Consider the following 144,179-nt stretch of genomic DNA (forward strand, 5'->3'; position numbering starts at 1 on the left):
GTCTGCAACCATTCATCCCTCACCAGTGTGCTCACCACTGACCCTGTCTCAAAGTGCCACATCCACAGGACCTTTGAACATTTCCAGGCATGGTCATTTCAGCATTTCCCTGGGCAGCCCGCTCCTGACTTAGTCTGTGACATTAGACCCTCTGATAAAAGCAGCAGCAGCAACAGATGCAAGGAGAACCTCAGGAAGCTCGGGGTACCAACAAAAATAAACCAAACTGAGCAGTCCTGGATCCCCATTCACGGCCTCCCTCCGCTCGCAGGAGCCTGGTCTCAGCAAACCAGAGTCACATTCCCAGGCATGGTGACAGCAACTCCAGCCTCAGGGACCCTCAGGCTGATGTGGCACCTGAAACACGTGCTGGTCCAACTTTCAGGTGTTTAAATCCTAACCAGCAGCTCAGCTGAGCCCTGTCCTCCTCCCGCAGCAGCTGTGCCTCTGTCTGAGCTGTCCATTTCAGCTGGTGAAGCCTGAGACAGGCTGTGAGCTGCCAGCCATCACTGCCTGGCCAGAGAGCCTCTTTGCACTGGTGATCTGCCACGGGACAGGGCTCAGCTTTGTGCCCCAGCAGTTTAACCCCACTCATAGGTGGCTACAACAAATCATGGCAGGGGATTTTAATGTCATAACAGCTCTGGAAGTAGCAGGTCCTTTCTGCTGGAGGTGCCAGTGTTTCCAAGCCTGGTGATGGCTTTGGGGAAGCTCTCTTTAAGTTGAATTATTTTTTCAACATTGCTTGATTAACATTGCTATTCACAAATGACCTAGAAATGCTATGGGGTGTTGATCTAGTGATTTATTTGAACAGACCACTTTTATGAGACCTTTGTTATTTTCTTTTGAAGCTGTGCATTTTCCACAGCAGGGAAAAATCTCAGTAGTTACCTATTGTCGAATTTCTACCGTAACAGCAGAAAAGAGGAAAAAAAATTCTAATTGCTTTTTCAGCAAAAAATCAGTGGAAAACATCAAAGGAAGATTTCCATATGGAGGTTACTTGTAAGTTGAATCACAAGTCGCCATTGTGCATTGTGGGTTGTAAGAATCAGATATAAACTACTTATTCTACAGTGATCTCTCTAGGAGACATTTACAAGGAGGAAAAAATCCAAACTCTCAAATGAAAAAAATGTGCTTACAGCAATTTATCAATCTTTAATAGCTGTCCTGCTATTTAATATCATGTTTGAGGAGACTCACCATGGCTTTGTGGATAAACATTTGTTAAACACAGTTTGCTTCTTCTTTCAAACAATCAGGTTTCAAATGCAGCCAGAGTGTTTAATTTCCCAAGAAGCATTTCCATTTGTTTGTACAATGATTCACTCCTCTATCCTATTTCTGTATATTTTTAAAATAAAACACTTCTTTCTCTTTTGTTTTTCTAGTTATGGGAATGACATTATGTGGAAGGGAGCAGTGTTAGGAATTTCTGTCTGGCTATGGTATTGTACATGCTTCACCCTTTCATTTCTTAATTTCTAATGACACAAAGCATTATGTCATACATGTAAGTAATATGGTCAGAATAGCCAAGTGAAAGTTCGTGTGAGAAATTTTTTTCATTAATTACTGCTATTTAAGGGCTCTTGTTTTAAATAGGAAGTTTTACTGGTACAAAGAAAATAAATAGCATGTTATAACCATGTTGTTCAGAGAAGTACAAAAGAACTCAGGTAGGGAAAGTGAGTAGTTGTTAGTAGATAAATTAAAATATCTTTGAAAAAAGCTTGGTTGAATGAGGCTGATGTTGGCCTTGACATACAGAAATATGCTATCAATTTTATTATAAAACTTTTTAAACACAATCTGTAATTAGAAGACTGAAAAAAGCCTTTACTCCTCAGCTAAAGTCTAAATTCTCTGTCGAACATACACATTAGTAGGAAGAGGTGAACTGTTGCATACATGGAGAAAGCTGTTGCTGAAAAAGGGACTAAGTCTTGTGGTGCATGTTTATTCTTGAATTTCCCTGAGCACAGCTGAAGCTCCTTCTCAGAGCAAAAAAATGTATAATTCCTGTTGGACACGAGATGTCTGTTAGGGGCTACCTAAAGGGCAAGTGCATTAGTTTGTACATGTCGGCCCAGTGCAGACCTGGAGAAAGAGAATTAAGCTCTGAGAACAAAGCTCTCCTAATGCCACATGACACAAAGCTCAGCAAAGAATATTTTGAGAGGTAGGGGGTGGAGGAGGGAAAAAGCCCACAGCCTGTCTGTCTCAGCAGGAGCGCACGAGTAACGTGGCATGAGGCTTACAGGGAAAAGTACTGAGAGTCTGAAAAATGTGTGCTACACCAGCCATGTACTGCCTAACACACCCTGTGCTAATTCCCCAGCTCCTTTAGCACAGCATCTTGCACAAGGGACACCCTGAGGAACATTTCTGAGTCTGCAGCAGTATCTGCCACGCAGAGGTGCGAGACTGCGTGAAGATGATTCAATCCGTCAGCAAATTCTGCTGTCTCTCAGTAAATTCAAGAGATAATTCTGCATGCATCTAATGCCAATCTGGCCCAAATGAAGGATTACAGGAGTGGAATTTTGGGGGTGAGAGAGGAGTGAGAAGGAACTTTGATTAGCAAAGACATCCCCTCAGAGTTGTGTTTAGGGAAAAAAAATGCATTCACTTGGAAAAAGATATGCATTAAATTCTCCTTCATATCACTTTTAAAAATTCATTTTTGTGTGTGTTCCAAGTAATGTAGACTTTGCATCAGTGGTTGCTTTACAGAGTCTTTTCCTTCTGTCATCTCAGACTGCAAAAAGCTGTAGTGATATAGCCAAAGATTATATATCTATACACCCTGTGTTCTGTACTCCAACTGCTCAGACATTCTATACTTTGAGGCTTAGTTATATTCAAATAATCAGTTTTAAAATTGTATAAGAGAAGTCACCCAGCACTTTCACTGGTGTGACTGAGCCTGTTGAATTTCAACTACTCTAAGTATTAACATAAAGAAACTTAGAAAGTTCTGACTTTTGGATTGGTTCAAACAGTAAAGGATTTCTTACATTTTTTTCTACATATGTCAGTATTTTTATATCACTGCTGCAACATACATCTTTGTGTTTTGATGATAAAATGCCATTGGTATGGTTACAGCATCTTTGAAAAACAAAATTAAATATCTATCAGTACTTTAATTTGTGTGCCTGTGTAAGACTTTTAAAGCAAAAAACTCCCAGGCATGAATGTTGTCTTTCCTTCCTCTCTATTCCTGGCTGCACTCCACAAACATAACCTGGAGCTTTAGTGTCTTTGCTGCAAACAAAGAATGGCCCTCAAATTAGCTGGTGTAAATGTGGAGAGAAAATTTGGGAAAGTGAGGGAGATGCCATGCAGTTTATCATGAGCTCCAGTATCTAGGAGCTGGAAGAACCACAATACTTCAGACATTTTCACACTTATGCAGAGAAACCACTGGAAAATGTGATAATGAACAGATAATCAGCTGCAGCTTCTTGAAACCTCCCCGTTTCTGGAACATTCCCCCATTTCTCCTCCTTGTAGCACAAGTCTAACTTCACAGCCCATAAAAATATTTCTGTTTGTCTGAGCAGCCTCCATTAGCCTGCACAGCATGGGAGTGGTAGAAACCCAGGGTTATTATAAAGGTGGTTTTTGGGTCCCTGAGGGGCAGTTCACAGCTTCCCAAGCTTCCTCTGCTCCTGCTGTCACACTGCAGGGACTGGTGGCCAGGAGCAGCTCCACGGGTGGGGTCTGCCTCCTGCTAGAGGCTCTGTTTGACTTTGATTCATCCCCCATGTGAGGCAGCACAGAGCCCCAGGGCAGACACCAGGCCATGATCAGTGTCTTCCAAAAGCACCACTGCAAAGCCAGCCAGCAGGATGCCAAGGGGCAGGGCATGGCCACAGCTTCGCTGCCTCTCTTTTTGCACCAAAGAGGAGGCTGACATATAGGAGGCCTTTTCCAGTTTCAGTTTCCTGGAGATGTGTTGTTAGAAAACTGAAAACTTCTTCCATATCAAGAAAACACTGTTTTTCAAGCATCAATTTCATTCCATTTGAGGATTGAGAGACCTCCAAATTTTCCTTCTGAAAATGTGAGGATAAAGGCATTTCAATCCTATCCTACTTTCCAACCCTCTACTTCTTCCCCTAGCCTAGGAGTATCTATTATAACTGATTACAGAAAGCTATTGTTTGATGAATGGTACAGATAGCATCACCCTTTCAAGTTCATGAAGGAAATTCTTGTCACACTACTGTAGTTTAATGGCTCTCTGTGATGCTGCTGCTGTTTTACAGGCAGTGGCTTAGGAATAGAATATAAAACTTACCATGGTTCTCCTGCAGATATACACTGGCAACTTGTCTGTCATACTTTACTTACGTGGAATTATGGCCTCTGTGGGATGTGACAGTCTGCCACCACAGAATCTGCTTGAAAACTTTGCAGTGTTCACTCACACCATCTTTTCTCACTGAAGCCTGGGTTTGGTGCATCTATAAAAGAATACGGTACATAATAAATAAAGGAATATGTTGTACGGGTTTAGCATTTTATTTTCTTTGGGCAGCTTGCAGAGGTTGACTTGCCCAAGTACAGGAGACACAGATAAGTGATTTAACTGAGAAAATGTAACATATTTTGAATGGAAAGTAAACCAGGGAGAAAAGTGTTAATTTTAAACTGCTTGGGGTGAACGATTGCCCATTTTTGTGTGCTCATGTGTGCATGCACACACACTAATTTAAATTGCTGTGCTTGGATTTGGGGACAATTTCAGTTATCTGGTATCCAGGTAGAGACTGATGTTGTGCCCCTCTTATCAGAAGTCAGGGTTGCAGCTATCTTGAGCAGACATAATTCCTGACAAAGCACTTCCCCTCCCTGGAGCTGTGGTGGAAGGGCTTTTCAAAATGAGTCAGGCACTATGAAATAAGGTTTGTTTAATGTGAGTCACTTTGGCCTCGATACCTTCTGGTTATGTTTTGCCAAATTAGTTTGAAAAACCTAGAAATAGGCAAGAATGTTCTAGAGTAACTTCTGAAATTCCTCACCACCAATGGCAAGTAAGAGGGAATTGAGGAAGTGATTTAAATGAGCTTTTTTAGTGGAGTTTGTTGAATGTACTAAAACACCAATCAAGGCAAGGAGAAACTCGTGGATCTTCACAAAGCTGTACTGCAAAACCAGGGAAATAGATACATCCCACTTTAATGCCATGAACTGCACCACTCTGATTAATCCTAGATGGATTTTTCATGTTGAAGCAATAGAAGCTATCTTATTGAAAATGTAAGTAGAGATTTTAAGATTTCAATTGCAAGTAATTAGAAAATCTTTTTCTTCAAACATGAAGAAAATGGAATAAAAAATGGAATATGTTTTGGCATAAAATATATTTCTAGGTGCTAGTTTGTGGGCTTTTTTCCCCATTTCTTTCACAGATTTTATTCAAAAGCAAAGTGATCAATTGATTAGGAGAGGGCCTATATAACACCTTTGTTCTCTCATGCTCTCACAGTGTCTGCCTGAATTGAGCTCCCACATCCTTATTTGTGCTGTCAGTGGCACAGATTTGTTCCAACTCATCCCATCCCTTCATCACTCTCTGTCATTGTGTTTAAAAAACCCTCTTATTTGTTATTGCAATCTACATGCTCTCAGAACCCATAATAAAGAGGAGCATTTGGTAATCTTGTGCTTATTCAGAACATAGATACGAGCTATAAAAACATGACCCTGGTTGTAAGGGGAAAACAACCCAACAGTGAACAAAAGCAAACTGCTCCTAAAGGAATGCATGACTGGAGGACCATTTGATGATCTTGAGCTTAGCAAATACAGTATTACAGGCTGTTTTGAACTCAGCATCCAATAAAATTAGGGTTAGTAGATATTGACAGCAAAACACTGCTGTTTATTCGTGTTTCTTGCTTTTCACCTTGTTTTTAAGGTGTCCTTAGATGTGGAAGGCTGCCTGAAGATAGGAAAAGCTACAAAACAATAAGTAGTGAATGCATGAAGTAACCAGCTGAGGTCATCTAAATAACTACGAAGTGACAGCCAAGAAATAATTATTCACTCTTGTTAGTTTTACACAAAACCTTACTCAACAGCAAGGACTGCTAATTTCTGAGAATGGAAATATTTTCCATTAATTAGGGGTTCTCAAAAAGTGTATCATGAAATGCAAAACACATGTCATTAATCTTCACTTGGGGCTAAAGAACAACTCTGATAATATCTGTGCTCATTAAATTTTTCATTCCAAACACTGTTTATCATACAAATCTCTCGCATCATGAGTTTTCTATCTGCTCAGATGAGCAGACAGAAAATTTCCTTCTCCAAGGAAAAGCTCTCCTTGGAATGAAAAATTACTCTTTTTTCATGGAGCAGAGAGATGAAATGGAGAAACAAGGTTCTACATGCTTGAAGGAAGTTTCTGTAATGTCAGAATGCCAGAGGAAAGTGCACTTCTTCAAATATGAAAAAGTGCAACTGTCTACAGAGAACAAAATGAGAAAACCAGCTATTTTATCTTGTAGCTCAGTAATCGCTTCTATTGTCAACTAATCCTTTATATTGTGTACTACACTAAAGCTCTAAACAAAGGAATACTGCTCATATGATTAATGAAATGCAAGATTTCTTTGCAATAAACCTTTTCCATGCTGCCCTCTGCTTTCTCTTGGAAGTCAGTTGCACTGAACAGATGGTGAGTGAGTCCATGATAAGGCTTTCATGACTCCTGTGCAAGTATTTAATCTCTTAAAGCAAACACGTTCCAGCGTAAATCCACAAGGCAATGCAGAAATACACATAAACACACAAATATGTGTATGAACAAACACCTAGAAATACATGTAGAAATAGGTATCAAATGTAATATCCATTATCAAAAAGTTTCTGTAGAATGTAATGGAGAAAAAGCCTTTAGAGTTTCATAGATGTCCTTGTAAAATGTGTAAATAGTTATAATGGTGAATATTTTTTTTCTGGGATTTTTTTTAATCATTCTTCTGAATCTTACCATAGACATTCAGCAATTTATTACATTCTATATGAAATTCACTAAAAGAAGATAAAATAAGTAATTTGTTGTTTGGTTAATTTTTAATTTTTTACATTTCTTTTTAAATTTTTAAAAAATTTTAAGGAATTATGTAGGACTTTCTTACAAATATATCTGCTTTTTAATTCTCCACTGCTGTGATCTAATGACATTTTTGGCTAGAATAGATAGAATTGGTATTAGAATGAATATTTAAATTTAATCTGTAGCACTATTAAAGTCATAAATTTTAAGCAACACAAGAGGTTGGAACTGTCATGGCTATAGCTGAGCAAATAATTGGATATATTAGTCACAAATTATTGTTTCAATAGATCTTTGAGTGAGTCATTATGACAGCCCTGCTCTGTTCTTCTAAGAGCAATTAATAAAGCAGCTTCTATCCCCTTAAACAGGAGTGAAGAGAGAAATCAAGAGTCAAAAGCTATGAAAAAGCAACATTTACAATTTTTGAGCATGAAAAAGTAAAATGCTCCCTCTTTTACTGATTGGCCTGTCTATGATCATGATTGATACATTAAAATGTTCACAGCCATTGTAGAAGTAGCCATTATTTGTAGAGTTTGATCCTACAAAGTCATTATTTTATACTTTATTGAAGATGCTTTAGTCCAAAATTGTCTTATAAAACTCTTTTAGGGACTCATAAAATAGCAGTAAAAACATTCCTCTCAGTACAATCTGCTAAACTGCAAAAAGCTTTAAAGTGAAAATAATTTTCAAGGTTTGGGTTGGGTGTCTTAGTGAAAAAAAAACCCAACAAGAAAACTTTTATGTATAGGGCTATGCTAGAATATTCTATTTTTCCAGGATGCAAGGCACCCAAAAGCTAATGTGCATATGTACTGTTCCTAACAATTTCAAGGAGATAATTCAAGACCTAATAACGTAATTCAATATTGTCAAAGACATTCTTAATCTCTTTTCCCCCAAGCTTATTCCCTATTAGCATTTTACAAAATAAATTATACTCTATCTTTGCTCAGATTTGGGCTGGTTGTTTGACAGTGTAATTCCACTGTTCTCCTTTTTTTCTATTCTTAAGGAAAAAAAAAAAAGACATTTGCTGCCAAAGGATTTTCCTAATTCCTCCCTTTTCCACATAAATCCTTTTCTTACTTGTCTGAGAATTACTATCAGTACAGGTTTACCTCTGAACAGGGATGCTGATGATGATAGTAATAGAAAGAATAATGAGCACAAGGCTAATGAGAGGAAGAATCACTACTGAGGGAGTATTCCACCGTTTGAAAATATTGTTCAGATGTTGAACTAATTTCATCTCTGGAATAAATTTTTCTTTTTCACTGTTATTACATCAGGGAGCTTTATCCCTGATGAGATATTTTTACGTCTTGGTTAATAAAGCTTGATGGCTCTCCTTTCAGGTACCTCTAGTAGCTTCTCCTTCCCACAGCCATCAATCATCTCCAGCTTTATCTCCCCTTTTATTTACATTGGCAGGAACACTTGTTTTGTGATTTTGCAGTGTCACTTTAAATGTTGCATCATGGTTGGAAAGGAACAAGCAGGAACGAAATCTTCAATTGCTTCAATTTCTTCAAATTCCTATAAAGAACTTGCATTTTTTTTCTTGGCTCTCCCGTACTGCTTGTTTCTTAAGAAGGAGGCTACAAGGAGGCAGAAAAGGGGGTGCTTTAGAGTTTTATGTGTGATTTAAGACCTTCATAGTGCTGGAGAAGCACAGCCTCCAAAGGACAGGGATGATGAAAGGGCTGGAGCATCTTTCCCATGAGAGGCTGAGAGAGCTGGAACTGATCAGCCTGGAGGAGAGAAGGCTCAGGGGATCTGATCAGTACCTAATGGAGCAAAGAAGACAGACCCAGAATCTTCTCTCTGGTGCCCAGTGACAGCCAAGAGGCAATGGGCACAAACTGAAACACAGAAGGTTCCTTCTGAACATGAGAAAGCATCTGTCCTGCTGTGAGGGTGATCGAACAGTGGCACAGATTTTCCAGTGAGTTGGTAGGGTCTCCATCCTTGAAAATATTCAAAACTCAGGTGGACAAGGTCCTCAGCAATCTGCTTCTAGCTGGCTCTGCTTGAGCAAGAGACCAGACTGGACAACCTCAGCTACTCTGTGATTCTGACATTCTGTGGAAGCAAACACTACTCAGGCCACAAACACATTTTAGAAATGCCCCCGTGAAGCTATTGGCTTTATTAACTCTCCTCAATGCTAATGGGATGGGAGCTGGTGTGAAGTCACTTTTCCTGCCTGATCATGGTTTTTTGGTTGCTTCCTCACAGAGATAAGTAACTGAATCTCCACCCTGGAAGTCCTTATGCCTGGGACAAACTATCAGAGGAGATATTCCACTGATGTGGTTAGAGCCCAAGTGTCACCCCGGTTTTTTAAGATTTTCTAGGCCTTCTGATGTTGACATTCTTGTGGTGAACTTTCTCAGACACTTTCTGTAAATAACTGATCGTCTTGTCTTCCTTTTGGAGGAGGAGAAAGTTGATGGACTCTTGGTTTGTCCAGTGTCATTGGAGAGGTGTCACTGTCACCCTCCAATCCGCTGTCACTTTTGGAAAACTATAAATATTGGAGTCAGAAAATAAACTTCCTCTTTCTTCCTTCACCTTGAGAACGGTGGTGTGCTTGCGTTCTTTCGTGTCCGATAGTGACACCCAAGCACACACAGAACATGTCCAGAAGATAAGATCTCTAACCAGCTTTTTCTTTGGGTCCTGTTGGTGGTTTTGGTGGTGGAAGCTCTGGACCACAGGAATGCAGAAATTACCATCTCATTTTACTGCTTGGCAGCCGTCAGATGACTACAGCACCACCCCTCCAGGGAATCCAGCATCTCTGCGAGATCCTGTAACTTCAGCTCCTTGGAAGCCTTGAGTTTCAGGCCAGCTATAAATCTCCAGTCAAACAATCACCATCAGGTGTGGAAGAAACAGGAGAAGGTTTCAAAGGCTCGCTCTCTGGTGCCAGGGCATCCGGCACACTGCAAGGAGAGGAGAATGTGGAAAAGCTCTGGACTTCCTGCCATTATTTAAAGTAGGCATTCAACTGTCAAGCATGAGAGAAGTGAGGTGTTGTAACAGCCAGCACTCTCACCTCCCAGGGGAAAGAGTACTTCAGTGCTTCATTACATCTCCAGATAGACCATTAGCTGAGCCCCCCCTAAAATACCTGCCATGCTTAATTTAGCCCTTCAAGCAATCAAAACTGAAAATTGTGCAAAAGATTCTTTTTTTAAAAAAGGAGAAAAAAAGGAGAAAAAAATAAAGCCCATTCATCTATAAAATCACTGATATTTTTCTTCCTCATTATTAAATAAAGAGTAATATAAATATATAATATAAATAAATAAAGAGTAACATAAATTATGTTACATAATTTTGGGAATTCATTATATATGAACTTCCATGAGAGCACTGGATGATTTCATGATCACTGGATGCCTGAGCAGTGGCCAGAAGCAGCTACCACATCCTACCTACTGCAGCATTTGAGGACCTTCATGTGCTTCAAATAAGATGTGGATCTGATATTTCATATACCTGAGAGATTCACATCTCAGCTACCGAGCTATATGATAAAGGAAGTGAAATATAACCAAAGGCAATTCTGTACAATGTCAATCTGGGAACAAGGAAGGCTTCTCCAGCCACACGCCTCTGAGTGGTAGTAGCTCCTCTTCAATACTACTCTTAGGTTTAGTTTCATTTTGGGTGGCAGGGAAAGCTAGATTGCAGGCTTTTTCAATATACCATAAAAACTATGTGTTAACAAAAAAATAGATTTGGGGTGCCAGCCAGGATCAGATAATGAATTATGGGCAAAACTAAATATAGTGCCCAAATGCAATGCATTTTAGTTACTGGCTCACAAAGGAAGACTGGCTGGAGGCAAGCACAACTCCCCTTATCAGACCACTGAATCATTCTTGGTCTTGTGTGTCACCTCTGGGGAAGATTTAGACAGAATAAAGACAGTGAAGTCAGTATTTAACCCATTTATCCTATTATGCAGATGGATACAAATACCTCATTATGTTGCCACTCCTCTTAATTTCAATTGTCACCATATCTGGTCACTTCACAATGTGTGGAAGCTAAACTAACATGATGAAAGGCCTTTTAACTAGCTTTTCTTAACCTAAAGATTTATTCTTTACAGAAAATTAATAACATGCAAGAAGAGTAATGCCAATTACTAACACAAATATGTCTTACTTTCCCCATACAGTTGCAAGCTCTATCAGATTTTCTTGCATGGAAAAATATGTCAGTTTAAGTTCCAGAACAAGAAAAAAATTACCAATTCAGTCCATCTCCTTCAGAGATAATTGCTTTCCTATTGCAAAGGATTTTCAGAAACAAAAATGAATGCAAAGCTGTAAGTCAGGAAACTCCCCCTGAATAGGAAGAAGTCATCAGCTGCTATTTGAGAATTTAAACAACCCATCAGCTAGGTTGCTTTATTTGCAGTTTTTTCAACTTTGCTTCAGCCACTTGCTGCTAACAATCCTGCAAATGTTTGGCATATGTTTAACTCTTTTTCTTATTTTTTTAAGAAAACTCCTCTACTGAAATAGTGCTGTTTGATGGTTTATGAATTATTCATATGTTAAATTGTGACACCTGTATTTAACTGCAAATCCCAAATTAATTGGAAAAACTCCACAACGCTGCTTGTTTTTCTGCTCTGCTGCTTAGCAGTGATGTTAAACTAAATCAAAAGCTCCTTTAAAAGGATCAAGACCTGCTTCCAATATAAGAAAACAGGAGTAAAAGAAAAGCAGCCTGATAGCTGCATGACACTAAGAGTTAAACCACCGTTAAACAGAATTAAAATCATGGACTCCAGTTCTCCAGGCAATCACACACATGTTATGTTTTTCTCTAAACGTGCCAGTGGTTCTATTGGCTTGCATCATTTAGAGGTACTGAAATGTTGTACACATGCTTGAGAGAAAGTCTTACTGAGTTTTTTCCTCAAGAATGTGCCCACCCATTTCTGCCCTTGCTCGTGCATCACAATCTGGGCATTTCAGGATTGGAGGCATTGCTAAGAACCCTCACTGCCAGCTGAAAGCAGTGAACACCCAGTGCAAAACTTAATTCAGGGGCATCTGCTTTCAAAATGAACTATTCTGCCCAGAAGGCTACAGAGATGAGTAAAGAATTTCCCAGACTTTTTGTTCCACATGCACTTTCTATTATTTATGATCCTCATTTGTTCTGATGTTTCATGTTAATGCAAAGGCATTACTTTTTCTGTGTATAATAGAATCATAAATATTTGTACATAGATTTATATATATTAGACATCTTGTAGGTAGAGACTTTCTTAGGTACACTTTCTTAGGTCCAAATAGCACACGTGTCCTTCTCTATTGTTTTTTTTTTCAAGGTAATTTGAAAATATTGGGCAATTGAACTGACTGAAACAATCTCAATCATGTCTGATTGAATGGCTGCCCACCTCTTCATGTGGAAATAAAAGCTTTTGTTAAAGTACAGATGAATTACTTCACTTAAAGCCTGAAAAAAAAAAAAAAGGAGGATATTTTGGCTGTGCAGTTGTTCATTAGATCCAGATGTACATTATTCACTGTCCATAGTTGGCTTTACCAATAAATCGTGCCTGAAGGATTTTGTTTTGCAAGATGGAGAGCAGCGGAGCGCTCTTGCTTGTGTTGTTGTTGTTGTTGTTGTAGTTGTTGTTGTTGTTGTTGTTTATCACAGTTGATTTATTGGTTTGATTTTGTTTTGTTTCCCATTTAGGACCTCCTGGCAGCAATGGCACAGTACGGAGCAGCTTTCAGAAGAGAAGTGTGAGCTGTACCGAGAGCCGCGGCTGAAACGTTGGCAGCGCACAGAACAGAATGTGCAGACCTTGTGCAAGGCACAACTAAAAATAGACCAAAACCAATCCTGTACACGGTTCAGCTGTTTTGTTAACACCTACCTAGTAACTGAGGCAAAAATGTGCATATGTGTGTTCCTCAATGCACATGAAAAAGCAGCAGTTTTCCAGCCTGCCCGCAGCTGCATTTAGTAGAAAACCCCAACAGCATCAACTGCTCACTCTTATCTCCTGTGCAAGATGAGCCCTTCACCAATTTTACATTTTTCCTAGCTTTTCTGTGAGGGGAACTCATCTATCCTGCCGTCCCACAAAAACCCCAAACACCATTAGCTATGTTGTCTGAGCCATTTGTCCATGGAAATACACGCTCATTTCTCTTTTCTAAATCTTTCTAAGGATGTAAAGAACACTTTTATCTCCTGCAAAGTGCTTAAGTGACTCTTACAGGGACTTTGCAGTGCTTGTGGTAGCAAGACAGAATGCTCTGTGACAGCTTGCAGAACTGGACTTTATGTCATTCTGTTGTAACCTATCTTGTCTTTTCAATGATAAGCTTTCTCTGAGGAGGGAGTGGGTTTCTCACAGAGAAACACACACACACAAAGCCCCTTATGTTTACAGCATTTTTTACATGTATAGTAACATTCCACAAACATCATGTGGTTATACAGTGTATAACTTACCCAAGAAATACAGCGTATTTCTTACCCAAGTTTATTAAATAAAAGCTGACATTTGAGATGCTTAGAAGGTATTATTCCTATTTTGAAACAGACAACAGTGCTTTTTCCTAATATACACGTTTTTTATGACAACCACTTGTGCTCTAACTGAATTATTTTCCAGAGCTAAAGTCATAATTTTATTGAAACCTTCTCCTCCCCTGGAAACTTACTTTTTCTGAACATTTTGTGATGCGTTGGAGGTATTTGTTTTCCTTCTCATTGATGCCCTTTCAGACAGACTGACAGTTTTTCACTTTCTTGCCTCTGTTATACTGGCCCCAGCAATTAATGGATCACTTAATGAACTCTATATATATGGAAGACAATTACTATGACAACTGTTTCTATTGCCCGATATTTCCCAGCCCCCAAGATTTTTTTCCTTCACACATGCTGTTGAAAGAATATGGAATATGGAAGCAAAATCCAAGCAAAGGTGCTTTTTTCCCCATTTTCCTTTGTTGAAGGCCTTTATACTTGGACACAAGCAATTCCACAGCATTAAATTGATTTTTTACCAGCAGCATTTGGCTGCAGAACTGCCATGACACAATGTGAAGCTCTGCCTCTGAAATTTGTCCTCATACTCACCTGTAAAATCTAAGCAGCATCAGCAATGATGGAGATCTGTGTAGATCCTGGATGTCCTTGCTTGAATCAGCCCAGGCTGGAAAAAGCCAAAACCTGCCACCACATCGAGTGTTTCATGTCCAGAAGAGTTGAGGTTTTTCTGTCGGTGAGAAAGATGAGTATTCAGTAACAGTGGTTCATGTTTCATCATTTTTAATGAGAAACATTAAAACTAAAGAGAACCTAAGAGGATAGAGCTGCTTTAGACATAATTTAGGAGCTTTGGTATGGCATAAATTAGGGCACATTCAAGTAGTCCAAAGATTAAAGCTTTAATCCAGAATTGCCACAGGACCTGGCCTCACTCCTCTCCATGCCTTCCTGACAGGATGATGAACTTCCTAAGGAGAAAGAACTGGCCTGAAGGCAGCCTTACAAAAGCCAAATCTTCCCAGAGAGTCCTCTCAAGGCTTCTGCATAGCCACTTTTACAAAGCCCATCACACTTGGGATTAATGGTGAGAAAGGAAAAATGAAAAAAAAAATATTTTGCACACAAGCAGCTGTTAGAGAAAGGAGCTAAGGCAATTAAACTACAAGTACAACTTGCACAAAGTGAGCAGCATGTTATGCAACCTGCATTTTTATTTAAAAAAATACAGCAAAACCCGAAAAAATTTAAAAAAAATTATTGCAATCCAAGTCTACGGGAAATTAAGCATATTGCAAAAAGGAATAGAGTCTGCTTTGCATAAATTGGCTAAGAATGGAGATAGTAATAATAATAATACAGAGATATTTTCTGGTGGAAAATTATTCAGCTTTATCTTTTCCTGAACGCTTTGATTACAAACAGTAAAAATAAATAAAAGTGAGCATGTCAACTGACTGAAATAATTTGAAAACAACCATTTTTCTGAGAACTATAACATATTCCTAGTATGCTTTTATACTCCTGTATTTTAGGACTGTTTCACTGTCTTTTCTACAAATAACAGGTGCTGACTACTCCTGCAGTTTATGTCAAATACTCAGACAGGTACAGCCATTAAGAGTTTCCCAGGTTGTGCAGGGAGCACAGTTGCTATGTCAAACAAGAGTTACTGGTTTCACGCTGTAGAAATAAAAACATGTAGGCAGGGAAAAAGAAAAGTGAGACTTGTTAGATATCATGCTTGACGCCATGATATCTTTGGTTTTTTTCCAGGGCTTATGACATGTCACTGTTTATCACCCCACTTTATGCAGCAAGGAAACATATTTACAGCCTCCTGGCCCTTTGCATCATGTCTCTGAGTCCAACATATAAATTTCTGTGCATACCAGGAATCCCTGTGCATCTAGTGAAATCCACACGGAACTTTCCGTGCCCATATTCCATCACAATTTTGCATGAGCACGTGGCTTTTTAGAACAGATCCTGCTCATAATTTGGGGCCCTCCTTTTTCTGTGATCCAGCCAGATCAGATGGATTTTTCATCAATAGAGCCCTAAGACTTTACATTTGACTTTGGAAAAAGAGCAGGCATCGGTGCCAATTTATGAACCGTGCAGTCATTGCCACGCAGTTTGTTGTGCAACACACATCCAAATACATAATCCTGGGGAAAACAGCATCCAGAGCCAAAACTGGGCCTCTGTGGGCAGCAGGCTTTACTGTGCATGTGGCAGCACCAGTCCTGGGCACGTTGCTGTGGATAATGGATGGCTCAGGGCTGAGCTGTCAGTGTGCTGGAAGTGGGAATGCTGGGGCATTTCTTCACCCAAATAAGTAGTGCGTTATGATGCATGCATGCCTTGGCCAAGTGCCACAGTTTTAGTCATTTAGCACAAAAAAAAACCCCTTCCTTTTTGTCTAAGGTTTCATTCAGCTGCCTTCTAGCTCCCTTTATGGTAACAGATTCCCACCCATCAATGCCCAGCCTTAGGAGGAAAGCACTATTCCATATCAGAAATTTAATTTCAAATTGACCTTCATTTGTTGGAATTCAAAGATTGGGAAAATTGGAAATATTGGGAAATTGGGAATACTGCCAAGTGACTATCACTAACACCTTGAAATGTCATCACATCTTCCATCACAGGATCTTTGGACCTCATTAGGAACACCAATGAAGTTTATGACCAAGTGCATTACATGCTCACAAAACACTGATGGTCATTTTTAACATTATGTAGGTACTGATACGCCTTGAAGGAAACCCTGTCCTCTATAGTTTCAGAGTAACAGACAAATTTTCTTGCAGAAGAAACTCAAAATATAGAGAGTTAAGAAACAGACAGGAAATCCTTTGGCACAGCCGAGATAATTCCTACCGTGCAGTTACCTTACATTTCTTTCCTTGAAGCTAAACTGTTTTTATAAATGAATTGTAATTGAATAGAGTTTAAAAGCTTTCTCCAGGGTTGATGTCTTAGAGGCTGGTCTAAGCAGTGCCTGAGTTGTTGGACACCATGCAATAAGAAAACACATTGATGATAAATTAGGAGGATGGTCAATATCTCCTGTAAAGCACCTAGTAGAGCTGTTCATGGGGTTTGTGTTGGAACTGGCCACCCTTCTGCAATTATTTTCTGACAAAACCGCTCAAACAAATCCTTCTCTCCTCTACATTTTGAAAAAAAAGGTCTGAACGGCCACCTCCCAAAGATGAAATTGTCAAATCATATAAGATTTGGGCACTACACATTAAAACTTGCTCCAGCCTGTCAGTTTTTGAAAAGTAGCCCCAGAGGGACTATTCCCAGAAGGGAGAGTCAGTATCCTGAATGTCCTTGGAGCTGGGAGAGAGCCAACCAGTGTTTATTGTGGAGATGATTTATTTCGTGTACACTCCAGAACCTGCAGTCAGCAAGGCCAAAGCCATTGACTTGTTTAATTCAACCTTTATTATCTCTTTATCATTATGAGCATTTACAAGATATGCATCCTTGCAGCATCTGGACACACTTTGCAATTCCATGGACTGGAACTGCATCTCCTGGCACTGTTAATATCGCTAAGAATTTGTTCTAGTCCCACATTGTTTCTATTGTCTTGTACACAGTCTGAAACCACTGGAAAGACAGACTTTGTCACAGGGAGCTTAAAGTACAGACAAGCAAATTTTTCCAAGTGGTACAACAAGACATTATGGAGTTTAGCCCTAGCTTTTTTTTTTCTTTTCCCTGACTTATAGCATTTTCTTTTCCCTGACTTTTAGCATTAATAAAAACACAATTCAAACTAATGAATTTTCTCTGTGAAGACCAAGGCAAATAATGGACTCAGCCTTTGCATAAAGCTGAGAATGGAACAGGTTTTTTTTAATACTTACACAGCGCTTATTCCCCAAAAGAAAACCATATGTCAGGTATCAGGGGTATCTCTCTGTAATGTATATTCTTTTAGAGGAGACAAATCTGGATATATGAAACTAATGGGTATTTCACTTCACCTCCAGGAATTGCAGTTTATGTTTCTGAGTAACTCCTGAGTTACACATATTCCAAGAACTAAGAAATTATACTGCCTGCAGCCATGGCAGTGTGGAGCTCTGAAATCAGATGTCCAGTGTCCCTAGCTCACTAGGATCTAATTTCATTATTTTATTGAGAAATTACATCAGGACTTCTAGAATTTCCCAGTGAATACAGGGGATGCCGTATAGATGAAGCATTTCAGAGTGTTGGTAGGGCTGATGCAGGCTGGGAAGGCAAAGCCAAGATGCTGTTTTGTGGTAGAAAAAGAAGTAAAAGAGAAGTGGCCAACTGTCAGATTTAAGATTTTAAGGCTGAAGTCAGCCAGTAGTGGTGAGGTAAAGTCTTTCTGAACATATCTTAAAACTTCTGTTGAAGTGAACAGCTTTATTAGATTTCATGATTTCCTGGTGTGTGAGGTCACTAGAAATTTTGGATGTGAGTATAAACCAATTTCTTTTAATTTTGAGAATAACTTTTTGCCTATGCATTACTCATTTTTGACTGGATATCATCCTGGACTACACACATTTGGACACTCTTACATCCCAGTAAAGCATTTGTACATTGCAATTTTAGAACCTCACATACAGCAGGATTTCACTGCTAAGGTTCACTTGCTGTCCTCAGAAAGCACTTAAATGTGCTCCCTTTAAATATATTGGTATTTCTCACAATTCTCTTTAAGCCAAAACAAACAGTATCTTTAGATTAAAAAGCAAAACAAAATTCAAACCTGCTGTAGTTTTTCCTTAATTCACAAGAATCTAAAATAAGGATAGTGGAACTAAGCCAATCCATGGGATCTGCTTTTGTCCTGTGAAATTTCCAGCTAGTATCATGAATTGCAAATGGAAAGCTGATATTCAAAGCTGAAAGGTTCTGAAAGAGACAACTAGCAATAAAGTGGAAAAGACAGGAATTATCTGCAAGAATACTGTGCCCAGATTTCCAGGAGTCTGTTCACAAGGAACAAAAATCTTGAAAGCAAATGGCTTGGACCAGCCAAAGTCTCTGTGGATATCCAGCAGGGCTGGTGTGTCCACCATAGGTTAATGGTGCCTGTGCTGTGAAAGTAGGATAAAAATTTAAAAAAAATAGAGATTTGGGTCTGCTGCTTCTGTTAGGTGCAGAAGAAGCTCCCACTTATCTCCTAAGGAAAACCAACCCTTAAACATCTATAGAAATGTGTGGAGAGACATGGATTGTCTCAACTGTTGTACTCCTTGTAAGCTACGGGGCTTGGATTTTGGACTTGCTTTGAAAAATAGTAACAAATAGCTGGTTTTTTCCTTATTTTCATTGTCACTTGAATAATTTGTAAAGGTGAGAAGATTGGCCCTATTAATACAGTTTTTTCTCAGGCCAGACACAGTGGCTGAACCTCTTCAAACTCGGATTAAGGAAAAAAAAAAGGATGTGCATCGGTCCTATAAAACTGATATGTACAACAGAAAAGCTCAGGTGTGCTTAGGGCAAATCTTGTCAGTAATATGCACCTGAGAATAACAGGAAGAAAAGTGAAATGGATGGGAGAAGTCCAAGATATCATATTTTATATATATACTAAAAATAATTACCTATAATATATATAGTAATAAAAATTACATATATATAGTAATACTGATATAATAACTATACTATACAAAATAATTACATATAATATATACTATGTATTATATATAACACATACTATATATTTTTATACATATATAAATATATATATACCAAGATTATCACATAATATCAACAGACATATTAGTATATATAATATATAGTGTATATATATTATATATATACACTAATGTATAGTATATCTATAATATATATACTATACAATATATAGTATATACATAATATATACTATATATTATATAGTATACATGTTATATATTTTTATACATACATGCATATATACATATGTATATATATACACCAAGATTATCACATAACATCAACAGACACACTGGTGCTCACACACAAACATTTACAACCACATGAGATTTTCAAAGCTGCAGTTAAACGAGCATTATTTTGCAGAACTTAAGCAAGATTTCTGGATGCATTCTGCTTTCCAGAAGTCCAGCTGACTCTGGTATTTTGTTAGTGGGTAGTGACTGCAAGCAGGGGATTTGAATAAATATTTATTTATGTACAACTATGTCATCTGCTGGATGCTTCATTATTTTTCTGGCAAGAGGGCCAAATAAATGGAAAGAGTAAAATGCATGAATGAACGTATGGCTTGTCACTGTTTTGTTTTCCTTACAGTGAAAAAACAAGGCAGTGACAAAGAATTCCTCACCCACATCATGTCAATGTCCTACACTGCTCTTCCTGTTGCCAGTACGTTCCCAGTGTTAATATTTTCCTGAAAAATTGATTAAGCTGAAATAGCTCATTTTACATGTACATTTTTTTTAATTGCAATCTTTTCTTATAAAATGCTTTCTAAGAATTGGAGAAAATGTGTTGTTTATTAAAGCCATGCTTTGCTTATAGCATTTTGCAAGAGTTCAGATTACTCAGTGCACTCTTCCTTACTCCTTTTTTAAGGAGGTGTAATTTGGGGAAGCAACGTTGGCCCCATTTGAATCCTGGGTTGCCATGGCAAATTCACGTTTTGATTCAATGCTATTGTAAATAATAACATGGAATTGTGTGCAAATAACCAGGATGAAGGCCAAACAAACCTCCCAAATACCATTAACTTGGGGCAAGATGCTTTTTTTCCTGTCAAGCTTCACAATTCCAGAGACCTCCTCCTGTACAGCATCCATGTGCACTTTTAATTATATTTTCATGCTGTAGGTTGTTCTGAACTTCCTGGCTCACGGGCAGTTTCTGGATAAGCTACACCGGAAGATCCTTTGGCGTGGTTGAAGATGAGTTTTATGAAGAGGCAGGTTCCAGACCACATCCAAACCAGCTGAATACTTTCAGGTACTACCTAATATCTGAGTCCACAGTCAGCTCTCCCTGATATATGATATGGATGAGTGGTGCAGGGTAGAAGAAAACCCTCCAGAAGCCATCAGCTCCAGTAAAACCTGAGCTGCTATCCTAGCCTGACTCATCCCTTCATGGATTTATCAGTCTGGACAAGCACATGGCTGTTATTCCTGCAGCACTGGAGGGGTCTTTGTCTCCCAAACTGAGAGGAGACTTGTGGTGTTTATAAAAAAAAATTAGCAATAATAAAAGACATGTCCCAGGGCATTCACTTGTTTGCTCTGCTTGTACCAGAGGTCAGCTTGTTTCAACACACATATTTTCTTTGTTCCTTTGTCAATATTTAGCACATATCAGGGAGAACAATCATGGTTTGCAGATAGTTTTGAGTCCAAAGAATAATGAAAAGATGTGTATTGTTGCAGAGGAAACATAAATATACTCTGAAGAAAGAACAGATCATCCTGATCACTTTTGTCCTGCCTGCAAGATAGCAGGGAAGAGGGCAAAAATTTAACTGTGGAAAAAATTTTGCTCTGGATCTCCTGTGCATTCACCCCTGTAGGATTTTGAGCTCTTTATGAATTGCTGCTTTTTTATTTAACAGCTGAAATGTAGAAAGGGAGGATTTTTTTTCCTTAAAACATAAAGGTATCAAGTTACCAACAGATTATAGGAATAAAACTGGCAAATCAAACATAAGCAAAAATGATTCTAAATCAGCAGAAAAATGAATTAGCTTATCTAATTTATCTCATTTCCAAAGCTGAGATCACCTCATGCCCTTCTGTGCAGCAGAAGATTGGGACTGAAGGGCCCTTTTCAGGAGGCAATGCCAGGAAGCACCAGGTGACACTCTTTGCTCTGCCTGCTTTTCTCTTTATCTCCCTTTTTCTCCGTCTTTTGGGTTCCTCCTCCCAACAGGGACCCAGAGCTGCAGGGGCTTCCCATCACAAGAGCAGCATCCTGGGGAAAGCCAGAAGGGATGAGCTGGAGCCAAAGCTTGACCTCCCACCTCCTCCCATCTGGCCCCATCCCAGCTGCCCTGAGATCCTGCTCCTGATCCACTGAGGTTTCCCAGGACAAATAAACAATGCAGATATTGGCAGCAGAGCTGCAGAGATGGTGGCAGCTCAGAATTTCTGCCTGTTGGGAATGGTGCTATTTTTAGGCTTGTGTTTGAGGTGTGCTGGAGTTAAACAATCATATTGATCCTCCACACATCTTCAATCGCGTTTTGAAAGTTGCATTTCTAGAGGAATGAATTTTTAAATGAAAATTAAGCTGTTGTTTTATTGTCTTCCTATGGTTTTCATTTTCTCTCTGCCAAAACTAGTCTGTATCATCAATGGAAGTAAAAGGGAAAATATAGGTTTTCTTCAAATAAATGCGATTCTTTTAATGGTTTAAATTCATTCTAATAATTTCAGATATCATATGGCATGCGATTTAGAACACCACAACTTCTCTTTTATTTAAATGAAATTGCATTTACAGTACTACTTAATGCAAACTGAAACAGGAGTTATTTTCAGCTCTTGTTGCAACGGTTTAAATATGAAGAAAATAAACAAAATAAGAAAATCAAATTGTAAGAGTGTAGTCAATCTTGACAGTAAAGATTTTCCTTCAGTCTGGTTTTGCTCCTCAGTTTTTCCCAGAAATTTCTGTAATCCTTCTGATGTTTTTGGGGTTTTTTTTGTTTGTTTGTTTGTTTCTGGTTTTTTGTTGTTGTTGTTGTTTTGTTTGTTTTGGTTTTGGGTTTTTGTTTGGTTGGTTTTTTGTTTTTTTGTTTTTTTTTTATTTTTCCTGTTGTTCCCAGCTGCCAAACAACACAACATCAGTTATACTGGAGGTGTTTCCCCAACAGAAATTACAAATTACCAGTTCCCCTAGCCCTCCTGCCCCATGATGTGATGACACTGATTTACTTAAGGAAAGGAGGAAAATTGATTTACTTAAGGAAAGGAGGAAAATTGTGTCTGATGGAAACTGTCTCTCATCTGAGAATCACCTCAAGAAATAAGAATAAAATTCTGGGTCTTTGCCAGCTCTACTGTCTTGGAGCAACCCTTGCTATGAAAGCTCCCACCACTATTATTGCTGCAAAAAAAAAGAAATTCTTAATATTGTCAAGACTTTTTCTCAAATCTTACAGATATCCAGCCAACTGCCTTCTCTTTACTAACAGTGGTGTTTAAATCTCTGCAGGTCTGACCACCTGCAGAAGCCACTAGTTGTTGAAATTAGGAAAAATAACAAGTAGACTACATTTCCCATGATTTAATTCCAAAAATCCAGCACATGTGCCTAATTTAAAGTGTGTGTGTATTCTCAGTGGAATCAATGGGGATAGGCAGATGACTAAAGGTAAGCAGATGTGTAACTTGTGGGATCCGGGTCTGAAATTAAGACAAGCTTCAAGAAGTGAAAACTGCAACAGAAGGGGAAATCAAAGATGACAGGAGCAATAAACAGCAAGAATGTCATGTAGTCAACCTCAGACACGTGTGTATCATGACCATCATTACATTGTATTTCAAATTTTAAAAATTAAAATAACAATGTATTCCAAATAAAAAATAATTTTCTCTTCTTAGAGTGGGATACCTTGATGCACAGGGGCTAAGCCTTAAGGATGGAGTCAAATGAGGAGAAAGCAGGTTTTTAGAAAAGCTGTTGAAAAATAACTCTTCAAAGATCATGCTTACTACAAAATACAGAAAAAATAACTCAAAATTTTAGCAGCTCCATAGCAAAGGTGTTATGAATGTAAAGAGGAATTGTGTGAGAGATGACCAAACAATCAAGAAGAGGTGAATTTGAATTTGTCTTTTGAAAGAGGACAAGCTGCAAGCTGCCCCAGGGCTGCAATGAAGATCCAATGTGTGGATTCAGTGGGGAGGCGACCTTAACCACAGTGGGGAGGAAGGAGGGTCACCCATGGCATCTGTACCTGAACGAGCACTAGAGAAGGCAGAGAAGGGGGGTGACCATTGTCAAAGCCAGAGACAATATGGGCATAGGTGAACTTTTCAGCTCTCTCAGCACAGAAGTATCACACTCAAGAGTACTTCAAAACACATTTCCCCCAAAAAACCACAAAACACCCAAAAAAACTTCAAAAAAAAAAAATACAGCAGTATAAGACTGAGGATGAATATAATAAGAAATCACCAAAATATTTTCTTTCATTTTGATTGATTGGAAAATTCTTCCTTGCTACTCATCTACTTTGCAGTTTCAATCAACATATAATATCTGAAGGGAAGATTAAAAAAAAAAAAAGAAAACAAGAACTGAAAATGTTGTTACAATATACTCTGATTCACAGCATCATTTTGGAGGATGATACTGGTCTGACTGCTTTTATATAAACATTCCTGGTACCACGCTGGTGTTTCAGAGCTGATGCTGTACCTCCTGTTGATTTCTTTACAGCAAGAACTCCTCCTCTCAAATGTCCAATCTCCACACCTCTCTGCAGTCATTCATTTGTTATTACACACATATTCAACATCCATACACTTAGCAGGATGCAAACACTTAGATGTCAATATTCATTCTAATAATATTCCAGCGATATGAGCTGTGGTTTTGACATTAAGCACCTGTTTAAAGTTATTTTTCTGACTGAGCACCTATGCTCTCAGGATTAAGATAGTGAGAATGACAGATGACCTCTCAAGGCCATGGGGTGACTGGTCTGTGGGTGGTATCTGCGGGTGGTCTGGAAGGGGAAGGAGATAGGAGCTCGGTAAGATTTTCAAAGGAAAAACGCTTAAAAGAGAATTTCTCAGCTCAAATTTATGATGCACATTACCTGTGTCTCGGAAGTTTTATGCTGACAGAGTCAGGGTGATTTCTCATGTCTGGCGCTCAGTGGGAGCTCTCAGCACAGCTCAGAATGGAGCTTTTGCTTAGATATTCTTTTTGACATTCACTCCAGTGCAGAGATGGAGCAGGAGTCACAGCTTTTGGAGTCACAGCCACATCAGAAAATCCCTACAGTTTGAGGGCACTTGGACTGATAGTTTTGGCTGAAATCATCGCTGATCTTCTTGTAAACAACTTGGCATCCTTCCTATTTGTACATACTCGGGGAATGATGTGAACTAGGAAAGAGAATAAGTAGGCTAAAATAATCCTTTCCCCCCTGTTGTGCATATGAATGGATCAGAGTTGGCCAGAAAGGCAGATATCTGCCAGGACCAGCAGGGAGGTTATTATCTTTGCATATGTTGTTTCCTAAGAAAATCCCCGTTAAGGACCATTGTGGTGGTATGCAGAATTGCATTAGGGTGCATTTGCCCTCTACCCGTTGGCATCCATCGGACTTTCTAATTTCCTGGGTCACTAAACCCTTCCTAGGGGAATGGTGTGACACCCCTGAAGAAATTACCTTGAACTGCATTCCATTTCATCAGTACAGGACAGTGCTCATCCCAAAACAACGCTGCCAAGCAGGTCCCAGAGCAGTGCACCCGTGAGCAGGACCCATATGGTGAGGTTGCTGCTGATAGCAAAGTTAACCAAAGCTGGAGGACTCAGGGCTTGCTTTCCATCTGCCTGTTTTATGTCTCTGTGCCACCCCTGCCTTGCCTTTGTACAGACCTCCACTTGAAAAAAAGGGCAAGAAAAACAAAAAAGAGTCATGATGTGTGTGTTTTCTGAACTGCCTTATGTCTTAAATTTATCAGAGGACAGCAAATGGCCAACAGGTGAGAGAGAGGGAGGGAGGGAGGGAGTCAGCACCATCTATTTGTGTCTGTCCCTGTTTGTTCACATCTGTTCCCAAACTCCTGCACAAACCACAAGCAACCGCTGAAGGCTAGAGGAGGGGCAGCACAAAATTAGGGCGCATGAAATCAAGATCAGTCCTTAATATGGGACAGAGCAGAAGAATACATCAAAACACAAGAAACAGCTTGAAAAAAAGGAATTTTTAAAAAAGTCAATAATGGCAACTTTTTTTTTTTAAGAAAAAGCAGGATCCCAAAATAAAAACCACACCATTGGTGGTCACTAGTGCTGTGCTTAAGCTGTCATCTGTTGAATCTGGCAGTCTGCACGTCATTCAACAGATAAATGCCTTTAGCAGAGCCCTCAGGACAAGGAGAATGTACAGCACACACATTTAAACCAGACTGCTAGGGCTGGGGGAAACTCTGTTGGTGGCCACAGACACCGAAGAATCAGGTATAGGAAACTCTGAGTAAAGCAGATGAATGCCCAGAGGAAAAAATAATGAGAAGCAAACCTTTTTTTCCCCCTTCTTATCCCACATTTCGGTAATCCAGACTAATTGCAGGGTAATGCAGCCACTCATAAATCTAAGAATACACACGGATTACGTCTGTGTGGCTAAACTGGAAGTGGTCTTTCCTTTCAGGTAGCCACAGAGCCATACAATCTGCTTTGGGAAAGCAGGACATATTTTATCTTCTCTCATCCCTGTTGCTCCGAGGAACCACACACTGCCTACTCTGCAACATATTAAACATGCCACAGTAAAGTGTTTTCCACTCTGTGCCATGTGGGAGTCTCAGCAGAGCAAAAAAAATGTGGGACTTTTTAGCAGATTATTACATGGGCTCAGAAATCCCGAGCCTGTGCAAACATTAAGGAATACTCATAATATTTGAACTGGAAAACACGCTCATTTGCTGTAAGGCCTGTGGATGTCTTAAAAAAACAGAGGATCTTCTTTTCCAGTCATCCCCTCGAATGTGAAGTGGGATAATGAAGAAGAGTTCTAAACTATTTTATTGCAGCATGCCTTCATAAGCTATTTACAGCCGTCTCAGTTTATCCATTTATGTACACTTTGTCTCAGTTTTCAAACAAAACCAAAGCTTTCTTGAGGGGGGTAGCTTCATCCAAGTTCTGTCTTCTGCTCCATTGTTCTTTGACCTACTCCATGGAAATGGGCATATTGCTGGAATCTCCTCCAGTCACATCAGCACTGGCACAATACTCCGAGGGCAGCAATTATGCCTGGGGCTTTTAGAGGGTATTTCTGGGGCACTGCAGCCCCTGGCACTCCAGAAGGAATGCTAAGTTCTGGAAAAGCCCACCATGTGCGCTATTTTCCGTGTGATGCAATACAGATTGAACACCCTCTCTTCTGGGCATCTGCTGCCATCACTGTGCCAATGCTCTCTGAGTATGTGATCCAGATTTATTGGTTTAGTCTCACTCCTTTTCTTCCCCTCTCTCCAGCCTACAACTGGGATTAGCATTTTCTGTGTTATCTGCTGAGTACACATGTAACAGGACAAGAGAACAAACCTTTCTATAGCAAAAGGCAGAGGATTCTCTGCAGACCATTCCTGTTCACAAGGTATTTTCCACCATATAACGTGGAAGCACAGTTGTTCAAATGTTACCTCTACAGAATTTTCCAGCTCCTTTTGTTTATTCCTAATCTACATCATCCGGGCCTCCTGTGCTTTTGGGTGAGCAGTTGGTTTGTAGTCCAGCACATGAATTATCTTCACATGCCAAAGAAAGCTTAGGAACTGCCCAGTATATTTCAAAACCTTGAAAAAGTAGGAGGTTGTATCTGGCAGCAGCAATAAGCATTAAACATTCTCAAAGAAATCTTTGTTATTAAAGAGAGGTAACCCGTTTGGATCAAGAAAGGCCAACATAAATCTTCATTCAGGGCTTTAAGAATACCAAGAACTATTCTGAAATTAAATAAGCTTTTTTCTTTCTTCTTTTTCTTTCTCCCCCTAAGTGTTTTGTTTGGAGGGGCTTTTTTCTGTATTTCCTTGGTCTCTGCACTGCTAAATTTTAACCTCTTAGGAAATAAAAGAACTCTCTGATTGCCATTGTATGTATTGAGTAGAGGATAAAAAAAAAACAACCCTTATTTTAGTTATGCATGATATTGTTCCTGAAATCACTGCACACTTCAAGGGTTCTTCTAGACTGTTTTCCTGAAACAGACAACCTCTACACCCCTGCAACAAAGGTAGCAGGACAATTTCTGTTCTCATGGAAAATCCTGAGTGGGAAGAGACTCACTGAGTCCAGCTCCTGGCCCTGCACAGGACCATCCCCAAGAGTCACACCATGTGCCTTAGAGTGTTGTCCAAACACTTCTTGAGCTCTGTCAGGCTTGCTGCTGTGACCACCGCCCTGAGGAGCCTGTTCCAGTGCCCAGCCACCATCTGGGTGAAAATCTTTTCCTGATGTCCAACCTAAACCTCCCCTGACTCAGCTTCCTGCTGTTTCCTTGGGTCCTGTTGCTACACTAATCTGCAGAACTCGAGGCCATCAGCATCTTTCAAACTGTCTGCAAGCTGAACCGAGCCCTCAGACCCCTTTTCTCTGCCAAATGGCACAGACAGGGCTGCAAACCATAGCAGTGAGTCAGACCAGACATGACTGCACCTTCCTTGAGACATGAAATGACACAGTGCGATCATTCCGCTCGTCGTTTCTCCACTTCTGTTTCTCCCCATTCCTTTCTCTCCTTGCTGGACTGGAGGTTTGGATGCTGTGCTGGAAAGCTGAGCCCTACAGACCATAGACAGTGAGTGAATAGGAAATTCTCCTGCCCAAAGGGTTGATCCTGAACATATTTTGGGTAGCAATCTGCAGTTTCGTTGGCTGTATGAAGAGGAATGGTGAGGTAGGGAAGAGAAGCATGAATTTGGAGATGGTGCCTCACATCTGCCTAAGAATCCAAAATCTATGGAATATTTTGAACCTCTGTGGTTGCAAGGCTCTGGAATGTGGTTGAAATAGTATGCAAATTGAAAAATAAAAATCCTGCTGAAACATTTGACTGAATGTACCTTCACTGAGCTGAGGCCAGCTGGGAATTTGCTTAAGGCCCGGAATGAAGCAAGGTTTCTGATGCAGATAGCCCACAGTGGAGCAACAATGTTCCACAGATTTTATGAGTTTCAATAACTCTGCTTTAATCAGAAAATTAGAAGTAACCAAGAAACCCCCCTAAGGCCGGATTTGTGACTCTATTAAACCAGTGTAGTACCAGAGAAATCTCATGGTTTTCAATGGAGTTACTCTGGCATATATTTGATGTCAGGGACGGGTAAATCGAACCCCAAGACAGCTGTGAATTATTTTCTTCCTATCTGACATGTAAATGCTCAAGTGAAAAAACCATGGTGGAGCTGGGAATGAATCCCAAATGCTCTCAACCTGAAAGTTTTGATAGAGAGAGATGTGATTTTAGTGCTGGTTTAATCACTCAGATACACAGAATATGTCTTAACAAAACCACCAGTTCAACAACCAGGCTGCCACAGTTCCTAATAAATTAACAACCTGCATTTACATACTGACATTAGTAAAACTTCGTAGGGTATTACAATGGACAAATCCAAATATTTGTATAAGATTGAGTGATGATTACTATTTCATTTTTTCTGAACACAAAAGTAAAAATATTTACCCTGTGGCATTAGGAATAATCTTGTAAACCGTAATGGAAGCAAAGAATTAAGCAGTGCTTTTTCTGTGCAATTTATCTGCAAGAAAATACCTAATTGCATTAAATTGAAGGACATTATGCTAATTAAAAACCACGAGAAGGAATGCACTTCACAGTGCAGTAAGATTTTAACTTAAGTGAGCCATTTTAGTTTTGCCCCCTTGTAAAATCACAGTACTGTAATGTTCAGTAAATATTTGCAAAAACACACAAAATCACTTAAAAATGGAAATCTGCTAAACAAGCAGAAAGAAAGCATCTGTAAGTAATCTAACATCTCAACGTGAAAATATTAATCAGAAGACAAATGTTGCCAAACATACACATAATTATTTTTTGTTCATTAGACCCAAGTCTGATGAATCTCAATGAAACTCACAAATACATTTGAGATTCAATCCATTCTTGCACCCCTTTTACATCAACAGAATCCTATTAATTGGAGGTCAGTGGAGACCTTCTGGTGGTGTATGAAAGCGAGGAAATCAGGCACTTGGCTTACAGTTTTCCAGGCGAGACATAGCCACTTATGAGTTCAGTTTCTTCAGTAGAATGAATACAAAAAAAAAAAAAAACCAAAAACCAAAGTGCAATTTTTACCGCCAGGAATTGTACAACTCAAGCATGCTAAATGAAACAATATAGCATTTTAGTGCCAAAGTAAGTTCACTTAAAAACTGAAAAACTGCAGTTTGCCAACTCCATGTGTGCTGCACACAACCAGGCAGTAACGAGGGATAAACATAGGAAGGTAAATGGCCAGCTTCCTGTACAAATACTTGACTTCATCTTAAATATTAAGCTGAAATCCCCCTACAGCCTTAATTCAAAACTGAATCTGTCACTTTTATGCCTGATGCTTACATGGGGGTTGTAGCGTTTGTGCAACAGTTGGCATCACAAAAGGAGCTGAAGTGGGAACTGATCTTCCATGAGCATCAACATGCCTTGGGCAGGTCCAGAGTGGTGGCACTTCCAGGATTTCTCTGCTCCACGCCACTATCAGAACAGCTCAAGTTCTTCTACCTAGTTTAGGTCTGGATAATTATTTAGAGTCACAGACATGTGCCAGTGCAAACTTTACACATTTTTCCTAGAGCTGTCTAAAAGCCACCTGAGGTTTCCAAATGCCTTCAGGTGACCCACAATGTTCTGTTTCGTGTCACATTTACTGCTGAATTTTGGTGCTGTGCTCCCAGCTCAGTTTCACACATTCATTAGCCAGATAAGCTGCAATCTTTTCAAAATTCTAAGGGAGTAGTCGCTTAAAGACAAAGAAGGTCCAAGCATCAAACTCACTTGATATCTACACTCCTAACCACTCTCTTCAGAGCTAGGCAATGAACTTCCAGGAAGAAACAATGCAACATGAGACAAGAAATGGAAGGAACAGGATTATTATTCTACTGAACAGATTATGTACAAGTACACAGCCTTGGATGTTTTTTCTAATCATGCATTTATGTGTAAGAAATGGTCCAAAATAAGTGGGGGGGCAGCATTTGAAAGAGAGAGAAAGGAGAGAAGACTGAAAATTCTACATTGCCTAATAATGAAATAAACCATTGATTCATGTGGAAATATATCTGGAAAAATTTCAGTTATAATACTACAGTAGAGAAACAATACTATTGTATCAACAGAAGAGCTGTTAAAAATGTTATCATCTGTTTCAGAAACCACTGAGGCTGCCTTGTTGTAATGGTTATTCAGACTGTCTAGCAGAGCTCTAGATCTTAAAAAAAGTCTTGCTCAATTAAGATATTTTCACTAAAAACAAATTATTAAGCTGTACATTGTTTATCTTACTTTGATCAGCATAAACTGAGTGTTTAGTTCTTGAAAGCAATGTTTACAATCTACTGTACCATCTCCTGGAGTGCAATCCCAATGTGTCTTGCAGGATATGGCTTTTACTACAATTTTCAATGCCACAGGAAGTGATGTCTCCATCTAATTGTCACTAAGATAATTTTCCAAATATCCATGTCTGTTTCTGAGTTAGTCATTGAGCCTGCTGGTTAAATTAATTACTTCCCCAGTTAAAACTTGGATGCATAACTATAAAAGAAAGTTATCCTAGTCTTTTTTAGAGCATTCTTCAAGTCCTCTGTTCAGATGACATTTTTCAAAGAAAGCAGGGGAATCAAAGGCATTTGAATTTTCTTTTCCTTAATCACCTTCCAAATTCTACAGCTTGCCTGACCTGTGTAGCCAGAATGATGCTGCTAAATTTTGCAGCACCTAATTCACTGCCACTATGGCTGGAACACAGGAAGCTCATGGCTGGTGAGAGGAAACCACAGTTCACCTACTTTTTGTGCTTCAGTGTCCAAAAAGGAGAGAAATGTTCCTTTTACAGCCTCATGAGCTACTAAACACATAAGCTTTGATTAATGTATGTCTGCTCAGTGGTTCGTGCTTTTGGACTGGATTGAGAAGAGCGACTGATCCCGTCAAGCCAGATACCTAAATTGGAAACCAAATATCCTTTAACAATTTCAATCCACAGGTTTCATTACAAAAAGATTTTTCAAGTTGTCCAGAAAACTCATGTTCTGTTCTCTGGAAGTCATTTCCCATGCTTCAGGATTGTTTATAGTAAATAAATCATGTGCTGGATTAACAGAAAACCCAAGTCAGGTTTTAGCTTCAGTCTTTAAGCTTGAGAGTTTACAAAGAGATTCAGCAAACATTTTCTTTTTTTTATTTATTGCTACCCAAGACCAACTGAAAGAAATCTAATCTCCAAAAAGACATGACGGGTAGTTTCATTTTGCCACATGAGGAATACTCCCTAAAAGATGACTTAATCAATTATTCCAGAGAAAACCTCTGTTTCTCTTACTTCAGGTCTAATTCAGCAAGGGATGTTTTTTAACATCCTAATTGCAATTAACCTTGAATATGATTTTCAACATATCCACAGTATTACTTCAATAACATATTGACACAAACTCTTTTCTCACAGCACTGTATGATGCATACATATGATGCTGAAAGAAATCTTTTTCTCAGTATCAACAGCCATTCCTCCCCAAGAGCTTCAATACCTTGTCCAATAACAACACCAAGACCACTCATGAAGAACAATTTCATGAGTCCCCCGGGCTCAGGGTTTATTGAGCATAGTTTAGCCGACCTGGCAGTAACTACTCATGAAAACAATATCTTTATGGCACATATAATTGTGATAACAATTACACCCCATTTCCAATTTCTTCCAATTTAGAAGGATCAGTTGCTTTTGGAATCTGGCAGCTCCTCATATTCCTGAGATTTTAGTTGTTGAAGTTGCACAAGTTTGCCATAGATTCATCACAAGAGCCATAAGAAAATACACTGGAAATAATACATAATATGTGCTAATAAAAAAAATCTAACTACATATTAACTTTATCTGGATCTATTTTGACTTTCAATTTTCAGTCATTGAAAAAATTTAATACTTTGAGGTACTGAAACTATTAGCATCAGTCAGACTACCAAATCAAATTTCCATTCCACTCAATAGAATTCAAGCACCACTTCTTCAAATTCCAAAACAAAGTCTAACACACATTACCATTTCTCATTCTATTTCCCGGAAAAAATTACTTTTTCTTTTTATTTTTTATGGAGAAAGAGCAAGACATATTCCTGCCAGTGAAACTACAGGACTATAATTGCCTCGCAAATTTAAGGGTTTTCCCACAATGCAATTTGCACATAGCACAAAACTTTATGAAAGACAGAGCTCTCCTCTTGTTTTGAAACACCATTTCGTCTGTGTTCCCAAGAGTCAAACCAGGAAATCTTTCCCCCAGAATCCTGGGTTAAGAGTCTCGCTCTTGAGTGCATAATTAACTTTATTAATTGTGTCTGAAAGCTGTGCTACCTAACACAGAGTTGCCATTTTCAAAAGAGAGTACCAGAAGTTTTAGCTCTGTGATATCATTCTCATGGCCAAAGCTATGAATTTTAAATCTTTGACTAGTTACTGCTGTTTCAAAATCAGTAAAAGGATGGGAAAATCTAAAATGTAGCCTGACTTTACTAATTAAGGGCACAATAAGAGCAAGTTATGGCATGTGATTTCTTTTCCCTCCTGTAGAAACTTCAATCTTGCCCTGACATCCAGAGCAATACCAAAGAGGCCAGCAGAAACCCTTGTCCCTTCTGAGGTGTTGGGTGTGTCTCTGCTTGTCTCTGGGCTTCCATACAAATAATTTCCTCATATTTAGTGTACATTTAGACTGGAGAGTGTATTCATTGCAGTAGAGGGCAGTAGTATTCATTGACAAACCAGACAGAGCTGTGTACAGTACATATAAATACCAGTGCAGTTGTCAGGCAATTTAGGCAAAGGGAGTGTGTTGAAGGAAAAGCAGTTCTTCTCTGGAAATTAATTTTATTTTTAATACTTTGATCAGAGAGCATAATGAGCTCACATCACACTCTTTACAGATAAAGACAGGTAATCAGATTTTGTAATCCCAATATTAAAATCATCCTCCACATGTTAAAATTAGTAACCTCTTAGAAAATCAGTCCAAATTTATGAGTGAACAGAGACTGCAACCACTTGTGCTTCATGCAACAATGTGTGTAATTTAAAAATCTGCAATATTGAACTTGGGGCCATCCCTACCCCATTAAAAAGAAAAGTCTCCTCCAAGCCAGTGGAAACTGGCAATCTTCATCGAGCAGCAACAGCTTACAGAAATATATCTCCATTTGTAATCATTTTAGTGTATGGATGATGACATTTGCAAACATCTGGATCTGATGATGTCCACAGGAGATTCCAAAATGGTAGTGTCTAAATGTGATGATACAATAAATACAAGATGTTTTATTTTAGATTGAAATAGCAGAATAAAGACAAGGGCAGATTTAGATAAAGCATTCAAGCATGGGACTTCAGGTGGCAGCGTGCAGACCTCCTAACTCTGGAGAACACCTCCAGCTACAGCCACCTCCTGAGATCTCAGAGCAGCCCTGCAGCTGCTCTCCAGCCAAAATTCTTAACAGCTCTGTGCTCACCAAACTATGCGCCTGTAATTTAAACCATTCGCTGCTCAGCATAATTAAGAACCAATCTCTGAGTCCAGAACAATAGTCTGCTCAAGCACTAGCACATGGGAGCAAAATGAGACTTTATGTCTTGGCTCATGTTTGCTTTCATCATTTTTTTTTCCTCTCTTCCAAACCTTAGCTTCCCCTCTCCTCCCTGCAGCACACCCCTGGGCAGTTTTCAGATTACTGCAGCCTCCTCCAGGTTTTCTTCAACACTGAAACGGGGCTGCAAAGTTACCCCAAGTGGATTGTCATGTAGGAGTGCTAAAGTAATAAATTCTGGGTGCCTGACTTCGCAATAGCTCACTTGGAGACCTGGTGGAGACACACCAAGAACGAACCTGGCACTTATTTCTGGTCCACTCCACTTCCAGTGTGGAACAGAGGGGAAATGGTGGGCTTTACACAAACTCTGCTGCTTCTCAAACCCCGGGTGACTCAAGAACTGCTTTGTGCCTCAGCTTGACCAAGGGCAGCCGCAGGGACAGCTCTGGCAGCCAAGAACAGCTCGTAGGGAGAAGCCCTGGGAGATTTCTGGTTTCCCACCACATTCCCTGCTCCGCCACGCAAGGCCCGAGAAGGCCCAGAGAAATAAAATTGGTTTTATGACACAATTTTCCTCAGTCAGGAAAATTTTCTTCTGGACAGGGCAGCACTGCTTTGTGGCCAGGAGGTTTCCAGTGACCAGAGGAAGGCTTGGGAGCAGGTCTTCCTCATGCCCGAGATGTGTGACAGCGCTAAGCCAGCTCTGCACAAAGCCTTTGGCATGGGCTGCACAAGGCCTCCGTTGATGGATGCAGCTTCAACATTGCTTAAGGGTTTAAACAAAGAAACAGAGCAATGAAGGAAAATAATTAACACAGACAAAAGTGTAAGACTTTCTGAGCCACAAGCAGAGAGGAGAGACACGCTGTCATGGACAACAATCAGAAATGAGCTGTTCTTCCTACGGGTGCCGAGCTTTTTGAAAAGGACCTTCCTCACTTCAAGCTACTGACAAAGACATCAACTCAGGAAATATTTTCTGTTTTGCATAACAAAGTCTTGCAAAGGAGGCCAGGGAAGGAACTCAAAATATGTTTTGAAGATCTGAAATCAAAGCCATGTGGAGACTCATGAAAACATACAGCAGACAAGGGTTAACAAAGATGAAATCTACACAAGGCTCGTGTCCTACTTTTTCTCTGTGTATTCCTTAAAAATGACACAGTGTCCTTCCCCACAGAGAGGCCACCACTAGTCTCCCTAGGCCTGGAGACCAAAAAAATTGTATTTGCAGTTCAAACCCCTCTACCCTCACCATGGGGCTCTGCTCATTATACCATCTCTCTAACTCCAGCTGACTAAATTTGCATTATTTAAACTCAGAATAATAGGTAGATCAAATTCCAGCAGGGCCTTTCTATCCCCTAATTAACCTTTGCTATCATTAAATTAGACACATCTGAGATTGTCTTTGTAAGACATACCCAACTGAGGCTGAGCAGCGGCTGTGCCTGTTTACTTTGCTAATCAAAAATAAGGTGTGTGCACAGTTTGTGTCACCTTGCCATGGGAACACGGAAGGAACTGGAAGCCAGGAAAAATTGGAGCCATCTACTTCCCAGCCCATAGCTCATTTCCATTAGGGAAGCAAAAATTTGTACTTGCAGTAGCTTAGACACTATTGTTATTTCATTAAAATTGTTCCTAGGCTGCCCAGATTCTGTGGTGCATAATGGGGTGTGTATGCTGCTCTCTCATGGCCTGACACTTCTGCACAAGGCTGCACATATGAAAAGGAGGAGAAAATCACCACTGTTAGAGTCAGTCTCTATTGCTGTTGGCATCAGTGCTACTTCTTTTTAAAATTAACATTTGGCACCAGAACTACTTCTCCTCAAAATTGACATTTTTTCTGCTGAAGGCACCTACACCACTTGTGTGCACAGTAAAGTACATAGAGCATTTCAAAGTCCAGAGCCATCAGGGCTGTCTTTGTTTCAGACCTTGAATTCAATTGCCTGATGCTTCTGCACATTTGAGCCAGAGGAGCTACATCAAATAATTCTTAGGTCTGAGAGTACAAAGCTCTTTGTTCCAAGTTCCCTTCTGCCTTCGGAATGCATGTTGCATAAATTTATCGTTCTCATTTTAAGATTCTTTCCTTCAGAATCTTAATCATGTGTTTGCCCCAAATTCCACACCATTATGAATGTTTTAGCACAATCTGAATGACAAAACTAGTGTATCACATCAGAGTTTATCCTGCAACAATTTTCTTTCTGCATTAACCGTGTGATAAACTGTGGATGAAAGAGGGGTCTTCTTCCCAGTCCTCTTATCCATGGATTGTAACTATTATCAGGAAAATGGTGACCCCCCCCTTCCATCAGTTTCCCATGATAATTTCATTGGATTTGTTTATCCAAACTTGTGTCCCAGGCCTCTGACACACTAGCATGTTTGTTGTAGAATCACTGCAGCTGCTGGTAAATCATGTATTTTACAAGAGGACCACTATCAAATGTTTTAGGTTTGGCTCTGTGTCCCTGACAGATTGGACAATGATCACCTCGCCATGCTAATGAAGGAGGGTAAACTTCAGAGTAGGGAAAAAAATCTCTTGTGTGTGGATTTGCAACTGGAGGGAAAAGAAAGAGAGGTCCAATGCAATCTTGGCATGCTGTTCTTCCAAAGGTGAAAGTCACCAATCCCGCCCCTCCTTTCCCTTTTCCTCCCCAGACTCTGGAGGCTGTTTTTTCCCTTGCCACTCTTATCAGTTCCCAGGCTCCACCCTGCTGAGATGGTGGGACTTTTCTTAGGGAGAGAGAGAGCATTTTCAACATGAAAATCTCCTTGCAGCTCCCCTTGACTCACAGGCTGTGCCTCCCTGGTGCTGAGGCCTGGGGTTTCCATGAAGGGTGATGGAAATACTCTTTTACAGAGCACAGCTCCTTTTAGAGCCCTGCTTAATTTACTGGTGTGACATATCCTGGGAGAAAGCAGCTGTGCTTCTCTCTCCTGTGATTTGCTAAAAAGTATGAACTATGTTAAAACCCAAAACCCTGCAAATACCTGTAAAGCCCTTGTTGGGGCATTCTTGACCAATTATTTCCTTGGAAGTGGCTCACATTAACGAAGCAATTAATGGAAACCTAAAGAAAACAAGAAATTTGGAAAAAGCAAACACTGAATAGCTGGCAGTCAAGTGAATGTTGGTTCTTTTCTACTCACGGGCAATTTTAATTCCAATTTTGTGCACTTAGTCAAACACTAAATCTAGGTACCCTGTCAATCTCCTTTTTTAAAATTCTGGCTAATTTACAGCTTCTCACTGGACAATTTATAAATAATATATGCTGCCCTGTTTTTATAAGGCTGTTGAAAGCTAATGCCTGTGCCTCTTTTCGTATTCTGTGTGGAAACTGAGAGGAGGAAAGAGCAGCACAGAAAGTAAAAAATCACTAAGGTAACACCCTTCCTCTCAAGACAGCAAAGTGGGAGTGGAGAGCCCTTTTCACTATCTAACTCTGGAGCTAGGAAGTATTCAGATAGCCATAACCTTTAGCAGAAATTGTGCTCAGCCTCTCCTGGGGTGAGGAGAGCTGGAATCACAGCCTCAGCCTCTTAGGGAATGCCAAGCCTGTATCTGCTGCTTGTGCAGAGATTTATTTCTCCCTGGGACTTGGCTGGATGGTGCTGGAGATGAGCCTGTTGGGTTGACTCCCACTGCCCTTTTAAACTGTGCAGTGATGCAGCACCTCCCTCCAAGGCAATTGGAGAAGAGATAATCTATCAGTGCTTATCAGCTAAAACTGATCACTTCTTCCTATGGAAGTGAACTGGACATCTTGCCCAATGCTGGTTTGAAACACACCCTCCCTGTCAGCACTGAAAGCCATGAAAAATGGACAATGCCTGAAAGCTGTGAGGCTTTGATTTTTAATTTTTTTAATTGGTTGTGTCTGCTGTACACCTGTGACCAAATGTAAAATTCTGCTGGGGGTGGAATGCCTTCCTGTGAATTCCCACAGGCAGAGTAGCATATAAAAAAAATAAGACTCTCTTGGGCTTTTGCCAAAATAATTGGAAATCTTAATTGATAAGAGTTTTAAAACCCTGTACCAGCTGGCAGCTACTGTTTGTAGGAGATTCATTTTGGTTATGGTAACAAATAACTACTTTCTTCTGAGATGATAACAGACTCTAGTTTCAAGTTGAAATCCAATAAGGTAAAACAACCTTGCAGCAAAATATCTGCTACTGAAGCATTTTGGGAAGAAAGGTTATTATTCCTACATGGTTGTTCTTAAGCCAACACCATGGAAGAGACCAGCATGCCTAGAGTTTGCAACTTTTACAGTTAAATGCCATTAGGTAAAACTATCTTATAAACACAGCAGAGAATTAAGCGTGCTCTGCCAGAGCTTTATATTTAAAATGAAACTTTAACTCTTGTCCATCAGTGCCAATGGCAGAGATTAATATTCCTCACTGAAAGAAATTTGCATAAAGAAAATATTGTCTCAAGATCACTGGATATGCCAGAAACAAAAGAGTGTGCAAGCATGAAATAAAGAATTAAAAGTATAGGATGAAGCTTAAAATGCCACATCAGCAGAGAAAGCCCCTCACCCTTTCCCAGGCTGAGCTCCCCTCTCTGCTGTGTGAGTCATTTGGTCCTGACCCCCCCTCCAGCACTGAGAATATTTGTGAGGAACTGTGGTATCAAGTGAAACCACTGTCAGGATGGCCAGCAGCAAAAACCCTCAGCAGGCTTATGTCACCATCAAACCTCCTTGAGTCACTAAAAAATCTTTTCTTTGTGGCTTTGCATCACTTGTAGAAAATGACCTGGTAGATGTCTGAAATAATACCTGATTTTCCCCAGAGTCGGTGATTCTGAGGAAAAGGAAACTTTATGAATCATTGTAGGAATGCTTTTCACTCCTCTCTGGACCTCAGGAGGTGTGAGGAACCTAAATAACTGGCACACAGATCACCTGCCTTTCTTTTATCAAGGCTGGACATGAGCCTGATGAGAAAACAAGGGCATCACTTCCAATGTCCTGAGTATGGATGGCTGCAAAACATGTCATTCCAAGAACTGGGGTGACAATACAAATACGACAATTACAGGAGCTGAACTAGTATGGAGGAACAGAAATAAAATATTGCAGCTACCTGTACTTGAAATTCAGACTGAGAGATGGGAAGAAGAAGAGGAGAAGGACAGGGAAAGCACATGAGGCTCAGTTCAGGAGCCCAGGACTGGAGGATGCACTGGTCAACAACTTGCTGGTCATACAGCACAGCATCACCCAGTTCACGGCCTTAAGAAGGAAGAGTGTATAAGCTGCTGAGGTTTTTAAAGAGGAGTTTAACATCAGAAGATGTTTTTGGGATCCAGTTTAGAGAACCTAAGTTCCAGAGTGGAATCATATTAAGAGTATCACCCTCTTAATATTCTTATTATTCTCTTTATCTGTAGGCAGTCTCTTGCTGATCATGGATGGGGTTTTGTGAACCCAGTTTAAATTAACTCCTATGAAGGCTTTTATGCACTACTTTAGGATCATAATTAATCATTTCCTTGGACCAAATTCTTGATGCCTCACTAAATATATGCCCTGGAACTTGGAAACAATATCACTAACAACTCTGGGTACCAAGATAAATATTTCATCAACTACATCAAAGATTAGAGACTTTTCCAGAGTATATGCCTGTCTCTCTAATAAACTAAAATGGACACAGCATAGGCATCTGCATCTATGCATCAAACACGAGGTTTAAAAGTTACTAAACAAATACACCCATGGTTGGAATGTCAAGGGACCCCACAGTAAAGAAACTCTTTACTTCACCTCTTTGTGGTGGAGTAGATATTTTCCACATGAAACAGGGTCATGAGCCACCATAGTGCTAAATTAAAGCTGTGGATGCAAAATCTGGGAAGCAGATTGCAAGGAAAACTTTCTCAGACTTTCACAGAGTAAGAGTGCTCAGCTGAGTGCTGTCTCGCCAAGATTCTGCAATCCCAGCGCAAAACCTTTCACCTTTTGTTGCAGTAAATGGGCTACACCTGCCAGGCACAAGGAATTCTGACAAAGGGAAGAGATGATTTGAGGAAATGCACTATTGGTTGTCACTGATGTTTTAATAAAGCCAGTTTTGTCCACTTTACAAAGACCATGTGTTGAAATAGAGACGATACATCATGATAAGACCCTGAAAGCTATTGTTTATTATCTCTTCATACTAAAACATAGTTTTCAGTGCTCCTCAAGCTGTTCCTGCCTTTTCCTTGTTTGGCTTTGTTTTTTGAGTGCCTTGTCTGAGACTTGCCTATTAACTTTCCTCAGGAAATCTTGTAGAGATTTCACAAAACTCTTGCAACTGTGAACTTGAAACCTTTAACAAAATTTTAAACTGAAAGACGACAAGAAGCTAATGCTCCTGCAACATTTTGGGAATCAGAAGAATCCTACAAACATGCCTAGCACCAAGGGCATCAGCAAACCTGGAGGAATTGGCAGGTCTCTGGTGTTGTTTTAACACCGGGCAGAGCTGTATGCCCAAGAGGAGACAAAGAAATCGAGCAATGGGAGAAGGAGCCTCACTGGCTGAAGCAGCACAGAAGATTCTTGGTTCTTTTTCTCTTTATTTGCATTTACCCCAGACTTATGTCATCATGGACATAGAATCCCATGTTTTTAAAAGAAAAAGACTTTTCTATGACCTCATGTTGACTACCCATCCTGGGGGTAAATACTTTTTACTTGATGATTTGCAGAGTCTTCACAAGAAGAGGCAGCACACACGCCAGAATCACTGGGGTAATTTACTTGTGGGTACCACTCAGAGCCACATCTCACAGGGTCCTGGGTCAGTACTGGTAAATGTGCATGACTGTGGCATGAATTTCTGACAGGGCTTTTGTCTCAGATTTGGAGAACAAAAAAGATTTTGTGGCATCTCAGGGATACCACCGAAAAGAATGATGGTTTTTCTTTTATTTCACTGTTATTGTTTTAATTAGGACAGCACAAAAGTTATTGCAACGAACAGGACAGCTGAAAGAGAAAGGTAAAATTAAATCTGAATGTCCTTGGTAGGAGTGCTTTGATGTAATGTTTAGTTTAGCTGAGACACAGAAGTGCAGAAAAGAGGGGTAGGATGGCTTATGTCTGTCAAGTCTCCTACCATAGCTGAAAAAAATGATCTGAACAGTCTGCTGTTAAAATGTCTGAGGCAGATGTTACTTTTACCACCACAGTCAAAGCAAGGGTCTTCAGGTGTTTGACTTTCCAAATCCCCTCTAAGTTCCTTACAGAGACATAAAATGGTTTGTTTACAAAATCTGTAATTTTACGAAACTTGTGAGGTCCAGAATGAAATGCCGAATTCTCTGCAATCTCTGGTGGGACATATATTCCCATTATCTCTTTAAGAACATACCTCCTTCAGCTCACACCAAGTGCCACCCTAATAATCTAAGAAGGCCCTAAATATTCTTTTTTCTTTCATTATCATTTCTACTATATTCATCTTTAATACTTTCTAATTTAGCCATTTATTCTTGTGAACACATGGTGAAACTCCATTTTATGTCAATTTCCAATGCCTGAATATATTCATGCTTGCTTGCTGCTTTCTCAAAAGATTTCAAAGCTGTTTTCAAGCCTCATATAGTAAAGATTCATTTTAAAAGCCACAAAGATTGATCATGGCTCAGTAGTAGAGTGCAGTAAAGCAAAGCACTGAGGAAGATCTCGTGTCAAGAAATACAAGTAGAAGCTTTGCTGAAATCTATGTTCAATTAGGATATTTTTATTTCCTCAGCAATCTGATTGGGCAGTTGCCTCTTAGCGTTCCAGAAATCAAAAATGGAAGAGCACCCCAGTGGCAACACTGGAAATAATGCAGCTAAATGGGTCTGTATTTAAATTTCTCAATAGTTAGGTAATAGTGATTAATTCACATCAAACTTTTAATTTAAACATTCAAACTTAAATTAGACATTTATTAATGCTTAATAATAATTTAATAATAATAATTAATATTAAACATTAATTTAAACATTTAAATTTCTCAACAGTTAGGTAATAGTGATTAATTCACATCAAACTCTGGGCAACTGAACACAGGCAGAGATCAGACAGGGAGAGGAGCTATGGATCCAAAAGGGTATAGGATCTCCTCATGTCAAGCAGCATTTAAAAGTCATGGAGGAGACTCTAAACCCACTGAAGCTGGATAGAGCTTTACGGTTTTTTGGCTGTGTTGCAGTCAACCACTGCTCCATGTCTAATGTCCCACAGGAGCTTAAAGACACGCACAGCAGCGCCACAAAGCCCCAGCACCACCCCTAATTCCGGTGCTGCAGCAATCATCAGCCAGCCCAGAGTGTTTGGGATTGCTGAGACTAATTGGGATCAGGACCTGAGCTCTGAAAGAGGGTCTGAACAGACTGACAGATGAGAAACTCATCAGGATGGCATCAGGCAGCTGCCATCGATCCCCTGGCGCCTCTGCCACCGGAATGTCACCGGAATGTCACAGGCTGATTGCCCAGATCTGACACGGGGCTGATGTAAACCAAACTGCACTAAAAGCATGGCAGCCTGTCCTGAGATGCAGAGAGAGCTGGGAAGGGCAGAGAAGAGAGATGGAAGGCATAGAGTAAGGATGAGGAGTCACCTTGCCTAGGCAGGATGGGTCTGGTTGTCTTCCCAAACAAGAGAAACAGAAAACACAAGTAAAGTAAAGCCAACACCAGAAGATACAGAAAAGAGAGGAAAACCTCCTTGAGTATACTTCAAAAGGTTTACTACTTGACCCTGAGACACTGGCTACTACTTAAGGACATGGAGTTTTCTCTACTGTTACTCCTGGGAAAAGGAAACAGTAATGGGCCTCCACAGGATGGGAATCTTGTTTCTTTCCTAATATTGTACACATTTTTATATGCCTTGGTAGAATTTTTTATGCAAAGAAATCAGGGCACAGATGCCTCTGTTAATGCTCCTGACATGTTTATACAGCAACAAGAAGATTCAGACACCGAAATAAGAGATAGTGTGGCACCCCAATATCGAGGCTTCCCCAGAAATATTTTTTCACCACTGATGATACCCCACATTTTAAAAGTATGTATGTGATATATGTAAAAGTATATAAATATAAATATCAATACCTATTAAGATGTGCACTGTATATCCCTGACTTCTTAGAAATCAATACAGAATGTCCTCTGCTGATTCTCAGAACAAAACCACATTGACAACAAGAATAGGAATTCTGCAGTGATGTAAGTAAAAACTGTGGATTCTGAGAAGGATCAGTAATTCTATGTATAAATACCCTGTGACTTGCATCCTTTGTTTGTTGCACCAACTGGGAACAGGCACAACCCTCAGGTGGCATAAATTACTCCTGAACACCTTGACCCAACCCCTTGAGATCAGAGGGGAGAGCTGTTGCCTCCAGTAGCTGTTATCCCTTTAGGCAGACTACAAGCAGGACAGAAAAATTTTCACATTCAGGTCTAACCATGGCAATTTTTGGTCCAGTTCCAAATGCGTTGTATTTTTCTAGATGAAAAAAAAAAAAAAAAAAAAAAAACCAACAACCTTTATTTCCACTAGTCTCAGCAAACAGAGGAGCTCAGAAAGCATCACAGAGGAACCTACTGTTGACGGAACCACAGCAATTTTTATGGCTGAGCTTACATTTACAAGCAGGAGTACCAGCAGGGTCACAGCCCTGCTTCATGTCATGTGACAACTTGTGAGCAAAGCTGAACACACACAGACAGACATTTAGGTGGCCAGCTGGCACAGGAGGTAAGCACTGCAGTATCACTTTGCCCACCCACATAGACAGTGCTTTAAAACCAGTAAATATAAATACAACAGTAGTTTTATAGAAAGGCCAGACCATAAATAATTAATCCATGGGATAAATATGCTTACTTCAGACAGAAAGGCAGAACTCACCAGCCAAACTTTACCCTATATAAAATTTCCTGGAGCGTGTACTGTTTTCAAGTGTAATAATATAATAATACAAAAAATACCGCTCTGAAATTGTATCATGCAACACTAGCAGAAGCCTTTCTAGAGAGACATGCTCTATTTTAATACACAACTATCTCTGCACCACAGAAACAACCCTGCTATCTGTCACACAGACAGTTCCCCTCAGGACTCCACTCATCCTGCAGCTATCTCATTAAAGTGATGATGATTACAATTGTATTGGTGAATATGCAAGCTGCCTGCGTTACAAAGCTATCTCTGCCAACTGAGCATTTAGGGGAATTCAGAACACAATACAGGTAAGATGTCAGGAAGTGTGCTCTTCTTTCTTTCCTTCTCTAAAATTTCTCTCTCCAGCTGGAGAGAGAAATTCCATCAGTTGGAAAAAGCCATATAATTCTTCTCCGTTATTAAACGAAAAACAGTTTTAATTTTATGCTTTAAAAGCAATGTACATTTGTCATTTGCATTAGCCTAACCGTGAACTAGGCAAGTGCCCTTAGGACTATCTAAGCTTTAACTTTTTAAAAGTTAATAAAAATTATATAAAAAGTGGGGTTTGCCACTTAATTATAAAAATAATGCTCTAGCTTAATGTTCTTGAGGACAGTTATGAGAGGTTTAATTCTTTAAAATATATGAGCGCTATTCAACGATACATTCACTTTTTTTTGGCAAGAAGAAATATGATTTCAATAATTTGAACTTTGTTTTATGTACAAAGGCCATGTTCTTTTCCTACATAACTACTATGTTAACCCTAAGTAACTGCAATGTTTCACTATGCTGGCAGTAAAGGTGAGGAGGGGCCAAGGAAAGCTGATTTTCTTTCCGTGATGCTCTGAAATGAAACACAAAAATTTTAAACAAATTTTCCCCAATAAGCTGGAGTGAGGTAATCAAACTTCTGGTCTTCTAATTCCTTCCCAGGGAAGCCACAGGGTTCACAAATGGTGTTCTGGGCCACCATGAGCCCCAGGAGGAGACAAGCAAAGAAATAAACTGGAATTAGAGATGCAAATATCAACACCTACCAATAAATCTGGGTTTTTTACTGTGTTTTGAGGTTGATATATTAAAAATACGATCCACAGTATAGAATTTCCTAAGCAATTCCCCTATGTGCTTCCATAACTTTTTTCTTAGCTATTTTCCTCCAGATCGTAAAAGAGCAAAATCAACCAAAAACCCAATAACTACTCTTTTTTTTCCAAATCAAACTGTTTTGGAGACAGAACTTTATTAGACTGCCCATATGATGAAGCTTTACAGACAAAAGTAAACACTTCTTAAAGCAATGCACAAACAGTCTTTATTTGCAGCCAGATAGCATCAAAACTAAGAATTTAAGAGCATTCCAGAAAATGCTCTTAAGAGAGTCAGTCAGAAAGGACTGGAGAGTTAAAAGACACCAAGAGTCACCTTCATAATGAATGAGAAAAAAACCAAATTTGGCTAGGGCTATAAAAGAAACCAGAAGTCTCAGGACATGATCCAACCCGTACCACATCAGGGAATTAAGGAACTCAGTCTCACATGAGAACTAATATTGACTTTTACAGAATATTTCTTTTCCAAGTGATACAAGTCAATGGGCAGGATTTGATCCTGGCCAGATTGATGCACCAGGTACCCACAATGCTGATCCACGTGTGAAATGAGGTCTGCATTTTATGTGGGCTGGGGATACAGCAAGCCTGCAGTGTGCTTTTCTGCAGCTGCTCCATGAATCCTGCTCATCAGATTTGCTGCATGTTCCTCGAGGGATTTTAAAATAACTCTGCACAAAGAACCAAAGTTTAACTCTCCCAATTCCCAGGTTGAATCAGGAAGACTACCACTTACTTGTAATTCTGATTGGAAAATAATAAAGCTAATAAGAGGAGGGACTCAGAGTATTCTTCCACATACCTCTGCTTTTGAGAGAGAAGAAACACATTTTCACATGCCTCAACGTTTCAGTTTTAGGCACAATTTCACTTCAGCTCTCATTTCATCTTTTCTTAGTTTTCACCTGGTTTTACTAGAATTCCTGGAGCTTTACTTCATGCATCTGCCCCCTTGCACTTTATCTCTCCGGTATCCCAGGTAGGGTTTCACTCCTGGCCCTTCGTGCGCAGCTACCGGAGCATGGCAGCGATTAGGGCAGCCCATGGGCTGGCTGCAAGGAGTGGGGGCTGCAGGTCTCCACGTGGGATGAAAGCAGAGCCCTGGTGTAGCTGACACCTGGCTCTCCAGGACCACTTTCCCCTGGTCACACAAAGGAAAATCCTCTGCAGAAGCGCGAGGCTGTCGCTGACAGCAGTGGCTGGCTCATGAAAAATCACTGCCAGCTTCAAAAAGGGCTTTGAAGTAAAGGGACACTTCTACCAATAAAAATCTGATAACATCTTTCACTTTCCCTTCCTGAGTTCCCTCCTGGGCCCTTTTTCCTCATCTTTTTTCTCTTTCTCTCACTCCATTCCTCACCAAAGCCTCAGACTTATGGTTGGACTCGATGATCTCAGAGGTCTTTTCCAAACTTAACAATTTTGTCGTTCTAGGATTTTTACCACTGCACTGCTTTTCTCTCTACTTTATGCCACACATGTGAAAAACTCATGTCTCCACCTGCTTTCCAGTTAGATTATGCATTTCTTTCTCATTAGTACATATCAGATATAATCATGGTTTTCAACAGAATGGGAAAATAATGTGAATGGGATCCATATGTAAAATACAGCCCAATGTTTTGCTTACTTATTTCATGAATTGAGGCACTCTTTTCTTTCCCCAGCTGCTGGCAGGTTGTGTTGATAATCATCACACATGATAGCTACTATTTGTAGCATATCCTATTAAATTATCATACATGCAATCAAGTTGGTGGTTTTCTCTGCAAGAGATGTACATCACAGGAAAACAATATTTGCTAAAAATCTCTCCACTTTCATGAAGGCAACAAAAGTATCTGGCTATAGTTCCACCTGTAATACCAACAAAGTGAGAATGAATAATGAAAAATCTGAACCCTCTACCAGTGACATGATTTTCAATGCCAACCTCTTTACAGAAGCTTGGTGGGTTGAGTAGCACAATAAGACCAATAAGAATAGAAAGCCTTGAGACAATATGTTTAAAGAGGGATGTTTGCAATTCATATTTCAGTACGTGTAGAAACCTCACCAAGTAGCACCTTTTACTATAACAGCTTATCCAGGTTTTCCCTTCAAATTTAGATGTTTGATGCTTAAAATAAATACCTGCTTATTACCTACCTAATCAAATACCTGAAGAGTCAAAAAAGACCATTAGGTCATGTAGAAAATCTAGTGATTAATATTATCTTGCTTTACTTCCTAGAATTCTTTATTATGTTTAATTTTGCTTGTTTTGTCCTGGTAACAAAGTGCATTTTGAATTAGGCATCTGATATCAAATAAAGGCTATTAAACTATGCTTAGCTGAAGACACACTTGGTGAAAAAGTGTTTCAGTAGTTAACATACACCTTAATATCTGGGCTGTGCTATACTTTACATCATACAAAATTATTTCAAGTTCAACGCCTTCAATGTTTGCAGTAATCCTTTCAATTTTTGGCATGGAGAGAGTCAACAGGGCACAAAAGTGTCTTTCCCCTCTACTGTGAAATTTCATTTGGGTCTGAAAAAAAGCCCTGAGCTCATGGGGCTGTGACCTCAGTCAGGAAGTCCACGATTTCTAGTGCTCATCAGCAGGAGGGCAATGAGCTCCTCGGTCTGACAGCCAACCCCAGCAACAGCCACGTCCCCTGGGACTGAGCCTTAGAAAGGGCAGCTTTACAGAGCAGTTGGTTAACATTTTTGCAAAAATTCTTCACAGGAACAAGTTGTATAGCGACATGGTTACATTTGCAGATAATGGCATTTTGTCCAGTCTGAGCTGATTTTTTTTCTACTCAAAACCACACACCTCTAAATAGCTGCTGTTTCATCCCATGAAATAAAGATCAGTCCTGAATTGTAGATACTCTACTCTCTAAGTGCCTTCTCTCTAAATATTTTTTTTTTAGTCAGGTTAAATCCACCTTGATATCATTAAACATCTCTCCTTCCTCTCTTAAAGTTCTCCCTCTGTAAGATGGAAATAGCAGCCCTGTATGTCAAGAGGAGATAAATGCCTTAATATTCTCCAGGTACTTTGCTGGTACATTGATGGATGTCCTAAATGAGACTAAAACTAAATGTACAATTCCACATTTAATTCCAGCCTTAAAGACAGAAAGGACTCTGCAGTGAATAATGAAAAGAAAGACCAAAGTTGGAAACTGTCTGGAGTACGTGTGAACACGTAATTAAAGACTGCACCTTAATGCAAAAGGCAGATGAATTAGAACTGCAAATCCACTTAGTGTTAACACTCCTTGCTTCATAGAACTTCACAGATTAATGTACTTTTAATGTATTTATGAGCAATGACGTACAAGCCTATATATAGTTAAGTATTGAATGAGCAATGGATCGAGTCTGACTCAGGAGAGATTTACTGTGTAACAACTACAGGAAATAAAATCTGGATGAGAAATGTCATTTGTACTGGAAATTAATTTCAAAACAGTCATCAATTTATTCATGGAGCTCTAATGAGAAGGATAAATTTTGCTTTCCAAGTTAAAATTAGAAAAGTCATTATTAAAAAAAAACCAAAACCCTCACCATTACCTTAAACCCATTCTAACCAACTCAGTCAAAAACTCATTTATTACAAACTGTAACTTTGCAGCCATCATTATTTCCCCACTATTGTGATAACTTACACAGCTGCCACCCCTCAACAAGCATTCCCCCTGGGTTCATCTCCCTTTTCCCCTTGGTGATGTCTTGATGGCACAGATCAGATCTGATACACCCCCTACCCACACTGCACAGTGATGCACATTCAAGTCCTGCTCTGAGGCTCACTGCAGGCAGGGTTGAGAAACACACAGGGAAGGGAAAACCACTTGATTTTGTGTTTTTATGGAGTGTGGCTATGACCCTATCACCCAGTCTAATATTTTATTTGATGGCTTGCTTGCCTGCCCTGAAGATGTGGTGCCCTCTTACCCACACCAGCAATGAGTCTTCCCTTTCAGGGAACTTGTGCAGGGGGGAAAAGGTGAAAAGGAGACAAACACAAACCAAGCCTGAGAGCATGCACAGCTACAGTCTTGGTACACACTGCCTCTTCTCTCTGCAAGGCTTCCTCAGAAGCTCCCCAGCCTGCCCCTTCCCTCTCCCCACAGACCCATGACAGGGTGCACACTCAGCTGATGTTAATTCAGCTCAGTTGACTCAAAGCTCAAACAAAGGGAGGGAACAAAGGGTAAAATAAGTAAAAAGTAATGAAGCAATTGCTCAGTTAGTGTAATTGCATAGGCTTCAATAGGACTACACTAATTTCCAGCAGCTGGAGTTCTGGCTCTATATTTTTATTTACTTTACCTCCAGTACTTAATTTCCTACCCTCCCATTTGTTTGTTATTTTCATGTCCTATGGTGGCTTCATTTGGAGTGTAACTTTCTTGAGGCATCATGGGGGATGGGGGGGTTAAACAACCACCCAAATCTAGGACATAAAATAAATGCATTCCACTGAAAGATAGGTAGGAGAGATGGGGTAGGTATAGAGACAGCATAGAACTGGAGCAAAAAATTATATCTGTATCCAGCTCCACAAAATTTTCTACCTTGGACAAGATCTTCTTTCATGAACAATGTTCATTGTTCCATTTTACAATTCATGATTTAAGAATAATATTTTCTTGGTCAGGTTTTGTATGAAATAGCCTGCATATGTTTTTGGACAAAAATGCTTTGGTTCCTTGAAAATACGATAATTTAACAGATGTGTTTCTTAATGACCATCATATAAATTGACTGTAGAACCCACTTCCCCACCAACTATTTGAGAAAGAGTGGGGTGGATGACATACAAAGTGATGTTTGGAAAGTATTACAGGACTTTGCTGCCTAAGCTACTGCCAGTGAGCAGACAGACCTAAAAACACAATTTGATCTTCCACTCTCAGAGCTTTTTCCTACTTCTCTAAAGAAGGAGCTTTAAGAGGATTGGTGGCTATTTTTCAGCTTTGGTGATGTCTTCTTGTACTTGTATCTCTACCAAAGCAACCAAAGGTCTAAAGGAGCCCAGTTGTGTATTTTGGTGAGAACTTTTTTCCAGAGAAAACCTTAATTTGAGCTCTCTAAAGTTTAAATCTGTTGAGCCACAAACTAAAGTACAACAAGGCTAATTTCACAAAGAGATACAGAGATACACCGAAATGCAGTATAATACCCTCACTCCTATAACAGACCCCCAGAGGCCTTGCTGCTGTTGAAAAGCAAAAAAAAAACCATTGCTGAGGATTATTATCCTCACCAACCTGTGACAAAAGTCCCCAAAATGTTTAAGTTAATAAACTGAACTCTGCTTCAAAGTTCTTTCAGAATAGTCAAGATGAGATAGGCAAAAATGGTTTTATTTCTATATAAATGTCCCCATTTTTTTCTAAGTAATTATAATACCTTTGATAGAAGAGATTTAGGTATTGTTAAGCGTTGTATAAATATCATTGCAAATTAGCAGCTTGTTTACTACTTATTTAATATTTAGTAAATTTCATGGAATCAGTTTTTTATCCATTTGTGGGGGGGAAAAAATAATCCATAAAGCAGTAACAATTCCTAGTCAGATAGTTCTCTTGGTACCAGCTGCACAAAATGCTTAGGACTAGCACTGAAAGGACATAAACCCTGCAATCCTGTAATGAAACTGTAATTAGACCCCAACTGTTCCCAAGGGGAGGAAAGGTTTTTCCAACACAAAGCATCCCTGTGCACGTGCAGGGGGGGCTGGGAGTCAGCCTATGCTGTTACTGCATGGAAATAGAAATGTTTGATGTTATTTAATGTTAATAATTGTCTTTATGCAGATAGACACACTGGTTACATCTACAGTTTTTGCTTTTTGCTCTCTTTCTGGCAATTTTTCAACTATATTCCTCAGGTCCACCTATGAGCAGCTAAAACTGACATATAATAATGTATAAAACAAAACAGTGTTTTACTCATCCCTTACATTCATTCTTTCTGTACCATGCTTCCACCAGTAAAAAAGAAACTTCTGGTCAAAATCTGTGAAGATATTTTTAAGATATAAGTTTTTACCTTGGAGTTCTATTATACAGCAAACTTAATGACATAAAAACCATGTCTTTAGTTCCTAACATAGGGTTAAGGAAGCAAAAATTGAACTATACAGGTCGAAGTAATCTTGTTTCATGGTTTCTGTAGCAAAAGTTACAATCATTTTCTGCAAGCCAAATCCATTATCAAAGTCCTGTTACTCAATACTAACAATGAAATTTTAAATACAAATAACAAAGCATTTTTACGTCTTAGTGTCAAAGCTGGACTTGTTAGGCAAGCCTGCTCATAACTTTCACATAACTTTCAAAATAACATATTTTCAGTTAGCTGGAAATATCAATGTATCCATTTACAAAAAAAAAAATGAGTATAAATCATTCTGATTCTGTCACCCACATCCAAGGATTTTGCTTATAGTTATTTTTGCAGACCATTTTCATATAAATATACCATAAACATTTTCCCTTATAGGTTTTCATTTCCTAAGCTACAAATGCCATTCTGAGATGTAGTTTACAGAATATCATCATGAAAATTTGCACTGGTGTGGTAGCATAGGTGGAGGCAAGAGTGAAAGAAACTGGTTTGTGGAAGAGAGACTGATTGCCAAGGAATGTGGTGCTGTAGTTTTTAATAAAAGGAGCCTAATTTCAGAAACTGGGTTATTTAAATACTGGGTACAGATTAGATTTTTGACAGAAGAGCATTACTATTGTTTTCTATGAATCTGTTGTTTCTAAGATTTTGCTCTAATACTTGTGGATGATGTAAGGCTCATAAAATACTGCAAAACTCACCCCATCTTCCCCAGATCAAAAGCCCCAGTATTGCCCCTGAAATTAGGCCAGCACTCCTGCGAGGGTTTAACAAGGACAGTGGGTCAAACGCTGAGCTGAGGAACGGAAGTCGAAATGGAAGTTGTAAAATTTGGTCTGGGGACTATTACAGAGCCAGTAGTTAATGAGTTTAGTCCAGCAGTAAATCAGGAAAGGACTAACAGTGAAGGGACTAAAGAGCTCAGTGGTGTCTGTGGTGTTTTTCCTATACTTCATGAGATTTCACTTTCAGAGTCATTACACGGGATGAATTTGTTCAAACAAAGCCTCAAGGGATTTGCTCTATTATTCCTAGACAGGAAGAAGAGTCTAATTTCTCTGGTACAGACTTTATCCAGCTTACAATTCCTCCAAAAGATCTTTACATACACATATTTATCTCTATTTACTGTGAGAATTCTTTCCTTGAGAAAAAATATAAACAGCTTTTACCAGTAATTCATTGTAATTTGTAATATCTTTATACTGTAAATATCTGTATTAAATAGCTCCTAAAAATAAGTGACTTTATTACTGGAATAAAAATTGCTATCAGTTTTTGAAAGTTATTGCTCTTCTCAGTTATTTTGTGTTGCCTGTATGTACATCTGATGATAGCACTCATAAGCATCTTAAAATCCCTGGTGAGACAGACTTTTTTCCTGGGATGAAGCTCACCTAAATGAGAACAGACAGAGCTGGTGAAGCAGGAGACAAGGGATGGTAGAATTTGAGGGGTCTATTAGGTTTGTTTTGCTCATCTTCTGTTTTCATGTTAAACCTTTCAAATACTGCATCTTCCTGATCATCAGAAAAAGCTCAGTTATAAGTTCATCTTGGTACAGCCTGCTCAAGACCTCTAAATGAAGTCTTTTATATGAAAAACATTTATCCTCTTCCATACTTTTTTTTTATCAGACAAAAACAAATCATAAAGAAGCCTACAGTTCCTGAAACCATATTAAAACCAAAAACATGCAAAGTCTTTTTCTTCTTTTCAAATTAGCAACTTGACTTTTACATCAGTATCAAACTGAACTGCATTAAGTAATATTTATAGATGACTTTTCAGCTTAAGTACAGGTTATGACGTGTTTATTCCATTTTTAGTTTGAATATATAATAATATTCCGTTATAGGTATCATTAAACTCAAACCCAGTCCAATTTAACTAAAGAATTTATTTAAAAATAGAACAAAAACTTAAAGAAATCATTTCCCCTAGAAATGATTTATCACGCTGTAAATTTGTATCACATGTATAAAACCCTGGATGTATCATTTAAAATGTGTATTTCCAAATTATTAACTGCTGCTGTCATCATGAATTATTTGGTCCTGTTGGCTAAGTAGTGAAGTTATCAATTAAAGTAAAATGAGAACTCATCCCTTCTGACTCAGTCTGGTCACATAATTAGTAGTCATTTGTAGGGTCTTCCATTCATGGTGTCACTCCATTTACAGATTACAATAGTGAGGGAAAATTAATGTCCCACATTGTTTTAGGCTGATATAATGTGCAAATTGCAGTTCCAAGTATGGTGATAATGTCATTTATGGGACAATTCTGCAGGAAAAGAAAATTGTTATGACACATATTTTTATAAATCTTTTTGCTGCAAGTAGAGTCAAGACAGAAGTCTTTGGATATTGAAGCTTTTCCAATTTTAGGAAGCAATTATTTTCCTCTAATGATAAAATTAAGGGAACCCAGACTCCTTTAGAACCAGTAAAATATGTTTTAAATGCCATCAAATACAGACTGTAAAGTAAATATTACTTTATTGCAGCCCACACCATTTTTCCTTGTCTTGCTAAAAGTTGAAAATGGATTCCTCGCAGGAAGGTTTTATGTGTAAAATCTTATGCTTAATGACAGCAAAAGACAGAAACACTAAAAATTTTAGGTCTTTTTTCTGCCTTTTCCAAGTGCAGAGACTTTTTCTATGGTTTTTTCCATATAGATTACTCACTCAGCACTGCATGAATTTTGGCCCATCTCAGAGGCCAGGAATGGCATAAATATATCTAAATAACAGTTTAAATGTCTTTTAAATGTCTTTTCATTTCCCAGAGAGTGAAAAAGGATTAGAAGTAGATTGCTGATCTTCAACAGGTAGTTTTTTTCCATATTTTAACATTTCAAAAAGTTAATTAAAAATATGTTCTGCTAAAGAGATTCATATGAATAAATATTTAAAACTTCAGAATTTTGAAACTCAAGGCCATATTCCTTATGTTTATACACTAAACTTAGCATAATTGGCATTTTAGCAAAGATCAATGTACATTTGAAAAGGGATAAATGAAGCAAATTAAAAAACGAAAGCAGAAATATATTTATGAACTCTGAATTGTATTTTCTTTAAAGTTCCGAATTTTGACTGTAAGACTACGGCATGATTTTTAAAACAAACAGGGAAACATCCAAAAAAAAAAGCATTTTTCTTCCCCTTCAGATGCTATGGGAAAACCCTTTAACAAATTCATGTCTGCGTTTGCACAACAGTTTCAGATTACGAACTGCATTCTCCAGCTTTTACAGGAAACCACTGTGCTTGGTGGCAGCATTAAGTTATTTTTTTATTGGCCTAGGATGTGTACTGGTTACAGCAGAGCTGTTTGGTGAGCCACACATCCAGGAGTGTTTACCCACAGTTAACGGAGCACGCATTAATCACGTGCGAGCAGGACGTGCGGACAGAGCCGGGATAGACTGCAAGCCCCAAGTTTTACTTCCACCATCTGTAAATTTTCTCCAGTCAACCACACAAGTGCACAAAGAGATGGAAGGCAAGATCAACTCTCAATACTAAAGAATCAGCTCCCCAGATTTTTTAAGCTGTTTTCAACACCTTCTCCTTTCCCAGCTGTGTTGATCTTACCTCTGCCTGAGTGGGCCAAAGGACGCACAATTCTCTGTGTTCATTTAGTGACTACATAAAGCAGAAGAAACTTGGCACCATAAACTCAAGCACTCTGGAAAAAGTACCAGTTACATTTAATTCTAAATCAATAGACCTTCCAAATTATTGTTGAAAGCCCATGAAAAACCACAGAAAAGAGGAATTCTGCAGAAACTGGAAAGAAAGGAGGGCAGAAGCTTTTTACATTATACACCCAAATATCCTTTTTCTCCTCCTGTCATTGTCTGCCACAGAATCAGGAGCTGGATGGAAATGAGCCTGCAGTGCTAGAGAAAGAAACCCTCCCCTGATGGAAGTAACTAATGCAAAGTGGATGGGGACAAAATGCACGTGAACCTGGGAACACATCCCCACCCTGTTTTACAGGCACCACTGTTTTGTTGCTGTTATTTTTCTCTGTGGAAAAACAATGCAAAAGCTTTCAACATCCAACGTGCTCTTTTATGAAATTTATAAATTTCTACGTTTGTCCTTGGGTTCACTCAGAGAGTAATTCTTAATTTAAGGGTCATATTCAGAGATAAAATACTGTAAATAGCAACAGGGTTTATTAATTACAATAGTTTACATCACCACAGTCCTTGATGGTTTTAAGATAAAAGAGAATATACTACAAAATACACTCTAAAGTGATGCAAGACAAACTGAAATTGGTGTAGTCATAAGATAAGCCTAAACTAGGGAAATGCAGGATCTACTGTGTTATCTGGCAGCAATTAAAGAATGGGGAATGGCAGATAAATCCTATAATGCTGCCTGGAACACCTTCAGTGGGTTAATTCTATGTGCAATCCTACTTTGCATTTCTTACATGAATATTCACAATATCTTAGGAAACCTTTTTTGCTGTTTGGAAACTTCGGTCTAGTGGCAGACGGTAAGGGACAATCAAATTTTCCTAAGCACCCTGAATGCTAAATTCTAGACGTGGCACTTTGAAATAGCTCATTAAAAGCCATTTCATTTCAAATTCAAGATATAAAAGCTTTCATTTCTGGAATGCCTGGGAAACTCTCCAAATAAAACCCGAGGTTGTACCATCCACATTTTGCAAACATTTCTCAATGTTCTATGCTTTTTTCCACAAGTATGGCAGTCAAATAATCCCTTTACAAATTAGTAACAGCCACTCATCCAAAAAAATAAAGTTAACATTTTGACATGTCAAAGCTTCCCTTCAGTGTGAAGTTTGGATAATTTCTGGATTTTTTTATCCCAGTTCCTTGTCCTCTAAGGTACCACCCAGTCAGGCTTTTGGGCAACCTTGTGGGTGTTGGGGTCACATAAAAAGAAAATTAGACCCTCTGTTTTCATCTTATTGAGATCTTGGGACTGCAGTCCATGCTTTTAATCTTTACATTATAGGATGCACAACTATTGTTCTCCTTTGGATTTTTCTTATTATTTGCCAGGGCAACTGCTATTTGGATACTTCTGCATGGACTTTAGAAAAAGAACAATCCCAGGCTCGTTCCACTCTCATTCAAGCTAACAAAACATTTGCCATGACTTCAGGAGAGTGCCAGGCCCTCAAGGGGAACTTTCTCAACATCCAGCTTCAGATTTTGAAGTTCCACATCGCTCAACACAAAAGTCGAGTCACTGGGAAGGAGCAATTTCTTGAATCTTTGCACACTGAAATCCACATTGCAAAAATTGTAGAGGCCAGTTTAAAATAGAAATAATTTTGCCAAACGTGCCATGCTTTTTCATCTGTTTTTTTCCATGGTACCTGCACTTTACTGTGACCTGGGAACGTTCAGGTGTAACTTGCTGTTATCACAAGAGGATACATTTAAAGAAGTGTGGATGGGGATTCATGCTGCCTGGAGAAGTCACTTTCAGACAAAAGTTGTTTGTTCAACCATTTCCACTTCAGTGCAGGAACAGGGTGATGTCCCCCCACGACACCAAGGAAGAGTATGGCTGCTGTGGCAAGGGTGAAACAGCTCTCCCAGGGGAAGCTGACATGTTATTTCTTTTGCAAAAACCCTCGGGACTTTCTGCAGAGGAACTCAGTATTTGGTGAAGCATTAAGGACTCTTTGGAAAATGTGCTTTGCTTCGTAAGAAGTTACTCAGAATGTGGTTCAAAATGTGTTTTTCTAACTAAAGAGAAATGTGTGGAGCATATGAAAAAATACAGAAACTCATGAAAGATATCTTTGTTAAATGTCAGTGATATGTGTCTGTTATTTTTCTGTCTTGCAAGCTAATAAACTTAAGACCAGTTGCTTTACAGACAGCGTAGTTATTAGCTCTCAGTAGAAAATAACGTACCACAGGGAATTTACAGTATAAGAAAAATGCTCTTAAATATTTGGGGCCATCTGAGCCACCCAGGTTAAGTGTTTTCTGGCAGTAGAGGTGTTATTGTTGCCATAGCCCTGCCACATCATGTTATTCTCCCAAGTAAAATGTACTTTTCCTATTAAAGACCTCTGCTTAAGTCCATGATTTCCTTCTCATACCCAGGATGGAAGAGATGTTTTTGAGGATTGCGCAAAAAATAATAAAAAAACCAACCAAAATTGCTATCAGTATTTTAGATAAAGCAGATGGACTCCAATAAAAAGGCATTTCATTGCTGACTGCTGTCACAGCAAATAGAATTGTTGAAGGACTACATTACTGAGTAGAGTGACTGTAAACTTGTGGCTTCTGTGTTTCAGGAAAAGCAGAAGGCACTCAAACCCAAAAATCAGTCAACAGAAAACCAGCTCTGTGAGGAGGTATCTAACCCTAATGGCTTTATTTTCCTGGAACCCTCTTCCTGCTATTAGAGATCTCCTGTTTTTTCTTAATTGTAGCTTGAATCTAGTTAATGAACATCCAAATCGGCAATAAGAGCAGCTGCCATTGCAAACCCAACAGCCAGACTGTGTGGTGATTGTCAGGATTATCAACCACCTTCCAGACAGAAAAATAAACATGAAATTGTGTTTTCAAACCCCCTCAAACAATGTCTGGCTATACACATTCTTGGTCTTATTTTCTGTTTTTGATAATGTAAATATGAAATTATTCTGCATTAAAACCTGACAAAATTGCTTCATCGCTTATTCCAGGGCACCTATAGCAAAGCTGAGGTTTTATGAGTGTAAGTAGATTAGACCTGCAATGTTATTTTTAGCTGTGTAGCTATTCATGAGCAAAGGGTTTTTTAGATGCAAACCAGGTGCAGACCAGCTGCTTTGTGTATCTGTGAAAGTGGCCTCAAACTGAACAAAAACATTGCAGATACCTATCTCGGAATAACAGCATTTCTGTGACACACCATTCCTCCATGTTTTCCTTGCCCAGCATTTTTCCAGAACTAGATAATTGGTGGGCTCCTCTGCTGAGGTCAAGCCATGGGTGTCTGCCTGAGCAGAGCCTCCACAGGGCCAGCCTGGCAAGGCAGGGAGTGCAAACTGCTCCTTCCCAGGCCCAGGGACCATCCTGGGATAGAGGGAGCCCCCTCCCAGCCCTTGCTACGTGCTGACAGAGCCATACAATAGCAGCACAGATAGAAAACCAGCAAGTCCTGCCAAACAAAACAGGCTGCTTGAGACAAGGGTTGGAAATCCCAGCGGAGGTCAGCGCCTCCTTGACCATAAACAAACGATAATGATTGATATTAACATGTAAATTTGTGTGGGGAAGGGAAGAGATGCCTTAAGGAAAGCTGTGATGCTCAGTAATAACCTAAACTTCATTTCACATCAGTGATTTGCACTTAGCTTCTGAATAAAGGCCGGAAGCAATGCTTGATTGGAAAAATATTATGCAGCCAGAAAGCAAGAGCTGAGAGAAAGGAGCCTACAGCACTTGAGACTAGGGGCTGAAAGTTCCATCTGATAGAAGAAAATGAATGCCTGTTGATCTGGAGCAAACATAATGTGAAACATGTTTGCTGAGTGAGAAAAAAGTTGCTTGGGCAATATCAAAAGCAGCTGTGGTGTGACAGTCGAAAACCAATTAAGTAAATGTGACACGGCAGCAAAAGAGCCCGTGTGGATTTGGGTCTGTGACGCTACCAGAGGGGACAGGGATGTACTACTGCCTCACTGAGCCGTCGCTGTGACGACAGCACAGGAGTCCTGCCAAGGATGGGGAGAAATATCTGCATTCCTCAGATTCTGTGTATCGTCCTTTTATAATTATTACAATTGTTCATTAAATCTCTCCGATCTCCAGTTGATCAGACACATCTCATGCTATGAGGGTAAGTTAACAACATATGTAGCCCCGCTCACCTGATATTTATCTAATAGTCTCCATTTCCTGGATTCCTTCTTGTTCTTCTTTACACCAATCTTTAAAAAAACCCCAAACAAGAAAACCACATAACCAAAAAAAAAAAAAAAAAAAGAAAAAAAAAAACCAACAAAAAAAACCCAAAACAAAACAAAAGAACCCCAAACCACTGATATGCAATTTATTCTGCCAGACAAGGAAAGTGTTAGATTGACTGTGCTGTGATTTTCAATTCTGCAAGAATTGAATAAAATATTTGTACATTTTTACTACTGAAAGCAGATCTACAGCCACCAGTCTTCTCTTTTGCAGGAATATGCAGTGCCTGCAATGGAATGGGCTTTACCTGCTTTTATGTGCTTTTTGAAGTATTACTAAAACAAAAAATTACTGGTTTGTCTAAAAAGACCAGATATTGACATGCTGATCAAAGACTGGGTGGGTAAAACACACTATATATATCAATATTTTGTAAGGTGGCATGCAATGAGAAACTGCTTCTTTTACTTGAAAGTACTGGAAAGCCAAAATTCAAACAGATTACAAAGTTTAGGTCCTTTCTGTCTTTTTTTGTGGGTTCCTTCTCCAACAAAGAAACTAGTATTCAGCTTTTCTGCTTATTTGAATCACATAAAACGTTTTGCCAATGAGTCACCGTCAAGAGACTAGATGAAAAACCTTAATCATCAAGAGATAATGCAACAAAGCAATGCAAGTTTATGTTGCAGATTATTATGTAGGAATTTCAACATACTAGGACTCTTTTGCAATGTCTGCTTACAATAATTCTGTCAAACATAGGCTTTTTTCTATGTCCCAAATGGTGTTAGCAGCTCTTTTTCCCGAAGCTTCCTGCATTTCCACAGAATGGAAGCAACTTTCTTTCAAGCCTCCCCGACATATTCCCACCTTTTCCTTAAGGGAGCACTTTGGGATGAATGGATGGTTTAGTCTCCATGAGCCCCTCATTCAGTGGTGCCACTCTGGCTGCCAAGAAGGGACTGACATCCACTTTAAGCGCCAGGCAAAGGCCAGGAGCAGCCAGACGGACACCAGGAATTCACCCCGCTCTTAGAGCACATTCCTGCTGCTGTTAATCTGCCTGAATCAGTGACCTACAGCTAATGCATTCAATAGGCCTTCTGCTTCAGTCTAACCAAGCAATTACTGACACAGCTGGGAGAAAAAAAAGTACAAAAAACAGTTTCAATATGTATAGGATCTTTCAATGACCTCCTCTATTCCTAATGCCTTCAGCCCACTTGCTTCCAGGTCAGACTAATGTCTAAAGCAACCATCCCAAGCAGCAATGTGTTATCTTTGGTACCTACAAACCTTTCCACACGGTGAGCTTCCCTTTTTTTTTTTTCCCAACAGCAGCTGGGGAAGCAATTGCTGGTGGAAACACATGGACACAGTGAGCTTCAGCACGGCCAGGACTGCATTAGGCCATGTGGTTAGCTTGAGCTGCATGGGTTTGGATTCCCTGTCTTAATTCTGAACCCACAACATAAGGGGAGCATATTTCCCTGCTCCCACATCATTATTTGCAATCACTGTTATCCAAATAATATGGTTCATAGATAAAAACTGTTTCAAAAAAAAAAACGTTGGAAGAAAGACAATAGATCAGCTAACAATAGACTGGCTAATCATTTAGGAAAACTAATAAAATAATAGTGACATATTAATAAACCATTCAGACTCCTGGCTCATCAAGTATTTGGTCTATAGGCTACAACAAATCCAAAATCCATCTGCTAAATTCTACTGACACTGAAATCTATAGGAACTCTTGATTCCTGTGTAGGGTGACGGGTCAGTTCAGCGAGTTCAGCCAAGCACTAAGGTCTGAATTTGGCTTCGGGATTTCTGACATGCCTCCACCTCCAAGGGATTGCAAAGGTTTACCAAGCACCATAAATAGCCCAAGCACAAGGCTCGGAGTGAGCAAAGGACACAAGAAGCAGCTGCATTAGGTTTTAGCAATAAAAACCTTGTTACCTTCTGCCTTACATAGATTTGCTACGTGACGAACATCAGAATTAAACAGTTGCAATATTCAGCACATTTTTATCCAGATAAATATTGAAAACATATTTAATGCAATATTGAAGGGATTACAGAATTCAGAAAAGGGAAAGTCTGACTAATGCTGCAGCTGTGCAGCATTCCAGTGAATCCAAGCCATTGCCAGCATTTATTAGCCACTCAGCCTCTGACAATAAACAATCTCCAGCTCATGATCATATATCCAGACAGATAGATGTACAGTATTGCCTACACAGACACATTAACACTGTCCTGTCTATGTGATTACTTTCCAGCATTAGCTTTAGGTCAGTGAGGCTCCTTCAAAAGGTGAAGTGCAATTTTGATTTTATTTTCTTTAATGACTGTAAACAATTGCAGTATTACGTGTCCTGTTGTACATTCACTGTTGTTTTCTGGAAGAATGACTGGGGCCTGAAGTATGTGAAGACTGTTTACTCTGGACATTAAAATGAAGACTTCAGCCATTTTACAAAATCAAATTTTAGGCTGGAAAAGGTTTTTCCCTATAACACTTGGAATCAAACTACTTAAAGTTATGATAGTAACTTCAGTAGGGAGCAGTTTTTTATCCACTGGAGTAGGGGTGATTTGAAAAAGAAAACACCAGTGGAAATGTCTAGGCATGCATTTCTCAGGGAAAAGCACAGAAATGTACCAAATAAATAATCATGATAGTATCCCATTAAATCAGATGAAGAAAAAAACTCAGGGATTTTTTTCCCACCCTTTTGTGGGACAAGTAACATAAGTTTTGTGAAGTCTCTTCCATTTCGGCATGCATTCCACATTGGATTCAGATAACCAGGCACACACAGAAGGGACTCAAAGCTGCCTCTCTTATCTTTGGCCACCACCACATTATAAACTTCAGTTAAGAGCTTTATTTATGCTTGGTGTCTGGTGAAGGTTCAGAAGAGGAAGCAAAGAGAGGATTGTCATTAACTAAACAGAGCTTTTGCAACGTGAGAGGGTTTTGGTTTCTTGAAATACCTGCTCTGCCAAGGACATGCTCAAGGGTTTATAGCAAACAAGCCAGGACACTTGCCTTGACACACAGCATTAAAACTGGACTGATACCAGCCAAGATGAATCTCCAGTCTCCGAGACTGCTCTGAGAATGGTCTAAACAAGAAAACAAGAATGCTCTGCAGAGGAAAAGCCAGGGAAATGATTCAATGCTTCTGATAATACAAAGCAGAAAGTCACACAGAGAGAGCCTCTCTATAAAAATATGTATTGTTTCAATACACAAGATAAAATAATTACTTGGCCCTCTTTCTCTTCTGTTTCTTTTAGTAGATGAAGAATGAAATGTCGCCAGTATTATTCAGTTATAGTCTTGTCAAAGTTCAACATATGAGAGTAAATCTCCAATAATACTGAGAAAGATTTTGTTGTCAGCTGGAGAGTGTTTTATTGTGGTACCTTGCTATGATAGTTTTATAAATATAGTCCAAGAACAAGTGGAAAAAGCAACAGATTCCTTGCAATATACGGAAGGATTAGGGTAAGAATAATACATCTATTTTCATTTTTCCCTGGTGCTGAACGTTCCAACATTAAATACAATGGGAACGCATTTTAGAAGCATATTTTTCATTGACACTAAAATTTTCCATTCAATGCAACCATCTCTGGGTTTGCAGTTAAATTTGTCACTTAAAATGATAATTCTCAAAGTAGCTTTAGGTGGTGAGGATGCAAACCAGCGATAGTAGGACCAAGCACCCAGGTGGGGACCCAACTAACAAGAATTCATTCCTGACTCCATCACACTGGTCTAAGCTGCCAGACATGCAGATTCCAAAATTGTTGCAGCTTGTAGTGTGTTTTAGGACAAATATTTGGAGGCAAAACAAACCGGATGAAGTAACATGCTTATGACTGGAATAGGCAAGCAGCTCAAACAGGTCTAACTCATGAACAGGATGGGCAGGTCTGAGTAATGCTTTCACCACTCATCCCAAATTACCAATATTTGTTAGTCATTGCATTTCAGAACTTCTCTCCTGGAAAAAAGATAGACCCACATATGCTGGTCCATATCCCAGATGTACCAAAATGGCAGTTGTATGGGCTTTGGTGCTCTGACCTCTCAGCCAGCAGAGCAGGGATGCCAGGGAACTGTCCCAGGCAGGTGACAGACAATTCTGATCACACCAAGCCGTTGCTGAACTGCTCCTGAAGATCAGCTAGGGAGCAAGAGTTCTGAGCTTGGAACTGGATCCAACAGGCATGAGAGGACTAAACACCGGGGTTGCTGCACTGCTCTTAGAAATTTTTGGTAAAACAAGCATTGTTAAGATACCACTTCAACTTGCTCAGTGGCACAAAGGTGTCAGGTGGTCAACCAAAAATGGTCAAAGTTATGGAGTCATAGCAAATTGTTCCATTGATAGCCCTTGCACCCTCTTTCATTAATGACTGAAGAACACAGAAGAATTACTGAACATTAATTAGTTGTGGGAGTCCCAACATAGCTAATGGCTCACATTTACTAGAATTTCACTATTTCAAACAGAATCCCACCACGAAGAAGCAGGATCTCACCCCTGAGTTCACATCAAGTTCAACTTGGAAAGCACCATGGCACAGCACATGCTGCTGGATATATCAAAATAATGAAAATGACTGCAGCTAAACTGAGATTATGGAACCTGAGAGAGTTGCTGGAATCAATGATATCCAACTGAAAGCCCACCATGGTGGTCTGATCCAGAGGACATTTATTACTGTATAAGGAGCACAAGCACAAGAGACTACACAAAACTCAGTAAATACATTTTTCATTTATGAGCAGGGCGATAACCTGGACAGTCAACTAAGAGCCTTTAATAACAAGAAAAGAAAAAAAAAATCATTCATTTCTCTGGCCTTTTGTTAAATTTTTTTGATGCTCCACAGAGCTTTAGGAGAAGCTGTGGTCAGGGATCAGGAGCTCAGATGCAACTGCCTGCAGGTGATAGTCATATAAAAGATAAAAGGGCTGCAGTACCATATGGTATCCAAGCAATCAAAAAGAACACTGGTAGAGAGGAAAAGTAAGGAAAAACAGCCTGAGGTACACAATTCAAGTTGCAAGTTTCCTTTATAAAGAGATACAAAGTAAATCCAACTTCTTTACCATTAGAAATTACTTTTCAATAACAAGAGAAATTATGACAATTAAGGTAACATCTGCAGGTCAAAGCGAAAACAGCAACAACTTCCAGGTTGTCTTCTCCAGAAAATAAAAAGGATAACATTTGCAACTAAGACTTTTAGTAGAATCTGCCCACAAAATTGCATTCTAAATAAATGCTATTATCATGAAACAGTATTGGCTTCTTTCCACTCCTGAGATCAAGCCAAGTATTTAAGGATATATGGTTTTTGTCATAGCCATCCTAAAAGTCCAATTCTTTGCATTAGGCCTTTCTTAATGAAATGCTGCTGAGATTCTCAGCCTGATCTTCTAATTATTCGGTTATGAGCGGAGTTCATCATGGTTTAAAAATCAATATTAGTTTAAATTAAAATTCCGTCAGATTCTCAGAATAGTCCTTAATTGTTGAATGAAGGAAGTAAAGGTTGACCAGGACTGTTGCAAGGACCTGATATTTTGTCACATACTGCTCAGTGATTGCTCCAACTCTTTCTATGCTTCTGCAGGATAACACAATTTGGAAATCCCACAACAATAAATCGTTTGAGGACTCCTGGCTGCATATCTATAAAACATCAGATAAAGTCTGCACAGACTTGATCCCTCCTTTTTCCCACCTCAGATTAAGCACCTGCATTGGAAGACAAGCCACTCCAAGCACCTTCTTATGGTGATTCAGACAACTTGTATTTATTTAGAAGGCCTTTTAGAAACTCCTGCATCTTTCCACTTCATGGGCTTCAAGATGTTACATCCCAGGAGAACCCTCTGGTTAAAATCAGATGGAATTAAACAGGGCAAAGGGCTGATTAAAAAAAAAAAAAAGTCTTCCATTTATTTGAAAAGTAGACTAATATTACAATTCTATATCTTTCTCATCGCCCTTCCAATTTGAGATGAAAATTATTCTCTAACTAGCAGAATTAATTATTGGGATAATTTCTTTAGTGTTTTAAAATTATGTCTTTCAGCAAACAAGCATTTAGGCAGGAATTTATTATGTATATATATATAGTTCTCTTATCAGCTTGCATTTTTTGTGAAATTCAGTTCATTGAGAAAAATGTCCTGCCTGAATTTTGAGCACTTTGCAGTATTTGGAGTGAATCTGAAGATCAAAAACAAGACACAAGTAGCAATGAATTTCTGTGAATTTCCTATTCCATTCTAAGAAAATAAATGCTCTGCTACAGTACTTTGTGTATGTTCTGAATAAAGAAATCTTCCTAGACTGAAATAGAAAAAATAAAACAAAAATCAAAATACTTAGACGCAGAAGTGTGTTTCCTAACATAATAAAGAACATTAAGCATGCATATATATATATATATATATATATATATATATGACATGACTTGGTGATAGTGGAAAACTTTAAGAACACTGCTTTTGGAATGTCTCTTCATAGCTCTGAGGGAAGCTAGAAATATTATTACAGGTACAAATAAAATAATATTATGCACACATCTTTGGGCCTAAAACTGGGTGTCAAATTGTAAGACTGTATTTTTTCTGATTTATTTATTAATTTCTTTATTAAACAAATCTGAGGAGGCCTCATGCTTCCATAGCTACATTCCATTAGAAAGAAATTTTTCTAGATCATGGGATTCCTTTCCTATTGCCAGTTTTAAAGTAATATAAAGGAATATTAAATGAATTAAAGTAAAGAAAGGCATAAAACATTCAATAACACTTCAGACAGAAGATTATGTCTGCCATGCATGGCAATCAAAGGAAAATACAGGGGGAAGATGTCATAGCTGGGGTAGCTGATAAAGAACAGGTAGACCCACTTCAATAGTCTGTGCCATTGCAATCAAAAGGGAATTCTAGAAAATCCTGCTGCTCCAGACAATTTCTCCACAGGTTAGCAGGCTGAGCCCCAGCAAGCAGCCATCTCTACACAATGTGGGAATCTCTGAACCACATCATGGCTGTGGTATTAATTATTTGAGAAAAAAACCCCAATCAATCAATCAATCAAACACAAAAAACCCCGACCAACCTATTTTGTCTGAAAAATAAAGAATCGTGTCTGTGGTATTAATTCTTTAGGAAAAAATAATGCTACTTGGCAAAACGAAGTATTAAGCCACGCTGAAATGTTGCATCAAATACAAGTGATTTCTGTCAAGTTAAACACTACAGGAGACATTTCCAGAGCCTCACAAGGACCACAGATAACCCATTTCCCATTATTGGGTTTTAAGGCATCCAGACCCCACATTAGCTTTGAAAATTTCAAAGTTGATGAGGGGTATTTGTTCAAATTCCTGTTTCATTTTTAGAGGGTCTCTTCTGCCTCAGTTGAGTAAAAACAGATTCTGTGTTCACTTCAGCAGGATTAGTTTCCTTCATGAGAGGGGACTAACCAGGATTCATGTCTTCCTATTGTTCTCTGTTCAAATTTTATCAAAAAGTGCAACCTCAGAGCAGTGACACTTGATGTATCCAAACCAGAGAGACATTCTGTGCTGCTCTGACCTCGTCTCATCCTGCTGAGAACCACCAGGTTAATCCAGGCTAAGTGAGACTCTGATGTTTGGAGCAGGTCTGGTTTACAGCAGAATATTAATCTCCAAAAGGGATGGGAAGAAGTGTTCAGAAGCATTATTTATAAATGAAGATAAGCGCTGGCTGACTTTCCTGCCTTATGCTTATATCATCTAATTACTTTGGCACGGCGCTTCACTCTTTCATGTTCCAAGTCTGGTTTCTGCTCGAGCAATTCTCATCATTCTCCTTCCTATCTCTGAAATTTTCTTTCCCCTCCCTTTAGATACACCATTAACAATCCTAAGTAAACTGATCTGCAGGGGTTTATATGCTCGATGTTACATAATTTCTGCTCCCAGTTTCCAAAGAATTTCTTTTTTGGCTGCGAGGCATTACGCTATGACGGGCATGCTTTTAATGGGATCTCCCAGACCCCCACATCAATCTCAAAGCACCCCAAAACCAGTGAGAGCTATGAATCTCAACTCCTAAATTCTATAATTTGGAGAGAAGGCCATCTACAACCATTAAATTATCTAAACAACAATGAAAAGCAAGTGAAGCAAGACCTAAGATACCAGACTTATCTGGCATGTCTAAGTGTTCTCTTTTACAGCATATCAAGTTAAATGTTCAAACAACAACATGGTTAAGGGCTTGCATGTGCTGTTAAAAAGGGTCTGCATGTGACACAACCCTCTCAGTCTCTGCATCTGCAAATCTGAGTCTTTTAAATGTCTCTTTTCTCTGATCTTCCTAACATGAGCAAACGATTCTCTCAACCTCACTACCTACATCTCTTGCTTTTTCAGTTAGCTCCGAGTTTTAGTGGCCTGGTAAAATTTCATAGATGTAGCTTATGTAAAGGACACTTCTTAATCCCAAAATGAGGTAATGGAATATAATTCCTCATGCAAATTGTCTAATAAATTCCTTACAATAATTGCCTAATTAATATTGTCTAATATTAAAAATTACAAATCACTCCAAGAATTAAAACATCAGTAGGTAGTTGGCAGAATAAATTATGCTTAATTACAAATATTTGCACTCCACTGTCAATAAAATGATTTAGGAAATAGACTGAAAATGTAATGTACATCTTTTTTGCATCCATTTTTAAACAAATCTTTACTTCTTCTTTACAGGAATGCATATCTTATCCTAACACTAGTTTGTAGAAACTACATCAGTACTGGGGGAATCTTTGATCTGCACAATTATCAATTACATAATTAAAATCAGAAGAGTGGAGATGCTTTGAAGATTTATTAGTAACTTAATTTATTCTCAGTTATTAATTTTCATTTCCTAAGACTGAAAAACATGAAACAACAAAGTGTGCATGTTGGCTCTGTAGTGGTCTTTGAACTAACAAGCCTCCTATGAGTTCCAAGAAGTATATTTTGGGTTATTTAATAATATAGTACATGAGTTCCTGGGAAAATAGAGGCAGAGACTGTGAGGGGTGGATCTGTGATTTGTTGAAAACATTTATGTCTATATTTGAGATTTTATGAAAAAAAATAGGTGCGTTCTTGAAGATTTTAATTACATTTTCTCTTCAAATTTGTTCTAAAGATGTTTTCTATCTGAAGTAAGAACAGCGTGGATACTAATATTCCAGTCCAGTCTCTTTCTTCACTACAATCCTTTGCATTGAGGGGAATTAAATATAAAATATATAAAGCAACTCAGAGCATCTTGTGATAACACACAGTGGCCTACTGTTTAAAATGAAATCACATCACTTCAACCTTTCTTACATGGAATAGAGATTTTTAAACTTATGCAGTTTATTTCTATTTTCCAAAGATGCTACAACAGTGACCTTGTGCCCTCACAAGCAAAGGTAAATCTTGTGCCACACAATTTTCCTCTAGCTAGGCAAAGTGACTGCTCTAAATTACTCCTTCTGTGCAGCTGAGTAATATTAATTAACCAAGTGGCTACTTGCAAACTCAAATATCTGAGGAAATCTCTGGACTAGCTGGCAAATGGAATCACAGAAAAGTGAATATACAGGTGGTCAAGAAATTATCTCATTTACTGAAAAAGCTACAAGTCAACACAAACCACTGAGATACATAAAAACGACTCCTTGGGTATGAATACTATCAAGAAGCACCAGGTTCTGAGGGTAAAGCTTTTTAAGAGAAGATAGTGTGCAAATCAAAATAATGGAGGATGGATATTGCATCTGCACGCTATAAACTCTAGAAGGAGGTAAAAACATTTCAGTTTAGAAATCGTGTTCCGAATTTTAGAAGAAACCAACTTATTTGAGGGAGTTTAAGAAGAAAAAGAAGGAAGTGTGCCAGAGTATTTCATCAGCAAGGCCCCAGCCTGATACCAGCAGACTGCTTTTTATCATTTAAATATCATAGAAAACTGCCAGAAACAGAGCTATGCATCATACCAGCCACATAAATCTACCTCCTTAAGGAAGGATTTAAAGTTTTGTCATTCAACATCTGTTTATGAGCCTGAAGGCTCATGTCAAGCATTCTGCTCCTTCACCTCATATACTCAAACAGGGAGATGGCTTTTGTAACTGTTACATTCAAAGAGAACAAGAAAAAAAAAAAGGAACAGAAGTTCAGAGGATGAGCATTCTGCCTCCCAGCCCACGGAGTTTCACTCCATGCACGTAACTTTGATTTATGTGTAAAGGGTGAGTAATTGAAGATGAAATCCCAAAAGTCGCCCTCTACAGCCACAGACATCTGCAGTGATTTCTTCTAGGAATCAGGCTTTCCAACACCACCTCATACACATGATATTTTTAGTATTTCCTGGTTTCAGTTAGGAGAGAAATCACAAAAACATAGCTTCTTAAATGTATTTTCCCATGTATTTCTCTTGCCATTGTACCTTAGAAGTAAACCATAGCAGGGAAGCAGAGCACAGCAGTACAATAAGCATCTGGTGCATAAACAAGGGTGAGTTACTTCTTCCATTTCAATGAGTATTTGTGTAAATGTAACTTTAATCAGATGTGATCAGCGTGCTTTTTGTAATGCTAAATGCAAAAACCCAGCCCAGTGAACTGTTATTGCAAATGGGAAATAGCATCAGCTCTGTCTGAAGCTCTTCCCAATGCCATGGACCTGAGTAAAGACAGAGTTGTAACTTCTACTTAAAGCTCTCTAATACAAATAACTGAATGGCACAATCTGTGGCATTGACCTGCATTTTGCTAAGCTAATGTAATGTCTTCTTTACCAAAATATGGATCACTTATTGTATGGAGAAGTCAGACACTATGCCAAGCAAGCAACATCATGAGTTACCCCTCTCCACCGTAATTTTTTTTCAACAAAGCCTACAGCATCTTTTTTATTTTGTAATTAACAGCCTGAAAGAATGTGCACACTGCTGTGTCCTGCTTTGGACATTCATGACGAATGGATTTTCATGACAAATGAAATTTCACTGCTTTAAATCTAAATAAAACTGTTTTAATATGGCCAAGGGTTTGGCTGAGAACTCAATTTTCAAACTAATCTTTCCGCTTCAGAACATGGCCTGATCATTTAAAAAAATGCAGGAAATGTACCTTAAACATGAACACAGTTACTTTGAATTACTTTCCAAAGATCCAGAATGCAAAGCAGCCTTTCCAGTGCCTTGTGACATTCTGATAACTTGGAATAGCCAGGAGCTGAGTTCACAGCTGCTTTATGTTCCCAAAGTGGCAGAAAATGAGTTGGTTGTACCAGGGAATTAATCCTTTCTTAAGTACTCTTCTCATGCCTATATGTCAAATAATTACTACACACACACAAAAAAAAAAAAAAACCAAAAAAAAACCCCAAAACAACAAAAAACCAAAAATACCCAACTTTTACTGAAGAAATAAGATAGCAATACATAAAAGTTGCAATGTTGCTTCACTACTCATCCACTTACACAGAAGCTTAGCAGAAAGGGAAGAGCTCCGAGACCTAGGAGAGAAGATGGGAGTAACAGTTTCCTGAGGACCTCTAAGCCAGCACACCACTAAATGTATGCTCTGACATTGTTCTATTCTTCCACTCTTGCAGCTACCACATGTGATGGACAAAATCCAAGTTAAACACTCTCACCAGAGCATGCTCCAAGACAGACGACCGGGTCTCGCCAAAACAATGCAGTTCTATTCTCTATTTATTTTTGTAGTTCAAAGACCTGGCAGTAGCCCATTTGATGCCTGCCATAAGGACCAGAGCGCTCCTGATTACTGCCATGAGATTTCCAAGCCCACAGAGGCACGGATTTCCAGCCTGTGCCAGTCACCAAGATGGACTATGTACAAACAGCAGCGGGATCTTCTGAAAGGAAGAAAAAAGCCAGCTCCCATTTCCACTTTGAACCCACCCATCATAGGCTGCCAGCTTGAGGACCTTGCTTTAATCCCAGCAACCACATGAAAGGGTTTATTCTGTTTATCTTGGTACATTTAGGAAACCAGTGATAAGTCTGCCATGAAAAGAATTCCGTCTTCCCCTGGAAGCTGGCATACTCATCCCAAGAGACAGTCTTTGATTCCATTTTAAGTGTGGTTATTTACAGTAATATCACTGAGGGCATGAGTTCTCTCATTCTGCCAGATGACTTCTTTTCCCTAATAAGCAAGCTGTGATAGCTTCAAAATCCTTCTCAAGCAGAGTGGCATCCCTGGGGGGAAGTGGTGGGGAAAGGACAGCAGATCCTCCTAAAGTCTCCAGTGTGCAGGCTGCATCCTTCATGCACACAGCCAGGAGGCAAGAGGTGCTGGAAGAGCTGTGGCCCACACATGGGAGGGGATGAGATGTGGAATGAAACCAACCTTTCCTTCTTGCACTAAATTTTGGGAAGAAAATAGGACAAGGGCAGTCTTCAATAAAGATACAAGACTGGGCCCAATCACAGAACACGAAGATGGAGTAAGAAACAGCAGACATTGAGGCTCATGGAAGATAAAGTAATATAGCCCTCTTCTGAATGGGCTAGATGTGAGTTTCCTGGCTATGGAATATCATGGGTAACCAGACAGGTTCTCTTGTCCCTGTAAACCAGAGCAGGGTATATATAATAGAGTTTGACCTTGCTATGAGGTGCTGGCTGAGCCCAGTGGGGTTCCTGCTGTAGCCAGCCACCCTTGCACTGGTTTTTGGGCTCACCAGGTGCATCACAGGGCTGAGGGATCAATGGGCAGGGTTCTCTCATTGGACACAGATGGTAGCAGTCTTCTGTAACCAACTGAAAGGCATTTATGGACATATTGGGTTCCTGGAAGCTACATGAAGCCTCAGCATCTGGCAAAGACATAAATGAGAATGGACAGGAAAACTCTTCTCATATTCACTGAAAGGTGCATAGTTTTCAGATTCTGAGGCGTCATTATCTTCAGTGAGACCATTTTTCCTCTTAAGATGTAGGTTATATTACTACACTTACTTCTGGCTTCTAAGCCCTTGGCACCTATAATTCAATTTCCCCATTTAAAAAATTGCTGAGGTCTCTATGCTGATATCTCAGCAAACACAATATTTCATTCCTAACCGTACTCTGTTAAATCTGGATTTGCTCATGTTCACAAGCAATGGATTTGAAATACAGCCTTGCAGAATAATCAGTAATAAACATACAAATGTGACAGGCAATAATTTCATAGTTTTCATGTGAGATAACATATGATATTTTGCAAAACTTTGCTGTATTGTGTGATTGTGCCAATTTACCTCTAACAGTAAGACAGAGTTATTCATGTTGTGAGATATTAGGAGATGTTACTATAAATCTTGCAGTATTCTTGCAAATGGTGCAATTACTCTTTGCAAGTGCCCAGATGGGGATTATATCTCATTATATCAAGTGCTATGCAAAAAACATGTCTGGCTGTAATTAATGGGGTTGGAAACTTCAAGAAGAACAGATCTGCTGATGAAAAAACCACAAACGTTCAGAGTTTTGCTTTGAATAACAACTCCAGTGAGTGGATGTTTATGTTAGACTTGTCCCAAGTACGTAATCACCCTGAGAATGAAGAACTGGACTGAATCTCAGGAGTGACCTTCCTTGTAAGATTTCCACTGCGTCCTTTATCTGTGAGTCTAGGCCTTAGAAGTATGTCCAAAATTTTTCCTTTCTGATGCTACAGTAGCATTTGGATTTCTGATCTTTTTTTTTTTTAGAAACAGAAATAACAGACCCCTAAAAAAAAAAGAAACAAAACAAAACACAACAAACCAGCCTTATATATCTTTAAGGTTAAAAAAAGGCGCATTTTGTTGGAAGCTAAAATGAGTTTCTATTTCATGTGAGAACAGATTCACTCCAGCACCCAGACTGTGGTTTGCTCTCATAGGTGTAACAAGGTGTTGCCAAATTCCCAATAATAAGCCCTAGCCAAACATTCCAGCACAAAACATTCCCATTCCTCCTGCCTGGAACCTTAAAATGTGTCTCTGAATTCTCAGCCCCCTTCATGTAACATCTGTAAATAGACAATATCCCTGGATTATCCTGCTCAAGAAATGCTTGTGGCCAATCCACACACTCTGCAGGACTTCAGTGTCATTTGCCTTCAAAAACAAATTTCCCCAAAGAAACATCCTTGGATGATCTCACAGGCAGGTCAGAGACAGTCAGCTTGGGGTTTTCCCTAAAGTTTTCTGTAACATTATTAGCCAAACAGGCTGAGTGTGCATTCATATATACATCTATTAAAATTGACTTGTAATATTAGTCATGAACAGATCTTCATACTTTTACACAAGTTTTCCCTGAGAGCCAACATGGTTAAAGAAAACTGCATCTGAATAAAGTTATTCTCATTGTCTAATAAATATTCTTATTAAGCACACCATGGATGTGGATCCATCTCTAAAATATTTGTAAATGGTTTGAGATGTAAGTTTTCAGTTTTCTCTAAAAATTACATATTAGCTATATCCCAAAGGAAACACGGGACAAGTCAGATCAGATTTTTAAGGTGAAAAGTGAAAACAACATGGAATTTTTGAGTCTATCTGAAACAAAGTCTTCCAATTTACAGTTCTACAAAGCAAAACTGACAAGAATTCCTTCTCCTTGCTACTGCAATAAGAGTCAAAAAGCAGGGATGGGTGAATTTCAATTACCTGCCTTTAATTTCACCTTAGCAGTGTCATTTGTCAGTCAGAACCAACCTCAGTGCTGCACAATTATTAACTGAGCTCCTTTTACTGAATCCTTGCAACTTTTACTACTGTGCAAGCCACGAAACATCAAAGTTCACATTCCTTTTGAGCTGAGTTTGCAGAACAAGCAACCAGGAAAACAGTTCTCCTGCTTGCCTCTGCCTCTAGCTCCCAAAACCTGTCTTGAAAATGTTCAAAGACCCAACCTTGCAAAATCACAGTGTGTAAATGGATGCTGCCTGTTAAACAGACTGTCATAAACACATGATGTACAAGGGGAGCTGTAATGGCTATTTTTGGATGGATGGCACCAGTTTCAGAGCAAACTGCCTTGTTTTTAAGGAAGGCTTTCAGATCATCCTACCTTGTACGCAACTACATCAATTTACCTCAGTTTCCTCTACAACAAAAATGAAAACAAAAACAACCAGTAAGTGATGTCCAGCATCATCCCTGAGCTTTCTGTTGGATGGAGAGGAATTGCCCTGCCAGTTCCATGGACTAACAACTCTCACTCAGCAAGGACTTGGCTGACAGTGGGAAACTCCAACCCACACGTTTATTCTCCTGGCTTACTAACTCACTCCTCTGACTTCTCCTTCCAGTTTCTTCCATCCAGTTTGTGCATAATCAACTCTTTCAGCGCTTAGGATGTGAACCTCAGGTTTCCTTCTTGCTGGAATTCCTCCTTCCTTAGTCCCACTCGCTGTAATTTTGTGCTTGTTATATCTGTCTAACACTGTGCTCTGAGCAGAGAACTGGTATGCCTGCAGTAATTGGCAATGAAAGTTGCCCTTGAAGGACCACTGCTGTTTTATGTTTGGAAATACCAGCCCTGACAAGACATGCCAACACTTAATTTGTACTTGAGCCATTTAGTAGGTGAATTGACTTTGATCACCGTTACAGTTAAAAAGACCCAAAAAAACCCTAACAAAAATAATACACAATGGGAACAAATACGCTGGAATATCTCTGCATGCTCAAACTCTTCTGGTCTCTTTTTCTGATGTGTGCAACTCTGAACAGCATAAGAGGCTTTTATATGCAGCCTGTTCAGGAGAACCTCCCTGCAGCTGGGAGAATATGATGGTGTGTACTTACCACAAAATACACAACACTGAAAGGCTGCTCTGAATTTTTTATGGGTAGGGAGTTAACAAGAGAGGGCTCTGCCTATGGATTAACTAAGAAAGTGTTACCTGGATGTAATGATATGCTCTCACTTTCAGTAAAATAGGATAATGCAAACCAGAATAATACTCAGGCTGTGTAGCCACAAAATATAATTTTTTCCACCAGAAACTAGAATAGTTTAATGTGTTGATTTTTACATCCTGCTACAGTCCTTTAATAAAATCAGCCTGGAGTTTGGAGGGTTTGGTTATTGTATTTTAAACGCATTATTGTCCAGATTGCAAACTTGACCATTTCTCCTTTTGTTTGTTCCCATAACAGCATTACAACAGAAAAAAGTGAACCAAACTGTGCTTGTTAACCTACTTACACAACTTTCATCCTAATAAATTCATGGGTTTATGTGTTCTGCTAATTTTTCTAACAAAGCCAGAAGAATTTATTTCTAGCAGTTAAGTGAGGGTTTCTAATCCAACAGAACACTTAACTATATACTGAATTTTAAGCACCCAAGTTGATGCCCTGACACCAACTGAAGTACCATACAGCAGAACTAGTGAGAAACAGTGATCATAGAATAAAGAATGGTTTGGGTTGGAAAGGGCCTTTAAAGGCCATCTAGTCTAACCCCCTGCCATAAGCAGGGACATCTTCGCCTAGATCAGGTTGCTCAGAGTCCTGTCCAACCTGGCTTTGAATGTTTTCAGGGATGGGACCTCTGCTTCCTGCCAGAAATAAATCCTAAAACCCACCAAAACCCAAGAACACCTTTCCTCCACAAGTAAAAAACCACAAAACTAAACATCTAAGAAATTAATCCCAAATCTATACTCACAGAAATCCCTAAAAATATTTATTTTTTTCATTGAAATGAGAAACAAACAGAAAGTTCTGGCCTTCTGAATGTGTGCCAGGAAAGCTCCTGTCATCTGCCAGAAAGTGAACTTACAGCAGGAGAAAAGGTGGCTTCAATAAGCACAAGAACGGAGCAATAAAAGCAACAAAATTATTATAAACAGCCTGGTAGGTAGTAATTGCAGCCATAAAACCGTTGCTATTTACTTACTTAGCTTTTTATAGCTATTGTGGAAAAAGAAATGGGAAAATATTGAAGAGATGGTTTTGAGAAACTTTAAGTGTTGGAGAAGCTCACAATGTTCAAAAGAGCTGTTAAGAATTAAGCACGAAACGATTGAGGAAACATGAAAATGAGACATCTCCACATCTCCTCTGGTTTTTGAGGAAACCTGATAAAGACAATTTTATGCATGGGGGGTGGGGAAAGGTCAGTGTAATCTAGTAATGAATCCAGAGCTACTTCTTGAATGAATAAAAACACCGGAAACCACGGGAGAGTTACATAAGTGAATTCAATATTTGTATTAACTCTTTAGACGTGTCGTTGCCAATGCCTGTTAAACAGTTTGCTGCAAGTATCTTCAGTGGGGTGGGGTAGAAAGGTTATTTTAACATTTATAATGGAAAGGTAGCCATAAATTGTCTTTGATCCTGTGTTAGAGAAACTATAAAACTGAAGATCAAATTTATAAATGGAGGTTTTGAAATCTAAACAAGTGCCTGAGGACCTCAAGGCTTTTGTTTTACTTGACATAACTGAGATCTACTGACTTAGAAGGAAAAAACATAGTTTATTGTTTCAGAAGGCCGTTTTAAAGAGCTGGTCTGGGTTGTGCCCAAAGGTGCTGGGAAAAAGAAGGATTAACATTTTCCAGAGGAAGCTAAAGTAATATGTGCAAATAGCATACATTTGTAACGCATTTGGCTGAAAACTAATCGGAGATTCAAGGTTTCAAAAAAAAATAAAATTAAAGGCAATACAGATACTTGACTATCTGATTCGATACAAGCAATCCTCTCATTCTCCTTGTTGCAATGTCACTTTAGAATTCAAGGCCACAACACAAGAAACAGCCATAACAGCCACATCCATTGCCAGGAGCTTCCCATGACACAGTAGAAGACTGGGCTTCAGTGCTTTGCCAGTGGGAACAAAGACGGAGATCAGGAAACATGGTGCCTTCAAAGTTTATGTTGAGGACTTCTTTTAGCATTTTTCCTGTATTTTTGCTCATCACCAGCTAGATAGCAACAGGAGAAATTATTCCTAATTGGTTTAACTATGGATTAGTCAAGCAACAAAAGCCAGCCTCATTCAGCAGTGACATTAATATCCAATAACTAGGTCATATTATCCACAATTACTATAGAGATATAGAGTTCCTTGTGGAAAACAACTTCCTATAGTATCACAGGACATGAATAAAATCTGGGATGCATCTAGTTCAATAATGGACTCAGCCAAGCAGAAAATTAACCAACACATGGTCTAACCACTAATCCCATAGCTCTAAAATTCCTGCAGGATGTTAGGTATCTGTTTCAACCAAACCAGTAGTGAGAAAAAGTCCAGAGTTGTCTCACAGAATGTTCACAGGGAAAGAGAATTTTGTTCAGAAGTGAAAGACTGGATGCTGCTTTCACCTACTGATCAGCACTTGGTGCAGCAGGTAGGTGGGAAGGACCCTGGGGACACTTGGCTCTAGTGATTCCTTATGGTGAGAGTGGATTTGTTGTGCGTGCCTCATCCCATTTGCTGGGTGCATCCTCCAAAATAGTTCCTCAACCTGGCACAGGCAGTCTTGGCAATCAGCAGAGGAGCTCTCGCTGGCAAGGAATTCTGCATGTGGGCTAAGCAAATTTAAGAAAATCCAGATCACAGAATTCCTTGTTATTTCAAATGTCTTCCAGCTGTTTTCTGTCAGACAGTATTTCTGAATAATTGAAAGGACCACGTTGCTGAGGACATCTGCTAACGCAAAATATTGTCAGACGATGAACAGCAAGAAACCATCAGAAAGGATCTCTATTCTTACCTCCTAAGGAAAATGTGACAACAGGGCTATGCCAAATCTGTCTAATCTGCACACAAAGGGTATTAAGGTCCTGATCTCACAAATTTCCAACACACTCCAGTCCTACTCTCCTGCTTTGAGGAGTGTTCAGCTTTGCAGGGAGAAGTATGAAGGAAGCTAACATTGCTTTGCTCCCCTCTGTGGTCATAAGAGGACAAGATGGTGCCAAAGGACATGAGGCAGTGGCTTTAAACTGGAATGGGGTAGGTTTAGATTGGATATTAGGAATGAATTATTTATTGTGAGGGTGATGAAGCCCTGGCACACGTTGCCCAGAGAGGCTGTGGCAGCCCTAGCCCTGGAAGTGTCCAAGGCCAGGTTGGATGGAGCTCTGAGAAACCTGGGATAGTGGAAGGTGTCCCTGCCCATGGCAGGGGTTTGGAACATGGTCTTCATGAAGATGACCTTCAAGGCCCCTTCCAACCCAAACTATTCTAGGATTCTGTGATAAGCACTCAGTCTCACACAAGGCCCTCAAAAACTCACTCAATGAGGCTTTTAAAAGGTTTTTTTTTTCATTCATATACTCTGAGTTAGATGCACAGGAGAAATACCAACAAGATATTCCCTTGAGGTCAAAACCACAAAAAAACCCCAAAGAAACCACTTTTCTGGAGCTTTAGAAAATCAGAGCTTTGACCAAAATTTTAGTGCGACATTCTATGAACATAAAATGTTTCTGAAAGCATTAATTTAGCTCGTTTAACTCAACAAACTCTGAGCCTGTTCGATTTTACGTTCCCCAAAAATTCTGAGAAAAGGAAATGAGGAGAAGAAAAAAAAGAGATGAGAGAAAGACTGCAAAGATATAGAAAAGCACACATAGAGCTGCCAACTCTTGGTTTCCAGCAGTGGTCAGATGATAGAAATGAACGTATGGACAGGTATAGGTTAACCCAAGAAACTGACACAGGAATCTCATATCCTTAAGTTCCAGCTAAATATAGAGTAACCAAAAATAAAAAAAGAGAAAGTTTTCCTTTTTCAGTTTAACAGTATTGTATTGATTTTTCTCACATGAATAGAAGCAAACAAAATAACAAAAGTATCCAAAGCCAGCCACCAGTAAGTGATCAATAACTGCAGACAAAATAGCACACTTAGCTTTCATTTCTTGGTTTTTCACACTACATTAAGGTGCTAATCAGCTTTGAGAAATACTTTGCTTCTTAAGTATGTTACCCCAACCTTTAAAAAAATTGAAATGAACAAAGGAAAAAAAGGCATAACTGAAATTTTTCATCTTTAACCAATTTATTTCATTCTTTTCAAGGCCTAGACCAGCCATATTAAAGTGCCCTAATATGATATATGTGATCTGACATTGGCATGCCTGCTCAGTATTTCTGGGAGATTACATGGTTACATACCAGACAAATGTCAAGGTCCTTAAATTTTCACTGAGGTACATTCCCTGTGGTTTCATTGCAGAGGTCAAGATTTTAATTCCCAGGGACAATTGTATTTTTAAGGTGGAATTATGTATTTATAATGTTTTCCATTGCGGGTTACTCTTTCTTGTAATAAGAATTGTTAAGAGCTCTAGTAACATATAGTTTATTAAAAATAGGTTTTTTCCCTCAGTCATCTTTGAAAACATATTCTGTTTTGCAGCTATATCTTGCCTTCATAAAATGACTGCAAGTAAGCATGATACGCACCAAGATATACCTTTAAGAAAAAAAAGTTTTCAAAACTGCTTCCCTCATACTAAAACAGAGCTTGAGAGAGGTGTAGTGTTCAATTTGCATGGTAAAAATGCAGAAAGCAATTGGAAGGCAGTCACTGCCAGGAACATTTGGTGTCAATTACAGCAGGGCTGAAGAAAAAGAAGAAAAAAATATATATATTTATAATATGGGAGAGGCGGTTCTTGGGTTTTTCAGAAGTGAGAATTTCCTGCACTTTCTGTTCCATCAAAAGGCAGTTTGTCCCAGCAAAAATGTCAAGATGTCTCTTACCTAAGTAATTGCCCCACTTGCATTCTCAGTAGACCAGAAAGTTGTGCTATTTTCATGAGTAATAATGAGAATACTAGAACGTGATTATTAAATGCAGACATCTGAGGGACAGAAATTGTAAAAATGGAGGACAATTTTCCACTTATTTAAATGGCTCCCACTATTATTCCTGGAACTGTCCCATGACTGCTGCTCTTGGTAGCCACATACCTCAGAGACCAGGTCTGTCTTTCTGCCATGAGTAACTCACCCCATGAGGAGTCCCACTGATTTCACTCCCTACCCCTCCAATGGGACAGAATCAGGCCCTTTTGATCTAACAGAAAAGTTCTCACAGTGGATATGTAGAGCTGCTGCACTTTTCTAAAAGAGCCCTTTTTAAGAAAATAATAAAATTCCATGCACCCTCATTTTCAGTTCATAAAGAAAACTAGTGCTTTCTGGGTTGAAAAAATGACCCCCAATGAATAATAATCTCCTTGCTTGTGGCTTCAGAACTTAACACCCATAGGTTTTCCCCATTTTCATCGCAGAGTGCAATTCCTTTCCCCATAAACTAAAGCTCCAGCCCACATCAATTTTATTACATACTTTTAACATGTCATTTCAGTCCAAAAATGTGCAAAATTAATTTGAAGTATGTTCTACCAATCATAAAAAGCACACATAGACCTCCACAGAGAACGTGCAGAAATTGTGTCATGTTGGGAAAGAAAGCGGCCATGGCTGTTCACAGGCTGGTGGTGAACCAGCAGTGAGTTGATCAAGTTGGTCTCGGTTCCTCCAAAGAAATCCTTGATTTTTCCTTTCACTCTTTGTGTCCCAAGCACATGGATGCTCCACTGCTGTGCCTACAGCCAAAAGAACCACACCTGACCCCTGAGCATGCTCTTGTGATGAAGGTCTATGGCCTGGCATGAGCAAACCCCAAGTGGACAACTTCTTGTTGAAAAAAACCCACAAAAACCAACCAACCAACCCAACAAACCAAACAAACAAAAGGCAGATTTTTGAGCTGGCACTGTCTCTTGGGTAAGTTTAGCAATCTTGTATCTCACCAGAGCTATAAAAGGAGGCCCAGTCCGTGATCTCATTTCCACCACATCTGGAATGATTCCACTGGAGTCACTAAAAATCCCTGTCATGCCTCCCGTGCAATTATTCCCAAACCTGTTAGCCACCAGAAAGGGTGGTAGGAATTCTCCTGATTTCGGGCACATTTCGCTACAACATGCAAACCCGTGCCCCATACCTTAGATTTCTATGTACTACACCAGGGCACCAGCTCTTGAGTTGCTCTAAATCCCTATTTTTCTCCAGTGAAACTCAGATAATTTCATTTTTAGATGCCTCGTGGGCAGATTATAAGGTACAAGGTCTCTGAAGTTTTTAGCTCTTGATTGTAGGCATAAGGTAATCAATATTGATGCAAAACTTAATTACACATGAAAATCTACTGGAAGTAAATCACTTTTTTTCCTTACCTCTTAGTGCATTTGGTCCCATAGCCATGAGGGCAACTCACATTTATAAGTGCAGTGTGACAAAAATTACTTCAAATTTTTTTCCCCAAAAGTCGCTAAAATTTTCCTTAAAGGAAAAGTGTATTTTCTGTAAATCTGTTAGTCCTGATTATTAGGCTTTCCACTACTTTTGAAAGTAATTGCTGCACTTATTAGTGAGGATAGCTGCCAGGTTACATTCTCTCAAAGTCATATTAACACAAAAATTATAACAATATGCTAGTCTGGTATCTTACTGTCATAAACCAAGCACAACCAGTATAACTCTTGACACAAAAATCTCAAAATAAAGGCCAAAATTTATTCACACTTCTTTATTTATGTGAATTTTGAGAAAAACTTCACATATTTCTGTGCGCCAGACACATTTCTTGGTCCAGTTAACATCCCTTTAATTTTTTCTTTTCTAGTCAAGATTTTATCAAAAATGCGTGACAAAAAAAACTTATTTTTCACTTTCATATCTTAATTAAATGAAAGGTGTGAATTCCATTTATAGAGATGAATACCCAGATTTAAGGGAACAGACATGGCAATTTTGCTGGTTACCTGCTGCCAAGATTGTTTCTAATTTTACTTTGGTGAAACCTCGGAAACATGTTGTTATCACTTCTCTGTCTCCTTTTCCCAGCATTATCAGGGAAGAATTGGCATAGTCTCCTTTTATCTATTTCATTCAAAGACCTTCTCACCTTCCCTTGGCTTATTTTTTTCCCCTTCTTTCTCCTCCCAGCCACCCCCAGTCATAAAGCTTTCTGCAAATTATGGTAAGCTTCACAGCTCTGTGAATTTAGGAAAAACCCTCATAAAATAAAGGTTTTTTGTTTTTTTTTTAAAAGCAGAACACATGCAGGGTACTTAAGAGAGATGTGAAAACTCTCTTGTTTGACTACCCTCATTTGAGGGCAATTTTTGGCAAGCTACAAAAATCATAAAGAACACAAGGAGTAAATTAGCAGGTCATCAACTTCTTTGCAGGCACAGAACATAAGGAGAAAGTTAATGAGGAATAGGTTAGGTGAATCAATGGAAAACTATATGTAAAAAAACAAAAAGACAAAAGGGACACTGTTTGTTTGATCCTCATGAAACTATTAAGACAATTTGTTTTTCTTTTAATTTTACTTTGTTTCTTTCCTACATCTGATTGCTGAATGCTTGCCTTGGGTCTTGCAGAGCCTGCTCTCAGAGCTGAATATCTACGTTTCCAAACAAAGCGATGTGTCCCAGCCAGGTTTGATACACCTCAAGCAGTCACCCAAGGCATGTTACCCAATCTTAGAGGAAACACTGGGAAACAAGAATCTAAGTATAGAACACTGTGTGAAAAATAATAATCTGAAACTCTTACCTTGACAAAATTCCACTATGTATGGAAAAAGGTATTTTATGAGCATTGTTACATCAGATTACCTAGATTACTTAGAAATGTGGAGGGGCTGTCCTTTGTTTGAGTAGAAAGCAATTTTACCTGGTTTCAACTATTTTATTGTCACCAGATCTATTGCTGCTGCTCCAGAAACAAAGTGAATACACCAACAAAACAACAAGGGAACATTTATTTTTCTTAATAAGCTAAATGAGTTGAGAGCAACCCATCTACAGTGCTCTCATGCCACAGCTGGCAGTTAAAAACAATTACACAGGAATACAGCACCTTGCTGATGCAATTTAAACATTCAGAAACTCACCATATGCTTGACATATGCTGAAGGTCACAGACAGCAAATGGCAAAACATAAGAGAGTTTTCTAAATGTTATAAATTATCATCTCACAGCTAAAAAGGCACCGAACCCAACACATAATAGATTTTAACACTGGAATGACCTGAAGTATGATTATCTTCCAGCCTGATCTTCTGCAGTAAGTATTTGGACTGCTTGTAGCTGATAAAAGATGAATTACCCAGTTTTCCATAAATCACCCACCCCTTGGATAAACCAGCAGTCCCTGGAAGAACAGTGTGGAGATAACCCCCAGAAAACGTGCAGGGAGCATCTGGCTCCAGGCAGCAGGCAAGAGCTGTGGCAGATTCCCTCCCTCTCTGCCTTCTCCACAGGCCCTTCTTCCCCACCCTCCACCCCACTGACACTCTCTCCCCTTCCCCCTTCCCTCCCACCACTCACAGGTCCATAAATCAGCTCAGCACTCCAGGTCCTGATGGCTGCTGGAGGCACAGGGAAGCCAGGAGCAAGGGAAAGGGAGGAGGCAGCACCAAACATCAGCAAGGACAGCAAGACCCAAAGGAAAGGGAAAAGGCTTTTCCTTGTAGGGCAATGCATGACGTGTAGGAAAAAATCACGTTAACTTTTATGGCTTGACAGCTTACTCTCCGTGCTGGGGTCAGGTTGGCATATTAAAGAAATGCTGGAATCTAAAAAACGTCCTTGGTATTGTGCAGCAGAGTAATTCCAAAGTGTGTTAAATACACAGGCATGTGTGACCAAGATAATTTATAAAATAAATGCCTATAAATATTGGAATTTCATGCAAAATGAAAGTTTTCATTTCCATAATAAGGTAAACCCAAAAAATGAGCCCTGATTTACTGTGCATTTGTGTGTAATTGTCTTTAGCCCTTGACCCCTACCTCACTTCATTTTTCTCACACCATTTTTAGGTTTTCCCCCCTAATTTTATCCTTTCCATACACATTGGTTGTTCTCTTTATTAATTAAAAAATGAATGAGAATTTTCTTCCAATTTAAAAATGTTCCTGAAATTGCCAACCTGGTCATAGAGAGGTGAAGACAGAGAGCCCAACAGCATCATATTATAAATTTTGTTTCCTTGAGTCCTCAGTTTATACTCAATGCAAAAATACAGTCTCTCTCTTTTCTCTTTTTTTCCCTTTAACACTTATATAATCCTTGAAGTCAAGGAAAAAAAATAAAACCAAAAAGAAGAACAACAAAAAAATACCAAACCAAAAAAAAAAAAAAAAAACCCACGACATTTTGGTGCATGCTTTGGTCTACACTTTGATTTAGCTCACCATTATTTGATGCAGCACCGAAGTTGTACTACAGCTGTAGGATATGACTCCATGTATGATTAAACTTTAGAGCTCATGAAATGAGTCTAAGTGCATTAGAATATTTCTAGCATATTTTTCTGCAGGGTGTATTATGCTTTATAAAAGCAAGAGGTGGGAAGAGATTAAAAAAATAAGTCTAGCTTTGGCCACTGAATCCGTGAACTAAATTTAGGAAGAGATTTGTAAATATTTTAGCTACTGAAGATTGACTTAGCACTGTAGGAGGAGAGATGTCTGGTTAGACTTTGACATGAAAGTCACTCACTGTGGTGGTCCCAGCTCCCAATATATTGCCAGTAATTCTATTCAGCTTATCAATTAACAGACTGTTAATCAACTGCTACAGATCTGACCTTGGACTGATAGAAACCAACACATTTTTTGTTTGTCTTTCTTGTAATTAGTTTTTTACTCCCTTAGCCAATGGACTCCTCTCTGGTGGCAATAGTTATCAAGCAAATTACATTTTCCTCTTTCAGCCTTTGGCACTTCCAGACAAAATACAGTTGGACAGAGCAGTGCACAGGAGGTTTTACATTGCTTTGACATAAAAAAAAAATCCCATCCATTTGAAATTCCTAGAGTTCCAAGATTTCCATAGGATTCAAATGCTTGTCTCTTGCTTTAGGACATAGCATCTTTTAACAAAATAATTCAGTGATAGATGGAACAGTCACTTTCATTTATCTGTTTTGGGCCAAGACCACATCTTACATTACACAGGACAGTTATACAAAACTTTCAAGTCAGGTTTTCCATGAGTTTTTTTTTTTTTTTAACCCACAGGAAAAAAAAATCTATTTACCAAAAATGAAAATCATACAGGCCCTTTGGTTTTTAAGTTATTTTAGCAATTTTGAAAGGGAATCTTCTGAGCTTAAGAGGAATACACTCATTTTCCTACACCTTGCTTTTCAGTAAGAGCATAGAAGGAAGAAGAAAAACATACGACAAAAGGAAATATTCAACTTTTCCCCAAAATGTCTAAAAATTTTTAAGAATTTTGGGCAACTACATCTCTGTGTTCCAATAGATTTTTTTAAACAATATTTTTATCCTTGCAATCCAAATTGGAAGTGAGTTTATATCTAAAATAACCTTCCAGAATTTTAAAAGAAGGATTTTCAAAAGGGATTGCTCATCTGCTGTTCAATTGTCTTTAATTATAGCCCAGAGTAAGAGATAACAATTTCCTGCTCCTGCCATTCTTTTTATGGGAAGATGGACTGAATTATTTACAGTTACGCTCACCAAAATAATCAAGTCATTAAAGCAAAATTGGGCCACCTGCATGTAAACACTGAGATCAACAACAAGCCAAAACTGCTTTGGCTGCCATCTAGCACTGAAAATGTCTAAACTCTCCACTCACAGGCACATTTGACCAGAAAGCACTGAAAATAAGCTTGATGTTTTCTCAAGGTCTTTGGGTTGATCTTTATCCACCCAAAATATATTTTTCGTAGTGTAACAACAAGGTACAAGTGCCCACAAGTAAAATTTCTTGCTGATGCTGCCACACCAGAGGTGCAATGCCAGGATGCTCCACATCTTCAGTGCAATTGGAAGCTGAGGATGGAAAGGAGGGAGTGAAAGGATGAAGGAGAAGGATGTCAAGGGGTATCTCTTAGAGGACACAGTCTCAAGCTACGTCAGGGAAGGTATAGGTTGGATATTAGGAAGAAATTTTTCACCGAAAGAATAATAAAGCACTGGAATACTCTTCCCAGGGAGGTGGTAGAATCAACATCTCTGGATGTGTTGAAAAAAAGACTGGACATAGCACTTGGTGCTGTAGTCTGGTTGAGGTGTTAGGGCATAGGTTGGACTTGATGATCTGAGAGGTCTCTTCCAACCTCACCATTCTGTGATTCTCTGAGTACTCTTGTTCAGGATTTACCCTAGTGTGGCAAATTACAGAGAAAAGGAAAGCCTGCAGCTGGGATGGGGAATATCAGCTCAAAAACTATTTTATACCTTGCCTACAACCAGCTAAACCCAGAAACAGGCTTTAGTGGAGCAGGGATGTAACATTCCCATCCCAAACTGGGTGCCACGACCACCAAGATACAGAGCTATGATCCCCATTGGATGCACTTGCACACACATGCATTCCTTGCTCTGCTCAAACAAAAACAAGGGGACCAACAGGAATTCTACTCTTTAAAATTTAAGAATTCCATTCTTTAAAAGTTAAATTGATACCTAAAAGCACATTTGACAGAATTCTAACTTTTGACAGAGCTCTAGGTGCCTGAAGGAGAAGGTTCAGGGTCTGCGTAGGTGAACGGAAATATCTTGACACGATCCAAAGGAGAAACCACAGGGATCCGTGCCTAATTCTGGAGCAACCCATCAGTGTGATGGAGTGGCACAGCCCTCAGATCTGGCTGTGCTGTCCCTAGAGCCCACTCTAGGATCCCTGCACTGAGATCCTCCTCATCAAGCACCTCTGTACAGAGCTGAGCAGGCTCCTTTGGCACAGGCAGCTTGGAATTACTGCACTGGGGAACTGCCCTGGGGTGACTTTATGATTCTCATATCCCCATTTGTCTGCTTAGCCCAGAAATTAGTTTTACACCTTTAGAATTGGTTCTGGGAGTGAAGGGAGAGAAGAAGAAGTGCACAATTTGTTTTCAAAAACTATGCTCAATCCTCCACATTGCCACTCCTAAACTGTGTTATCTACAGACAGACAGAGAACAAGACAGAGCTCTTCTTTACTTTTAATTAATTTTTAGCTAACTAAAACAAAAATATCCCTATAGTTTTTTTTCTTTCAATCTATTTAAACCTACTCTAGACTGAACACCCAAAAGAAGACTAACAACTTGTACCTGCAACACACCAAGCCAGGCCTGGGCCACAACACTTCCAGAGCCTAAGAGACTAATAAACTAAATAAGCTAAGCTACAACCCACAAAACAAAAACCAAAACAAAAACAAACAAAAAAAAACCACCCAAAAAACTGTCTGAGTCCATCATCTCTTTTAGAACAGCAAGAAATTTAATTATTTCAGATTATTCATTTTTTATACTAGTAAATACTTTATATATCAAATAGACTTTTTTTTCACTTTTCTCAAAAAAAACCCCTTTTTCCAATTAAAAGAAAAACCACTTAAATCTACTTTCTAAAGAAAGCCCTTCAAAAGTTCTCTCCCAAATTTACCAAAGCCAGTTGATTTGCCTGGAGAATACCTGCACTGGGACTTATAAATCCCTAGCCACCTTTGCTTTCTCTTCAGATGCTAACTGTTATTCATCTGGGAGAGAAATAAATAAGGTATTCTCTGCCATCCAGTAAGATCCAAGCTACTTTGCAAAACAGCAAACACTTCTTTCAAAGAAACCTCACATCAGAGCTGCCCAGAATGTGTCAGAACTGCATTTCACATCATAGGCAAAAATGTTTCTTATTTACTGCACTACAAGTGCTTTTACAGAGTGCTGCCCACAAGGACCAGCTCTCTTACAGATCCCCTGGGATATCTCCTCACATGTGGCTTTGTGATATTTTTTAAAATTTATTTATGGTTTCATGATTAAACTTCTTTCTACTTGATGTTGTTGCATTCATTTAACCTAATTATGATTTTAACACCATAACCAGCAGCTATCCCTATCCAGAGTCTTTAGATGATTCTTTATCTATTTACTTTTAAAGATCAGTGTTATAATTTTTAACTCATCTTTCTTTTGGCTTTACTCCTCCAAAGTAAATACAAATGCAGTAACTCAACATTTCCTGATGGATTCTAGAAAATGGGCATCTTTTCATAATCTAAAAAGAAAAGGCAATTAAAAAAAGAAAAAAAAAACACTTGTCATTTTATTTATATTACAAGGATCTTCCCATCACCCAACCCCATCTCAACTTTTAGGTGGAGTTTTTATTGCTCCTCTTTTCTACAAATTAGAGTAAGTGCTTTAGCAGCACAATCAATTTTGTGTGTTATGGAGAGCAGCCTGGAAAACTGCCAATTTGATACTTCACTACAGAAACAAAAAGACTTGTACAAATACTTACCCCTCGTGAAATCTGAAAATTAAACCCACAACAGCCTTTTAACACTAAATCCTATTTATTTCTCAATAGAACTTGTTTAAGCTGAACATGGGCTACATTTTGGCAGTATTTTTCTTTTTTGTTTCATTTCATCACATATACAACCAGCAACCATCCAAAGCTCTGCAATGGTCAAAGATCACTGAAGCTTTTCGACAGTGGCTTTTACTACTGAGACAAATCAAACCTCCTTGTAAAACACTAAATTCAGTGAAGAATTGCATGGGAGATACCCCAGCAGCCAATAAACTGCAATGAAATTAAAATCTACTGGAAATCTACTGCATCTCGCACTTTTTGCTCTTATTTTTTGCCATCCCTATCGCTGTCACACCCAGCTCTCTGTGTCCTCTGCCATGGGTTAGGTCTGTCTGCTCCTCACACCATGGAACCATTAGGCATTTCTCAGCCTAGGAATGTGGCTGTGGGTAATTCTTTTTCTTTGGTGTACCTACATTTTTTTTTCCTCATGATAAAAGCAGTGCAAGGCTAGATCTGATCTGTGATGGTGTTTTCCAAAGAAAACATGCTATTGCCTTAGCTTTGCCCACCAAGGAGGGCTGCTGTCCCACAAAATCATGCTAATTGACTCCCTTTTAGGCTGCCAATTACAGCAGGGCTATTTCCTGCAGATAACTGATCAGAGCACAAAATCTTCATTAAGCCCTGCAAGAGCTCTCCAGATTTGCATGGGAAAAGTCTGCCAGCTGCAAGGCTCAGGTAATCATGCTATTATGTCCCCAAAGTAGACAAAACAGAGCTTCATTTTCCAGTTAGATCTATACTAGCCTTTTAAAGGAAAAGACTCTATTCAGAGCCACACACATCCAGCACCTTCTCTGTAGTGCTCTCTCCAAAGCACAGAAATTGGAGTAGAGACTTATACTAGAAATAATAATGTGCAAGCCCTTTTGTGGAAGCAAAAGTGCAAATAAAATCTCAGATTATCTTTCTCAGTTATATTAGGTTTGCTTGGTTTTTAAAATGGAAGATATTTTTTCTCCAACTTGCAGGTATCCTAATAATCACTGTATGTTCAAAGATAATACTTGAAACTCTTACTTGGTTACCACTTTTCTAAATCACTATATTTGTTTTTGAAAGCTGCTTACAAGTTTTCAATCCTCAGAACCTTTTTGACAACAAAAATGTGATGGAGGAGACAGTAAAGAATCTCAGTCTTCCACAAAGCAATTAATTACTCAGCTTGGAGAATGATTTTCTTATTCAATTTAAGAAGAAAGAAAATAGAAACCAAAAGGGTGAATATAGCATGGCCCAGTGGACTAGTGTTGTTTACATAGCTGAATAAAATTCAAATCCATAATGTATCAGTATTTCTTTTTTCTTTTACCCTGAGGTAACTCAGATCCACTGAGGCTGGGGGAATCATCCTTGATGTGCAGCACTGTCACAACAAGGCTGCTCTAACCCTGCATTATGCACAACATTTATTAGCAATACAATTTTACCCTCATTCTCTTCAAACACTTCACAGTCATTAATTCTGTTTTCTAATCAAATAAAGCTCCACAAGGAAGCCTGGAAGTGCCGGGGGTCAGATTTTCAGCTGGTATGAATGAAAGCAGATCTGCTGAAGCATCAGGGAGCCATGTCTACACACACACATCTGTAGCTGTGCCTTCTCTGGGGCTCCTCTCTCCTCAACACATTCTCTGACACTTGAATTGTGAAAGCATTTCAAGACTCATTAAAAGATTTTGTTCTTTTACTTGGCACATTTAAATTTTACTCCAGATTTAGCTCAATTCTTACTTTGCCTTTAGACAACCCTGCCAGATGGACATTTTGGTGGGTATTACAATAGACATTCATTATCTGAAATCTATTTTTTCTCTCTTTTCTCTTTTTTCCCCATCAGAAATTTCTCTTTTCTAAACTAGATATTTATTGTCTATGAGCAGCTGATTCTGCATCATTAATTCATGCCCTCATGCTTTCTTGCATTTGTTACTGTGGTCTTTCTTAACTCTTCCTCCAATCCTGTATTTTTATTAGGGAAGATTACTAAACTAGTAATCTAATCTAGGTTTGGTGTATTTGCATTCTGTATATACTTTCTGTTTCAATACAGAGGCATTCTTACACAAAAAAAAAAAAAGGTTGTAGGGGTATTAGCCTTACAATCCCTGGCTTACCAAAGTCAGTGCTGGTAGATAACCAGTTCTTCAAACAATTAGTTCCCCTTTGACTCACCACACAGATCAGAAAAATAAGAAACTCTTACCACTTTATAAATTCAGCTAAAATTCATATAACTGCTGAACAGCTGGTTTAGAATGTAACTCTTTCACAAAGTGAATGGTGGTTTATGTTATTTAGCATTAAACAATGGGCCTATGTTACATCAAACACATGCTTTAAAAACCTGAGTACAAAGAACACATTTAAGAAATCTTGGAAATTGTACATAAGGTGATTGGTGCTTGTTTCTAGTTGAGAGGGCTTCAAATACAAAGTGATATTACAAGGTTTACAAAGCTCTTCTCTCAGCATCTAATATTTACAGTAAGCTGCATGCTGTATACTCAAAGAATGTAAACTTCAAACTGCAGCTACAAATATTTACTAGAGATTAGATATCTAAGGAGGATGATCTAGACACATTAGTACAAATTCCTGCATTTGTGCAGCACAGGGCACGGGCATGACCCCACAAGTAATGTCAGGGTTGCTGTCCCTGCTTCTCCACTGCTGTAACACAGAGGTTTCTCATGCATTGTGTCCGTGGGACACAGAAGGAATTATTGAGAGGGCATTTAACCCAGCTGTCACAACTTCTCACCTTTCCTTACATCTTTCCCTTCCACTGATAAGCTTCAGCTGTAGCAAAATAAAAGCTTCAAACTCAAGAAAAATTATACTTTTCTTGCAAGTTCTATTTTTCAAGTATGAAATATAATAAAACAAGAAAGAAGACAGGAACAGGAAAATTTACAAAGACTTTAGAAATTCTCTTATTAATAGGATTGTCCATGCCAAATGGCAGCCCTCTTCCCCCCCACTACCAACCCTTTCCAAAAGCTCTTTATAGTCATTTCCAAAGCTACTTTTACACTGCTCTTCCAAAATGGAAAGCTTAAAATCAAACTGCTCCTGCTTTCATTTAGTGGATTGTCTCATTTGTATAATCCAAATGAGATCCTGCTTCTGCTCCTTGGAAAGTATCCTGTTGGTTTTTTTTAATTTAATATCTCTTGCTTTCGCCAGATCTTAGCTGGGACAAAAAACTTGCAGCTGCATTTGAAACTAAAAATAAAATCCAATATATGCTGGAATAATTGGTACAGAGGGGTTTGGTCTTGTTCCTAGATTCTGTTTGAGACATTGACACATGGATTGCCATATCATGACACACACCTGCTCAGAGAAATTTTCATCACTAGCAGCCAAAAATAACAAATATTGGACCACTCCAAAGCTTTCATTATGTCTGGTCTCACACCCTGGCTATTCAAGTCAGACCAAAAATTAAACCCATAGGCCATGAGAGAGTCTTGGGTGTGTATAAAAGCTTCTTAAACAGTTTGACCAGAGACAAAGAATTCATCATGCAAATGGATGGGTGGGGTTTTTTATTTTGCTCCATTGATTCTCTTGCACACGAGCAAGGTTAGAATTGAGCCTCACTGCCTCTGTGTTTGAGGATGGGCTTCTCTTTCTGAGGGCTTCTAGGTCTAGATGTTTTTGGGAAAGGCTGAGGGGAATGCAAGATTGGAGAGGAACCTCCAATGGCTGTTCATGCCTTTTAAAAATGGTTTCTGAATGAAGTCAATGTAGTCTCTAAAATGTGTCTGTCTCTTGGCTTTGAGTAAAAAGCAAGATTTGATATATGCCTTATATAAAGTAGCTATTTAGGTGGATAAAACCACGTGAAATACACTGCAAATTAAAGCAGTACTTTGGGTCTCTATGTGTGGGATAAAATGCATCCTTCTGAATCAAATATACTTCTTAAAAGTCATTTATACACAAACATTTCAGGATTTCCTGGGTGATTTTTTCTTATGCTACAACATCACACTACACCATTCTTTATTCTGTGACATACAAATAACTGTTCAACAGTTCCAGTAGAATTTATATTATGGAGACATTCTTTGACATACATTTTACCAACAGAGTAATCACTATTCCATAAATTATTTCAGACTAATTGCAGGGCAACACTTTTCCTCCTCACCTGATCCAGAACACACTTTTTTAAAAACCCCAATAAAGCTTTTTATCTTGTATTCTAAAAATACACTGACTGCTCTCGTAGACCCAACAACAAAAAGTACTCCCTTCGAATTCCAACCACAATTTAGAAGGGTGCAAAAGAGCAAAATGGAGTCCCATTTTAAATAAACACAAATCTTTGAAGTCTGTAAAGAATTTCCTTCCTTTCAGCAATTTCAAGCACAGTGCCAGCAGTCATCTCTTGCACAGCTACTTCTCTGAAGTAGCTCCAGTTCCAGTAGATGTAACTTCCTCCATATATCTCTGCCTGGAAAATCCAACCAGGCTGTCAGCAGAAAACCTCAACAAACAAGACTCCAGATCCACATAGGCGGGTAAGAGGGAGTAAGACATCCTAAAAGGAATTGGGTGTTTTTATGGATATTAAGTTGTTTATTGTTTGTAGCAACCACTTCTTGTGAAAACACTAAAGATATTTTCACTGATTTGAAAACCATCTATTTGTCCAGAGAATATGTGGGTGCTCCATCTCTGGAAGTGTTCAAAGCCAGGTTGGATCAGTAACCTGACCTAGTGAGTGGCATCCCTGCCCAGGGCAGGAGGCTTGGAACTAGGTGACTTTTAAAGTCCTCTCCAATTCTATAACTCTGATTCTTTTTTACATCATCTTTTACTTCATTCAATGCTCATGTTACAAAAGAACCCCTTGTGAAGCATGACTAAAACATTATATCAAAATCAGGTTTGGTGATTTGCAGTGTTTTTTTAGTACGGAACCATTAATTAAATGAAGTTTTCAGGTTTAAATTCTTGTACATGAGCAGAAGGCTAAATTTCTCAACATTGGTTGGTCATGACATTTAGCAAGCAGAAGACACATAGAATGAATTCATCTCAGGAATTAATATTTCCTATACATAAATATGCCTAGACAGAAGAGAGGAGCTCAATTGCAGCTGCACAAGGGAAAATTCTGAAAATTCTGTCCCTGACTGCCACCAGTTTATATCTACCTTATATATAAACTGTGGATGAAGTCCCATATCTAAAACACCATCATCTGACACTTAAAGAACAGGCTGGTTTTAAATCATCCCTGGAGTTCTGAACTGAATTTCAGCACCTCTGTCAACCATAGCAGTATTAATTTCTACACGACCTAAATTTCATTATTTTAGAGAGTCCTTGTGCAAAAACCTCAGCAGAGAGTTAAAAAAAAAAAAAAAAGGAGAGGGTTGTGATGGTGGCAGGCATGTTGGGTGCTGTGCTTTCTTTCCAGGTTTTTGCAGAAGAACGTAGAAAATACTACATCTCCTACCATCTCAAGGGAACAAGCTTCTCCAGGAGCAGCTGCAACAGATCAAACAAGTAGTGGGAGCCTTTAACTCTCATCCTTTTTGGAAGAGCTAAAAAGACAACTCCTGTCTCCTACCCTTGTAATTTACAAAATAATTTCAGCAGAAAAAAGAGAAGGATTCTGAAGGGCCTTCCCCTTTGCCTCGTATAACTTAATTCTCACTTCAGATGTAAAGGGTCTGTGGCAAAACTCCACACTTGTTTACAGAAGTTAAGCCCCATGTTTACCCAGTTATAACTAAATCAAAGTTTTCTGCCACAGTATTCTGTTTACTCGACTCACTTGGCCCCCTTCACAGTGCCTTTAGTGACACATCCAAATGTTTTGTGGTTGGTAGCTGTTGTCTCCTAATCTTTAGTGACAGCTCAGCTCAATCTGGTGTTTTCCAGGCTTGGATAGAAGACAGAAAAATAAATATATTTTTTTCTTATATTCATTGACATTTTTGCTCTTTTTTTTTTTTTTTTACCAAATGCTCTCTACAACAGAGGTTTTCTGCTTTCCTCTTTTAATGACTGAGCTTTCAAATTCTGGATTTTAATCAATCTCTGTGGCCAATGCTTCTCACCATATACTCATGCTTAGGAAAAGAGGTTTCTAGTGAGAAAGACCTTAAAGCAAGTATTAATTAATTTGATGTCTGATGTAGCAAAACTCCTGTATAAAGAAAGAAGTAACTTTCCCCCCTCGCTTTTCCTCACATCCTTTGCTTTAGAAAGGGAAAAAACAAATCTCAGCGGGAGATGAGGGGGCAACACTGAAAGAAAACTATGATGAAGAGCAGCCTCAGAAGATGGCCTGAGAGACAGAAAGCCAGTAGTTTTGAACAGCTCTGGTCACTTGTAGTCACACAAGCAAGAAGAAAGGAAGAATTTATCAAGCCGACACTGTCTCCCTGCCCCGAGTGCAGAGACCGATCATTTTCTGTCTCTTGGCTAGTCTTTGTAATAAATATAGGCTTGGTGTGTAATGAAAACCAGCTGAGTGTTTCTCAAGGTACAGATGCTTTCTTTTCTTCTGATTCCAGCTAAGATTGTTCTTACTCTTCATAATCTCCCACAGCTACCAAAAATCCATCTTATCGTTGCATGAGGTGAAGTTTCCATTAACAGCTATTATGGTAGCAGAGGTCAGGCGACCAGTGTCAAATGGGCTGCTAAAGAGAAACACTGGGCTAGAAAATCCTATACTAAGGAAGAAAACCTCAGCTGAGGTGTGTTTTATTATTAATCCGAATCCTTGTTATGTGCAGATGTGGTTGGGCTGTGCTGCTGACGGATCAGTTTCTGATGTCCGGGAAAAAGATGGGGAAATTTGGGATGTGGATGAAGTGGGAATACACATCCACTTGGCTGGCTGAAGAGGAATTTTAATAGTTGTGATGATGTCCAATCTGTCAGCCAACCTGACTGGCTGCTCCTTAGGCAGAAGGGCTCTAATGAAGGAAGCTTTGGCCATAAACATCACTCACACACACACATTTCAGCACTCACGTTGCTGCAGGTGTGGTTCCTGACTCCCAGTGATGGCTGGGGAATAAAATAAAAACGACAATGATAATAGCCCTTAGTTTCCAATCACCTAATGGAAAATGAGAAGTTTCCCTCAAAAAGAAACAGCTCCATCTCAAACACTTTCTCTTTGAACAGACCTTCCTCTAGTCAAAGCATCTGGATTGAACACATTCTTTGTTGATAGCAAATAACATTTTAATGCCATTCTAATATGATCATATGTTTTCTTTTGGAATTATCTACCTGTAAAACATATTGCCTGGAAGACATTTTGAATAGGAACACCCTGAATGTGTCTTTATAACTTTCTCTCTACATAAGTGCACCAAAGCTGGAATCATATGGGCAGACACACTTCGCAGTGCCAACTGTTAATTGTCAGCGTGTTACACAGTAAACAAAGAAGTAAGCAAATAAAAAAAACAAATTTCAATAAATTTAGGAATTGTTTTACAAAGTCCCTCAATTTTAATATAACAAAATGCAGAGTTATTTGGAAAAGCTTCACCAAAATATCGACTACCACAATGTATTTTAAAAATTACTTTTGACATTTCAAAATAGAAAGGAATAAAATATTTTCAGAAAATATTGGCTATTTTTCAAAGAATCACAACATTTTTCTTTCTACATTACCTCAATATTGAAGGCCCTAGATTCTAAATACAGACTCTACCAAAAATGCCACAACTGTCAGACACCAGCACTATTGCAATATCTCAGCAACATCCTGCTGAGGCATGGCCACCCCTCCTCTTCCAAAAAGCCATCTTGCAAATTTATGTGTCAGGTTATGTGGAGAATTAGACTTCGTCAGCCAGCAGTATTTTTGTGTGACATGGAAAACCATTTCCCACACAGAGGTGTGAAGATTCTGCACGGCATTTAGTCCCATGTTGTGCAGCTTAAAAAAAAATCTTTGTTCCAATTAAACCGTTACAAAGTTCTTACAAAATTACTCACAGCAAACCCCATTGTTGCAGTCAAGATGGTTGTGACACACAGAGCATCACCATAGAATTCCAGAAGGCTTCAACCCACACAGAGTAACACCACAGCACTCCAGAAGGCTGCAGGCATCTGCCCTTCTTGTCCTTCAGCCCAGCCTTTTATCCCCTCCTGTTGATGCACTGCACCTGTGTGCCCTCTGTTCCCTTTGGTGGTTGGGCAGTGCCCCTGGGCACTCCTTACCTTCAATGCTGCTCACCTGCTGCTCACAGCTGTGGCCCATCAGCCACTCCCAATCACCACAAACTCTGTGCCTACACCAAAGCTCAGTCAGAGACAACATCTGAGCAATATCTATATCTTAAAACAGCTGACAGAAATAAAACAGCAAGTAATTGTGACATACAGCTGATGGAATCAAACAGATGCCTTCAAGACCAGATAAAACCATCTAGATTATAATCTACATGAAAACTACCACCTCTCTTTCTAAACCATTAAATGGATCCATCTACCTGGAGAAAAAACCCAAAATCTTTAATGCAGTTACAACATTCCTTCCTTTTGTCTTATTTACTAATCTGAATGAGAGAATAAAACCCCCAAACCTCTATTTTGCAATTGAGACTGTCATGTGGACATGGTAGAGAAAGCCACTTGTGCACTTAGGGTAGAATGACCAGAACAAAAACACAAAGCTTGGTGAAAGGCACTTGTCACAAAATGTAGAACATTAATTACTTTCACAGAAATACACAGCAATTAAACAAATCCAATGGTCAGGATACACATGCATGCCTAAAAGACAAGTCCCAAAGCAGTGTTGTGAATTATATAATACTTTAGCTATTATAAAGTAACAGTTTTAGAAACACCAGCCCTTCTGCATTCCTCTCCCCCACAAATGACCCCAGAAACAAATCAAGTCACTTCTGACTTACATGTCTGGTAACCACAGCAGCCAAGGATGGAGGAGGTGATTTGGCTCCCCAGTATTCCCAGCTGGTCAGTGGTGGCACATGGCACAGTTGAGGTGGCCACGACGCACAGAGTTCCATAGAATTCCAGAAAACCCACACAGAGCAACATCCCGACACTTCAGAAAGCTGCAGGCATCTGCCCTTCTTGCTCCTCAGCCCAGCCTTTTATCCCCTCCTGCTGATGCACTGCACCTGTGTGCCCTCTGTTCCCTTTGGTGGTTGGGCAGTGCCCCTGGGCACTCGTTACCTTCAATGCTGCTCACCTGCTGCTCACAGCTGTAGCTCATTAGCCCATCAGCCACTCCCAATCATCACAAACTGTGTGTACCCACACCCCATCTCTGCTGACCTGCTGGAGCAAGTCCAGAGGAGACCAGCAAGATAATTAGGGGGATGGATCACCTCTCCTGTGAGGAAAGGCTGGGAGAATTGGGGTTGTTCGGTCTGGAAAAGGGAAGGCTTCAGGGTGACATAATCAGAGCCCTCCAGGACCAGGGAGGCTACAAGAAAGATGGAGAGAGACTATTTACAAGGGCCTGGAGTGACAGGACAGGAGGGAATGGCTTCAAGCTGAAAGAGGGTAGACTTAGCTTAGATATTAGCAAGAAACTCTTTAGTGTGAGGGTGGTGAGATGCTGGAACAGGTTGCCAGAAGAAGGTGTGGATGCACCATCCCTGGAAACATTCCAGACCAGACTGGATGGGGATCTAAACAACCTGCTCTAGTGAAAATTATCCCTGGCCATGGCAGGAAGGTTGGACAAGATCATCTTTAAGGTCCCTTCCAAGCAAAACAATTCTATAGCCTGCAACTTTGGCAGTCAATTTGAGCAAATCCAGCACTCAGGGCTCTACCACCAGAGCCTGGGGAGCAGCTTACTCTCAGCAGGAAATACACAGGTGCTCTGTGGCAATGCCATCACCACAGCCACCTTGACCCTGGGGTCCCCAGGGCCTGGCAGAGAGGGAGCAGAATGGACTCTGGAGGATAACTGGGAAGCACAGAACATTATCTGTAGTGTCTTCCCACAGCCCCACAAACAACACTCAATCTGTACCTTCTATGATGAACAAATGCCATAGGAGCAGAAAAATGCAGCACTAAGTAGGTTTTTCTCCCCTCTTCCCCTGCTGAAAGCAGAGGTGGGCGTTTCAGTGATGAAGCCAAATGATCTGAAATAGTCTGCAGCCACTCCTTAGTTCACACACAAATATAATGTCTTCCTCAGTGCTAAAATGTCAAGGAAGGCATTAAGTCATAGGTTTGAATCAAAAAGATGTTGAGTAAAAAAGCCACTGCCTTTTAAATGGATTGATGAAATTGTTTTCTGCTTGTCTCAACCACACAAAGCCTTGTTTTATAGAACACACAGCCTATAGACACCAAAGTGCTTTGTGCTTTTGCTTTTCCTACCTGAGAGAAGACTTAGATAGATATCATGATTTCTTGTGGAAATCTGGTCTGTTTCAAAGTATGGTGATAATAAGAATACCAGATTAATGGGCATCTCAGTTGGATTAATGGGAACAAGGCATGAAAACGTACATTACTGAATAAAGAAGATAAACTCTATTTAGAATTGCACTTTGAGTAGCTGTGAGTGACCAATAGATTGCAAGGAACATTTCTCAAGATGCTGTTTATGTCGAAACAAATCTTTTGTAACCTGTGCTCTGCTCCTTAATGCGGGGGTCCTCCTTATAACACTGAGATTACACAAGGATAAAGTAGTTAAACAGTTAAAACAGTAAAACAGATACAACAGTTGGACTTGATGGTCTTAAAGGTCTTTTCCAACTTAAATGATTCTCTGGTTCTACAATGTCAGCACTTCTATTGTCCTCTCAATATTACAAGCAAAAAGAGCAGTCTGCATGCACGAATCTCTGACAAAATGATTTTCAAGGCTCCTGTAGTTTAGCACATTTCTGTCTTCCAAGCAAAATGGGAAGTGAACCCAGACTGAAAGCAGAACAAGGTGGGTTGGCTGAGGGATGCTGTCACAGCCTTTGCCAGCCACATCTTGCTGTAGGGCTGGCAATTTTTTAAGCTGCCCTTTACATGCCAAGTCCCTCTCTTCCCTTCATAAAGAAGGGAGGATTTTACCACCCTACTTGCAAATACATGCAGAGAAAGATATAGGGAATGGCATCTAAGCTGGACAGGACCCCTAAGAAATTCTCACACAAAACACTGATGGATGAGATCAGCAAAAATACAAGTATGATAAACTCGAGACAAGAACTAAAATAAGGGGAAAAAAAGTGAAAAGAAACTAAAATCTGTTTCTACCATCAAGATGCAGCTGTAGACATCAGCGTCACAGGAAGATGTGGAGACAAAACCTGATGATAAAAAGTTATTGCAGGATACACGAACATAAAAAAAATAGAGATTTGAAAGTAATGTTAAAAATGCTTGGCTTTTATCAGCATCACACTCAATGTAGCTCATGATTCTTTTGCTTCCTTAGTATTACACACTTCTTTATGGACTACCACCAAAAAGCAGCAGCTGCAAGGACAAGGATGGGGCTGATTTAATGTATCAGCTCCCCTACTCCCTTCTAGTTTGTCTTCCTCACGGTAGGAATCCATCACATTTATATGCACCAGAGCAGAAATAACAGTATTTCCAGTTAGAACTCTAACACAAATTAAGCTCTGCTTAGCTGGTTACTATTAAGTCAGGAATTTTTTTTTATAAATGTCAGATGTTTTAATCCATGTTTCTTAGACAAACTTTTGATTTCATTAAAAATTGCATTAAAAAATAAAAGTATGACATTTGTTTAAAAAATTGATTGAGACAATATTAGCCCAATCATGGTAAAAATGCCTTTTGTCACTGTATTATCATCTCTTGATTAGGGTTCTTGAGCAAGCAACTTCTTTTTTGATGCTTTACAATCCCTTCTCTTGCTGAACCTGGTGCTTCATGAGAACTGTCTGAGCCCTAGCCCACAGGGGAGCATAAAAAACCCAATGCAGTTTTCACAAGTCATCATAGCCACACTCCCAGACAGATTTTTCATTGGGGCACCTTTTGGGTTTCTTTCCATAGATAATTTAATTTCCAAGTAAAACATGAACAGTTATACATTTAAAAACAGCCTTGATAAATAACTTTCAACCTGTCCTACTCGTTATTACACACTTAGCATTTCCATGTGTGCTGAGGAGCTGATATTATACCTGGGTTAATCATGCATGCACTGAAATACATAACTGCACCTTCAGCATCTGCAGGAGAGCTCTGACAGGCTGGCAAACAATCCAGGAGCTGCAGCAGACCCTGTTTCCGAGTTTAGCAACTGGAAAATAAAAGCATCAGAGGCACCAGGGCAGTAGAGCAAGACAGTGTGTGCTGGCAGGCTGAGCTGGTTTTGTTCCCTGCATAAGCAGAATGGTGCATGGTTTGTTTTTCTGTCAGAGAGCCAGGAGTTCATAGGTAGTGGGGCTGAGTTGATCCAGAGGTAACTGGAGGGGATTTCACTCACACTCCAGCATTGTCCTCTCAGCACAATCCTGGCTACTTCCAGCAGGAACTTTCTTCTCCCCTCCACCTCCTCTGCCCTTTTCATTATTACTGCTGCACTCAATAAGGTAGCAACATATGTGCTGTTTTTTCCCAGTCCAGCAACAGTAAGTGTTAAGTAGATGATAGCTCCAAAATGCAATGTGTATATCATATTTTGTGACTAACACAATCTCCCAATCAGGACATTTTGATCTTCCAGTTATAGCTAGGGACTTTGGCAGGAAATGATCTTTTTACATGCTCTCATAAACTCTCAGAAAGTCTGGTTTTGGTTCACTCTTTCTGCTAAAGAACACCAATAGTTTCTCTTTGGTTTCCCACTGTATGTTTACCAACCTGATAAAGGTTGCAAGGCAGATTGAAAGAAACACTTGGTTTATTTTCTTTTACTTTGGCAGTGATAAGAGCGTGGAGTCCCATTTTAAAACCAGGAGAAAAATAATTGGCATGTCCCAGTTGTTTTTTTATACACAGGCACACATGAATGCATGCACACACAGATTTTAGGGTTTTTTATGGGTACCTTCTTGACTTGCAGCCAAGCCATGTCAATGCGAGCCAGCTCATGTATTTAATTGTATCAGCATATAATGGCAGACAGATTTTCTTCCTTTCTGCACTGCAGCACGAGAAGCTTTCCTAGGAAAGCTTGTTTTTTACCAGGAAACAGGAGAGTGCATGGTAAAAGAGGTAAACCCCCTGCTTCCATCATACAGGAGAGATTAAAAACACAGACATATCTAGATGATAAACTGAAACACAGTATCGTGCCCCCTGTGTAATTTATGGAATACATGCCTGAACTAATAAACGCCTCAGGGAATAGTTAGTGGTGAGTGGAAGCCTTAAGTGCAGTGGTTACATTAAAATCAGGCTAGACTAGCTAATGCTTGCTTTTAGGTACAGGCAACAAAACAGAAGCTGCAGTCCAAAACTCAAAAAAAATCTGCTGAACTTTCAGCCCTCTGTGTCTCTGTCTCCCTTTCCACAAACACACAACCCTCTCAGTAAATTCCAAGCAGGAAATAACAAAAAATTGCTTAGAAAACACAGATATTACTGTTCTCTTATTATGGTCAACATTCAGCAGACTATGCAAAATAATACACTTTATGCCTTTTAGGCTTGAAACTGACGTGAAGGGAACAAAAAGGACTGCAAGTTCTTTATCCAGCATGTTGGGTTGAAGGTAAGGTCACTGCTTGCCAGCAGGCTATGACTGACTCTAATTAAACATTTTTTATACCACTCATCTGTGGCTGGGGAACATGTCATTAAAACACAGGAAACATTAATCTACAGATTAATACTATAGAAAGAAAACTTTTACACAATCTTTACTCAACAATTAAAAGAAGCTTACAAAACTTTAACCCTTGGAATACCACACCACCACCGCCTCGTAAGAGCTCTGAGTGGATGTTACTCTGATAATTACCTGTTTCTTCATCAAGTCACACCAGTTTTGCACCAGTGTGAGGGTACTTGTCCCAGTACTGTTCCATTCTTTTGCCTCCATACTCACAGACCTTAAATTAGGGAATTGGCTGCGTGTATTTACTGCATTTTTGACTGTTTGGAACAAACTTCAAATGCTTTTCAGAAAAATGGTGGGTGATCATTCTATAAATCCCTATGTTTGAGGCTACTCAAGAGCCCAGCATATACTGTTACTTATTCATTATTTATTTTATTCAAGCACTGTGGTCCATCTTGAAGCAATTGCGTTGCTGTGTGAAGGCATCTCCATGCTAGCTCCATCTGCTTAGGAAACCAAGTAGTGTTTTGGGGTAGGAGGGTAGAAACAGAGGGGGATTTATGGATGGACACAGATTTCTACGCTCTCGTCTGTTTTCCAGAAGTACACAAAATTTGCTGTTGCTTCTGTGGTGATATTTAGTTCTTGCACTGAATCCCCCCATTTATTCTCTTTCCTTTCTGTAAGGAGTTATATTTAAGTTCAAACCCTTAAAAAGAGGTTTATAGAGACTAGAAATGGTCTAATTAGTAACGTTCATTTTGTCTTAGATTTTATAAATCTATATACCTACAGAGAGCAGATTCAGTATTTTTGTAGGTATGCAATTAATTTGAGGACATTTTCTTCTATTGGTTCCTGTATATGAATATGTATAGATGAAGAGAGAGAACATTTATATTTAACATTTCAATCTGCACTTTTAGAAATGCAGCACACAGTTTCACCAGTAGCATATTATCACTGCTCTTACTTTGCAGGTTTTTTCATAACAAAAACTCTGTCATCCAGTCCTCACTGTTACAAAAGCATTTAGTTAAACTAGTTAAACAAGTTCAGATTGTTGCTGGAACCACGGTGGAAATATTTACAGTAAAACTCACCTGGCTTCAAGTATTGTTCCAAAGTTGAAATTCAGCCCAGTCTTGGAAGTTCACAAAGGTTCATTAGCTTATTTGAGCAAAACCCAGGCTCGTTTTCAAGTAAACTTTGGCTGATATGTAGTTCTAGATAAAGGGCACAGTATGATAGTGATATGATTAAAATGGCTTGAATGCAAATCCTCTGCTCCCTCTTGTGAAGTGGAAGAGAAACATTATTGTTTTGGTTACCCATTCGATGCTCATAAAATCGGCCGCTCACTTTCAGAGGGAGGTTTGCTGCTCATGCTCACAAATACTCACTGAGCAGCCAAAGGATTTACACAGTCAGCTAAAAAAAAATACAAAATGTGGGCAAGTGAAAGCATGACTTGTTATTTAGGGAGTTAAAATGTCTCCAAAACTGGAACGAACAAAGTGTGTTCTACCTTAGCAAGAGACAAAAAGGGAAAATAGCATCCTCCAAATCCCTACAGACTTAAACTCTATTCCACATCCTCATCATCACTTGACAGATTTATAAATTAATTGTTTCTTATTGTCCATTAACCCAGTGACCCAGATTTTACTGCAGCTCTGATCCAAACAAAAATCTTTCTAATCAAATGGGAAGATCCCTAATGAAGTTTAAGGACACGCTGAAACCTGGTCTGTCCTACCACGCCATATTGCATGTTACTAATCTGCAGAGAGCCACAGCTAGTTTGTCAGGATTAAACAAGGGAGGAATGAAAGTATTATTACCTCCTCTGAGGCTTCAAATCAGTTTTCAGTCTGCTGTGATGACCCTGGCCACCTTCAGGGCTCCCTGGAGAAAAGAAGGAAAGGAAATGAATAATAGAGATTCATAAAGATGGCTGTAGCTCTAAAGAGCATCCACTGCTCTCTTTTTTCATCCCATGGTATATTGTGAAGAAAGACTGCCTCAACCATATGAAAATATAATAAAATGCATATGGTTCTTTTATATATGGAAAAGGTATGTAATTAGTTTTAGTTTAAAATAAGAAAAAATGGGCTGGATGAAATTGTGCTCACTATAAAAGAGAAAAGAACACTTTTTTTTAAAGAAAGGCTCTTCTTAAAAAATTCCTAGTAAAACAAGCAGATGGACTAATTTCACTTAAGCTAAAAATAATACACAAGTGCAGAAAGCCAAGCTTGAGTCTCCCTTTGTAAGGAGTGTCAGGTATATATTTAGAGGGATCCACATTTTCCTTGGCAGCCTGGGACAGGAATCAAAGGCATACCTTTGCTGCTTAACAAATCATTATCTTTACCTTTACTGCTTAGGAAAGGAGGACCAGAAGTCTCAGTTGAGTACTGAACCTTCTGGTTGCCCACATAGTTTTTAGTTCATTCCCTGGCTCCACTTTGGAGTCTTTCAGCCAGCTCTCTTCAAGACAAATGTGGAATGGAGAATTTTAATCCTGATGCAATCTGGATTCAAGGTGGGACTGCTCCATGACTTTGGGTCTAGAAGCTCTACCTTGGTTTGTGCTTGATGATAGAAATGCAACTGAATGGATTTTTCCAAGGCATGGGAATGTTTTCAGGAGGCAAGAAAGGCTTTTAGGAAACAGCCTTGCCCTGCGCCCTTACGGGATGTTAGAAATCCTGCTGCAAGTTTAATTTGCATATATTCAGACCAAGTCCCAGTATTACTTCTCTATACTGCCCCTCTCTTTGATGGGTATGTCAGGAAAGCAAGGAAACATCACAAAATTCCAGGTTTGATTGTGGATACTGTTTGATACAATGCAGATATAAAAGACCTTCTATTTAAAGCATAGATCTGCTCTTCCTAAAAATGTGGAATACACCAGATTTTGGGCTCCTCCTAATCAGCTACTTGTAATTTTTCTACTTAAATAAGGGAATTTTCCCTCTTTCAGCTCAGTCTGAGTTTTTCCTTATGTTTCCTCTCCCCTGACCTGCTGAGGAGGGGAGTGACAGAGCAGATTTGGTGGGCACTTGTTGTCCAGCTCAGGGTCAACCCACCACACAAACCAAGCAAACACAATCAGTGGGTTAAGCATGAGGAGGAAGGGGAAGAGAAAAGGGAAGGGAGAAGTGGAAAAAGAGATGGTCCTTCTTGGGAGGTGGTAAAAACTGACTTAAAACAATCATTTTACTTCTAAAATCTAAACCAAAATTAATCACAATCTCAAAAACATAGATCTTCCTTATTTATACCAGGTTGCCCTTTGGAATACAATCACATTTTAAATCATGACTAAGCAGACTAAATAGTACTAGGTACTCTAATTTCTATTCATAATTTCAAGTATTTCTGAAGTGAGCAATCCCTGAGTGAAGAAAGAATGTAAACTCAGAATGTGTGTTCAGTAACATTTGCTTAGTGAAAAAAAAAAAATCTTTAGAGTTGCTACTGTGGCTTACTGTTAAATCTGAGTAGCTGGGTCTGAATGATTTATGTGCTAAGTTATTAAAAGTAAATCAAATAAACGCATGGGAACACCAGTCAGTCCTTTTGCTCTCGCTAAATCCCCCTCAGGTTATTTCTCATATATCAGCAGTGTGGCTGCAGGACTGCTCGAGTGTCATGATAATATTTTGGCATCTCCAATAAGCAGTGACAAAGGGGGAGACTTGGCACTCTCAAAAAGTGTCTTGGAAGTGTTTACTCATGTAATTATGACAAGCTGTGTTAATTAATGCTGAAGCACCCTTCTCACTTTCCCAAAATTACACTTATATTGTTGTCTTGAACATTTTCAGCACGTATTTGAGACCCTTAGAAATATATTTATGCCCATGAAACATAAAATACCTTTTCAGAGTTGCAATCCTGCAGTCTTACTCTATTTTCTTCTTCCAAGTTTCACAGTGATTAAGTTTCAACATCAGTTTCCTTAATGAGTCGTTATAGCTGAAAATGATTTTACTATAATTAATCTTGAATCACAGAATGGTTTGGGTTGGAAGGCACCTTTAAGATCAGCCAGTTCTAGGCTCCTGGCCATGGGCAGGGACACCTTCCTCTAGATCAGGTTTGCTCAAGTAGAATGTGTCCCTGATCATGGCAGGGAAAAATTAAAGTTAAGTTAACCAAGTTTAAAAGATTTAAAATATATCTTCAGTCAAAAAGCCTTACTGGCATCGTCTCAGGCTTTTTCCCTATGTGACTATTTTGCACAGAATATTGCAAACCATACATAAATTACATTCATTTTTATAAGGATATCTTTCACATTATGTTCTCTGTTGTGGAAACTTTCCCATACACAAAGAACTTCCATTATATTTTACTTTATTCTAATCCCAGTTATGCTTGTCAGGATTCATGAAAGCTCAGTGCACTCATTCAGGCTGTGAGAGAACACACTCTGGAGGGCTATGCCTTTTTAGACTGCTCCTCTTTCAGGTTCATCTATGATGAAATAAAGAGTTTGGGCCCATGTTGTTTCTCAAGGAGGCTTACAAAGACATTGTCCATGTTTAGGATCTCAGCCAGTGAAATAATTTCCCTTTCATATTCTTCCTTACTGGAACACCAAGATGGAAAATTCATCATATTTGCTGAAGGAATAAGAGATTATTTTCACGTATGAGCATGCTCCCCAGTTAACCAGTTCCCATGGCTGTCACAGACACACACAAATATCACTGGCTTATATCACTAGATGTGTGTTCTGACCTGGAAAATCGTCACCATTTCTAAATGGGGATGTATCTATCTGTGACACTGCCTTGAAGAAGTCTACCCTTCCCTTCTGAAGGCACATCTCACAGTGCTCTGCAGTGTGACCTCTTTATCACACAGGACTTGGGAAAATGCACAATTAAAGTTATTTGTTTGGACATTCTATTCCTACCCTTATCATCACTTCTCTCTAAATTCACAGCTAACCTTCATACTCTGAAACAGGTCATGACTTTTCATAGAGTTACTTCTGAGAACTAACATTGCCAAGCATTTCTATTTCCTGTTATTTATTAATAAAACCAGAAGTTTCACATAGAAAGGATGTTAGTGCTCAGTGTTTTCTCTCCACATAAAACGTTGGCTTTCTTAAAAACCAGCAAAACCCATTAATATCCCATCATTTTCTTTCACCTGCCCTGGTGTCCCATGTAAGTTGGTTGGTTTGTATTCCCAAGGATCAGGTTCTCAGCTAGACTGCAAAATAAAAGTTACTGGGAACCTTCAGGAGGGGGCCACCATTCTTTTCTGAAGGCCAAAAATTGGCAGATGAAAGTGGCAGTCCATTTATGCCAGCACATTTACCACAGACAGCTCTCTTAAGCAATCCTCACATTAACTGCAGCCCAAAAAGAGATTTCAGCTGAAGTTTTCAATATTTAGATTGCCTCTAAATCAACAGAACATACAGAGAAAACATTTCCTATGCTGGGAAAAAATAGTTATTTTTAAACAGCTTCCATTTTCCTATTAAACAGATTAGCCCTTTCATAAAATAAAATACTCATGTTAATGAGCCCTCTGTAGTGACCAATAGGGAAAGAATGAATAATCAAACATGAGATTATTCTTCTTGATTCTTATGTCATTACACTTGAGGAATAGTCTGCAGATACCATCTGCAGGTAAAGCCTGGAATTAAATTGACACAAATTTCAGCCCAAGACCACCTCTGAGTTCAAAATACAGTCCTATCCATTCCATTTTTTCCAAGCCATTTTCAAATTCCAGAAGAAAATTTAAAATCCTCACAAAAGAGTAATGTTGTGATGGAGAAAAATAAATAACTATTTACTAGCGCTACAGCTCATTTCAGATGCCATTTCAGATTCTGGAAAAGCTAACTTGCATTTAAAAATTAAAAAAAAAAATAAGTTGCCATTGGGCATTACAAATGATATATAGCTAATTCTGTAAGTCTTTGGAAGTTATGAAGAAATATATGACTTTTCTTCTCAAAGTACAGGCACTCTATTCCCATCCCTACCATCAGAAAAGGTTAAGCTGTTCTCTGAGCCACTTATTTTTGGGTCAGCAAAGTAAGAGCACTGCTAAAACATAAGGTTTCATCTTTCAACAGGAAATGTCTGCCTGGAGTAAGATTTTCTTTCACAGCAGCCCTGAGTTTATGGTAGCAATGGCTTGCTCTGCAGGGAAAGTGAGGGAGAGAACAAGTACCAGGTATTGTGCACAAAACTGGATGTGAACAACTTTTTGTTTAGATGAACAACTTTTCTCCCTTCCATTCCAGAGGGAAAGTGGTAGGTGTTCTCCAACACTGCCTAATTTATTTACTTTTATTTAGAAATGTATAAGGTGCTCTTTTCTTGAGCACAAATGAAATTAAGAAACAAGAGACAGTTTTGCATTCACTTTTCCAAACCTCTCTTAGTCCAGCAGCTCTTTCCTCAGGGACACCTTCTCCATGCTACTCTAAGCTCTGTCTCCTGTCCTTTTACCAGCTCCTACATCAGATTCTTTCATCTTTTCCTCATCTCTCCCACAGATAGGCAAACAACCGAAAAACAGAGGCTGGGAGAACTGTTCTTGCTTCCAATTGCCTTCAGTGAGCCTTCCTGCATCCTGACATCCTGCATGTCACCTTTTGGAGTGGCAGCAACATCTTTACAACTGTTTGACTTCCTTTAAGGCCCTAAAATTGCATTGATTCACTAATTCTTTTTGGCTTTCAGAAATCTTACTTTTAGCTATAGAGTTTCTTTTCCTTATTTTGCTTCTTACATTTAAATAATCTTTCCTATGTTTTAATAATGCATTTTAAAGCACTGATGATCAATAGGAAGAAGGTATTCCCCAGAAAACAGGACTATATGAAATAAGCAGAATACCTAGAAAGCAACTTGAGATTAATAGCTATCACTTGTTAACAGGGGAGAAAAAAAAAAATAACCAGAAGGGAATGCTGTTATCTGAAAATTTCAGATGGCTAGCCAGGAAAAGCCAAGAACCTTTTCAGAGTCACTGAGATGAATTGTGGAATTAATTTTCAGAGTCACTGAGATGAATTGTGAAATTCATTTTCAGAGTCACTGAGATGAATTGATGAATTCTGAGGAACAGCCACTCTGTTCATTGATTTAGTGGTTTCTCATGCTAACAAACCTCAGAGCATGAAAGATAAGGCTCTCATCAGTTTCATCAGTCACCTCCAAAGCACAGGTACCACTGGTGTCTGTATGGGCAGAGAAGAAAGCAAAAGCACACCATGGGTGATTTTCATGAGGCAATGGTATTTTTTTTTTTTTTGAAGCCCCAAAAGGAACCAGCAGTGTTAATTTTATATGAATATCTCAAAGTTACAGCAGCAACAATAGCATTAGATAATTCTGACACTAAAAAAAAGCTGAGGCAGAGTTACCTCCACTGTCAGGATGGAAGTCCTGTTTAAGCCCAGCTGGACTACCAGCTCATTTCAAGCTTTCTGCTGAATTTATATTGAGTGCTAATGATCTCCAGCTAATTCCAGATTGGAGTTAAGAGCTTACAACAGAAACTGACCTTTGCTGTCCCAGAGGGAGAAAGGGAGTGAAATGATTATCTGAGGCTATTTGTAAGGTCTGAAAACCCACTTAATGGATCAATAAATCAAACAGTGAATGAAGCTGGTTTAGAAAGCAGGTGTGTGGATTCTAGTACTGAATAGGTGTTTCATGTGAGAGAACAGTGTGGGTTGTGTTAGACTGAATGAAATCAGCTGAACTGTGTCCTGTAAATCCCTAAAGCAGGATGACATTTGTTCTACCCTCTTGTAAGAACACAGTAAAACACCCTTGGACGTGTGGCTTGCACAAAATGTGCCAGCATTACATTTTGTGTAATATTTGGTGAGTTTTAATGCAGTACACTACTAACAGATCAATGCATGAGTGTTTATCAAGGTGGATCAGCCAAGAGTTTCCAGGAAACATCAAACACTGTTTAGTGCTCACATTTAGGATGTTTTCTCATTTAAGACAGAATAATATATCACTGGACCACTCTCAAAGAAAAATGACGGACAGGAGAAAAACAGGACCAGCTTGCTTAGGAAAATTAAAAGCAAGTGAATCCCTAAACCTCATCTTTCCTGTCCTACCCATGGCATGAGGAAGCTCCAGAGACAACTGTTTTTTCCAAGTGATACTCAGCTTGCCAGCAGCTATAGAGAAAACTACCACAGGAAATGCTGCAAGAATCACCCACATTATCCCAAGAGTGCTTCAGTAGTCCATCGGTAAATCAGCGGTCTTCATTAAAATAGTGACATGTAAAAGGCTATCAGAATATCTGTCCTGGAATATTTTAAGATGTTTTTGTCAGTTTAGGGTTTTTTAATTATTAAAATTTGCCAGACTTGGGTTTTTGTTACAAAAATGGTGGAAATAGTAGAGAAAAGAGGCTTGCTCTCTGGAAACATATGATACTTTAGTTTATGTGAATTTGAAAGGCACTGCACAATGTGCTGAAGTGTACCACAATGCTCAGTGTTCACCCAGCAGAAAGATTTCCTCAGTAAAATCACACTTTTTCCAACTCTTCTCATTCCATGCTGATGTCTTACAGTGGAATAAGGCCAGAGCCTTATTCTATTCCATGTTAAATAAATAAACACAGAACAAGTAGGTAGCACACAAACTTATTTTTTCACTTCACAGATCTCTTAAGACAGAGTACATATGAATGTCTCCTTGCCCCTAGAAAATTTTGTAACAGCAGTCTGGGATATGATTCTTGTGGCAAAGCCAACTCCAAGCCAATACTTGCTGATATTATCACTGCAGCACCTTCCTCCATACAAATTTGTCCCAGACAGTACATTTTTGAGCTAAATTCAATAATCATCCTGAAACAGCATTTTCCAAATGTTTTCCACTCCATAACAGGCAGTGTCTAGTGAAGCATTTAGTATAACTTTGGTAGAAGGAAACCTGTACTTCCAGTAAATCTTTCTGAGCATTCAGAAAACATTAAATTGGAAGGAACTCTTAGTCTGTTGGGATGTGATAAAAATTCAGTATCAACCTAGACAATTGCAGAAGTTGCTTAGCATCAAATAAAGCCAGGTGCAAAATGCTTAGCTTAAATCAGGGAAATTATATGCACAAAGCCAGAATGAAGAATGATTAAGCAGCAGCTGCTAAGAGGTTTTGAGGAGCACCATGGATCACTAGCTGAACATAAATCAACGTTGTGTTCTGTGGAGAGAGCAGGCATCACACTGGGATGTGTTTTACAATATTGCCTGAGAAAGAGATGGAGATGGAGCCCTTCCTGTGACTGTGCCAGGAGGCTTCTGGATGCCTGCCCTGGAAACACCAACCCAGGAACAATGTTCACCATTTAGAGAGCCTGCAAAGGGCTGGTGAGAGTGAGAATAAGAGATAAGGGCAAGGAGATGAGGAGACAGGGGAGGGGGAGAAAGGAGAAAGGAAAGGCTGAAGCTCCTTAATTAAGAGAAACAAGGATGAGGGTGAGAGCAGTATTCAAATAACAGAAATGAGAACAGCTCTTTAACCATTTGGACTTCCAGGAGCAAACAGCCATGAAGTTATGGAATCAAACTTCAGCAGCAAAGATGAGTTGTGCACTGGGGGGAGGCTAATAAAGCCATCAGGCAGGCCCTGGGAAAGCATGGGCCCTCCATCACTGGAAGCCCTGAAGACAAATGTGTTTAGAGACACAGATGCACTTGAGTCTCCCACTGGGGCAGCAGAGACCTCAGCAGGCACTTCCCAGCCTTACAGTCAATTATCCTGTGATTCTACAAAACCATTGCCATCACAGCATTATTCATCTCTTTAGAAGCTATGCAGCCACTACTGAAATAAAATAAAGGGAGAAGAGGGGGTGATGAGTTTTTTTAATAAGTTTCTTGTGATGGATGCGAGTCCCTGATAGGCTCCTGGGTGCCTATTAAGGAAATCTCCAGATGGATACAAGTCTAATATTTCCCATTTTGTCTTCTTTTTTACCCTCACTACGATTATTTAGATTCCATTTTGTTTATACTAATCTTAGTGCATCACATCCTCCACTCCAGCAATTTTCAAATACAACTCCTCAGAACAGCCCAAGAGATCCCCTGCATGATAAAGAAGTGCCAGGAATCTTTTTCTTCTTCTTCTTCTTTTTTTTTTTTTAATGAACATGTTTTTGAGTTAATAATATGCTGAGGGAGCAGCTGCACTCAGCAAAACTCCAGCTATAAAACCCTGCAAAGCTTGTGTTTCTTTCACATCATACTGCAGCCAAGCCAGCTGAGCCTACATCTGCCTCAAATCACTGGCAGGTAAAGTTTGTGTCTCACTACAGGGATGTAGTCCCACTGGGTTATTTTATTTATTTGAAGCAGAGCAAACTGAAACATTTGGTTTAGCTTGAAATCATGTTTCTCCCCAAAGTTCACATGAATTTCAACCGACTTCTTTTTTTTCCCTTTTTTTTGCACTGTTTTGTTTTGATGTGCCTGATTTTACTGTGTGTGCTGCATACTTGCAGACACAAACAAAAGCCACAGGCCTGGTGGGGGATTGCCACGGCTCTTTGTGCTGCCTCGTGCTCCAAGGACCATGACAAAGGAACGTGGGGCTTGTATTTGTAAATTCTGAAACACAGAAACCCAAGGTGGGCAGCACCAAGGCCCATTTGAGTTAACAAACTCTAAAACTGGTGGGGCATACACACATATAACAGCAATCCAAATATCTCAGCTTTTCTCTTTTTCCAGCCCTCTTAGCTTTTACTGGTTTTGACGTTCCTCTTGCTATTTGCATCCACACTCCCTTAAATCATTTCTGTGCCATAAATCCCTTCTTGTATTGCCAACACGGCATTGAGTTTGTCTTTTCAGATGGTCATTCCAAAGAAATGCTGTGAAAAATCATTTTCCAAGCTCTTAAAATCACGCCTGCACATACCACCCAACTGATCTGGGGAGTAGTGCTCAACCAAATCATAATATTCAAGGTTAACAATGCCAGCTGAAGCAAACGTTGGCCACAGGTCAGTGCAGATCTTTCTTTGCTCTGCAATCCTCCTTGCTCATCCTTGGTTACCTTCCTGCTCCCACCTCCCCATGACTCAGGAGCTTCAGTCACACAGATTTGAAGGTTAAATAAGCTCCTTTAAGCAGCCCTCTCCAGCATCAATGATTCTTTCTTCTGCCTCAAAAAACATCAGATAATGCTGTTTAAGTATTTTTCTGATCTGTTCATCTACACTTTTGAAATTATACCTTGTACTTATCTTTCCACATGAGAGTTTATTCTTGAGTCATTGAGTCAATGCATTTAGCCAGAAAAAAAAAAAGATTAAATATAGGAACTTCAACAATTATCCTGGAGGAAATAAACATCAGTAAGTTTGACCAGATCAGTTAATTACAAATATCAGAAGACACTGATGGAAATATTTTGTTGCTTCTTGACTGCTTTGAGAGGAAGAAGAGGGAATTATTTGGGAAAAAGTTTGAAATGAGTGAATAGATTTCACTGCATGAATGAAACAAGAAATTAGTGCCCAAGCCCAGTGGAAAGACCCAAATAAAATACTTCCACATGGAAAGAGAATTCATTTTGCTTGTCTTTATAAATAAAGCACGTAAACAGTTGATTTTGGACTTTGTAACTCAGGGGAAATGTGAGTCAGAAAGTGTGAATTAATGTCACCAGATGCAGCCACTGACCTACTTGAATTAAAAAGACAATTTTGACACGATAGCAAGAACAACAGAGCAAAAATGAAAGCCAACAGAAAATGAATTTTCTACTCATTTTAAAGAATTTGTATGATCTCAGCTTTGAAAGCAGACCTCCTGCAGCTTTCATCTGACTTTCATGGGACATTAATTCATGACCAAGGCATGAATGGCAGCTGCCAGTTCTGCTCAGAACACTCACAGTGGTTACCTGTAGGCCAGTGCACCTGTGACCCTGCAGTGAAAAAGTCACAGAGATCACAGCTCAAGCACCATTCGCTGCAGACATTAGTAGGAAAAATAAACAACAAAGACACAACATGAACCACGTGTATAATTTGGCAAACACAAGCATAAAAGTGCCAAACGATCTTTCACTGTCATGGACTCAGAAACGTCAAGGACTCAACCAGCCAGGAATACTGTGAGGTGTATTTTGTTCACTCTTCACACATACTGATCCTCTGAAAAATCTTCAAGGGGTAAAATCCTGTAGCCTTTCATTAAGAATTGTTTAAAAGCTTAATTATATGCATAGTTGTCCGCAGAAATCCAGCTGGGAGATACTTTGTGTCATTTATTATCATCTATACATGTGGCTGACATTTTGGGTTTTCCCCCTATTGCTCCTCATTTATATCACTGCATCAACCACAGGGACACACTGATCCTTGCTGATAAAGTCAAGAAAAAGGTCTTGTCACCTTACTGGGTGTCCTGTCACAGCTGAGATGGCCGCAATGCACAGAGCCTCACCATACAACTTCAGAAGGTTTCAAGCATTCACCCACACAGAACAACACCCTGTCCCTTCAAAAAGCTGCAAGAATCTGCCCTTATTGCCCTTCAGCCCAGCCTTTTATGCCCCCCATGTTGATGCACTGCACCTGTGTGCCCTCTGTTCCCTTTGGTAGTTGGGCAGTGCCCCTGGGCACTCCATGGCTCATTGCTGTCAGTGCTGCTCACAGCTGTACCCACTGGGGATGGGGCTCAGCCACAGCCCCACTCCAATCACCACAAACTCTGTGCCTGCAGCTTGAATATTGAAGGATATTATTCCTACAACAAGTATGTGCAAGAAATATTAGACCTGATTTTTTTATTTTTGCTATTACTTCCACTGCCTCTGACTAACTCCTGATCTATTTATAGAACCATTGCTTTATGCCTTGTATGTACATTTTCCCAATTAATTGACTTATGCTAGGTCATCTGATTTTATTCCTATAACCCTGCTCTTGTACTTTCTCATGGTTCCTTTTGGATTTTCAGGGCCATGATTTATTGCAGACACTTCCTTTTCTTGTCACTTTTGAGATTAAGGTTTACCTGCCAGAGTGTTTGTGTTTTCTCCTGGCTCCTTGTCCTTATTTTCCTTTCCTAGACCTGGAACACTGCAGCCCTAATTTTGCTAAAAGAGGCTTTCTTGAATCCGTGAACTCTCTGATTCTGATGATTTACTTTTTTATTTTTTTTAGGATGGGGATAAATACTTATTAAGGATGGGTGTAAGTATTAATTTTGGAAATAAAAACATTTCCAATATGACATGCTGTCTTCTGTAGTACAAAATGGTGACACGTGTCTCACTGCCTGATCCCCTGAGTTTGCCAAACTTCCTTCATCATGTTGTAACTCACATGTGCTGACATAAAAAAAGCAAACAAGCAAAGGCCAAGGATGTGTAAGAGATAGTTCTTATGGATATAAAAGGAGAAAAGGCAAGGTAAATATTGCCTGACAAATCCTTCCCTGACTACCACCAGTGGATTCACAGTGTGAATTATAGAGCACTTGCTGTAATTTGCTTCTTAACTTTAAAAAAAAACTTCTTTTGAGACATTCAAATTGACTGTACAAAAGGTTTATGGCATTTATTTGCCATCATACACATGAAAACGTACAACAATTGCACAGATGGGCAGTTTCATGTGCTTTTCATTAACTTTTTTCTTTTTAAACACACCTTCTTTGCTCGAGCTAGTTTCTGCTGGTTTTGTTTTACAACATGATGGTTTATAAAGTTCCTGTCAAACTGTGTTACTGTTTGATCATGTTAAGAACAATCTGGGTAAGTGCTGCCAGTTCCAGTTTTCCATCCCAGCCAAGTCACAGTGTACATATGGTGCAAGATGTGAAGGAGCACAAAGACTGATTTTCATGCAAAGTGCAACGCAACGGTCTTTACTATTCATCATTAATGTCAGAGTGGATTTGCAGAACCAAGAGACTTCTCCCCCAGCCATAGCAGTTTTGCACATAACCACACAGAGAAAAGCCAACCAGAAATTATGCAACACGTGTGAGCATGGTCTTCAGCCATGAGCTCCCTTTCAGAAAGGGAAAGATTGTTCCTATCACATTTTCTTGCTAACTCCTCCTAAAGCTTCAGGAAACATATGTCAGAACAGCTTTCCTTAATTCAGAGCAAATTCAGAGCACTGAACTTGCCCATGCATTTCCTGGAAAAGCTTTACTTCCTGAAAATGCTGCTGCATCTGCCCCAGAGCACCTGAAGCCCTCTCCTTAAAGCTTGCCACAAAAGAAATGAAGATGATCACTGTCATCTTTGGACTTTGTGTAATTAGATCCTAGAGAGATCACAATTCTCTTTTTTCTTCTGTATTTCATAGCTAAATGTCCAAGTGTTCTTTCTGATTGTGCTTTGCCTTTTTATATGGGGAAAAAAATCTAAATTCAGACTGATCTCTATGTTTAAAGACTTATTTGACACTCATCCAGGAAATTCTTTGAGTACTTTAACCATTCTGCATGTGCAGACATTAGCAAAGAACACCTGCTCAATGGCCTAAAAGGCATTTCTTCGTCAGGAACTTTCAGAAGTGAATCCTCAGGAGATTACTCACAGAGTGACAAATTTTAAATATCTTTCTTGCCAGGCAAAAATCTCATTTCAAGCAGCCAACGCACTTGTATGCTTGACAGGAATGAGCAACAATTTATAGCACATTGCCTGCTTCACTGGTTAATACAAGAAACTGACACCTATACATGTCAAAATTCATACAGAGCTGTGTCACCACAGGAATTGTTTGGGGAGCACTGCAGCAGGCACAATTCCATCACAATCTCCAAAAAGTGTTCATACCCACCCCTTTTGTAGGCAGTCTGGCTCCCTGAAATCACTTAGGACCCTCGAGAAGATCCATGACTTTTGGGAGAAGATGGAAGACAGAAATTTCATAGGCAACAAATTAATAAAGAAGGCTCTCAAATGACTTCTGTGCCAGAGGATGTTCTTGAAGTGCCCAATGAACTATAATCAAATATATCTCATTAACCAAAGGTGACTCCAAATATATGGAAACCAAATAAATAGAGTGGCTTGTAGCCTCATCATTTTGCCTCATGAGCCACTCAGACCTCCCAAGTTAAGCAGTGCTGAGCCAAGTGTGAATTTAAATGGGAGACCCTCCAAGGAAAACTGAGTGCATGTGCTGGAGGAAGCAGTGCTGGTAGTCCCTGTCTGTCTGAGTTACCACTGAGCTAAGGCTCTTGCAGGATGCCAACAACACAGGACTGAGGCTGTAGAAAGAAACTCACATCTTTGAACCCTAGCTCCTAGAGCTTATTAAAAGTCCCTCAACAGTATTTTGAAAATGAATGATGTCCATGTAGCGAAATTTCATAGTAGATAATTATAACACAACAAATATCCTGGCAGTCTGGAGTGGATACAGCATTTTCTTTCATTTCCTCTCTATTAAATTTCATGAAGTATTACTGTAAGGGACTACAAAGTTCTACTCAAGAGGTGAGTTCACTCATGTTCTAGTGTTAAATAAAAAAAAGATTATAGCATATTGTGCTGGAATCACATTCATTATTTTTTTTAAGCCCCGTGTTACTTCTTCTTTGAAGTTTGTTCCTTACCCACAAAGAGCATAGTAAGCAAATCTTTTTGGAGGACTTGGTAATGCATGAAGCTAACTGAGGAACTCGTGATTCTTAGAGTAGTTTAATCTGGAAGGGTCCTCAGGAATTCATGTAGTCTAATGACCTGCTCAAACTATAGCCAATGCCAAAGTTAGGTCTGGGTGCCCACACAAATAATACTCTCCCAATTTCATACTTCGTGTGAAAAAAAAAATAGCTAAGGAGAAATTGCTGTTCTTTACTTGTTTTGGGAAAAGCCTGTGCCATAGCATTCCACAAATTCCTATTTGAATGTTGCCCCATTTTGCTGGCACTTGAAAGTTTTTGTGCACTCACAGCCTAATGCAGTGTGATGAAAGTTATCATTAATGCCAGCAGCTCAGAATGTTCACTGGCATGAGTCTGTGAAACATACACATGAATTCAGGATTAGAGATAAAGAAAACATGGAAAACACCCTAAAACTTCGAGGCATGGTCATATTGTCAAGAATAGCAAATGAGATTTTGACACTCTTCTGAAAACTTCTGGTAATTGATTCCCAAGACACAGGTGTTAAGTAAATACATTCATATTTCTGGTGCCAAGTGTAATGCCAATTACCAGTAGATTGAATTAGCTTTGTAGATGTTCCTGCATAGAAGAGGCAATTAGCAGTACCTCAGGCAAAAAAAAAAAAGATTTATGAAGAAAAAAAGGTGGGAGAGAATTTTGGATTTTTACACCAAACACTACCCTAATGACTTATATTCAGTACATTTGTCCTTTACATCACTGCAATACATGGATTATTCATTTGATCATCCTTTATTAGTCCTAAAAGTGTTCTCCTCAGTGCAAAAGCACAGAGACAGTCTGGGATGTAAGCTCTATCAGCCAGACTCAGAGGAGCCAGAACGCACCAGGAATCTGCAGGATGGGATAATTCAGACCGGTTTTGTGCACGGTTCCGTGCATTTGCTGCTTAATAGTTCTTCAGATTGCTGTTACCATGGGACAAAAGGAACATTTTTAGGAGCACTTTGAGTGAGAAAAGGATGATTCCTTTGGCTATGACTAATGTAGGATCAGTAATACCTGGCCAGAACCATTTCCTGACTTTGTACTGGGGGAAAACCTAGGGTGCATCACCTCCCTGACCCTCCTGTCCCGGCTGCCATGGAAAGAAAGGGACAAACGTAGGCCAGAGGGTCTGTGGGTGATGTGAGACAAGGAGGGTATGGCACGCTGCAAACAGCACAAGCCCATCCTCAGATTTTGTGAAGACTGGAAATTATTAAAAGTTACAACCAGCCCGTGGCGCAGACACTCCGCTAGTCCAGCTCTTCCCACAAAAACAAAAAAAAAAAAAACCACCAAAAAAAAAGGGGCCCCCAAGTGGGAAAAAACAAAAAAAAAAGGGGTGGGGGAGACACCAAAAAAAAAGCCCCCCCCCACCAAAACAACACTGTGAGAAAAAGCACCACCCCCCCCAAAAGATAACACAAAAAAAAAAAAAAAAAAAAAAAAAAAAAAAAAAAAAAAAAAAGAACAATGGGGGAAGGATAGCCCCCCCTAAAAAACCCCCCCACCAAAAAAAAAAAAAAAACCAAAAAAAAAAAAAAAAAAAATAAAAAAAAAAAGGAAGGCGCTGTGTTTTGTGTGTATTAATGCCTAGATGTTTTGTTTGGTTGTGGGTTGGCCAAAAAAAAAGGAGCCGCCCCCCAAAGCCCCCCCCCCCCCCCCCAATACAAACCCCACCCCCCCCCCCCCCCCCCCCGAATTGCTACAATTTTAAATTAAGGGGCTCTCAGGCAAAGATATGGGAGCAGGCAATAACAGTTCTTTAATAGGGAAGAAATAAAAAGGATAAAATAAACAATACAGTCCACTGGAACAACACTGACAGAGTCAGAACCCAACCTGACACCCTGTGGGTCCGGGTGTTGGTGGCAGTCCGATTGAAAATGTGGCTGCAGTCCTCTGAAGTATCAGGCGTGATTCTGTTGGAGCAAGGGGAATCTGTAGAGAAGGATGTAGTCTTCCTCTGAAGATCCAGGAGGAAAAGGCAGCTGCTGTTCCTCTGGGGAATCTCGTGGAGAACAAAACTGAACTGCAATTTCAGAATCTCAGAGTATATGGGGTAGCAGTGCTTGGCTCCTCCCTCTGGGCGGAGCATCTCACAATGGGATGTTACAGTTCTTATCAGTCATGCACCGATATTCAATAGTCTGTTATCAGCGGAGGTCCCCTCCCGAGGAAGGTGTGAATGTGGTCATTCAAAGAGAGAGATAAGGCAAACTGCTCACTTGACAAGGTAATCAGCCATACAGATGGTAATGGAAAACATCTTGCATGCAATCTTCAACATTATCCACCCCTTTTCCTATTTCCATCTGTATCACAAACAAAAACCAAGACCCAAACCTTACACACAGTCCTCACTTAAAACTAGGTTTCCCTGTGGCACACAACGGCTTTCTCCATCTTTCTGCATTACCCACCAAGTGCAACCAGGTCCTTGAGCAAAAACAATTCCACGGATGGGTTTATCTTTTGCCTGAGGTGGGAGTAATCCAAACAGTCTTTCCTAAAATACCTTTCATGTGTACAACAGGGACTTTATCTCCATCCACTGTGTGCAGTGGTTCAGACTGGGCAGGACCAGCTCGATTTATGGACCCTCTGGTGTTGACCATCCAGGTGGCTTTTGCTAGGTTCATTTCCCAATTTTTAAAAAGTCCCCCCCGAGTGCTTTCAGGGTAGTTTTAAGTAGTCCATTGCACCGTTCAACTTTCCCGGCAGCTGGTGCATGATAGGGGATATGATATATCCATTCAATGCCATGTTCCCTGGCCCAGGTGTTGATAAGGCCATTCCTGAAATGAGTCCCATTATCTGACTCAATTCTCTCAGGGGTGCCATGTCTCCACAGGATTTGCTTTTCCAGGCCAAGGATGGTGTTCCTGGCAGTGGCATGAGGCACAGGGTGGGTCTCCAACCATCCAGTGGTGGCTTCCACCATGGTCAGCACGTAGCGCTTGCCCTGGCGTGTCTGGGGCAGTGTGATGTAGTCAATCTGCCAGGCCTCCCCATACTTGTACTTGGACCACCGCCCACCATACCAGAGGGGCTTCACTCGCTTGGCCTGCTTGATGGCAGCACACGTCTCACAGTCATGGATAACCTGTGAAATACTGTCCATGGTTAGATCCACCCCTCGGTCTCGTGCCCACTTATAGGTGGCATCTCTACCCTGATGACCTGAGGCATCATGGGCCCATCGAGCTAAGAACAACTCCCCTTATGTTGCCAATCCAAGTCTATCTTTGACACCTCTATTTTTGCTGCCAGATCTACCTGCTCATTGTTTCGGTGTTCCTCATTAGCCCGACCCTTGGGGACATGGGCATCAACATGACGGACTTTCACAGGTAGTTTCTCTAACCGAGCGGCAATGTCTTTCCATTCATCAGCAGCCCAGATCGGTTTTCCCCTACGCTGCCAGTTGGCCTTTTTCCACCTCTCTAGCCATCCCCACAGTGCGTTGGCTACCATCCATGAATCAGTGTAAAGGTAGAGCTTTGGCCACTTCTCTCTCTCAGCAATGTCCAGGGCCAGCTGAACAGCTTTGAGTTCAGCAAGTTGGCTTGATCCACCTTCTCCATCGGTAGCTTGTGCAACTTGTCGTGTGGGGCTCCATACAGCTGCTTTCCACTTCCGGTTCATCCCTACGATGCGACAGGAACCGTCAGTGAAAAGAGCGTAGCGCATTTCCTCTGGGGGCAGCTGGTTATATGGAGGAGCTTCTTCAGCACGTGTTACTGGTTCTTGTTCCTCTTCGTCAGTCAGACCAAAGTTCTCACCTTCCGGCCAGTTTGTAATTATTTCCAGAATCCCAGGGCGATTTGGGTTTCCAATACGGGCGCGCTGTGTGATGAGAGCAATCCACTTGCTCCATGTAGCGTCAGTGGCGTGGTGGGTGGTGGGAACCTTCCCTTTAAACATCCACCCCAGCACCGGTAGTCGGGGTGCCAGGAGGAGTTGTGCTTCCGTGCCAATCACCTCTGAGGCAGCCTGGACTCCTTCATAGGCAGCCAAGATTTCCTTCTCTGTGGGAGTGTAGTTGGCTTCGGACCCTCTGTAGCTTCGACTCCAAAATCCCAGGGGTCGGCCTCGAGTCTCCCCAGGCGCCTTCTGCCAAAGGCTCCAGGACAAGCCATGGTTCCCGGCTGCAGAGTAGAGCACGTTCTTCACCTCTGATCCTGTCCTGACTGGGCCAAGGGCAACCGCATGAGCGATCTCCTGCTTGATCTGGGCAAAGGCTTGTTGCTGCTCTGGGCCCCAGTGGAACTCGTTTTTCTTCTTGCGGGTGACCAGGTAAAGAGGGCTCACAATCTGACTGTATTCAGGAATGTGCATCCTCCAAAAACCTATGGCACCCAGGAAAGCTTGCGTTTCCTTCTTGCTAGTTGGTGGAGACATCGCGGTGATTTTGTTGATGACTTCAGTGGGAATCTGACGCCTTCCGTCTTGCCACTTCACTCCCAGGAACTGGATCTCTCGGGCAGGTCCCTTGACTTTGCTCTTCTTGATAGCGAAGCCGGCTTCCAGCAGAATCCTGATGATCTTCTCTCCTTTCTCAAATACTTCCATTGCCGTGTTTCCCCACACAATGATGTCATCGATGTACTGCAAGTGCTCTGGAGCCTCACCCTTTTCCAGTGCAGTCTGGATCAGTCCATGGCAGATGGTGGGACTGTGTTTCCACCCCTGGGGCAGTCGGTTCCAGGTGTACTGCACGCCCCTCCAGGTGAAAGCAAACTGAGGCCTGCATTCTGCTGCCAGAGGAATGGAGAAAAATGCGTTAGCAATGTCTATAGTGGCATACCACTTTGCTGCCTTGGACTCCAGCTCGTACTGGAGCTCCAGCATGTCCGGCACAGCAGCGCTCAGCGGTGGAGTCACTTCATTCAAGCCACGATAGTCCACAGTCAATCTCCATTCTTTGTCAGACTTGCGCACAGGCCAGATGGGACTGTTGAAGGGTGAGTGAGTCTTGCTGACCACCCCTTGGCTCTCCAGCTCACGGATCATTTTGTGGATGGGGATCACAGCATCTCGATTCGTCCGATACTGCCGGCGGTGCACTGTTGAGGTGGCAATTGGCACTCGTTGCTCTTCCACTTTCAGGAGACCTACTGCGGATGGGCTTTCTGATAGTCCAGGCAAAGTGTTCAACTGCTTGATGTTTTCTGCCTCCACAGCAGCTATGCCAAAAGCCCATCTGAGTCCCTTTGGGTCTTTGTAATAGCCGTTCCGGAGGATATCTATGCCCAGAATACACGGGGCCTCTGGGCCAGTCACAATAGGATGTTTTTTCCACTCTTTCCCAGTCAGGCTCACCTCGGCTTCTAACAGGGTCAATTGCTGTGATCCCCCCCGTCACCCCGGCAATGGAAATGGGTTCTGCCCCCACATGTCCCGATGGTATTAGGGTACACTGCGCACCAGTATCAACTAAGGCATTGTACTTTCGTGGTTCTGATGTGCCAGGCCATCGGATCCACACCGTCCAGAAAATCCGGTTTTCCCGTACCTCTCCCTGGCTAGAGGCAGGGCCCCTCTAACCCTGGGTATACATGGTAGAGGTACCTTCCAGGGGATCTGACAGATCATACTCAGCAGCTCGGTCATGGGAGGTTGAGGCTACCTTCACTTTACTGGAGTTCCCTCGATTAGTGTTTCCCTCCTTGAGTTGACGCCCTCGTGCTGCCAGGACAGAAGTGGGTTTTCTATCCCACCTTCCCATGTCTTCCCCATGATCACGCAGGAAAAACCACAGGTCAGCTCGTGGGGTGTACCCTCTCTCTGTAGTTGGGGAACGTTGGACTCTGACTCTGGGGCCTGTGACTCGCACTGGTGCCATATGGGAACTGTTCCTCCTCACCTCCTCCCTCATCTCCCTCATCTCCTCTCTGAGTTCTTGGACTACGGCAGAGACATGAGCCTGCATCGGGCCATTAATCATACTTTCATAATTCCTAAGCTTGTTGGCCACAGAACCCACTGTCTCTCGGTTGGTGTCAGCATTAATTGTTGCAATAAAGGTGGTGTATTGGGATGGCCCTAGATTTGCCAGGCTCCACAACATTTGCCCTGTGCACCTGACTTTGTCGGGGTCATTATCATGCTGTCCATCCCTCCCAAAAGTACCTCCAACACTGCCACTTCTCTCAGCTGTTGGATCCCTTCCTCAAGAGTCTTCCAGCGCATTCTATGGTGGTGCTCCTGCATTCTTTCCCTGTGAACAAACCTCTCTCTGACACTTATTAAAAGCCGCTCCCAGAGGGAAAGGGACCCTGGCTCCCTTACAAAAATCTGATTGATACCTGAGTCCTGGGTCAAGGGTCCCAAATTCCTTGCCTCACCACCATCCAGCTGGACACCTGTACCCATAAGATCCCAGACCCGAAGTAGCCAGGTTGTATAAGCCTCACGCCCCCCGTCGTACAATGTCTTTGTGCAGATTACGGAGACTTTCGTACGTCAGGGACTCGGTGATGATCGCAACCTCTGGTTCCCCTGTGGCTTGTGAGGGCCCTCCCTATCTGGGTGCTCTGCTTTCATCTTAGATCTCCTTGTTTCTACAGGGGCAACTGCTGCTGGCTGTGATTGCCTTTGCAATTCAGCTGGAGCCTGGACAGTTGTAACATCTGTGGGTTCCGCTGCTGCTGCACTGTTAGACTCTCCCTCTTCAGGGTGGGGGGAAGGCCTCTCACCAGCTGGGGAAGTGTATTCCTTCAGCATCTGGCCTATCTCCTTCACCAAACCCCCCCACCCAATCTGGGTAGTTCACATCTGGAGTGGGTTGTGGGGCAGGGTCAGGCTCTGGGGCAGCAGCATCCCTAGCTGGGGTGGGCTGTGGGGCAGGGTCAGGCTCTGGGGCAGCAGCATCCCTAGACTCTGGTGGCGCATTAGGTTCTGGGGTAGGTGTCATGGTAGTTATCCAGGTAAGTCTCCCCTTCTCTCTGAATGCTAAATAGAGCAGGCCTATCAGCAACACCAGCCACTGTATGATATCATTAATATTTAGAGTGGATCTGAACCCTTCAAAAACTGGTGGGGCAGACCCAAAGAAATGGCTAAAGGGTTGGGAGAAGATTTCGCCTGGGGTCATTTCCTTACAGCAGGTGCCATTATTAAAGTAACCCCAAAAACACACACTTAATGTGTGATAGCTGTGAATCCATGTGCCTGCTTTCCAGAGGAAGTTAAAAATCCATGAATTCCTCACCTTATTCACCCATAACACAAACCGGATAACAGACACAGTAGCCTTGGTTATAGGACCCATGTTTAGATAAGGGCCTATAAATGGGAGAAATACAGCCACAATCACGTGCCACCCAAACCGGGGCAAGTTGGACCACATGGTGTCGCTTAATGAGGTTTCTATAGCCACACACAAAAGTTAGATTACTCAAGAACTGTTATTCCCTTTTGGTTTCTGTGCCCTCTTGCCCCACGTTGGGCGCCAAAATCTGTCTTGGTTTGGAAAGACAGGAGTCTGCTAAGGAAGGCAGGAGCCTCCCCTGAAATTGAGAATGTAAACCCTCCCCACCCCTCCGAATTGCTACAATTTTAAATTAAGGGGCTCTCAGGCAAAGATATGGGAGCAGGCAATAACAGTTCTTTAATAGGGAAGAAATAAAAAGGATAAAATAAACAATACAGTCCACTGGAACAACACTGACAGAGTCAGAACCCAACCTGACACCCTGTGGGTCCGGGTGTTGGTGGCAGTCCGATTGAAAATGTGGCTGCAGTCCTCTGAAGTATCAGGCGTGATTCTGTTGGAGCAAGGGGAATCTGTAGAGAAGGATGTAGTCTTCCTCTGAAGATCCAGGAGGAAAAGGCAGCTGCTGTTCCTCTGGGGAATCTCGTGGAGAACAAAACTGAACTGCAATTTCAGAATCTCAGAGTATATGGGGTAGGGGGGGTGGGGCCCCCTCTGGGCGGAGCAGCTCACAATAAGGGGTTTTGGTTTTTTTAAATAATGCACCCGAAATTCAGTGTGTTTTCTGCGGAGGGCGGCCCCCCGAAAGAGGAAAGGGGGGGGGGTTAAAAAAAAAAAAAGGGAAAAGGCACACTTGAAAAGGGGAAAAAGAAAAAAAAAAGGTAAAGGAAAAAAAAAACACACAAACTCCAACAAAAAAAAAAAAGAAAGGAAGCATTGTAAAAACAAAAGGGGTGTGTTTAGTGGGTGGAAAAAGGGCTGTCAAGGTGTTTTTGCTTTGTGTGATTGGTTAAAAAACAAATAATTAAAGGTGAAACAGTGAGTTTTTGGTTTGGGGGTGGTGACGGGAGGGGGTGGCGCCCCCCCCTTGACAAAACCACGTAAAGAGAGGGATGCTGGAAAAAAAAACAGCCCCCGGCACGCCCCCCCGCAGCGCCCTCCCCGGGGGGGTTTTGACCGGCCCCCCCCCGCCGCGACACCTAAGAACAAATTTCCCCAAATCAGTATATCTGAGTTTGTGTCTGCGTCCCCCCAAACTTTAGTAAGTAGGCCTTTCCTTCAGCTTGCTTAGCGCCCAATGTGTTTTATTTACGCAAACAACAAGCTTTAGAACACCCCCCCCCCACAACCAACAACAACCCACCACAACGCCAACGAATACTACCCGCTCCTTACCTGCGTGCGTTGGGTGCGGTTTCCCCCTCTACCCCTGCTCCAGGCAAAACAAAAAAAACAAACCATAAAAAAGCAAAGGAGGAAAGAAAAGAGGGTTGTCGCAAATGGTGGATATGCTGGTTAAGTGTGTGTGGGGTGAGAAGACAGAAAGCTTTTTACCACAAGAATATTAAAACCATTTCCAGGGGTTTGCCAAGCAAGTCTTGAATGCCTCAAATCTTCCACAGTCTGATATATCAGGAGGGAAAGACAGTAAACTATCCATGAGGGTAGCTAGCACAGATCATAGCATCAAATGCATGACATTTATACACTATAAACTCACATTAAATGCCCTCCTACAACAAGTACTGTAACATTAGAGAGGGCAAAGTTGGACAATACTGATTGTGACCATGTGTAGAACAAGGATCATTTATCCTTAGCTTTGTATTTCTGTTTTAATGCAATACTACCACCCAACATACGTGCATATGGATTTCTAAAACATTATCTTACATTTCAAAAAGCTGCCATAAGCAAGAGCCAGGAAATGAATAGGTGCATGTTTGGTTTACATCATGTTAGAGGTGCATAATTCACTGAGGGTAGGGAAAACTTATATTCCCTTCTTGGATTCTCATGAATTCATGTTTTCCTCTCCACCCCAGGGTGCAATTCCAAAATTTATTCCATTATAATAACAGGCTGTCAATACCTCTGTTTCAATATTGCAGAAATTGGCAGCCTTTGGAAAACAGCAATTAAATCACTGCCAGCACCATCAGAGGGCTTCCACTCTTTGCTGCTATGGCACTGAATAGTCTGAGGAGAGCAAAGTTACAACAAGGATGGCAATGAGGAGGGAAAAAGACAACTTTCCCTTTACACCTGGGTTTAGTCACAGGTTATTTTACAGTTCTTCACTGACACAGAGGCCTTGTGCAAGGGTTGTACACCGTATTTGTGAAATACTTGACAGGCAGAAGTGGGACATTCACCTTTAAATTCCTGCATTTGCTATTTGCTTGCATCTTTTGTAATTCCACTAAGGGGAGGGGCCTACCAGGAGAGGAAACCTCACAATCATCTTCTGCTCAAACTTTTATGACAGAGACTCACAGTCCTTCTCATCCATCATGTACAGCTCCAACTAAAATCCCTGTCAAGACAACCATAGCATGCTTTAATCCAAATCGACTGTGTCTTGTTCTGCTTCTTAAATCTATATGCAATTAGATTTTCTATTCAAGTGACTGAGACCTTGGAGACCTTGTTATTTGGATGAGTTCAGCAAATCTCTGAGGCTCCCACTTCTGACAGCAGCCACACTTGAATCTTTCACCCAGGAGAAAATGATGATTGACAACCTGTGTAATGACTAAAGCATAGCTCTACTGGTTGCACTTTCTCCCTGTGACCCCCCCAAATAGTTACTCAAATAAACTTTTTTCAAAAGAGTCTGAAGAGAAAATCTGAGCACAGCTGACTGCCTACTGCAGAAGCTACTTACCTTGTGAAAATCAAGCTCCAAATGCATCATTATATTTGTTATTTGGGCTAGTGATTATACTGAAACAGTGACTCTTGCATTTCCTGTGGAAAACTGCAAAGGCCTCCATGACATTCCTGGAAAGAAAAAAAAAAATCTGCATGTGTTTCATTTCTTTTCATCATTTGTTTTTATCTCTGTCATGGTTTAAGCCCAGCCAGCAACTCCCACCCCTCCCCTGGTGCAAAGAGGAGGAAAACCAGAAAAAAAAGTAAAGCCCACAGGTTGGGAAAAGAGAAGTTTAATAATTGCAATAAATTCAATAATAAAATAATAATAATAGCCATGAAAAAAGAAATAACAAAGAGGGCAATCAAGGCAGACAAGTGATTCACAACACAATGCTGAGTGATGCCCAGCCCATCCCCAAGCACTGATCAGCAACTTCCACCAAACTTCCCCAGTTTACATCCTGAGTGTGATGATCCATGGTGAGGGATAGTCTATGGAATAGGCTCTTGAGCAGCTCAGATCAGCTGTGCTGGCTGTGCTCCCTCCCAAGCCCTTGTGTACCTGCTGGCTGGCAGAGCACTGGAAAAATCCTTGACTTAGCAACAACTAAACCAGCAATGTGCTACCAATGCCATTCTCACTCCAAATCCAAAACCCAGCACCAGGAATAAAATTGACTCTAGCCCACCCTAAACCAGGACAACCTCCCATCCTGAATGTTTTGTTGTCAGGCCAGACTTGGCATGCAGCATCTGCAGTGGTGGCTCCATCCATAGTGAAAATGTGCACAAAAAGGACTGGGACAATTTGTGACAATGTGTGACTGTGCATAATAAGGTGGGAGGAGAGATTTTGGCCAGCAGCATGTTCATCAAAATGCTGAACTTCTACCCCAGGAAAATGCCATAGGATCTTTCATCATGAGGCAGATGTTTGCCTGCCTCCCTACCCAATTTCCTTACCTTCTCAACAAGGGAGAGCAGAGCCAGGGCCAGAAACTGGTATTTGAGTCCAGATATGGCATGTATTCCAAATTTGATGACTCAGTCTCGGAATTATTCCCTCTGGGTTTAGATTTTAAAAGGCCACTGTGGTCTCTGCCAGCTGGTAATGTCAGAAACAAGAGTACTGCTGGTAGTGTTTAACAGGTAATACTGCTTATTTCATGGAGTGGGTTTTGTTCCAGACAGGGATTTAAATTTATTTGTTTTAATGACTCAACTTGTTGACAAATAAACATTTGACAAAAAATGTATAATATAATCCTGGCAAACTACACCACCACAACTTTAGCTTTGCTTTAAATTTGAATTCAGCTATTTATTACATTGCCCTTTGCCAGAATTGGGCAGTAAACCGCTTTCATATTCAGAAGAATGTTTCCATTTAAAATTTACATTTAAAATTGCAATAAGATGCTGGATCTCATTCTTTTGGAGGGAATTGTATTGCATGACATTAGCTACATTTCTAGAGAAATGCATTCTGCTTCCTGTATCAGTTTCAATTATCTGGGTGCATTACTCACCCATTTTTATAATGGAATGTTAAAGTTAGTGTAACTCCAAGTGTCACAAACCACAGCTACAAAACAGATTGGTTAGCTGTTAATTATTTAAATACTACATCCTGTGCATAATGAATTTCTTACCTACAATCGTGATGTATTATTGACAGCTTGGAAGACTAAATCTATTGCTGCCCAACATAATTCTGAAATATAATTTATAGTGGTTATTTGGAGAACTATATTGAGTACATTAAAGCCATATGGTACTGTGGTTTCATCCCCAAGAGATGCCTCATCAGCTAAGAGAAGCATTATGATCAATATGTATATTACTCATTTTTAATAGAGTGTACTAAGCTGTAGAAGATTATTGTTCCTGCCAGTTGCTTGAAAATATGAGGTGCAACAATTATTTTAAGATTGTTGGAGAGTTACAGTATTCTCAAGATATAGAAAATATGTCTTTGTTTTGTTATGCTTAAAACTTGAAACATTCTCTAGCAGCTGAAATCCCCCAGAAAATGGTCTAACTAGAAAAGCTAAAACCTATAAAAGGTAAAAACCTAATTTGAGCTGTAATGCTCAAACAATTTGCTAAATATGGCTTCTCGGAAGGGAAATAAAATGAGTTAGAGACAAAAAGATGAGAACGCTGTTTGTCATTTCTCTTGGCAAAAGGATGTAGCATCTGCCACAATTATGCCTATTTCACTGTTAAAAATAAAAAAGTGGCAAATATTACAATGATTGTTGCAGCCTTAGCAATCAGAGAATGCTGGATCTTTTTAAGACTCATGTTATATATTCCTCAGTAGATTAAGAAAAATACCACACCAATAGAAAGTATTTCATTAACCTCTGACCTGGTGGAAGCCTTTGCAACTGCAGACAAAGTAAACTGCTCTGCATAGCTAAGCATGCAAAACCATGGGCATGAAAGATGAGCATAATTTAAAAAAAAAAAAACAAAACAGACAAATAAACAAACAAAAAGCCACAAAGCCAAATTTCAGTTATTCCAGAAACAGCAGAACTGCAAATGTTACAAAGTTGAGTGTGAAGAATATAAGACAAGGCCACATCAGGAGCTGGGAGCAGAGATGGGGAATAAGGAGTGGGAAAGTCTCTGCCCCACTGGTGACCCAGAACGTAAATATTATCTTCTTACCCAAAATATATATAAATATTATAGGTAATATAAGGTAAGGTAAGGCAATATTTATATATACCAATATATAAATATTACCCAAAAGGTAAAAATTGCCCACAGCACAGGGCAGCTCCTCCATGTCTGAAGACGTGGCTAAGGGTCAGGTTTAGAGGAGTTTCAGCTGGAATGGGAAGCTAAGGACCAGATGGAGAGTTTAGACTTAGAACTATGTCAAGAAGTGCATTTGCATGGGGCTCCACCCACACTAATAAATCCTTCAGTGACAATTCAGGTCCAGCTCTTTGAATGTTGCCTGGAACTTTCACCCATTTCTGTTTTAAAATCCGATTCAATGAAAAGCTTTTAAACTGAGTTGCTTCTTCAGCTTCCAGTGGGGAGGATGCAACACAGCTCAGCAGTCAGTTAAGCTCAATCAACTTTAAACATCCTTTCTAAAACAAGTAGCTCCTTACAATTTGATGTGACTGGATGCCCTTAGATTCATCTGTATTTTGTTCCAAGAAATGTTCACTGTTTCTTTGAATGCTTGATTCAGTATTTTCTAAAAGCTTGATTCAGTATTTTCTAGAAGCTGACTACATAGGAAGAAAACCACTTTCATTCTGAAATACTCTCACAGAAGTACACTACCAGGATACTGAAAAAACACCAAGGAAGCACCATGACAGAAACCCTCATGTGCTTTTCATCCTCTTAAAGGCCTCAGGTGGACTTCAGCTCTCATGATGCATGATGGCCCTCAAGCTTTTCCCATCTGTGTGTTCCTCACCAAAACCTTCAGCAGTCAGTGGTCTGCTGTTTATGGGTCACTCACCTGCCCTCTGATAAACTGGGGGTGCCACAAGTCCCTGGGAAGTTCAGCAGACACAAAGGACAGGGCTGACAGATCAGAAACACCATGCACTTGTGAGGACAGCTGTAGCTTTTCTGACATAGCTCTTTTACATTCTCCAAGCCATCCTATTTAGATGCCCCAGAAAACCATTAAAAAACCGGCAACACTCTCACAGACAGTGGGAGCTCAAGCTAGGCAGAGTTTCTAAGCATGCATATGTCTTTTTCAAGCAATTGACATGTTCTTCCACAATCCTCAGTTTTATTTATTTCCAAACCTCCTCTCCCATCTCTTCCCTCCTGCATGATCTATATGTTATGTTAAACAATCACCCCTGGCACATTTTTTTGCTTCCCCTCTCAGTTCCAGTTACATTAATGATGCCAATGCTTTTTTGTGTACTCCTAATCTCTTTGGTCATGCATCTTGCATTCATACAGGTGCTTTCAAACACTTATCAATCCTCTTCACCCTCCACAACAATACTAGTTCTTATTCCTATTTCACAAATATTCTCTCTTGATAATTTTTCCTTTCTTTTTTCCTGCTTTGGACACACAGTGCCAGTTTCAGTGCTGAATCCCAGGTTTTTTTGGGACAGATTCCTTCCCTTTCCTTTCGCTTTGTTTTTACCCCTCAACATTTATTTCTGTGCCAGAGCTAGAGGTTCTTTATCAAGACCTACCTCCTGAGACAGTTTAATGCATTAGTGCTTCTTTTCTTTTCTTGCAATGCTGTGTGCCCTGTGAACTACTCATTAAATAAGCTTAAGCAACTGCTGCATTAATTGCCTCTGCAAACTCTTTTGAAACACTTCAGGTTTTAATCTACCTCATATCCATGCTACCAAGTTTTCCTTGTGTCACTAGAAGTGTTCCTGCAAAAACTGTTTCTGTTACTCTTTTTCAACATTAATTCAGGTGTAAAGCTATACTTTGGGTTGGAACAAGTCCAGTACTGTTATTTTTGATGATGGACACCACTTTCTTCCTCTGGGAGATAAAAAGGTCAAATTATAACAAGCTGTTTTGCCTTGCTGCTTCAGGCTGCCTCTGGTCCAAAAGATGAAATCATAACAAATCAAATGCCTCAACTAACTAAATAATCAAGCACATCACTGCTCAGAGAGAGGGGTAGAAAGCTGGAGGGTTGAAGAATCAGAAGGCTTGCAAAAATCAGCCTGTGTACATATGGCAATGAGTCTTCTTGAAGTTTCCCTGTCTGTTTAAAAGAGAAGCAACAAGTCAGGGCTACAGGCAAACAAAACCTGATGTACAAAACACACTGCAGACACATGGGAAAATACAGAAAATACAGAATTGTCATGAATAGACAAGGAAAACACCACAGTGAGAAAGTTCATACAGGCTGCGAGATTTCACCATTTCAGGAACTCTTAACTGTCAAACTCTTTTCCCTCTTCTCAAATCTTTCAGTGGAGGCAGCTTTTGACTTTGATTTTGATTTTGAGAGAGAGAGCCATGGGAAACACAGCTGATAAACCTAAAGGAAAGCCACTGCATTGTTACACAGGAGAAAAAGGATGAGAGGAGAAAGGCACAGTTGTCCAACAATGCCAACAGTGCAGCTCAATTGCGTTTTGCTAACAGAGGACTAGAATTGAGTATGACATATTTGGCAAGTGCTCAGAGTCCAAATAAAGTGTTGAAATAACACTTTATAACAGTTATAACACTGTTTATAACACATTTATAACACAAAATTAAGAAATTTGCATAGAATTTGAGAATGAAAGGGCATATCCCAAACACCACCTACCACTCTCCACTCACTGTGATATATCTAGTCAAATTTGAAACTATAATTGAAATATTTTGTGCTACCAAATACAAGAAGGAATATCACTACAACTGGCACTGATGTCATGGATGTATCCCCCAGAATTCCTAGTGAAACTGCTGTGAATATTGACAGGAGAGGGATGGTCTTCAGAGGCCCCCATGACCATCCAAAAGAGAATTTCTTTCTCCACTTATCTGATCCAACAAGGCCCTTCTTAGGTTTTTAAATGTTTTAAGAGAATTAAAATCAAACTAGCATCCTTGGAGGTGAAGTGGGATACATGAATAGTAGCTTCCACCTCTAATGACAAGGCTATGCTCAAAAAATTCCTCTTTATCAGCTGGTCTGAATTAGCAAGTCAAAAGAATTACAGCATATGGACAGGGCAGAGGAGAACTGCTAAACCTGACAAAAATAGACTTTTAGAGGCCAAAAGCAATATCACAAGCCTGATATTAGAAGATGAAGTTCCTGAAGGTCTGTGTCTGAAGTATCAGACCTGGAATCACTCACCAGTCCCAGACGTATCCTGACTCCACTCTGCCCAGGATCCATGTCAGGACGAGGGTTGAGCACATGCCACCTGCCAGACAACACGATTTCCAAGGGAAAAACAATTAACAAACCTTGCCTCCAGACTTCATACAGATCAGATTTAGTGCTCCACCTAGACAGAGCCTTTAAGTTCTCTTAGAAATGAGCCAGTTAATTAAATCAGCACAGAGCCCTTGCACTGCTGTTAACCAGCCCAGACTGCTAGCACAGTCTCGTTTTCCAACATGAGCAAACCCATGTCCTGGCTCCTGGACGCCCTGAAATAAGAAAGATCCTGAGAGTCTATAATTAACATTTTATCTCAGCTACACTTGCATGAGTCTGGAGTAAATTCAGGGAGGAAAATGGAGATATTTCTGATTCCAAGCCAGATAATTCAGGTGAGGGTCTGACCACCCAATATGTCTGCAGACAAACTCTTATGCCCACTTAGGCATGAGGCACATTCATTTAGGCAGCCAGCTTGCACCTGGCTGGTTTACAATTTCTACCATTTCCTTTTTTCCCCTGTCAAATCTTCCTGCCCACAATAGATGCAATTCATGTTCTTTTGATGGATGGCAAAGAGTAGGTTAAATTCTTGTCCCAGTTTTGTGTGTATAGAGTTGTTAAGCATCAGAAAGGAGACTAGCCAAAAAGGCACAGCATATCATCCTGCAGATCATTAAGTGGAAACGTAATCTGCCCCACTCTAGGTGTCACATGCAAGAAAAGACCACAGAATTAGAGAAGCACAGTGCTCTGAGCATGGGAGTACTCTGTGTTCCTCTCCCTGCCCCATGTGCAAGCATCGTAGCCAGCAGCCAAGCACAAATCAGCATTTTACACAAAAAATCTTAGAACCTGATAGCAGATCCAAACAGCAATTCATCACCATGCACTCTGAAGTGGTCATGTAATTTGTATATTATGATAATCTGGTTTTCATCTAACCTGCTAATTCAACCGTTGTTCCATTTAAATAACTGGCAATCTGACTCCCCACCCATGCTGAGGAACATGCACACTGCTCTCCTGCAAGGATACCATTGACCTGGACAAAATGTCATGAGAAAAGAACAAAGATAAATTCCCAAGGGGAAAAAAACCAGCATTCACTTTCACAGGAGCTTATCTCCCATTATATATCTTAAAATAGGTAAAGTTTTGAATATTTAGAAGGAGAAATTATTTCTAACACTTTTTTGAAAGACTCACTTTCAACACTTTACTGTAGGAAGGGTTTGGGTTTTGTTTTCTGGATTTTGTTTCATTTTTAAAACATATCTAGACTATATCTAGACTATCTACAGCAATGGGCCTCTTTCCTAAAAGTGTTATGTACTGTTCTGGTTAGAGCCCACCTGGAGCACTGAGTACAATTCTGGTGTCCCCAGCATAAGAAGGACACAGGACTGTTGGAGCAAGTCCAGAGGAGGGCCACAAGGTTGATGAGGACTGGAGCACCTGCCCTGTGAGGACAGGCTGAGAAAGTCAGGGCTGTTCCACCTGAGTGGAGACCTCAGAGAACATTCCAGTATCTGAAGGGGCTGCAGGGAAATGGGAGAGGGACCCTTCATCAGGAGCTTTAGTGATGGGACAAGGGAGAATGGCTTCAAACTGGGAGAGGGGAAATTTAGGTTAAATATACAGAAGTTGTTTGCTGTGAGGGTGCTGAGGCACTGGAACAGGTTGCCCAGAGAATTTGCCCTGTTCCTGGAAGTGTTAAAGCCAGGTTGAGTGGAGCTCTGAGCAACCTGGTTTTGTAAAGGGTGTCCATGGCAGGAGGCTGGAATTACATGATCTTTCAGGTCCCTTCCAATCCAAAGCATTCCTTGATTCTATGGTAATCAGTCTAGCAGTGGCTATGGAACATCTACATGGCTCTTTCTAATCAGCCACAATAAAGACAACGAGGATCACAAGGCCACACAACACTGCTAGGGACATTCCTTCTGTCAAACATTCCTTCAAGGCAGGGCCCAGCCTTGTCTTTAAACACTGCAAGTGAGGTTACAGCATGCAAACAGCAGGGCTTTCAGCTTGGACAGTCACTTACACAGAGGGGACACAAGCCCTTCCACTTTTACAGCATTTCACACAGTCAGCAAGTACAAGGCAGTGAAGAAGCCCATCCACAAAATGCTATTAAGCATTCTAACCCTAATTACAAAGTTTGTGGGGTTTCTTCCAGTTTTCCACTTCAGTTTGGAGTGGTCAGCCACCCTCACAGTATTACAAGTAGCATAAAGAAGCTGCTGTCCCTTTCAACACATGAGCTAGAGGGTACAAATTGCAATTAAAAGGCATATTCACACCATTCTCCACTTCTCTTCTTCTGTACCAGAGCACAGTTTTTCTATGTTGGTCCTCACCAAGAGATGCACTGCCATGAAAGGAAGCAAGAGAAGTTAGTAATGATAAATTCCTCATTTAACTATTATATTAAGAATATGTAAAAATGCATATGTTGCAGGAATTTATGTACTCAGTTTATTAGGCAAGAGCATTGAATATGCCTGTTGTACTTTTTCTTTATGTATTTATTAATTTTTTTTTTTAATTGGAAGATTAACAGTATGAAAAGAGTAATAAATTGGATCTTATTCCAGAAAGAAAAAAATGTAGCCTGGATTTCCTAAGTGTTATTCAGCACAGTGCTATTTTCACAGCTCATTTCAAATTTTACAAATGGTCTTTTTCATTACAAATTTTCAGGCCAATTCTGTTAAATATAATAACTGAAAACTTTCCATAGACTCACAAATTTTAAGAAGTTTTTCTTTGCCTCATCAAAATTTTCTCTTTTCCCCTTGTTTCCTTTCCACCACATAATTTAAACCAATGGGTGGAAGTTCTACTCCTAAATAAATCTTTTTTTCCCTATTGATTACATTGCCACATACATTTTTTATATAGTGGAGATATTCACATTTTAGATGGGTTTGTGAGGTTTGTCTTTAACTTAGATGTTACTTTCTTCAGCCTTCTCATCATTTTAGGCTTCCTCTCAAGACTTGGATCTCAATATGAGCCAATCTGACTCTTCAGGGCTTTCAGATGCAAGTAGTGAAGCACATTTGCCTGACTCATAGAAGACTGAAAAGAGGACAGCACAAGGAGCTGTGTTTTGTTAATCACTTTAGCAGGACTTCAGCTAAACTTGGAACTTACTTGAGGAAAGCCTAAAACTCAACAGCGGTAGGTACACACAAATTGCACCCGTGTGGAAAGTAGCTCCTTACTTGACAAAGAAAGTAGAAAATACTCTCAGTACAGGAGTTGGGTGCCAACACTGAAAATATTTCACTCCTGCAGTAGCCAGGCTGCCATGCTTGGGCACAGAGGGAAATCCTTTATCATGCTCCTTTGTAAATGCATGTCAATGGGATCTGGGTGTGGAGAGTGTGGATTGGGCAATGGGGGGAAACTCTGTGGACCTGCCTGAGCTGCCAGTGCCAGATGTCAAAAATCAGACACAAAGATCCTTCCCTGAGGAGCTTTCTGACATGAAAACTGCAAGAACTTGGGGGCACATGGACTGAGACTGAGCTGAGATTGCCATGGAAAGCGTTATGAAACTCAAGTGCCAAGCCTGCAGGAACACCATGGGCTTTGATGTCTCCTGGGCACTGTCATTTAGGGTTTAGCATAGCCTGAGTGCTTTTGGTTTGCTTTTCATGATGGTCCCCAACCATTCTGCAGCCTTTCCATGGGGACTTCAACTTCCAATGCCCTCATGGTTTATCTTGCACTGATTTCAAGCCCTCGAAATCCACCAGATGTGAATAATGACAAACAAACCCAATTATCTTGGGAAGACGAACCAAAAGCAAACATGAAAATAACCCTGCACGTTGGCTAAAAGTTCCCTCTGGCATCTCTCTTTGGAAATAAGAAATGCAAGTCAGAAATTCTTCTTTCTTATTCTTACAAGCTAAGCTAATTTTCCTCAGTCACACAGAAAGGAGTAGAACAGGCTATCAATATAGCTTAATAACGCCGTCAACTCTTTGCTTTCTGCTGCAGCAGTTGGGATTAAAACCTGGTTCATTCTTACCACAGGATCTTGTTTGCTTTCCCGTCTGCAACATTAAAGTTTGTTACTGTGGGATTATGTCAAATAACCACATATTATTTCTTAGTCCCTCAATTCGGAGCCCTCCACATCCTCTGGCTGGGCTTGGTCCTGAACCACAGCTGACAATTTCTGAAGAGCTGCTAAGGCACTCATCTTGTTCACTCAGCTCCTGTTCTCCTGTTCCCTGAGCAAAAAGTCAGTGCCCAAGAGCTTAAACTCCTGCTCTCTGCTCACCTGCAAGATACCAAGAGAAAAAAGGACAAACAGTACTTGTTCTACCAACCACCACACACTGCAACTATGTCATTAATAGGATTTGTTAAGGTTGGAGAGAGTAACCAAAACAACCTATAATTTCCCTGACAGCTCCAGCTGAAGGGCAAATTTCTTCTGCCTGTTCTGCACTGTGGAGCTTTAATTGTATATTCCATTCCCAGAGGGCTAAATTATACTCTCAGTTACAACCATGATATAATTAAAGTTAATGGAGTTGCTCAGGTCTAATTGAGGGCGTAGTTTATTGCAGCAAATGTTACATTACAATAAATCATTGAGAAGGATTCCAAGCTTTATATATCACCCAGTTTCCAGAAATCTAAGTTAAAAGTCTTTAAATAAAGCTCCACTGTAGTGGATAATTGTCCTCACCAAAAAAATCAATGGCTATACAGTAAGCAGATAAACACTGAGCAGCACATTCATCACTTCTATCAGATTCTATAACTGTCTTATTTTTTGATAGTTTGTTTGGGTTTGGGCTGTGATTTTTTGGGTGATTTCTTTGTCTGTGCGGTTGGGATGTTTTTTTTAATACATTTTAAATTGGTATAATGGAAAGAATTATTATGTTATAATGGAAAGAATCCTATTTACAAACAGATATCTGATAAAGAAACAGTGCCACAAACATACCTGCTGTGCACTACAGAAACAGATGTTAATTCTTGCCTCTATGTGCACACACAGCAGAGAGAAAGGGCTTGTCCTCATCTCAAACATGTTACTGTGCAGCCAGCAAAGGCCTCATTCCAACACCTGTGGACAGAACCAACACAACTGAGTTTTAATCCAGCTAGCCTGGGTGCCAGTAACAGTAAAACCAGGACAAATTTGCCCATTTAAAAGCCATCCTTTGGTAAAGTGTGCCTTTACATTCCAGTATTAGCTGCGTGAGCTTTGCTAGTGCTCCCCCAGGGCCTGTAGCAAACCCAGTGCTTTATGTCTCTGTGCTGCTATTACACCTTTCAAAGCAGAGTGGATAAGATCTGGAACATGCAAAGTGAAAAGTTTTCATGTTAAATTGTCACACCAGTTTCGTCTGCACTAACATGACCGGAAATCTTTATCACCTTGTTCCAACAAATAATCCCTTATCTCTACCACAGTTCTACTGATCTGCCATTGTTACACCTTCAATTCCTCAGAGGCACATTAAGCTAAACCACCATTAAAATAAAAACTCTGTGCTTCAAACACTGACAGATAATGCTGAGATTCGAGTCCTTAAATGTGGTTATTCAAATTAACTCAACATTAAAATTAGCTGCTTGCATTCTTAAAATTATGACAGATTTGGAAAAGATAACAGGGTATTTTTAGTATTCAGATTTTATAGCCAATGCTCAGAAAAGCCTCTCCCTTTCATTTAATTTTGCCTCATATTACCTTTTTGCTTCACGCTGCACTTTAACACCTTTAGAGACAGAACACTTCATTTCCAGGTCTGAAGTAGATGGAAACTCTTTGTGTGTGTGTAGCAGTGTGGTGTCTTTGTTCTCTTTATCTTAAATTCTCTTTTTGTGTTTCTGGTTTGCACAGGCTGTTTCAGGAACTGCTGTTGGCAAAAATCACTTTCTCTCCTTTAGGCTTGGTGTTACCCCAGGGAGTCTGGGGAGCCGAAACCTTGTCCCCAGCTATTAAATAACTCTTCTTTCTTTAGTTCACCATTTTTACCCTGCAAGCACTGCTTAACCACACTGGAGTTTTTACAATCCAAAGGCCTGAATGGATGAATTATTAACTTTTTTTCCCCTTTTTGTGGGGAGCAACACAAAGCATCGGCTTTTAAAAGTTAAACACGGATTATCTCCTGTGACTGGGAGTGATAATTGTGCCATTAGCAGCCATTTATCCCAACCCTATCCAGTGCCTAAGGGTCTCCAGATTTCAAGCTCTGGCTCACTTGCACTCTTGTTTTATTGCCTGAAGTCAGGGAAAAAGCAGGTCAGGATGAAGGTGAGCCTCTTAAAAGCTCTACTCCGGCTCAGGTCCCTGTGCCTCCCCTCCTGAAAGGAGGAGGAGCACAAACTATTTGAGGATCCTTTCAGCAGGGATCTCTCCTCAGGTAGTCGGCTGGCCAGCAAATTGGAAAGCATATCACGTCTACTTATGTTTTTCCCCTGATATTTTGTACTCACACCACTGCATCTTTTGAAGATTTCTTATTTTAAGTGGAGCCAGCAGTTGGAGACTGCCTGTCTGGTTCGACCACCACTGAGCAAGCTTTCAGTCCTCAAAGGTATTTTAGATTAGTCTCCCTCTCTCTCCAGATATATCTATATATATATATATATATATATACACACACATATACATATATATATATACACACACACACATATATATATATATAAATACGTGTGTCTGTGTATATGGAAAAATATAAATAGACAAATGAAAACGCATATAACCAAATAAACGGAGACATTACTTATTTAAAAGTTACGCTTTTACACTGTTTATGTCAGAGTTGATTTTTTTAAACTTCAATTCTTTCTTTCTTTCCAGGTCTAGACTACCACAGAATTATGTGCCATTTGCCTTCAAGTTCTTCACTGCTGGGGTTTGGTCAGCTTTGCACAGATCAGAAGTGGCTTGCCAGGATTCCCTGCCAGCTTTCTTTGGTCTTAAGAAAAATTGATTTGTGCAGCTGCAATTATATCCTTGTTGGTAACAACAAAAAGCACAATTACTTTGTTTCAGGAAAGGAATATACTCACTTTTTCCTGACAGGATAAAGTACATGACCATTCTGTTGGCTGGATCCCTGTCTGTCTTGGAATAGATAAAAATGGATATCAATAATAGATAGCATATAATAATTATATAATATAGACTATGGAATGGAACATATAGAATAAATGATGATAATAATAAAAATAGATATAAATAGTTATAAACCTAACAGGGTTATCAGTTGCACAGGAGTAGCCTACACCCTTCTGGAAGTGCAGACACACCAAGAGTGGCCCTGCACAAGTGGTTAAGCACCGGCCCAAGTCAGCAGCTGAATCACATGGCCAGTCAGAAGACTGTGCTGGCAAGAAAAGGAAGAGGAATTCAAATATCTGGCCATGGAAGGAAAAGAGCCAGCAGCAGCTGCTAAAGCCAAAATCAATGGGCTGTTCAGGGATGCAGCAACAGGGCTGGCATGAGCTAGACCTGCTCCACCATAAATGAATGGCTCTGCTGGGAGCTTTGTCAGCTACTGTCCATCAATGGCTCCAGCAGCTCCCATTCCCCTCAGCACCGAGTGTCTGCATCTTTTGTGGCTTTTGATCACACAAAGATTTTGGTATGAGGCTCAGGAAGAAGGAGAGTTAGGCTAACCCCAAACTAACATCCAATACCATGCACATCTTGCAGCATATGTCTTCCACACTCGATGGAATGAGTGAAATCAGATATTCCTGTGTTTAGATTATTTCAGGCAAAAACATCTCTTGGGAAGATTTAGCCCTCTTCCACTCTCTAATATCAACCACACAGTGATCATGACAGAAATCTTTATCTGAATACTTTTAGCAGCTGTTTCCACAAGCCAGTTTGGGAAATGGAAAAGCATCTTTTAAACTGAATGTTTATTTCAACACTTTTTTTTTAGGGACCATCTTCATCACAAGTCAGTGCTTCAGTGAATTTTACTGAAGATTGCACCAAGCATAAAATATAAATACATGGAAATAGTCCTGTTGGTCATTAAATTCAATTAACTTAATTGGAGTTGTGGGGTTTTGCACACAACCATACAAGAGGTATGAAAAATCAAAGGTATAGAAGATCGTCAGCTGCAGGTGTGCATACCATTATACAGCATTTTTTAGGAGAAATACATGACATGAACTTACTACAGACACACTGTTAACTGGCCAATGCACATTTGACTCATATTTTCTGAAGAGGTAATAAGCAATAATAATACATCTAAACGGATTATAATGGGCTTGAGAGATCATATATGGCTTTAGAAATGTTTCAAAATGCTGCCTGCCACTCCTACAGACAGGAAGAAATTATCTGCCTTATTTATTTTTTTAGTAACCATCTATTTATCCAGGATTGTATCAGACTGTTGCTGTAATCTCTAGCCATTTTCCAGGGAAATTATGTGTGAGCTTGCCTTTTTTTTTTTAACCTCTGAGCATTTTTGAGCTTTTTGCTGTCTTACAACCAGAAGAGCACTTAGTCTAAGGGTGCTTGAAAGGACTATCAAGGGAAAGCTACTCTGAATAATTGGGTTCTTGCATTGAGTGTTTAGAGTGGCACATGTGCTGGTCACTCTTATTTTTCCTGGCAGCAAGCTCCACAGCCTCAGCCCAGCTCCTGTGAACATTTTGTTTCCTGTGGTTACGAGACTTTTCCTATGCTGTTGACAGCTTCATTTTTTCAGAGAAGCAAAGCTGTAGCATGAGGTCATCCTGGTTCATCTGCTATCCCACAAAAAAAGAAAGACTGGGAAGATTAGACTCATAATGTGTGGCATATTATAATATATAAAAAATGTGTTTATTCATTTCCCAGGAGAAACAAATATAATGCATTGATTTATAACTGCAGAATTGATACCCAGCATATTATGTGATTATTCTTTCCAGTTTTATACAACATATCAGGCAGCAAAATTAAATTCTGTTTGGATGAAAAGTCATACAATGAATATACTAAAATGCATCTCTCATCTTTACTCTAAGGCACGGTGTCACATAGCTTAAAACAACACTCTTGGGAAATTATTTATCTTTTTCCAAAATTCTTTATCTTTTAATTTTGTTTATGCAAGACCTGCCTTGTACAGACACAGTATCATCCAGACTTCCTGCTAAACCTCTTACTCACCACAAAAATTGGAGAAATTGTCATTACTCTTGTTATTATTATTGCCACTGGAAGTGTAGGAGAGTTTCCCACAAGCAGATGCTCCTCCCTTTCCTCTGCTGTGCTCCTGAGCCTTTCCACTCTGACTGAAATACAAAAATGGGGCAAGACAAAGGTGCAAGGCACAGGAAAGTATTCCAAAATTCTTAGACTGGGACTGTGGTGTTTGTGAGGTCCCCAGGACGAGGAGAGAGATGAGAATCTGACTCCTTGTTCTCAGAAGGCTGATTTATTATTTTATGATATTCTTTTATATTAAAGAATGCCCTAATAAAACTATCCCAAAGAAAGAGAAAGAATACATCAGAAAGCTTAACAAGAATGAATAATAAAAACTGGTGACTGACCCAGAGAGTCCAACACAGCTGGACTGTGATTGGTCATTGATTAAAACGATTCTCATGGAACCAATCAAACATTCACCTATTGGTAAACAATGTCCAGACCACATTCCAAAGCAGAAAACATAGGAGCAGCAATCAGATAATTATTGTTTTTATTCCTTTCTGAGGCTTCTCAGCCTTCCAGGAGAAACTCCTGGGCAAAGAGGATTTTTCAGAAAGTATCATGATGACACGGGACAAATTCCTAAACTCACGGTATCAATGAGATTTAACCCTGCCAGCTTCCTCAGCCATCCACAGGGTCTGTTGTATCCCAATTCCCATCTCAATACCTACAG

This window comes from Camarhynchus parvulus, chromosome 4 (assembly GCF_901933205.1).
Source record: "Camarhynchus parvulus chromosome 4, STF_HiC, whole genome shotgun sequence".
Taxonomy (NCBI): domain Eukaryota; kingdom Metazoa; phylum Chordata; class Aves; order Passeriformes; family Thraupidae; genus Camarhynchus; species Camarhynchus parvulus.